General features: G+C 44.9%; 3 protein-coding genes across 6 annotated transcripts in view; all 3 read right to left on the bottom strand.

The window, feature by feature from the left end:
• Positions 1-23,787: 23,787 nt before the first annotated feature.
• Positions 23,788-118,669, bottom strand: ADD2 (adducin 2). 4 transcript variants are annotated; one of them, XM_033125462.1, is made up of 17 exons: positions 75,231-75,273; positions 71,597-71,755; positions 71,066-71,183; positions 66,182-66,398; positions 64,293-64,431; positions 56,952-57,103; positions 56,442-56,522; positions 54,825-54,974; positions 53,265-53,408; positions 51,246-51,344; positions 46,657-46,833; positions 41,680-41,937; positions 40,727-40,846; positions 39,678-39,767; positions 37,569-37,716; positions 36,204-36,329; positions 23,788-30,219 (listed from the first exon to the last, which is right to left on the bottom strand). In XM_033125462.1, exons 4-17 carry the CDS (start codon positions 66,362-66,364, stop codon positions 29,912-29,914), a joined length of 2,175 nt encoding a protein of 724 aa, XP_032981353.1. In that variant the 5' UTR covers positions 66,365-66,398; positions 71,066-71,183; positions 71,597-71,755; positions 75,231-75,273; the 3' UTR covers positions 23,788-29,911. The 4 variants fall into 4 exon arrangements, with proteins under 4 accessions (XP_032981353.1, XP_032981351.1, XP_032981352.1 ...); XM_033125460.1 differs by lacking the exons at positions 71,597-71,755; positions 75,231-75,273 and adding an exon at positions 118,353-118,669; XM_033125461.1 differs by lacking the exon at positions 71,597-71,755 and having other exon boundaries at positions 75,231-75,330.
• A 5,340-nt stretch (positions 118,670-124,009) lies between these two features.
• On the bottom strand, positions 124,010-135,814 carry FIGLA (folliculogenesis specific bHLH transcription factor). The gene is made up of 4 exons (XM_033125465.1): positions 135,611-135,814; positions 132,619-132,771; positions 130,767-130,990; positions 124,010-124,043 (listed from the first exon to the last, which is right to left on the bottom strand). The coding sequence occupies exons 1-4, from the start codon at positions 135,809-135,811 to the stop codon at positions 124,010-124,012; spliced, it is 612 nt and encodes a 203-aa protein (XP_032981356.1). The 5' UTR covers positions 135,812-135,814.
• Positions 135,815-143,822: 8,008 nt separating this feature from the next.
• CLEC4F (C-type lectin domain family 4 member F) overlaps positions 143,823-144,179 on the bottom strand; it is a 9,959-nt gene continuing 9,602 nt past the window's right edge. The window contains exon 7 of the mRNA XM_033125464.1: positions 143,823-144,179. This exon is cut by the window's right edge and continues 69 nt beyond it. Coding sequence (XP_032981355.1) covers positions 144,098-144,179 — 82 coding nt within the window. The 3' untranslated portion in view covers positions 143,823-144,097.

Here is a 144,179-nt window from a genome sequence, read left to right as displayed (position 1 = left end):
CCCTTCATTTCAGGCCATGGCTGAGCAGTGACCCTGGTGGGCACTCTGGCCACCAGTGCAGCTGTGGCAGGACACCACCCACACCTGCTGAGGTCAGCCCATCAGTGTCACTACTCAGTGCCATCCGTTTGCAGACAGTCCAAACACAGCTGACATCACTACAACCCATGCTCCTGGACTCCACCCCAACAAGCTGCTCCCAGGCTCCTAGCCTCTTCCCTTCAGATGTACTTGTGCCTGGAGCCACTCCTCCTGGGGGCCAGGCAAATAAATAGAACAGTACACACTGCTAGGGGACAGGTTTGGAACTGAGCTGAGTGAGCCAATCTTCAGTACGTCCCATGACAACCATCATATTGATGCAGAACTATTTCAGACAGAATCACCCGGAATACACCTACATTGGATCATTATGTGACTGTCCGCTGAGGCCCCCTGCACAAGATCACACCCTTTGCTATGAGATGGGGTTTTTCCCCACAGGGAGTGGGGTTCCCCGTTGTCAGCCATCTTGGGAAGGCTGTTCCTCTGGGACAGGAAATGAAGAATAGGGAGGCAGACCTCAGAGGGAAGAGATTCAGAAACCCATTCCTTTCTCTGGGTTTTGTGAATGTTGGTTTGGACTTGAAGACTCAAGAGTAGGACTATGTTAGAGAGAAGCTGCTCCTGCCACTCAGAGGCATGATTCTGGGCCTGGGCTATCGTTGGGGGGCAGGGTCCACTGCTTACTATGTTGTCTCCCCATCTGTCACCCCTTACAATCTCTGAAACTTTAGTTCCTGGCTTAGCCACTACTCCAAAGAATTAAAGGATGGCTGTGTGCTCACACTTGCAAAGAGGTGGTTCAGGCAAAAGCAGGAACAGACTTGGGGAAATTACCAGCCAGTGAGCAGCGTCCTGTTGAAGGATTGTTGCAGATCAGCTGGCCAGCGTGAGACACGAGCCTGCAGCAAGCGGCACCCAGGAAAGACCTGTGAAACGTAATCATCTCTGCTTGAACCTCAGAAGTCTTTGAGGGGAGTGGAGGGTGGGGGGAAGAGACAACTAGATCAACCCTGGACTTCCTGCAGTAAAATATCAGGGGGACAGAGGACCATTTTACCTTTGAGCATCAATAGAAATATAATCTCATAGGCTGAGAAGGTCTGGGACATACCAGTTATAATTATAAAAGGGATAATTAGTTAGAAAATGGATTTTTTAAAGTGGTATATTCAAGTAGACAAAACATATTTGCAGCCAAATCTCTGAGAAACAAAGTTCAAAACCTCAAAAATTAATTTCTGGTAAGGTGGAAAACTAGATATCTTGAAAAATCCTCATGGTTCATTTACAATAGCATTTAAAAATATTAAGTCCCTAGGAATAAATCCAACAAAAGATATGTAAGATATTTTTAAAGATGATTATTAAGCTTTAAAGAAAGACATTAAAGAAGACCTAAAGAAATGGGAACTTAAAACATTCATGGCTGAGAAAACTCAAAAGCATAAGATGGCATATGCCCACCACCTACATTCTACTATTATTTTCTTATGCACGCTTTGTGCATGTCTATGCATATATTCATCTCTATCCATCCATCAATCCATCTTATTTGGGGGATGCATGCAAAGTAAGTTGCAGGCATCAGTAAACTTCCTCCTAAATACCTCTGCATTATCATTAACTAGGGAAGCCTAAGGATCTTTGAACAACCTGACTAGTATGACTTCAGGCCCCCAAATTGTATCCAGGCCAACTTTTATTTCTAAATTCATCGGGGAGAGAGAGACCATATTTCTTCTTTTTCTTTCTCCTCACCCTAGAGCCAAGGCTGACAGCCAGGTGTTCTTGTTGCCTTCTTTTTGTGTGGGATCAAAGTTTTGTTTCTTCCTGTAACTTGTGGTGTAGCCCTTGGAAGTCACCATTTTGAGTCTCTAACATGACATTCCAGCCTGGGAACATTCTGTCCTACATGTGGCCACACAAATGAAGTTCCAGGCTATGGGGAATTGTGCTAAGTCCCTGAGGCCACCCCTGACTTTATTTCTTGCCTGTCTGGATTCCTGCTCCGTTTGGGGCCTCCAGAGGGTTTCCTGGCTTTCTTGACAGCATGCATTTGAAAATATTTTTAAATCCAGCATATCACGATGATTTGTATTGTGCACTGTGTTATACAATAGGTTTGGTTATAAATTAATACACATTATCCATACATCTGGGTATAGCCTAGGGACTGCCCCTAGATCTGCCATTACCTCCATCTGTTGCCGTAATGAGATGGGGAAGCCCAGGATTTCAACATTCTGTTTAACCAAATTCTAGGAGCCTCTTTTCCTCTCCTACTTTTTCTTTTCCCTCCTTCCTCTTTTTGGCCCAACACACACTAACAGAATGAACACATTCCCACCTTCTGTATAACACTCATAGAACCTTGACTCCAGAAGTAGTTGTGGGGGCCAATTAAGTGGCATGATGTCACCAAAACTTGCTCCTAATTTGTGTAAGAAGAAGGTATCTGACCATTGAGGTGGTATCCAATGACCTCCACAATGAATCCGCTCAGTCATTCATGCTGTCCACTTTAGCCCAACCCGTGTCCATATAGACACTCACAGAGTGTGCCAAGTACCTCACAGCTCCAGCAAGCCTCAGGCATCCAGAAGCTGGAAGGACCCCAAGCATCTCTTACCTACCTGCGCTTTCTGCTGATGACTCAGGAAATCTGAATGGGATATTGCCAAAGGCTCTGCAAACCTATACAACACATTTACACACCGGAGCTACTTCAGCTAAACACTTTAAGCCCGTATTAGCCCAAGTCTGGTGACGCAGTTTGTGAAGGGTTAATTACTTATGGGGTTCTGCTCTGCCTTAAGGAAGTAAGGAAAGCAATGAGAGCAGGTGGAAGAAGATAACAGCCGGGGTCAGGCTCTCTGTGGAGGTGAGATATCTTATCTCAGGTAGGCAGCTCTTGCTGAACATCAGGGCTGGAGATCAGAATTCCGGAGACTCTCCCTTGCTTAGTAAACTAAAGGTAGAGGGGTCCTCATGAGGCACTTTCCTGGGGGAGGAGACAGGTGTGAGCTATACCTGGCTAACCACATCCTGAGATCAAGTGATTCATTTGATGTGAAACCTCTTCTGGGAATATTCTACTAACTCAGCAGAGGGGAATGATTAATCTGCTCTCAGATGCCTGTCACAGTTGGACAGGTCAGCCTGACATCACATCTGGAAGCCAGGGCATGTTGCAGCCTCTGGGTTTGCAACTGCAGCACGTGTAGGGGTACAGAGAATGGGGGTGTTGAGCCCCATCCACTGCAGGGCTTCCTCCCAGCAGCGAGGCATAGGAGGTGGTTCCACCCCCTTCTCTACAGAACTGGCCCAGCCTGCCTGTGAGCCACTGCACCCAAGGCAGGACACAGCAAACAGTTTGCCCTGGGCACACCATCGTGGAATGCATGGGGACCTCCTTGTGCTATTAGTTCTTGGAGAATAGATGACACAGGGAAGGAGCCCTGTGCTCTTCACAGAGCTTAAACTTTTCCCATGTTAGAGCACCAAGCCCTGTGGGCCGGATCCTGGCCACCACCATGATAGAAAGCCCAAGTCTCCCTTTTCAGAGAGAACATTAGATGACTGTGAGGAATGTGCTTACAGTATAAAAGTGACTACGAAATATCCAGGCTGAGTATGTTCATCAAAAGCTGTGAACCACTCTCTTAAAGATTACAAGTGGGCAGCGCTCACCACATCAGCATCATCCTGGAAAATTCTGATGCTGTAGTTGATGACAAAAGGAAGAAGTGTCCATATCCCCTGAAATATAATGATTTCTTAGAGAGATCTGGGGAAATGGGAGCAGAGAGTCTGAGAATCATCCTCAGGATTCTAAACCCCACCCCAGCTGGGTGCTAACCTTAGGTAAGTCATACATTGGCTTAGGGCATTTGTTTTCCACATCTTGGAAAAGGGCTTGATGATACCAACTACTTGGATGTGCACTGAAGTATTTAATTAATGTTTGCAAATCACTTTGAGATGCAGTTGTAGGGCCCAAAGCCAAAAACAAAGCTAGCTTGTTTAGGTTGGCAGTAAAAAAGTTAAGCGCTCTTTACTAATTAACACCCTATTAGTATAACAGCAATATCCTTGTTGAGTTACTCAAGATCATGTTTATTTTCATCACTCTACTTAGGTTGGTTTCCAAGCTAAGAAAATCTGAACTTACCTGATGGTGTGAAGTAATGAATAACTGAAACCTCCCTTCAAGCCAAACTCAACTGACAAACAAATATGCTAAGAGAGGTGTGTGCCAGGATATGCCAGTCAAACAGGTGCCTATTGGGAAAAGATGTTAACCAGAAACCTGGGACAAATGTTTCCCAAACCAAAGTTCTCCGGGACTTCGGAATGCACTTCCGGGAAAAAGAGTGCGCCCAATGAGGGCGCCCTCTGCTGGCATCAGGGAGTTTTTTTCAGTGTTTTGCTTGCCAACTTGCAGGAGTCTACAAGAATAGAATTTGAGAGAATTAGAAAAGTTCAAAGAAAGCTCATTAGGCCCGCCTCCATTTTTACAAATGGCAATAAAGTCTAATATAACCATTATGAGAAAGTAAAATAGGCAAATATAGGCCTCTGTTATGTAGTTTAGTAAACCTAGTACGTCTAGTAAACCTAGAAAAGTTTAGAAGGGAGCAGAGGATGCTGGTTAAGCTAAAAATCTAGCAGCAGCAATGGCAGATTGGTCAATTGTACCTCAGTTGGCACTTACGTGCTCGTCTCATTCTATTTATCAGACGAATGTATCTTTTTTTAATTCTTAAAAATTTATTTTTCAATTACCATTGACATACAATATTATATTAGTTTCAGGTGTACAAAGCAACATACGTAGTGATTAGACATTTATATACCTCACAAAGTGATAACCCCAATAAGTCTAGTACACATCTGACACTGTACATACTTATTACAATATTATTACTACATTCCCTATGCTATACTTTAGGTCATCGCCACTATTTTTTTTCAATTATAGTTGACATTCAAGATTTTTTATATTAGTTTCAGGTGTACAGCATAGTGGTTAGGCATTTACATAACTTATGAAGTGATCCCCTGATAAGTCTAGCACTCATCTGACACTATACCTAGTTTTTACAATATTATTGACTATATTCCCCATACTGTACTTTACATCCCTGTGACTATTTTCTAACTACAAATCTGTACTTCTTAATCACTTCATCTTTTTCACCCAGCCTTCCAACCCCCCTCCCATCTGGTAACTGTCAGTTTGTTCTCTGTATCTATGAGTCTGTTTTGTTTGTTGGTTTATTTTTTCTTTTATATTCCACATATAAGTAAGATCATATGGTATTTGTCTTTCTCCTCCTGACTTATTTCACTTAGCATAATACCTCCTAATTCCATCCAGGTTGTCACAAATGGTAAGATTTTATTCTTTTTTTATGGCAGAGTAATATTCCATTGTATATATGTACCACTTCTTTTTTATCCAATCATATATTGATGGCCATTTTGGTTGCTTCCATACCTTGGCTATTATAAATGGCGCTGCAGTGAATATAGGGGTGCATATATCTTTTCGAATTAGTATTTTGGATTCCTTTGGATAAATACTCAGAAGGGGAATCGCTGGGTCATAAGGTAGTTCTGCTGAATGTATCTTAATTAAGGGTGTTGACCCATTGGAAACATCCATCCTGGATTTAGCAGAATAATAAATTCTGCTTGCATTAATTTTCATCCAAATCTAATTACGTGACTTAAAAACACTTTTTTGCGGGCATACTATCCATCCTAAAGAGGTTATGAAGTTGAGGGTAGGATTGTCAACTTAGGCATAATCCTATAAGCAAGTAGTTAATCATTGCTGGACAGCAAATAGATAAATAGCTAAGCATCAAGATTAGCCAATTTTTACACACACACACACACACACACACACACACACACACACACACTGAATCAATCCATCCTCACCTGAGTCAAAGAAGGAGGTTAGGAAGTGAGCCAGGCAGATACCTGAGAGAAAAATGCTCAAGTCAGAAGGCATAGAGAGGAAGCGCTCTTGACATGTGGAAGAAGAGCAGGGAGGCCAACGTGACTATAGCAGAGTGAGCGCGAAGCACCCAGAGCACACCAACCGGAAGTCGGGGGTCCAGCCTGGCCCCGCCTACCCCACAGGCCGTCTGCAGACCTGAGTGTGGAAATAGATTATAGCGGTTCTGCTTGTCAGTCACATCAGAAATGTAGCAATAGCTGACAAATAGATTAATCAAGTAATCGCACCATTAAATGTAGTAGCGGATGAGATTTGACAGGTAATGAGGGGCCAGATTGTATAAGATTTTATAGCCACCGAGGGAGGGAAAATAATAGGAGAACGGTGTCTAGAAGCCAAATAAAGAAAGTGTCATAAGAACAAGAGAGCAATCCAATGTATCAAATACTATCAATAGTAGGGTGACCTACTTCCTCATGCAGTGTGGGGTCCTTTTGAGAGCAAAATGGGGCACTATGAATAACTAGGCCGAAATAATAGGTATAAACGAGGGGATGTTCTGAGCAAACTGAGATGTATAGTCACCTTACAGAGAAATCAAGTAAAATAAGAACTGATAATTGAAACCAAATTTAACAATTCAAGGATCACTAGTGATCTCCCCAAGGGCAGTTTCTGTGAGTCAGGAGGTTGATCGAGTTTACTCCCAGTTGGATTGAATTTAAGAGAAAATGGGAGGAGTGTGAATATACACAACTTTTTTTGAGAAAATTTTCTGTAAATGGGAGAAGACAAAGAGGCAATAGCTAAAGGGAAATATGAAAACAATAGTGGGTATTTTTTTAATGAAGAATTTATAAATGTTTCTTTGCTGATGGAAAGGATCCAGCAAAGAGGGGAACATTAATGATAAGAAAGAGGAAAGAAATGTTGCAGTGATTTCCTTGAGTAGATGAGAAAAGATAGGATCTGATGGACAAATAAGGGTGGTGTTTTCTGCTAGGATCATGGGCCCTTCATCCTATAACAGGAGGGAAGGCAGATTGTACACAGAGGGATGTGAGTAGGTGTCACAGTGGGACTCGGTGGAAGGATTCTTTGGATTTTATCAGCTTAATGGGAAGCAAATCGATCAACTGAGAGTGAGTTTGAAGGCAGAGAGGGGGGAAAGTTTGAAATAGTCTTCTAGGAAAACAAGAGAATGACTACATCAGGAAGGCAGAGTAGGATTGCCCAGCAGCAGTAAAAGTTGTGAATTTAAAGTACAATCAGTGGAGATGCCACTTCTGCTTAGGATGTAGAAAGCTACAGATGTCACCTGCCCTAACCTGCTACACAATCACCACTTTTCTTGAAATCAGCAAGATCTGAGATCACAAGGAGCAAACTACTGGAATTCCAAAGAGAGATAAGGTCTTCAGAGGAGAGACAGGAATCAGCTGACTATGTCACCTGAGGAAGAGCATGGGGTAAAGGGGGCCTGCAGGTCAAGTGGGGAAGAAGAAATAAGCTTAAGTTTTAACCAACTGCCAAAGGCCAAGTGTGGGCTAGTGTGTTGGTCCAAAATAGCTGGATGCTCCAGACACAAAGGGAATCTACATTCACTCACAAGCTTTCCCCACAAGCTTCCACACTGGATGCTCCTGAGAAAGACGAAAGGCAGGCAGGAGACTGAAAAGGGCCTTCTCCATGCAGGCATGCAGAAGGTAACTAGTGGCTGTGCTTGGATAGGTCTCTAGACCCCTCTTTTGCCCAAGAGAAGAGTGAGAGAACAGGGCAGAAGAAATATTTTCAAAGATATTGGTCAAGAATTCCATAAAAATAATGAACTACATCAACCCATAGATCCCCAAGCTCAGAGAACCAAGAAGGAATAACACAAAACAAACAATAACAAAATCACCTGGACATATCATAGTCTCATTGCTGAAAACCAGTGTTAAAGAGAGAATCTTGAAGGCAGCCATAGGGAGGAAAGGAGAAAAAGGCACATTGTCTTCAAAGGAACAAAGGGAAGAATTACAGTAGAATCTCATCAGAAACTGTGCAAGCAGAACACAGAGAGCAGCTTCTTTAAAATACTGAAAAAAAGCTGTTGATCCAGAATTCTACATCCAGTGAAAATGTCTTTCAAAAACAAAGGCAAAATAAACTGTTTTTCAGAAAAACAACAGCTGAGAGACTTCATTGCCAACAGACCTGTACAAATGTTAGAAGTTTTTTAGGCAAAAGGAATATGATGGAATATGATACCAAACCGAAACTCAGATCCACAAAAGAGATAAAGAACTCCAGACATATTAAAAATGAAGCTAAAGTTATTCTTTCTAGTGCTCTAAAAGATAATTTTCTAGAGCAAGGGTCAGCCAACGTTTTGTAAAAGGGCCAGATAGTAAATATTTTAGGCTTGTGGGCTATATGGTCTCTGTTGCAACTACTCAACTCTGCCATTGTAGCATGAAAGTAGCCACCAACAATATGTAAACAAGTGGGCATGGCTGTGTTCCAATAAAACTTTGTTTACAAAAATGTGTGGCTGACCTGAGAGTCATAGTTTTCTGACCTCTGGTCTAAGGCAAATATAATTTTAAAAAATGTATTGTGGGGTTTACAAAATATGTGTGAGTAAAATGTAAGACAAAAAGTAGCACAAGAATCAGAGGAAGAAACTGGAAGTATACTGTTGGTAAGGTGTTGACACTATTGATGCAGTGCTATAATATTATTTAGAGATAGACTGCAATAAATTAAAGATATACATTATAAACTCTAGGGCAACCATTAAATATTTTTTAAAAAGAGGTATAACTAATAAGCCAATAGTGGAGATTTTTCCAGGTGTGAAGAGAGAGGGTAAAAGAGTTTTAGAGAATGGGTTATCGTATTGGATCATGGCATTTACGTAGGTGAGACACAAAATACGCACATGAGGAGCAGTGGAAAGGTAGTAGGATCAATGGACAGGAGATCTGATAAGCATTACTGGAGTTTGAGTACTAGAAGAAGTAAACTGGATATTTAGATGGTGGTCAAAGAGAGAATGCTTGAAACTGACTTTACAGGTGGTCACAAGGTCAAGTGAGTAATCGAGGTCCCTTCGAGAACCTGATCATTGAAAGAGATAAGAACAAGGAACTAAAATGTTGGCTATTGGAAATGCCGTCTGTGTGGCTATTAAAGCATCATGAATTATGAAAGGAGTAGTGTTAGCGACAGCGACAGTGATTCCAGCGCTAAAATCTTCAAGGAATCGAGGGCAATGACTAGCTGGTGGTAGATGCCTATCACAAGAAGGGAAGTAGTGAGTGATACAGTCTGATAACCTTATTAATGAAGAGGAGAGTCCGGTCTAACGCCAGCAATGAGGAGCAAGGAGGTTACCTGCTGCCCCACCAGGCTCAATGGTGCAAGGAGCTGAAAGGGAACTGCCCTCACTTGAGAAAGTGCAAGAGGACGCAGTGTCCTTAGGAGAGTGCGGGCATTCATAACGTGACTTAGGAAGCAGGCGAATTCTTTCCTTACTGTGGAACAGGCAGAGTAGCATGGAGATTTTAAAGTTCACATTGGAAAGGCTGAACACACAATTTTTTTCCTTTACCCAAGACCCCCGTGGAATAATAGCGAAGGAGTAAACTCATATTATAAAAGAAAGAGACCATTGGTAGATGAGAGATTTCACAAATTTCTTGTAGATGGAAAGAGAATGTAAGATACTTGATGAATAAACAGGGTGAAACAAAGCATCCAGAATATGCAGGAGGAAGAAACAGCAGGAAAGGAGAATGCCAATGTCCCTCAGTAGCTCCAGAGAGGCTCCAGAAACAGGCCACAGCTGGCAGGTATGATGGAGGGCAGCGGTGAGGAAGAGAGTCCCAAAATGAAAGGGTTAATTCAGAGTGGGCTCCTCTCCTTTCCCCTTTTCAGCAATATTGCCAAGAAATAAATTGTAGGAAGCCAGCATTTTCTTCAGGCCCAAACTGTAGGCCTCTTCTTTATAGATATCTAACTCACTTCCAGGGGCCAAATTGGATTCCCAGGCTGGGTCCAGCGCTGGTGAGGAAAGCCCTCCACTTACGCATGAGGAGAATCCAGCTTAAAGTCTGGCTGTCGGTGAGTACATGCTAATCCATGTGTGCCTTGCAGCTGAGCCCTGCCAACACTGCAGAGTGGGCAGTAGCATACCCATTCCTAGGAGACACCTAGGGAGAAAAATAGACACACCTCTACATAGGCAAGGAGACCCATAGCAGCTCCAGAGGAAAATCAACACCATGCCCCATTATTAAGTAGAAATTGACAATCATCAGCTAGAGACAAACACCTGAGCATGAAATGACAAAGATATACAAACAGAACAAATCCCTCCAAAAGAAACAGGTAACTCAGTGAGACAAGAAAAAATAAAAACAAACAACCTCTAAGAACAGCCTCAGAGTTTTTAAGACATTGCATAGATATGGAGATACGGATAAAAACAAGAGCTGGATGCTATTATAAGGAACAATCAGAAAATTAACTAGAAAAAAATTAATACAATAGCTGGGAGATAAAGTCAAAGAAAATTTGCCAGAACATAAGTCAAAGACATGGAAATGTGGGAGAAATGATAAAAGGCCTTAAAAAATCCAGCCAGAAAGTCAGTTATCTGATTAATAGAAGTTCCAGAGAGAAAAACAGAGAAAAGTGGATCAAACAACTAATATAACAGACTTTCCCAGGGCTTGAAGAAACGTAGTTTTCAGATTTAGGAAGTTCACATAGTGCTGACCAGCCACACACATCTTTAACAAATTTCTATATATTGAGGCTAGGGTATATCCTAAAGCAGGGGAGAAGGGAAGAGTAGAGAGGTGGAAGGGGAGAAGGGAGGGAAGGGAGAGAGAGTGACATTTTTTAAAAAATCAGTAGTCAGATTGACATCAGACTTCTCATCAATATCTGGATATTAGAAGGCAATGGATCCAATTCTCAAAGTTCTAAGGGAAAATGATTTTGAATCTAGAATTCTATATCTGTTAAACTATCAATCAAATGTCAGGCTGAAATAAAATGTTTTTATAAATGCAAAGCAAAGAAAGTGTGTCTGCCACAAGAATGCATCTTGTACAGCTCTGATTATGGGGAATAAATGATGGCCCCACTTTTGTGTCTAAAGTCCATCAACACATCTGTCAACCCAATGACAGAATGCAGCCGAAATACTAAGATAGATCTGTTTCTGGGAGAGAAAGAATCTCCAATGTCTCTGCCAAACATATACTTTGACTAAATGGCAGTCTGGAACACTTTACCCCAACCTTCTCTTCCTCTCTCCATCACTCAGGGTCCAAATTGCATCATGGTCTGAAAGCTCTCCAGACCTAACCCTTCTTCCCTATTTCTCCTCATGCAGGTGCACTGAACCCCATCTTGAAATCTAACTTCTCAGGGAACGCAGACTAATAGAAGTTACCTCTTATGCACACTTCTTCGGGGGAAAACAAGCAACGACAAAGGTAAAAAGAAAAAAAAATCAGAATGAGCAAGATGTGAGATATAAATGGCAGGCCTAACCAGAGTTCAGTAAATATGAAGTTGTGCAACAGGCCTAAAAAAAGCAACTGGAGTGGATGTCTGGTTTTGAAGATGATTGCTCAAAGTTACCTTTCCCTCTCTTTCTTCCTGGAATTTATCCAAAAACAACAAGGAGAATTTGAAACAAAAATGTAAACTCCATTTTAGGAGAAACTTAGAGACAACTAAAACACCAGTCCACGTGATAGGTAAAAGGACTGTCATAAGCAGGGAATTTGAGGCGAGTGTTTGTATAGAGAAAGGATGCCGCAGGGAGAGTGTGCCATGGCCACCGCTCTCAGAAAGAAACAGCAAAGCACCATTCTTCAAGAGGAGAGGCACCCTGGCAGTCAGTCCCAGGAAGACAGCTATGCAGCAGTCTCAAAGAGCACCATGCCAGATAAGAGAAAACAGACCTTTAGGAGGGATGGTTCCAACAGCAAAAAAAAAGTGGAGGAACAATTACATTGCTTTATGTTGTTGGCCCTGTAGAAAATGTTCTGAGGGACTTTTGGAAGTTGTGGGGTGGATGAGCAATTACATACAAAAAAAAATTAAGTAAATAAAAATGCAGCTAATTATTAACTACAGGTAAAACAAAATTAAGAAAGGAAACAATCGTAGTGCACTACAATACTCAGCTATGAATAATATTGTCTAGGTATAGTATGTAAACAGTGACTATTGATCTAAGAACTGTAATCTAACCACATGGGGAGGTGGGGGGCCATGAAACAGAGGAATGAGAGGATACTGTAAGAGAACTAGATCCTCACCTACTATAATAGGAAGCCGGCAGACAGCATCTAAAATGGATAAAGTAACAGGTAACAGCAAATACTTGTTATTTAGATACATGGTAGAAAAGTACAGACCAATATCTCTGATGAATACAGATGCAAAAATCCTAAACAAAATTCTAGCAAATCAAATACAACAGCGCATGAAAAAGATTAGACATCACAATCAAGTGGGGTTCATTCCAGGGGCACAAGGATGATTCAACATATGCAAATCGATCAATGTGATACACCACACAAACAAAATAAAGGACAAAAATCATATGATTATATTAATAGATGCAGAAAAAGCATTTGACAAGATACAACATCCATTTATGATTAAAATAATTAAATGGGTATAGAAGAAAAATACCTGAACATAATAAAGGCCGTATATGACAAACCCTCAGCTACTATCATAATTAACAGTGAAAAATTGCAGCCCTTAGCTCTACATTCAGGAACAAGAGAGGGCTGTCCCTATCAACATTGCTATTCAACATAGTGTTGGAAGTCCTCGCCAGAGCAATCAGGCAAGAGAAAGAAATAAAAGGCATCCAAATTGGGAATGAAGAAGTTAAATTGTCACTTTTTTTGCAGGTGACATGATGCTGTATATAGAAAACCCTAACGACTCCACCAAAAGTTATTAGAAATAAATGAATATAGAAACATGGCAATGAGTAAACCCAGGAAAACAGCAGCTGACAATGGTAGCCTTTGGGGAGGGGAACATGTGAAGTAGGGAGAAGTGGAACAGGGAATCATATTTTGTTATAAATATTTTAGTTCAATTTGATGTTTGAAACTATGCATACTGTTAAAACAAAAAATTAATTTAAAAAATTGATTAATTTCTCCTAGCCCCTTTGCTTACAAGTCTCATGGCTGCCTCTGTATGCTGTAGTACATTTTTCTGGCTTCCCTGTCCCAATGGTAAGTCTTAGAAAAAAGACAACAATCCCACCTCCCCCACACCCACCTTAAAAAACCACCTCTTATTTTTCTATAGGTGTATGCTTCTTAAAAGTGTGCTCTTATTTCAAAAAACTATGCCCTGTATAAAATATATGGGAGAATGAAGAAAGTGATCTCAGACAAGAAAATTGTAATTGTGTTTGCAGAAAACACTTAAAGGCAAGTTAAATACCTTCCTCAGCATCAATCTTAATTTATCATGTAGCTAATTTCCTTTTAGTGTTCCCCACTTGTTTCCTGGGCGGAAGTCGGGCTCTCAGTTCATTGACGGCCTCTCAGCTCTGATGGCTTTGGAACCTTCTCTGGGAGACAGTCAGGGGCCCAGGCTCCTCCTGGCTTTCGCCCACGGCCAGTTCTTTCTAACAGGCTCATCTTCCCTTAGAGAGACAAGGACATACCTTTCCTGAGAGCAATGTCCTGCTCAACACCCCACGCCTGGCAAAGAATACTCTGAGGTAATTAGCTGAGTGTATGAACTGCCTTTCTAACCTCAGCACAATCCGTAAACCATTGTTAGAGCTGGAAGGATCCTAGCTGAGTTCGTCCAACCACCTCATTTTGCAGAATCCCTGACAGGAGTCAACATTTGCTCAGGTCACTTGGTTAGTCAGCTACTGAAGTAGGTGTGTGTATTAGTTTCCTGGGGCTGCTGTAACAAAGTGCCACAAACTGGGTCACATCAAACTACAGAAATTCATTCTCTCATGTTTCTAGAGCTAGAAGTACAAAATCGAGGTGTGGGCATGGCCCTGCCCCCTCCACAGCTTCTAAGGGAAGATCCTTTCTTACTTCTTCCAGCTTCTGGTGGCCTCAGGAGTTCCTTGGCCTGTGACAGCTTGACTCCATCTTCCCTCTGTGTTTGGGCATCTTTGTGTCTTCACATGGCATTTTCCCCTCGTGTCTTCACATCTTCTTATAAGGACACCAGTCATATTGAATTAAAGACCCACCCTACTCCAGTTTGACTTCATTTTAACTAAATACATCTGCAGTGACCCTATTACCAAATAAGGTTATGTTTTGAGGTAGCAGGGATTAAGATTTGAACATACCTTTGGGGTGCGGGGGACACAATTCAACCCATAACAACATGGAAAAACAAACTTTCTGTCCCTGGAATAGCAGTTTTACCACTAGGTCCCATGGTTGCCCCTCTGTCCAAGCTGGATGCCCTGTTCCACCCTTTAAAGACAGCTCTTCCAGGAATACTTTAATATTACTACTTAAATGTGAGTTTGCATTTTAAAAGAGACTCTTAAAAACCAAAGTTTCCTTTGAGAGCTAAATAAGTGGAATAAGTGATAAATGAGAGGCAGAATTTACCTCAGCATCTCCCATATCTCCAGGCCCCAGCTATGGCTGGGGGATTGGAAAAAGCAGGTGGCAATATAACATTCCCATAATGCTCGCCTTTGTCCTGTCATTCGGGGCCTGTATCTCTCTTGCCTGCACTCAATGGCCTGTTCCTCTCCAGTTGCCACAATGACCCAACCAGACCCACAGTGATGCAGAAATAGAAACCCAGTGTCATGGGTCTCTCTCTTGCCATGGAAGAGCAAGAATGACGGACTCACCCGTTTTAGGGTGACACAATCTTTTGAGCTGGAACGTGCTGTCTTCTCTTTTTTTAATTGAGACCACAAGCCTGTGTGGGTAAGAACAGGCTGTCAGTTCATGCTGGTCCTTTGGTGTTTATTTTAAAAGCCACGAGAATGAATCTGATTCATGTCTTTAATGATCCAGCCTTCCCTGTAATTGTGAGGGAGAAGTTTGTCCTGAGGCCTCCACTTCCTCTTCCTCACTCCCTTTCTCCCCCTAGTGTCATAACTTGCACCAGTCCTTCTAAAAGCAATAGCCCACACCTTTGAGTTAATTGGTGTCATCCTTCCCTTTGCATTATTAAAGAGCAAAGCAGTGAGAGGGACACAGGAAGACAAAAACTTTTGTACAAAGAAAACGATTTGGGAATGAGGGAGGGCTTCCAGTTAGCCCACCACCAACCTGCTGAGCACTGATGTGGACGGTGGGCTTTCATGTCACGAGTGCCATCTGCTAGCTGGAGGAGGGTGTAGAGGGGAGGCCCAGGGGTTGGCAAGAGCTATGGCACGCCCGGGGCTCAGAGGGCTAGCCACACGGACCAGAGGAAACCACCATGTTCGTCCACCAAAACAAACTTCAAAGGCAGCGATAAGACAGAAATGCTGGGTAATGACATGTCAGAGCTTCCTTTCATCTAAGCATCTGGAATCTCTTGAAAACATTAATTACACCTTCCTCCCTTTGGATGGAGGAGGACCCATGTAGTTGTCACCATGGAAGAACATCTCAGCTCACTGGGAAAGAGCACCAGACTGACTGGAACCAGGAGATGGCCTCAGCCCTGTCAATGTAGTAGTTCTCAGGCAAATTCCTTAACCAGAGTCTTGGTTTCATTATGTTGAAAATGGGAGAAATACTAATAACAATAATAATAACAATAATAATAATAATAATAATAATAATAATAATAAATAGTAGCCTCTATAAAGCACTTGCTGGTGCCAGGTATTGAGCAAAGGCTGCCTTATGCCGGAGGCCCACAGAGGACCTCAGTAGGCTGGTACTACAATGGAGCCCATTTTGCAGATGAGAAAACCAAGGCCTGAAGAGAATGATTGACTTTACTAGGAAGTTGAGGTGCTGGTATGTGAAAGCCAGGGCTGATAGGCTGATAAGAAAATCTAATGAGACACAGTATGCGGAGGTGCTTGGAAAAATTCCACAGAAGTATAAGGGAGTCTCAGGACCAGCGTTCCCGCCGGGCTGCCATCCTGCCTCCCACCCCAGGCTGCACGCAGGCTGTTGTATCTCTGTGTCTAACTTCCCTGCTGCTGGTGCTTATGCAAGATTTATTCAGACTTCCAGTGGCTTAGAATGTACTAAAGGAACAACATAGGATGTACTAGATTAAAATGTTTTGTTTCTTTCAAAGCCCTCTCCACACAGCTTCTGAATCCTTCAGTCCAGGAAAGCCAAACCATTCTAGCCTTAATCAGTTATGGAAAAGCAATTGTCAAAATAGGATGATAATTGAAAAATATTATTCTGCTGTATATTGCTTTCTACCCCTTCTCAGGGCTTGAGAAACATTACCTGACAGTGGGGAAAAATTGGGGGTGGGGTACGAAGTGTCTTTTCTCCTTTTGTTATTGAAAAGATGGTTGATTTTGTAATTAATGACGGGGCACTTTAAATCAGTGACACCAAGATTCCACAGAACCAAGGCAGTAATTCCCAGCTGAGTGCCTGTGAATAACCAGCCAGAAGAAAGCTCTCCAGGGCCTGTCACGCCCGCTGCACTGGGAAAGGCAAGCCCTTGCGATTGCCTGTGGTTCTCAGGTTTTCCTCCCTCCACACAGGTTCGCTGGGCACCGTGCTGGGTGCTGCGTTACGGGATGGAGGATGGCAGACCCCTGCTTAAGATGGTGAGACACAGAAGTCCATACTTGCTCCGCGTATTGAAGAATAAGGTGAAGAGTAGGCAAGTTGCCCACAGGGTGGTGTCCGGAGTCCAGACGATAAGTCTGGCAGCGCCGTTTGGGCCAGATCCAAAAGGATCCTTGTAAATCGTGTGAAACGAGCGGTGTGCTCCATGGGGAATGGGCAGTCCTCCAAAAGTCTCAAGCAATGATGTGAATGAAGAGACTGGAGGCGCCCTCTGCAGGTCGCAGGGCAGTGCCGCGAACCCTGGAGGCACCGGCTGCTTGTCCAAACCTGGGTGACAGGTCGCAACCAACTCACCTGGGGCCAAGACGCACGTGCTATTTTTAACATTTGTGTCCAACTTTCTGCAAAATAAATTGTATGCCTCGTGACTATTCTATGTAGTTAGTGAGAATTTAAGACATGAAGCAAAATGTCTTTAAAAGTAAGTCGTTTGTGATTGCTGTAAGAATCACATTGCAAACTTGAATAGATGGAATGAAATACTCATCATGGGATTTTAAAATCCTTTTTTAAAAACATTGTTGATGCTGTGGTTCTTCGTTTAGGGGTTCACTTGGTGATAAAAAATGACAATAGTGAACACTTCTAGAGCACTTACTACATGTCCTGCTGTGTCCTAGGAGTTTACAACAAATCAATGCATTTAATGTTGACAACAGCTCATGAGGCGGGCTCCAGTATTATCTCTGTTTATAGGTGAGGATATTAAATAACCATGCAGCTCGTAAAGGAAAGAGCTGGGATTTGAACGCAAGCAGTCGGGCTCCAGAGCTCCCCTCTCAGCCAATTCCCTGCCAGTTCATTACTTAACATGCCCAACACAGGCCAGCATTTAGCAGCACTGCACCCTGAAATACAGGTGGGTTCTTTACCTGGGAGCATATATGCAAGGCTTTGCGTATATGTGCATTTTCTGGAGAGAGTCTTGACTCTTGGCACCTTCCGGATCCCCATCACTAAGTAGCAATGTGACCTTGGGCAAGTTGCTGCTCCTCTGTGTCTCAGTTTCCTCATCTGTAGAATGCGGGAGGGGTAGTAAACTACGTGATCTCAGGGACCTCTTCCAGCTCTGACATTCTACTGTTCTGAGTAAGTCTGATAAATATCTGAGCCCCTACATTGCATGGGCGGGCTGCCTTGGGAAGCCCTTAATCTCTGCAGGGATTTGGCCGGTGTCAGAGCACCACTGCAACCCTAGTCAAGTGTCCATCAGACTGTGTGAGATCCGTTTGCACAGCCACACTGATCCTCAGCGAAGGTCACAATGGCAGAAGAGGATTCATGTCTCTCGGGTTGTCTTACTAGTGTTTGAATTCCCAGCTTCAGATCCAGTCCTTCCCTCAGAGCTGGGATGATTCTAGAGATGGCTGGGGGATACTCTGTGATGCAGAGTCTGGGATTACAGGCCTAGACTATATACTCTGGCCCTGTACCCCCAAAGATTCAGGGCAGTTATATTGGTCAGGGGTGACCATTGTTGCATGCTGAGATTGTATAAGGCAAAGACCCACCTCTAATCTAGTGTATCTATGTTGTTCCTTTAGTACATTCTAAGCCACAGGAAGTCTGACTAAATCTAGAGATGGCATGTCTCAACAGGGGAATGCTGGCCTTTGTGCCAACATGGACATATGTAGACTAAGCAATCAATGTGAAGAAAAGAAGAGCTCTGATCAGGTCTGTATCCCAAGCTTGGGTGATATTTATCGACAGTGCTGTAAGACTACGGGCCCAGAACTAGAGGCCAGGTCAGCAAATGCCACTGCCAAAAGTGACACTAACAAGAATTGTGATGCAGAGTCTGGGATTAGGGGCCTAGACTGTTCTCCCAGGAGCAGCCTCGGTGTTTGGGAGATGGCAAAAGGATAAGATGAAGGTGCCTCCCTTCATGTCACCAGGAAGTTGCCACCTAAGAATGCGATCTGTGGAAAATAAGCTGCAATCCTGAGCTGAATCACCCCTGGGTGATCTGATAAAGTCAGTTTCCTCGCCCTGCAAAGAGGAGAGCCAGATAACCTAAGCAACAGGCCAGCGCTATTTCCTACCTATATTTATCATGCTTCTGAAGCCAAGAATGAAAGAGAGAGACTAGAAATGGCTCGCCATTAAGATTTTAACACGGCAAGTGGGTTCCATGTCTCACTGCATTCAGTATCACTGAAAGAAGCTCTTACGGAGTTTAGATCAGTGAGGGTAAAAGGAGGCTTGGTTTCATTCAGGCCTCATTAACCTGGCAAATCAACCAGCCATCTAGGACTAGATCTTGTCAAGTGTTTGTCTTCCCTTATTATAACAAAACCCCTCCCACCCAGCCCATGGTGAGCTTTTGTTTTTTAGTCAATAAGAATGAGGACATACTGCCTTCAGGAACTTCACAGAGGGGAGCCACTGCCGTCCAGCTGCTCCTTAGGACTTCCGACAGCAATCCTGCCCTTAGAGTCCAACAAGAAGGGCCCCTGCCCTGGACCCTGCACCGCAGAGGGTCCTGCTCTGACCCTTTTGCTGGCCACACCCTCCATGGGGTAAAGTCAGCAACGCCAAGGGGACATGCCCACCTGGTGCTGCTCCATGCTCTGGCTATCCAGGATTCCAGAATGCCCTGTGCAAACAGGCCCGAGCCCATTTCTAGTGTCTGCGCAGGTTCTTTGCAGAGTTCATACTCCCAAGGACTCAGAGTGGCCAAGGGCAGCTGTTTGCATGGGGACAGAGCCTGGACATGAGGTCTGGGTGTCCACAAGGCCTCTGTGTCATGGGATGGACCCAGCATTGGGAAGAGAAGGGTAACAGGCCTCAGGCTAGTGGTTAGAGACGGGATCAGCTCTTCCCACACTACCATTTCCTCTGTGGAACTCCAATGAGTCTGAGAATTCTAAATTTGAGCCTAACCTTCCACCTCATTATCATGTATTTGTAAAGACAGGAGGATAGAACATATTTAACTTAAAACGTTTAGGTTGATTTAAAACTCTTCAGTATTTAGGTATATAGTATGTGAACTTCCACGTATACTCTGTACCCCCAAAGATTCATGGCAGTTATATTCATCAGGGGTGACCATTGTTGCATACTGAGCTTGTATAAGGCAAATATCCACCTCTAGAGAGGAGGGACTCCCGCTTCTTGCTCTGAAGTCAGGAGATTTTGAACAGATAAAACAATGGAAATGGAAATAAGCAATTTGAAGTTTATTTAGAATGATGCCAGGTGTGCATCCAGGTAAGCGTGTGTGAGTGTGTGTGTGTGCATTCGCTTTAAGAATAGTAGAAGCTGACCTTCAGAAGTCTGAAGCAGTGAACATTTTTGTGGTGATCCCCATCGTATAATTCAAAATTAAAATAATCTTAAATCATCAAAAAATGAGTCCCCCCAAATTCTAATCTTTTTCCCTTATTGATTATTTTCTCATTTTACAAAGGAGGAAACGGTAGCTTAGAAATGTTAAGTGACTTACCCAAGGGCACCAGGCTCAGGACCCCAGGGCTGGGATTCAGTCCAAGCAGTGTGGCTCCAGAGCCCTGGAACCCTGCTCACGAGCATGCATGGCCTCTTGACAGGGAAAACAGAGCTCAATGAACTGGGGCCATGGATCAGTTTGCCCAAAAGATGGGGGCCCCGGAAGCCAGGCAGAGTACTGGACATTAGACAAGAGCTAAGGGCTGCTCCGAAATCAAGGCTCTTATGCCTTGGATGATTAAGGAGGCTCACTACTCATCCTTGATCCCTTTGCTGGTGACAAAAAGAGACTAAGGTCCCTGAGAGCACTAGCGAAGGCTGCCTGCCAAAACCAGAACAAGTCCTGCTTGGCACGGTTTCTGCAAAGTGGAAGCAGAGAAAGGAAATGTCGTCTCCTGGTGGAAATCTTTGGTAGTGGCAGTAGGGGGCCTGGCAGCCTGAGTCGGTATAGATACGTGGCAATACAAGTACGTTTTCTTGTCTCTTGGCGGACGATCAGTCGTTCTCAAGTGTCTTAAAAATCATTGTTTCATATATTTCATCCATTTTTTGGTCATTTTAAGCAGGATGGTAAATATGGTCTCTGTTATTCCATCTTAGCTGGATTTCTATTGATTCATTTTTTTATTGGTATTTTTCTCTTTAATGATTTGGAAGCTATGTTGCTTTTTAACGAAACTTTTCTTTAAAATTCTATAAATCATTTCTAAGTTCACAACTTTATGTGTAATTGAACCCGTATTCCTCTAACAATTTAAAAAATGAAATATTCTATTAGATCCCTCATCAATAATTATAAATTTGGCATATTTTGTCAAATTTTTATATTGCAAAAATGAAATATTCTATTAGATCTCTCATCAATAATTGAAAAAATGAAATATTCTATTAGATCCCTCATCAATAATTATAAATTTGGCATATTTTGCCTCTCTGCTGCTCCAAATGTGTGTGCAAGTGTGTGTTCCAATAACTACTTTTTAAACAATTTCTTTAAGTTGGCTAAATTCACTATAATCAACTAGACTTAGCTATAAATTTATTTGATTTAATTACTCACTACCATTGTTTTAATCCCATGTCTTGCCCAGTCTTGAAGTTATTTACTTACATCGATTTCCCATTCAACTGGATACATGACTGGATAATTTTTTTCAAGTGGTGGACTTGGGCTCCTTACATGTCTAGACATATCTTTATGTTCTCCTCATTCATCAACCTGCTGTTGACTGCCTATGCTTCATTTTAAAATATGGCATTGTTTTTCATCACCACAAAGAAAAAGTTTTCTTGATTTAAGAAAACTTTTTTTACATGTCATAGGGATAGGGCACTTGCCACATCCCTTTTCATGACTGGCTGGTCTTTAATGATAATATGTATATATATATTTTTAAATTCGTTTTTTGGGGAGACAATTGTTAGTGAAGTTACACAGATGTCAGGTGTACGATTCTGTAGTACATTATCTATATCTCACATTGTGTGTTCACCACCCAGAGTGATAAATTAACATTAATAGAGATGTTCTCAGCCTTCCTCCTGCTTTGTATGGTAACTCAGCTTCACTGGGGAGCATGTCTTCTAATTTCTTGGTCTCCTACTTTTGAACTACTAACTCATTACCACATTATTTGTTCTCCATGCTTATTCTTTAAAGTGTGAGATCTCTATCAGATTGCAGAGTTCATACTCCCAAGGACTCAGAGTGGCCAAGGGCAGCTGTTTGCATGGGGACAGAGCCTGGACATGAGGTCTGGGTGTCCACAAGGCCTCTGTGTCATGGGATGGACCCAGCATTGGGAAGACAAGGGTAACAGGCCTCAGGCTAGTGGTTAGAGACGGGATGGTTCCTGTCAGAGACGTGTGGCTCCTTGTCCAAAAAGGCCCAACAGAAGAGAAAAGGAAAGATTTCTATTTCTAACGGTTACATTTTGTCAGTTCAGGGACCTAGTTATCTGTGTGGCAGCAGTAGAATCCACAATAACGTGGCTGCAAGTTCCCTTTTTCGTATTAGGAGAGCCGGCATTAGCTGGGGTCAAGGCACCTTTTTCTTGTCAGGATCCCGGGGCTGAAGCATCCCTCCCCTTCTCATTACCTAGACCTGGCAAACAGGGTTCCTGCAGTGTGGACCCTGGCACCTTGTTCACTGCTCTTGAGGCCAAGATTGGCACCCACCACAGCTCCTGTGTCCCTGGCCCTCCCTCACTGCTGTCAGCTAGCTCCGAGTGGGAGCTGGCTTCCCTGGCGGGTCCTTTCCACTTTCTCCCCAGGCAGGATCTCCATTCACATATAGTGAATTGGGGGTTGGTTGGCCCTGGACTCCTCTCCTGCACTATATACTCTGAAGAAATTCCTCAGTATTTCTGGCAGGTAAAGGGCACTCTCTTCCTATGTTTGTATCCCTTTAGTCTCTGCAGTGGAAATTTAGGAGAATGAGGAAGAAGAATTCAACTTATGGGTTTGCATTACCACCTTTCATTGGAGGGAGCTTTATAGAGTCAGCACACTAACTAATCAGTGCACACAGCTGTGAGATTCAAGAGCTGGGAAGTCATGTTGGCTACAAGCGGTCTCCTCAGTGACGTCAGGAGAGGAGACATTGATGGCTCTGGAGCAGGGAGGGCCTGAGCTCCTTGTGGATAGGTCCATAGGAGCCCATGGGAGCTACGGCGTACTTGGATGTAGGAGGCAGACGGGGGGGGGGAGAGGTACCAGGAAGCAGTGGGCTGTGAGTGATGATCGAGACAACATTTGTGGAGATTTGTTCAGGACACTTGAGCAGTGGGAAGAAGGGGAAAGAGTAAGGCTGGGTTATCTAGAAGAACGCAGTCTGGATTTGGGCTTCACCCGTACGAACCTGTGGCTCACGAAGATCTCCTTCTGTCACAGCCTGTTACCTCATCTGCAAAGTGGGTAATGATAATAGGACCATCCCCGGGGGCTTATGGGAATTGAATGAGGTGCTACGTAAAGACATTTAAACAATGCCTGACTTAGGTGTGCGGATCTGCCTCAAGTCCTGGGCTCGTATTTGAGTAAAAAAGAGCTGGTTGGGGGCAAAATGGGGTTTTTCCTCTTCTTTCTATCCCATAGTATCTCCTCCATTCCCCTTTCACTGTTTGGGATGACAGCTTAGTTCTCCCCAGTCCTCTGATTCTGGCCTGACACCACTTTCCATTCCAGCCCCGTCCCCCCACAATCTGCCTCTGCTGGGACATCCAAATGTTTGTTTTTACAACCCCCTTTCCCAATCCCAACCCATCTAAAACGATCTTCCTCCATAGAGCTGTTTGCAAATCCACACAGCCTTGCACTTCTCACAGGACTAGAGCATTTTATTGCCTCCCTCCCCAATCAGAATCCAGTGATTCATATGTGACAACTTTGCATGTGTGAGGAATGGTTTCAAGGATAAAGATGTGGTCAGATGTTTCCATACATGGACTCCCTCTCTGGCTTCTGCTCCCCTGGGAGCTGGGAGAACTGGTGGCTGACAGACGGGTCACACACCGGGAAGCCAAGCACAGTAGATTTACTGGGGTAATATCTGCAAGTGAGATAAGAGCACATACATACAGAAATCCCTGGGCAGATATACTCAGATATATTACTACCCAGCACCACAAACACCAAAGCAGGGGGTGGGAGGTGTCAGGAAGTGGCTTTGGAACATTCTCTAGAAAAATCCAAGGGCAGCTTTGGTGCTCAGAGATTCAAACAGAAAACTATACAAAACCAACCCATAAATATATATATACAATATATGTGTGTTATATATATATAAAATTGCAAAATAAAAGCCCAAGAAACTAATCATCAATCTGCACATCAGTGGCTCAAAAAGTGTTAGCATAGAGAAAGGTAAAACCATTTGTGGGGCTGCTGCATGATCCGGGGGCTGGCATTTCAGTAGCAGGAAGAGTATTTACATGGAACCCCTATTTGAAATCTCACAATACTAGGACAAGCTAAACACAGACAAGGTATGTACAGGGAGACGATTGTCTGACATAGACATTTCACTGAAACCATCCACAGCTTTAGAGAACACCACACTATCTAGACCCCCACACCCTGGCCAGGCCAGCCCAGCTCTGCAGGAACTCCGAGTTATATCGTAGATGGCAGGAATTTAAAGGGGGAGCCGACCATGTAGACCAAACAATCTCCCACAAAGCACGCCTAAGAAGCATGAGGTGGAGTTGAAATGTGGGGGTGAAGGTCCCTAAAATAGATTCCCATTTTGTAAGGGCTTTGATGTATTTAAATGTGGCCCCTCTGTGCTTGGTTCAACTGTCATCCTCCTTCTAATTCACTTTAAAAGGAAGATCTGGCCTTTTAGCTTCTAAAAGTAATACAGGATGATTTGCTGGAGGAGAGAAGAGTTTGGGGTTCTTTTACAACTACTTCCCCACCACTCCCATAACATTTTCTTTACGTGACAGAGGGATAGGGGACTTGCCACATCACAGCTGGCCTCATCCGACTGCTTGGGAGACGGGGTGAGACGCGGAGCCCAGGAGCCAACTGCCCTGGGAAACCTGCCCACGTCCAGGCTCTGGCTCTGCCTCCACCTGAGTCCCTCCCTGTGTCAGTAAGAGTGGCCATTTCTCTTCCATCTTCAGGACCCAATTTCTGAAAGCCATAACCCAACTTTTGGGGACATCTTAAAGGCAATGGGCACCCAACATCAATTTGACAAAACCTAATACCACCTAAGTACGAATCAATGCAAACCATTACTTCTGTATTTTTAAGAACACCCCCAACTGGAGATTCTAATTGTTCCTAAAAGAGAAGCCTGTGTATATAAAAATGATGAAAGCTTTCTCCACAAAAGAAGGACTCCCCATCTGAAATCCCCATGTTGATTCCTGGGTGAGGGTGGCTCCTCACCGAGGCACAAGAGGGCTGAGTGTGCCTTCGTGACAGGTCTCTATGTGTATGCTCTTATTTTTGGCAAAAAGTATGCCCCATCCAAATGGATAAATTGGAAATAATCGCTCTATTGCATATGCATTTTTGTATTGTAGCACAAGTGGACCTACGCAGGTAAATAACCAATGAGTATATTTCCTTAGTCAGTTCAAGGTCTCTGACTTCTCGTGTTAAAGTGTCCCTTTTGGAATAGATGTGGAACACTGGCAGTCATGTGTCCCATCAGGTATTGAATTGTGAGGTGCCCTGTCCCTTCTGTGGGAGTGGAGGGCATAGATCCATCCCCTCTCTCGTTTCTTCTCAGACTCTGACCCTAGAGGAAAAAGGTCTTACATCTCTCACTATTTGAGCAGATTCTCTAGGCTCAGAGTCAACTGCAACTGTGCCAGCCAGCTCAAGGGCGCCTGCTGATCCCCATGAGAGAAATGAGTGTTGTATGCTTTGTCATTTGTTCAATAGTCAGAAACTGAAATTTGGCCTGGAATTAGAACATAAACTTCACACTTATACAAAAGATGGCATATAGGCCAAATGGTGGGCTGTGTGTCCCTGTTACCCCTGTACATGCCTGCATGGAAAAATCCAAACTCTTTCATCTTTCAGACTTTCAGAAGTGAATTGTGCTCTTAGGCAAATGGCTCTTTCAAAACCACGCACCCAGAGAAGTGGCTTTACAGCTTTCTCCCCATGCTGACAAAGGCGGTAGACCTCTGTTACGACAGTGACTGACGACATCTGAGCGATTGTCTTGCCACATTCAGGAATGAGTGACACCGTATTAGACACAGGGAGCAGGATTCAAGGCTCGGTATATATGGCAGTGGTATAAGGGCAATGCTTTTCGGGGGTTCAACCGAAACCCCCAAGTCCTTTAACTTATCATCTGCAGAGGAAGAACCCCATTTTCATTATAGGAGTGTTGAGGGAGATTATTGTTATCTGTGTATAACTTGGCCGAAGTGGGAGTTTCTTGGTCACCTACAGGCCAGGAGGCTTTTATGGAGCTCCCACCTGGGCTAGCGGTTGTCTCTTGGCAGTGCTTTTTACAAAGTTTGAGGGAAGGTCACGTGGTATAGATGGGTCTCCCACACCACTGCCGGGTGCCAACCACCAGTGCACGAAGAGTCCCTGGGACCAAGTTTGTCTCTCTGTAACCATCTCTCCCTCTGCCTCCCCACCCCCTGTCCATCTTCCTGTGGAAACAGCCTCAGAAACCTCTTTCCCAGCTCAGCCAGCCACAGCACCGCAGATTGGTTCCATTTTCTCATCCCTTTTCTGCTGCATATCCAAGCACAGTGGCTTTCTTTGAAGCGAACCTATTGCCTACCAATTCTGAGCTCTCCATATACACATTCTCTCCAGACAGATACTGGTCCAAGTTTTCAGCCAGCTTTTATCCAGAGCCAAAGACAATGGCCCCTCCTGTCGCCCTAAAAGCCTGTGACACTGTTTGAACTATACATCTACTTCAATAACATCTAGTGCACGGCCTTGAGCCTGGAATGAAGCGTGCCACACCCAACATGTACTAGGGAAGAAGAAATTAGCAGATGGACCCAACAGCCTCTCTACACAAGTCAAAATAGAACTGGAAACTCTGCTAAGTAGCAGCTCTTTGAATATTTCCCTCTCCTTGTCTAAGTTTCTTAAGATGCCTTAACCAAATAATCGGATGGAAATGAATTCTGCGCTGAAAGCTCACTATTTGCTACGAAGGACAATGTAGTGTAAGACAGGCCCCCAAACACGATTTAGTGCTGACGTTCCAGAAAGACCTCATTATAAGGAGCTCTCCCATCTTTCACTCCTTTAATGCATTCTCCACTCAGCCACCAAAGTTTTTCTAAAATCCAATCCTGATGATGACTCAGCAGCTCCAACCCCTGTACACGATAAAGTCTAGCTCCTCCATACTTTCTACAAGTTTCTTTATGATCCAGCCCTGTTCACCTGTGAAACGAACCAGCCCATCCCTGCCCCACCCCCACCTTACACTTTATGCTCCGGCAGTCCTGAATTGCTGAGTGCACACATCATGGAGTTTCATGCTTCCATGCCTCTGCACATGCTCTTCCGTCATCACGGAATGTCCCGCCAACCCTGGACAATTCCGCTGCTTTGAAAACCTAATTCAACCATCACTCCTTTCAAGATGGTTTCTCTGGCCCGGAAGACAGTAAATCACTGCTTCCTAATGCCACCTCTGCACCCCTGACCATTTTGTAGCTTGTCCACATGCTTCTTTTACTTATGAACTTCCTGCAGGCTGGGACTAAGTCCTGCCCTCAGGCCCAGCCAGTGACACAAGCTCATGCGTGTTCTTTGAATGCACGAGCACTGAACAAATGGATAAACATGAGATGGGCCCATGGCATAAATTCCAAGGACGATGCTCAAATTGCCACAAGCTCTGGCATTTTCACCGTTGTAAAGGGAATGAAGAGAATCTGTTGACTGCAAAGTCAATCAACACCATCTCTGAGCCACTCAAACACAGAAAGCTGCCTCAGTCGATGTAGTCACTCCACGCTTGCCATTGCTTGCCACTCATTATTCTAGTCACAATGATCGTTTTCTTTTAATGTCAGCATAATGCCTGACCTTTAGTGGGTGCTTAACAAATATTGTGAAGGGATGGATGAATGAATGAATGAATATGAAATCTACTTTTTTAAAGAAGGCATCAAAGCGTTGGCTTTTAAAGGCATTTCCCATATCACAGATTTTTCTGAGGCAGTGGTGCCCCTGACCGTTGGGCTGTCCATTGTAAGACCTAATCAAAAAGTAGAAGGAGAGGGGCCAGAGTGTGGGGGTACGAGGGTGTGGGGGTAGCAGTTGGGAATCTGCACTAGAGAGACACAGCATTGGGTTTTCCTTAGTCATGTGTCAGTTTCCTTCCTTCTCAAGAAATTACCCAACAATGGATGGTATATCCTACCCCAACCAGAAGGCTCTTGCCTCTCCTTTGTCAGAGGTCCACACTGGCCTCGCCACCGTCCATGTTATCCAGGAACTTAACATGCACTGATGAGAGAGAACAAGGTAGCTTCCTACCTTCATTTCAAGTGCTGACATTATGCAGTGGAGACCAGTCACAGAAATGGTCTGGACTAAAACCACCACCCTTGGGGATTAAAGTTTTCTGATCACCATGGCTATTAAGAGCAAAAGCTCTGACCCAGACTGACTTTGGTCAAATCCAGGCTCTGGCTCTTTCTAGCCAAGTCACCTGTAACAAGTGAATTATACTTTGGGAATCTCAGTTTCCTTACTCATAAAATAGGAATAATCTTACCCACATCACAGGATTATTATGAGGGTTACAGGATATAATGTGTGTAAAGCCTGCACAGTGTGTGTGTGTGTGTGTGTGTGTGTGTGTGTGTGTGTGTGTGTAGTAAGGGCTCAAACATGGAAAATTATGATTAAGAATGCTCAAAAATACTTTTGTAATAACCAGGACAAAAAGGTAAAATATCCTTTGAAGACACTGTGCTTTCAAGAGAATAGATTGTCTTTTTTTTAGGAGCCAACAATGTTCATTAATCAGTGCCCCATGGAAGAATATGAAAACATAATGTTGGCACTTAAAACAATAGCTGTGGCTATTACCAGGCCCCCGTATGAACAGACAGTGACAGAGCCGGGGACACCCAAGCATGTATCTGATTAATCCTGAAGGGGTCATCTCATTCTCTGCAGGACCCAGCATGACTGAGTTGGAACTCAGGGGCAAGATGCCAGTTCCACTCTATGAGCCAGTGCTTCTGGGTTTCAGAGAAGGTCAGGGGACACCTAACCACTGGACAGGAGTGAGACAGGTAGAGCCGCATTGCTCCGTGTGTCATGCAAAGCTAGAAAGGCATAGCATTTCCTGTGTTGTTTTGATCCTCCCATATAAGCCCACAGAAGACCTAAATTTCCCCAAATTTCTGCCCTGAGCACGAGACAACTATTTTCTAAGCTAAATTTGGTTTTACTTTTGAAGCGCCTGAGATACACTATTTGGGTCAAGTACCTGGCTTCTTATATAGATTAAATTATCTCCCATCCTATGGCTGACTTGGCTTGCCCTTACGTCTGCCAACTGTTACAAGTCTTCCATCGTCATTCAGGAGGTTCCATGAGGAAAGCTCAGGGTTAATGGTTGGGGAAGCACAAGCTAAGCCATCAGCCCTTGAGAACAAAGATAAACTTCTAGTGGAGGGGGCAGGTCAATCTGTCTGGTTACTGTGAGCAGCAAGGCAGGGACCCTATGAAAAAGAGAAGAGAGATTTCTAAACATACTGATAGCTCCATCAGCAGGAGATTGGGTTCCTGTGAGAAAAGGACCTTGTTCAGGGAAAGCCTCGATCTGATTTAGTCTGAGCCTGTGAGAGCTTGTGGCCCACTCTGGCCCTCTTGCCCGGGGCTCACAAAGGCCGCCCACACTAGGCAGTGTTGTATAGTGGAAAGAGCGCTGGACTGGGAGCCAGGAGACCTGAGTTCTAGTGCAGGCTCTGCCACTAACCTTGGGAAAGTCACCTGATTTCTCTGGGGCAATTGTAAGTGAGGGGTTGGTTGGGCAATCTCTGTGTTCCCCCTCAAGAGTGTGGTCCAGGGTCCTACTCTATCCCTCCTTGGCCCTGTGCTTCAGGGATGGAGATGGGAGAAGGGGAGAAGGGAAGAGAGGATGCAGATGGGAGCCCCAGAATGCCACGAATCAGGACTCCACTTTCTCCTTCTTTTTGCTCTTTTTCAGAAAAGATGGTGTTCGGAATTTCTTTTTCTTCTTTGAGGGAGACTTGGAAGGTGAGCCTTCTGGGGACATGGGGCCGCTGGTGACAGACTCGGTTTTGTCCTTAGAGGTGTCAACATCCGTGTCGGCATTGGTGGTCATCTGGCTCAAGCCTTTGCTGAGAATTTCTTCTGCTGTCTGCTCGTCCTCCCTCCCGTTGACTACCACCCCTTCTGGCTGCGCTGTTTCAGGCTCCGTGGTGGCTTTGCTTGTTTCTGTCTTCTTAGCACCTTCTAGAAAAAGATCAAAAGACATCACCCATAAGACATCATTCCAGTGAGAGCTTTTACGTGGGGTTACCAGAACCATCTCTAGGTAATTCCACAAAGTAAGTCTAGAGCAATGGGAGGGCAGGCTGACATGGTAGGGGTAGGGCGTAGGCAGGGCTCTCATCCAAACCTGCACCCCTTCCTCATGGCCTGCCCTGGGAGCAAGCCCTTGGCAGGTCAGTAACTCTGGGCTCTTGTCTACAAATGCAAACAGGTAAAGGCGTCCAAATATGGCAGCGGGCTCAGCCAGGGCCCAATGTGGAGCTTTTCTAGGCACAGAACGAGGGAAAAGACACAGGTGAGGACAGAGGCTGTAGGAAGGGGAAGAGCTGTGTCACGTACAACTCAGTGGATGTATCTAGGAATTGTAACTGGTTCAGTTTCACCAGTAAATGGATGGCAATTACATGTTTTCACACCCATTTCATTTCCGAAATCAGTGAGGAACTTTTGGAAGAATGGAGAGTAACTTCTCAGTAGGCGGAGAGGGGAAGGCAGACAGAGAATGGAATTCCTGAGTGACATGGACCCCCGTGTTTCTAAGCTATAAAGACTAACCGAAAGGGGAAGGTACCTGATTGTCCCTTTCTAGCAGCCACTGCCCCACTCCCCACCCCACGTCTTTCTCCTGCATGGAGGGAACCTGTTAGGATTGGCACCATCATCAAGGCCAGATCCGCTTAAACCCCAGAATCTAAACCTTCCCGCGGCCCTTTCTCCCACTTCTTACTCTCATCCCACTCTGTATCCACTTGAGCTTTGAAATCCCTGGATGGGGAGGAAGGAAGGAAAATTATACAACCACACTTTGAAAAATAGAAAGGAATATAAAGATCGTCTATCTCACCTCCCCCCCTACTTTACAGATATGAAAACTGAGTAAACAGTAAAAGAGAGAGGAGACATCCATGTACTACCATCCAGCTCAGTGTTCTTTTCACTACGGGACATGGAGGAGTGTGTGTGAGGATGAGTTGTGAGAGTGAGCATGAGAGCTATCATGAGAAGGAACCCCGCACGCTCTGCTGTACGGGAAGGTGGCCAATGGTGGCAGGTAGGGTTGGGGGTACAGAAAGAGTGGCTGAAGATGGGCTTTAGGAAAAGCCTAGGGTTCTTGACAGGGGTAAAGACTTGGGAAATGTATGGTTCCATGGAAGATGGGACAGAGGCAGATAACTCTGGGGACAGTTAGAACAGGCTGGTTTAACTATGAGGGCAAGGTCTTATAATGAGGTCTTTTATAACTCCCGAAATTGGCTGGGCAACTCAAAGTCCTCTCTCAAATGGCTTCTTTCTCTCTTTTGGTACTAGAGACGGTGGCTGTTGGCTCCCATTCCTACTGTCCAGCCCGTGTTCTGTCATCATCTAACAACCGAGTTCTCCGACACCCTTGACTCCTACAGCATCTACTCCTCTCCCCTCCCGCCATGTGTTCCCACAGCTGTCACCTGGCAGTACTCTTGAATGCAAGAAACCAGTCCAGACACAACCATCTCTGTGTCTATTCTCCTCACTTCACCTGTTAGTTGACCTCATCAACCTTCTGGTCCTTTGACCCCTCCCTGTCACCCCAGCCTGTTTCCCTCTGTCTGGAAGGCCTTTCCCTCTCATCTCTGTGTCCCCAACCTTTAGCCCACACAATGAATCAGCGTGAGTGTCACCTCTTCCTTCAAGTCTTTCCTGACCCCATCCCTGCTTCCACGTAGAATTGATCACTCCCTCCTTTCTATCCATCGTAGCAACTGTAAAATCACCACACTTCCTTGTTTATGCCTACCTCTATCTCAAAACTGAAATAACTTAGGGCAAGACTGTGTCTAAATTATCTATGTAACTAGCTCATAGAAGATACGAAGAAAAAAAATATTTGTGGAAGCCATGAATGGTCAAATGCCTTGGCAGACAAATTAATGTGTGAACAGTTTTGTTCTAACCAAGCCAACACTGTGCCTTATCTTCTTTTCTGCCTATCCCAGCCAGAGCCTTCTAAACTGAACGGGACCCAGCCACGTACACAAGTGTGTGCTGGCCTTTGTCTCCTGTACCATGTCCACTGTCCCCACTCTTGTCCTCCTGGCTTCTTGTCCTTCCCATGATTCTGAAACCTCAGTCCAGGCTGTCACTACAGGCCACTCACTTGGATGACCCATTAGGACATGTTTGCCAAACCTGACCCTCTCAGATGATTTGGTACTTGCCTTCTAGCTCCATGAATGCAACTGCTCTGTTCAAGGATGGTGACCAGTAAACAGGAGGAGGGGCAGGGGGAATTGGGAAAATGGGTGATTTGGAGCAAGACTGAACTTGGCAGCCAGGGTCCACATCCAGACCCCTGTGAATTGGGAAACAAAGGGCTGAAAGACTAGCAGAGTCTAGAGCAGAGCTTGTTTGGACATTCCACCTCTCATATTTAATTTTTTACCATCCCTCAGCCTCCAACTACTTTTTGTCCCTAGGTCCTCAATGTCCCCTTCCAGGATGCCCGCTCCTCCAGATTCCTAGCCACAACCCCTGGACAGCCCACTCTACTCCTGTCTGCCAGTCCACGTATATATCTCCCCAAGGTCTGACTCAAACCTCTCTTGACATTTGACAATGAGTTTGCCCTTCTCTAAACCTACTGCCAATATATTCATTCTGCATTTGCATGTGTCATTTACCTTTTTTTTTTAAGAGCTCACGCTTGGGTGTTGTCCCCTCCCATATTAAATTTGGGCCAACCCTGTGGCTCACAGTAACCAACAGAATTCAGGGGAAGTGCCACTGAGCCAGCCAGCCTCAGGCTGAAGACTTAAGAAGGCCTAGCAGTTTCTGCTTTTATAGTTCCAGGAGCCCTGAGCCGCCATGTGTGAAGTCCGACTACCCTGATGGAAACACATATGGAGAGGCCCTACAATCACATGGAGAGAGACAGACAGAGACAGACAGGCAGACAGACAGTCAGGTAGATAAAAGTCCCAGCCATCCCAGTGTCCTGGCTGAGCCTAGCCTTCCAGCTGCTGCTGCCAAGGCACCTGACATGTGAATGCACCATCTTTGAAGTTCCAGTCGACATCAGGAGCAAAAGAACCATCCTGCTGGGCCCAGTCAACCTACAGGAGAACTAATTTCCATCAAACCAGTTCTTACTATAGACCACAATTTAATAATTATTGCTGCATAACAAACCTCCCCAAATCTTAAACAGCAAGTGGTGTATTCTCTCTCACAATCCCGAGAACACAGTACACAATGAGAACTAATTTGCCTAAGCACGTTATGAGGTCCTCATATTCATTAGCTCATTTTATCCTGATAACAATGCTAGGAGTTCGAAAGCGCAAGGATTCGTGGTGTTCCTCCATTCTGCAGTGTTCTTAAGTGACTTTTTTGACATGGCTAAATCAGTAAGTGGCGGAGCAGGTCTTCTGATGTTCAGTGCAGGGCTATTTCTTTGCAGGCATAGCCGGTGCTCCTGAGGGGCCTGGGGATGGAGTCAGCAGGGGCAGGGACAGTCAGGAGCCAGTCCAAGAGAAGGCGATGACAAAGATGGCCAGATGTGAAGGAAGAGGACATGAAAGACTGTCCTTCAGAGAGGCTGATAGGGTAGGGGTCAGGAAGACCGATGAGGAGTGACATAGAGGTGACTCATGGTGACACATGGTAAAAAACGTCACCCCTGATCCGATGGGTGTGTTAACTGTGAAAATACAGATGCTGCTCGGAGGGGCAGCCCTGTCTGCCCTGAGGAGCTGGGCAAGGCCACCAACCCCCCTTCACCCTAAGCAGCTACAGCTTATGCCTCATCACGTGGGGTCTGCTTCAAGGAGGCCCACGCTCCCCAGCTCTGTGTGCGTTACAGGAAGAGTCTTCAGGGAACACCTTCACTTTTCTAACAACTTCGCTGTGCTCTCCACAGGGGCATAGATCTGTACAGGAGAGGAGCGGGATCCTGATGGAGGAGGGATGACGTTCGGAAGTGGGCATCCCACCCATCACCAGCCTTCCCCCTGCCCTCTGTCCTGCTGAGCCGCACAGGTTGCTTCAGGGGGCTTCCAGGAGCTACAATGGAATTGCCAGCCCCTGTCCCACTCCTGCCATGAGCCTCCTCTCCAGCCTGGATTTCCTGCATGCAGTAGGTATGCATGCCCCGAGGGGTGCGGAGGACAGCAGTCAGGTCAGGTGCTCTACGCATCCCCGTCAGGCAGCTGGTTTCTAGGTCATTCTGGTTCTGGCCCACAGCCCTGGAAGAGGTCATGGGCTCTGTAGAGGTGCCCAGGCATTCGAAACAAGGATGGAGATGTGCTTCTGACGGCCATAAGCACTTCACCACAGGGAGTGCCCAGGAGCTGGCCCCACTGCCCATTCACTGTGGGGGCTTGTTGCCCATTCATTGTGGGTGGTGGGCCAAGTGTGAATATCCGTGTGTGTGCACGACTGTGTCATATGTATGTATATACTTCAGGGAAGCCTTGGTCATGCATAGCACATGTGGACTTGGTCATAAATTTTAAAGCCAGGAAACCTCCTGAAGGCAGGGTTGTAAGTTGCAAAAAATAATAATAATTGGGGAGAAATATATTTATTTTGAAAAAGCCCTCCCTCCCCAATTGCAAGTGTTGGAGTGAGTTAGTAAACAGCCTCTCTATACTTACTACAGAGACAAGTACTCAGAATCGGAGGAAACTCCTTTGATGAAGGCACAAATGGGAAGAGAAAGGAAGACGTTGTGGAGACAGGTTGACAACACCACGATGAGACACAATGAACACAAACAGTTGGGGCACATCCACTTGGGGCTCTGACCTCAAGCAGATAGGTTTTCTCTAGCAACACTGGGCCTGCTCTCTAGGCAGCAATTCATCTGTGGAGGGTGCTCAGGGGTTGGGGGATACTAGCAGCTTCCACATATGTGGCCATTCAGCCCAGAAGGGAGAAGATTCCATCAGGCCACTACGCTGCTGCTCCCTGCATGGCGGTACACCCCTCCCTGGGCTCAGAGGGGCCAGGAGAGGATTGTTCATGGCCACAAGTGATTTGATTCCAGGAGCTCATTAAAGACCCTTTCATAATCTGGGTGGAATGGACTATAAAAGTATTATTATCCACCATAATATCATTAATCATAACCATAATTGGATCTTACATTTAAATCATGCTTTTACTCTTTCAAAGTTTGTCTTCATCTACCACTTCCCTTATACCTATAAGAATCTTAAAAAGGGAAAATGTTAGCAGCCCCATTTGACAGACAAGGAAACTAAGACCCAAAGATTATCTGATTTTCTAAAATTAGCAGTTGAGTTGGGCCTAGAACTCAATTCTCTAAATTAGTAGCTAGTAACATGGCTCTCCACCTGGCCTACACATTAGATTCCCCTGGGGGGGGGAGGATCTTAAAACTCCACGCTGCATGCCTCCCCAGCTCCACCCCCAGACAATTCAACACAGAATAGCTGGGTATGGAACCCAGGCAGGCATCGGGATTGTTAAAACTTGCCATGTGATTCCCAAGTGCAGTCAAGGTTGAAAATACCCTCATCAGCCTCACCTGGGAGCTTGTTGAAAATGCACTCTCAGGTCCCACCCTGAACTGGCTGCACCAGAATCTTCATTTTAACAAGATTCCTAGGTGATCCCGGAGCACATTAAGGTCTGAGGACTGGGCTGGTGCATCTGGAAAGGCCCATCAGCCAACCCAGTGTGCGTTAGAAGTGAGAAGGCTGTGAGTCAGTCATTCCCTTATTCATCATTGCTTAGGCCAGGCTTAAACTGTAATGTGTATGCTTACAGCTTGTGAATGGAACAAGCTTAAATTTGGTAACCCCTCTTCCTAGAAATGGCAGAGGGGGAAAACTGTTGAAAGGCAAGGTCCCTGTAGTGTGCACACCTGCCCTCCCCTCCATGCAGACCCCTTTCTCAGCCTGTGGAGGCGCCTTCTTCCCTCCCAGCTGCTCAACTCCACTCACCGTCCAAAGACTTGGAGGGAGAGACCACGGGACTCTTTGTCTCTGACTTCACTGGACTCTGTGCTGGAGAAGCAGGTGCAGACTTTACAGGTGAACCAGGCTCCTCTGCGGCAGTTTCTTTCTCTCCTGAAAAATACAGAAAACCACCTCAGAATAGAGGTCAAGCAGAGAAAAGACGGGCAGTGGAGAGAGAGAGAGAGAGAGAGAGAGAGAGAGAGAGAGAGAGAGAGAGAGAGAGAGAGAGAATTTAAAAAACCTGCTTTCTTCTACTTGGTCCTCACTTCTGCCTGCAGTTAGCTGCTCCCCTAACCTTTTGGGACTTCTGCTACCTCCTGGGGGAGGCCAATGGAAGGAGTCAGAGTCATGTTCTGTTTCCTCCATCAAAGCATATCCACTGATGAAATATGTTACCCCTGACATGGACAACAAGAGAGTATGAGACTTCCCACCCATGATTTGTTAGCATGTAGCTCCTTTATTACTTAATTTATCTAATTTACATGTTCAGTCAAACAATCCCTAGAGATAAAAAGCACCATACATTTCTACCTCCTTTTTCGATCGGCACATCAGGACTCCAAGCAAACCAGGAAGAGTTTTTCTAGGGCCTGCTTGGTGCCCAGGAAGATGGCTGCCTCTGGGTGGGGAAGACGATGGCGGAGCAAGACTCTGCCCTGAGGGAATGAAAGCCTAGCCTGGTGGACAAAACCAAGAGCTGAATTCTGAGTCTCAGACCCCAAGTGCTCCTGAAGCAAAGAGAAGGGACAGTTCGGTTTGAGAGAAGGGAGAGACACGGCAGGCTTCTTGGCTGGAGCGGGGTTTGAGATGGAGCCTGAAGTATGGATAACTTCAAGTCAGGCTCGTCCAGAAGGGAAAACATGCCAGGAAGGAACAAGGGCATGTGAACTATCAGGAGTATCTATCTGGGAGTCAACATGGAGAGATGGGCTTAACTCAAGATTCTGAAATACGGGAGGAATGAGAAAAAGACATAAAGAAGTCCGCTGGTGGAGAGTTTTGTTTGCCAGGTTTATACCAAATCTGACAGATAATTAGTAAGTATCACTACTATCATTATCTTCTTCTAGCTACCATTTATGTGGTGTCTACTGACCTACGCCATAGTTACAGGTACTATTCCAAGCACTCTACAAGGATTACCTATACTCAGATGAGAGGGTCCTGCACACACCGCGTAACTGTTAGGCACTGAGCAATGAGTGTCACTGGTGGATTAATAGTATGCTAGTAAGAATATTATTTGGTGATTGGTCAGGAAGGTCAAACTGAGGATATGACAGACAAGAGACAGACAGAAGCAAGTGAGGATTCAAGATGAAATCATGAAGCACGAGGGTTCTATACCTTCGAGTTCCAGCTTCTTCCTCTCCACCTCTTTCTTGTACTCCTCCAGCTCCTGGTCAGTGAGTTGGCTGAAGGGGTTGGGCACCGTCTCCTCTGACTCGTCTTTAGTGTCCGTGTCACCCTTGGCCATCAGCTGGCTCTCTGTAGACTGAAAGTTAACCACAGAGTGTGTGTTGCTCTCTGAACGCCGGGGTTGGGGCCCAGGCCCGAGCTTCCTTTCAGACTCATGTGGCTGCCAGTAGTCTTGCTAGGGACAGCGTGGCATGCAGCTCCTTGGAAACAGCCTAGGGCCTCAGGGTAGGGCTTGCTCTCTCCTCCCCATGGCTACCTCACCCCCCAGACCCAGATTCTTTGCAACTGCCTGCATGAATGCAGAGAGTCCACCCTCTGCCCCGGAAATAAAATCAAAGGATGCTTCCAAGCAGCAGGAAGACAGACCTTTATTGCAATCCCTCCCGTGGATGCTTGCAAGCCATCACTAGGCGCATACAGTCAGCAGCCCAAAGTCAGTCAGCCAAACTCCAGCAAGCAAAGCATTGGCTCAGTCAGCTTCATGCCCGCTGTTCCCCCATGCCCCTCCCACCTCCTAAAGCAGCACAAGCTACAGCACACAGCAGGAAAACACACAGTAGCTTCAGCATTCTCAGTCCAAACTGTTAGGCCTGGTTTGCGCATAGTCGTAAATTACAAGGGGACCAAGGTCCTGAATCTTGGATCTTCAACCCGCCTGTACTGCAGGTCCCTGCGGGGACATTGGCAAAATCACTGTTTCACCACCTCTGTGGAGCCTCTGGCTCTGGGGAGCTCCCCAGCTGGGTAAGCTTGTATAAGCTTCAGGAATCCTGTGACCTTTCTAGCTCCAGATAGGGACTAAAATTCAGACTCCATAGTCCTTTTTCCTCATCCAGCCTTCTCGCCTTGGCCTTTGAGAATGCCGAGCTTTGAAGCTGAGGAGGAGCCAAAGAAAGGGAAGCCCAGGGGAAGTGAGCCCTGAGCCGCTGGCCCGCACCACGCACTCCAGGCCATCCTTCCCTGGCCCATCAGAGCTCCTGCTGAGGGGCCCATGGGCTCCTTCCAAAAGAGGGGCAGCACTGGGCCTATCTTAAGGAATCATGGGGTTCAAAAGAGAGTCCAAGACCAGGATTCCAAGAAGGGGGACTCCAAGAAGAGCATTTGGTATAAACGGCAGACTTTTTAACAATTTTGCTCATCGTCTTGAACTCCCGCCTCCCTGCAGTATCACGGGGTATTTCTAGCCTTGACCCTGTGGCACATCTGTACTCCTCATCTGCGCTGAGTTGAGCTGGGGTGGAGGTGGGCACGACGACATAACAGTCACACTTCTCCTGCCAATGGGCACCCACACGGTGCGCTGCAGCCTGATCTGCAATCATTGCATCACCTCAACTTGCTTAGCAGAGAAGAATGGTTCCTGTATTTCCCCCCGTTGCGCAGCACGACGCCGTGCCCATTGCTGGTTTGCAATGAGCAGCAATGATTTCCAACACAAGCCAGAATTCTGATCTTTACATTTTACTAAGCACTAGACAGACACTGTTCTATCTCAAGCATGGACACGACGACTTTCTACTTTCTAACTCTATGTGGGCTTGTGTGGGCAACTAACTACCTTACTTGCTCCTTCCCATCCCGTAGGAGCACCAGTCCTCATATACATGCCTCCCCTCTAAGAGCACGTGAGCATCTTCCCAGAGCTATGGTCTCATGATGCCCTATCCGTGCAGAGGCCAGAGATGCTCAGGGCAGGCGGGCCTGGAGCATCTGGGAACTGCCAGCCACATTCCAGCAATCCCCACTTTGCAGGATAGTAAGAGAGGGCAGAGTGGAGTTCCATGGGGGAAGCATGGAAGTCAGTGTCACTCCCCAGGGCAGACTGGGCAGCTGCTGCCCCACCCAGTGCCCATAGGGGGCGATTAGACACTGTCCCTGGTCCTCACAGCGTCCATTTTTGCAGCAAGAGCATCAGCGCATGAGATCACAGGGGGAGGTAGGCATGAGGATTCAGGGGTCCTGCTGCCCAGCCCCGGGCACTGACGACCCGGAAGGCAAACACGTTTCCCCTCCAGACAGGGGCCGCCGCTGCTGTACCGGGCTTCGGCTCTTCTCAGCGATGACGCTTGCCAGGAGCTGGGACTGGGGCCCCGCTGATTTCACATCTTGTCGGTTTTGTTCTCGAATCTGTGTGGAAGGAGAGGAAAAGAGTGAGCTCACTTTCAGTGTCAGGGTGTGGAGCTTGGGAAGGGCATTTTCAGGGCGTATTGGTGTCCAGTGTGGTCCGTGACTTGGGTCTAGAAGGGTCCCCTAATGGTGCGGGAGCCTGTCTCCTCTAATTCTAACACAGTCTGTCCACTCTGAGACAGTCTCCATGTCTGTTTCTGAGTGAATGAGCAGTTCATATAAAACACCAGATTCTCATTGACTCGGAGAAGGTAACTACCTGTATGAAGGGAAGAGTGAAATGAGGCATAGTCGGTCCTTGAGGGAGAGTCTCAAATTTTAATATTCCTAAGAAGCCGTCGAGGAGTTTGTTTAAAATACAGATTGCTGGGGCAACCACACACGTATTGAATCCAAATCTCTTGGGGAGAGGGATGAGGGAGGACCCAGGAACCTGCATTTTAAATAAGCATTTCACAGGATCCTTAGACCACACATTGAAAAACTGTTTTGTGAGCGTCTCTGTCCTATTGGAGGCAGTCTGCTACAACTTAAGTTTTTAAAGTAACAGTCAAAATCTAAGTGAACCGTAGAGCAAAGGTGGAAAAATAAATATAAAGGATTTTGAAATCTTGAAAATGGGCCAAAAGGACAATAGCATAAAATTCATAAAAACTTCACCCAAATAAACTTTAATTAAAAAAAATTCATAAAAACTCAATTTGTGAGCAAGGTCTCTTCAACACATCTAATGCCTAAAGCAAGCAGCACTTCTCTATGTAAGAAGGTTCTATAGGGCTACATAAGTACGGACAGCACTTAGCACAGTATCTGCAATAATGCCAATAAGTGGTAGTTTCTTTCCCATAAAAGGCATCTGGGGTGTTAGTAAGTCAGGATCATCAACCCTGCCCCCCCCCACACACACACACTGGCCCTTGAGGGAGAAGAAATGGCAAGATAACTAGCTACCACCCTACCTTGTTCCGCATTTCCAGCACTTCTTGGGGGTCGGTATAGAGAGGCACAAATTGGTTTGGGTTTTCAATCCGTATCGGCATGCCGCTGCTGGATTTCTCCACCTCGTCAGCCTTCATCCACTGAACACACACAAGGCCAGGTGGGTAAGGCAAAGGAATAAGACCCGTGTGTCTTCCCCAGCGGTCTGCCCCATACGATCCGGGCCAACCAGCTTACATGAAAAGTCAGCAAGCCTATACACACATGTTCTTTCCCCATGGGCCTCTGTGATGTCTGTCTCTCAGAGCAGAGATGGGCAACAAATGACTCAGCTGCTCGAGAAGGCCCAGGTCCACAGCCAAACAGCACTTAAGAGTGGGGTTCAGTACCTTGGTAACCAGCATTGACAGACAGGCAGCCACTTGAGCTTCAGTATTAGATGACTCGATGATATTAATTTGCAAGGCTCCATTTTTTTTTAATGAAGGGCTATTCTATTTGGCTGCCAGCTACTTTAATGTTAATGAAAAAGACAAATTAAGAGTCAGAGTGTGGGAGGGGGCCGTGGAGAACAACGTAACAGAAATGAATATCCCACCCGCCTCCTGGGTTGCATCAGACGTGTAGCTCAAATGTTGGTAGCCATCCTTGAACTTCCCAGAATTTCCCTCTGGATGTGGGAGCAAGAAGCAAATATTAATTGCTCCGTGCTCCTGGGAGTGACCTGGCCTAGCCACCCTCTGGACCCAAAACCTCAGCATGGAGGTACAAGAAACAGGTGATCGGAGGCTCCACGGGCACGAACAGCTGCTTCCAGCCGCCCGCCAGGAAGCCTTCAGAGGAGCTTGTACGAACACAGGCCCAGGGAGACCTGTTCTGTTCCCTTATTTTAAAGCTGCTTAACCCACAAACAGCCAAGCACTCTCCCCCCACCCTGGCCTTCGCCGGCAGGAGCCCCCTCTGGCCGCCTTACTGTGGTCTTGGGCCGGGGGCTGCCCATGCTCCTCTGGACCTCGTCAGCCACGTTGACCCGCAGGTAGGTGTTGGGCGTGTTGAGCCAGCGGGTCTTCTCCTTTTGCTGCTTCTGGGCGTGATGCCGCAGGGCGGGCACCGGGACGCCGTCCTCCTCAAACACGAACGCTGTGACGGTGGCTGGAATCTCCACCTCGCTTTTGTGTTTGGTTTTCTCTTGAACAAAGGGGTAGCGGTACGTGTAGCCTGTTCTGTACCCCTATAGAGGACAGACAGAGAACCATGTATTGTGGAGGAAACGGCCTGTACCCACCTGCGTGCCCACCTCCACACCCACTCATGAACTTCACCCCCTTCTATCGAATGACTCAGCTGAAACCTAACTCTCCATAATCCAAACGAGGCCGTGCTGGCTCCTCTGGTGGATCTGAGAATTGTTCCCTGGCTTGGTCCTGCATCCCTCCCTTCCTCTACCCCAACAAGCCCTCTGACCAGGGCTGAGAAAAGCCCTAGGACTTTGTGGACCAGACAGAGCTCCTTACCCAAACAAAGCTCTCACTTTTCATGCCGTGGTCCTCAACCCTGGCTACACACTGGAACCACGTGGGAGCTTTAAAATGCTGATACCTCAGAGCTACCCATTTCATTGGATAGTGGTATGGTCTGAACGACAGGACTTTTAAAAGCTTCCCCGCTGGATTCTATCAGTCAGCCCTCCCTTCCTCAACTCTGCGGCTTCTTCACTATTTCCCTCTTCGAACCCCAAAATCTGACTCGAAAACATCCCTGTCTCCTAAGTAAGACCACATCCCACCTGGGCAAAACTTGACTGCTGCTCAGTGAGAACAAATTCTCAGGAATCCTGGCAGCTGTGGAGCCATTCTCAGCTCTGCCCGTCTTCTCTAACTGCTTTGATTTTTTTTGTTTTACTAGTAAAATTGGATGTTTTTAGTTACACTCAATGGCCACTTGAACCTCTTCCTTTGTCAATTGTTTTCAGTTTCGGTTCATTTTTCTATTGAGATGTTGTGGGGACAGAGCCAGGAGTGCAGTTTCCAGGCTCTTGGCCTCACGTGGAAAGGTGCTGGCTCAGGTAGTAAATGGCCATCAGCTGTGGCTAGTTGGCCGTCAGCTGTAACCAGTTAGCCATTGGCCACTGATATAACTGCCATGGTTGAACTAGCAAGCAGGGATTGCAGTTAGCAAGTGAGGTTGGTTGGCAGAGACGTGGACGGCAGGTTGTGGACAGTGTGGCTCCTGCTTCCTGTGTCTCCAACCCAGCCGCCAGTGAGAATATGGTGGTGTGACTCCCCTATCACGCTCCATAGGGTGTTCTTTTTTGACCTCACCGTATCCTGCGTTCTTATGTGGGGAACACGAGCTGAGACCCCACATGACACCCTGCATGATACATGGTGCAGCGAGCAGGGTACGGTGCCAGCTAAAGCTCTCCGAAGGGTAGTGGAGAAGTTTGTGTGTATAAACGAAGACCAGGAGGAGAACTGGACCCCTGTGGAGGGGTGGAAAGACGTGGACGGTTCTCCAACCAGCATAGGCAGGAGAAAGCAAAGGTCGTTAAGGCCGTGTGGGCTGGGCAGTGCTTGCTGAGGCAGCCCAGATGCGGAACTTGTGGTGCCAGGAGGAAACGCTTGCTGAGTCCTCCGTGGGAGATGAGGGTGAGGTCAAGGTCGTCCCTCACCCCCAGGTTGGGGAGGACCTGGAGCGCTCGCCCTGTGGAGAGGGCACACTTTGTGGGGCCGGCGCACAGCCCTGGCGAATGACTGTGGACTATGGGGAATTGCCTTCCATCCCTGATTTGATGGGCCGTTTGACTGTTGGCTTGGGAACGTACCACCGTGCAGTGGAACCCGTGGATGTTTGCTTCCTGTGTAAGCACCTTGGCTGTGAGCCATTATTGTTCCAGAAAGACTGGTGATGCCCTGAGAACCCTGGCTGTGCCCAGGAAGTCTGGCTGTGCCCAGAAAGACTGGCTGTACCCTGAGAAACCCTGGCTGTGCCCAGGAAGACTGGCTGTGCCCAGAAGGACTGGCGGTACCCTGAGAGTCCTGGCTGTGTCCAGGAAGTCTGGCTGTGCTCAGAAGGACTGGTGGTGCCCTGAGAAACCCTGGCTGTGCCCAGAGAGCCTGGCTGTGTCCAGGATATTGCATTCACCTCCAGGCTCCTCGCACAGGGCTCCTTGCGGAAGACACTTGTCGCGTAGATTGTGAGGCGAGATCCTGGAGGGGTGGGGACAGAGCCGGGAGTGCAATTTCCAGGCTCTCGGCCTCACATGGAAAGGTGCTGGCTCGGGAAGTAGATGGTCATCAGCTGTGACTAGTTGGCCATCAGCTGTTACCGGTTAGCCATTAGCCATATGACTCCACTATCTATGGCTCCATTGGTGTTCTTTTTTGGCCTCACCATATCCTATGTTCTTATGCGGGAAGCGGGAGCTGAGACCCTGCATGACAGATGTTTTTCTTTCTCATATTGACTTGTAATATCTTTTTACATTAAGGACGTTAATATTTTGACTGTTACAAATATTTCCCTCATAGTTTGTCTTTTACCTTTGTTTATGGTGGGGGGAGTGGTTTAGAAAAATGCAAGTTTTGAATTTTGATGTCATCTTATCTGTCAATATTTGTCATCATGATTTCAGACTTTCCTGCCATGTGTGATAAGGTCCTGCCCAGCACAAGAGCCTCAAAAAGATGAACCTATGTTTTTAATATCTGTATGAGTTTATGTTTCAATTTTTGATAAATCAGGGAATTTATCTTATTGAAAGGAATGAGGTAGCAACCCACCTTAGTTTTATTCTCCAAATGACTAGTAGTCTATCTTTTCCCCACTGCTTTATAAGATGCCCGTTTGACCTATGTTAAATTCTCATATATTTGGGATCTATTCCTGGATTCTCTAAGCTGTCACACTGATTTGCCTGTCCATCCATTTAGTTAATTAAGTTTTACCATGTGGTTGGAGCAGGTGTCTCTAAGCACTCTTCTTTTTATAGGATTTTCCTAGCCGTTCTGAATTTCAGCTGGAAGAACAATTTGCTAAATTCTTATGACTTCCCTCACTTTTAAATGAATTACATTGAGATTGATTAATTTGGAAGAGTGACCTCTTTACCCTGTGGGAGCTTTCTAACTAAAAATAAATTATAGCTCCTCACTGAGTTCAGTTCTCTGATATCTACTGCTAAAGCTTTATAGTTTTCTGTGAATGGGTTCTGCTTAAGTTTTTATGATGTTGTATTTGCAAATAGGATTTTCTTCTCCCATTATTGTATTTTTAAATATATTATTATATGTTAAGATACATTTTTATAAGTGACCACTTTAAAATGCACTCATTATTTCTAATATTTTCAGTTGACACTTTTAGACTTTACAGGCATGTAACCATACTATCTATAAAGAATAGTAATTTCATTTCCTTTGCAATGTTTATACATCTTATTTTTATGCCTCACTGCTTTGGATTGAGTTCCAATACTATTCCAGAACAATGTTAAATAATAGTGCTGAGAGCAGGAATAATTGTTTTGTTTCAAACAAAACAGATCATTTCTCACCCTTTTGGCTAAGATTGAGTGTAAAATTTAATGGAAATACTTCTAGTGTTTTAGCATGATATTGGCTCATGTTTTGAGAAAAATCACTTGAACCATGTTAAACAAGTATCCTGTCCTACATAACTGCTATTATTTTTATAAATTGATATTAAATTTGATATTAAAATGACTGAAAAGTTTTTATCTTTAGACTCATTAATACCATGAAATATATTTAAAAGAGTTATAATATTAAACCATCCTTGAATACTAGGAATGAACCTGCATTTGGCTATTGTATATTAATCTAATGTTATGCTGGATACTATTTGCTGGTTCTCATGCCGCATTTTTCATCAACTCAAAGTACAATTGGTCTGACTGTGTTATAATTGTTATGGTTTAGTGTCTTTTCCCTCTTCTGTGAAAGATTAAATAGCATGAGAATTGTCTGTTGCTTAAAGAATTGAAAGAATTCCTGTGCGAAACCATCTGCTTCTGGTGTTTTATTTCAGCATAGATTACTCAGCACACACATGCTAACGGGAGTTGTGTTTTCATGGTGGATGGTACCTTTCATCATTTTAAAGAGACCCTCGTGGTCAGCCTGGTAACAAGGTAGAAATAATTAGGAACTAGACGCAAAGAGGAAAGTATTAATTATTTCGTTGACCTGGGCACAATAAAGAGGGTTCAAGATAATAGCATGGCAGGAAAGGGGGACGAAATAAATCAGATATAAAAAGTGTTACAAGGCTAGGTCTCATCTTTCACTACTCTGAGCAATCTAAGTTAGAGTCCCTTCCTGCAATTAGCTCCTCCTGCATGGTATCAGATTTCCTCTTGTTCTTGAATTGTCTTCTGTTTACCTATCATGTCATCAACTAAACTGTTAGCCCCTAGGAGAAAGAATGTCTTAAAATTCTTTCGTATCCTTTCAATCTCACTCCTAGACGCGTCCCAGTTAACTCCTGTAATAATTGATTCAATCATTACAATAGGATATTATAATGCTGCTCACCAGGAATAAGAAATTTGTGATGTTATGTGTTTCCTGCATTAAAGACATAAGATAAGAGAGGCAGAACTAACTACAAAGGAGTGAACAAGTCGCCTTATAGGAGCAGCTCTGCGGTTCTTATTTTTATTGGATCACTACTTCGTTTACCAACCCATATCTTCTTACCCCTTCTCTCTAAGAAGCAGTCTGTAGGGATGATGACACCACAGCCCTGAGCAGCGGGTGGCAAAGGCCATCTCAACTACTATTAGAATGACCACAAATTCTAAGTCAAGTTGCCAATCAACATAACTGTGATGCTGGCAATTCTGATGCCCACCTAGTGCTTTGTACTGACTGGTTCTGGGGCTAAGCCTCAGTGGAGCGGCCTGGAAGGGAAAAGGCAGGAGACTCACCAGATTGTCCAGCATCCTCATGAGGGCCTCAAACTCGTGCTCCCCCAGCCGGCTCTTCTGCATGGGTCCGAAGGTGCTCCCCGCCCACTGCACGGAGCCCACTTCGTGGGGTCGGTGCTTCTCCTGCTCCAAGAGGATAAGGTTTTCTACTCCCCCAGCGCTGGACAGAGCAGACACCTGCAGTGAAGAGCAGAGAGACCTCAGCCCGTGTGTGTGTGTGTGTGTGTGTGTGTGTGTATGTGCACATACCTGTGCACTTACCATACTCGTATGTGTAACAGAGAGTAGGGATCAGGGAAGATTAGAAACAGAAATGGCTGGAACACCGAGCTGTATTTGACTTTTTCCTCCCAGAGGAAAAGCCACCCTAAACTTGTTGGGCATGCACCCATTTCCAGAGAAGGAGGTATTAGCAGTTTCTTTCTTAATGTCAGCCCTTAGCGGCTATAGAGAAGGAAATGGCAAGTGTTAAACCTTAAGAATAAAACAATACAGAGGACTGAAAAGGTACCTGGGATACAGACCAACTTCAAATTGTGATTATTTCTGGGAGGGTGGGAGGATGGGGTCAGAAAGGGCTCCAAAGGGGATTTCAAGTCTTGTCTATAATATTTTATTTTTTCAAGAGGGAAAGATCTGAAGCAAGAAGGCTGTGGATATTTGTTAAGTCTGAGAGGTGGGTAGCCGGTGTACGCTATTAGCCTCTGCATTTTTCTGTATGTTTGGAATATCTCTCCCCCTTTATCTTAAAGTCACTTGAAAAACATAGGCTCGCTTCTAGGCCAGTGAAACATGAGTTAGGCTCATAGACTGAGTTAATGGGTCTAAAGTAAGAAGGCATCCTCCATGATGGGGTTAGTCAAGAATCCCAGGAGACAGATGAAATGCTGATAAGGCACAGCCAGGCAGCTTTCGCCAATGGACTTAGAGTGTTTGTCCCATTGTCAAGGCTCCCAGGGGAGGGGACAATACAGGCGGTTGTAGGCAATGGACTTTGAGTATTAGGGCGAGAGGTGTGTGTATACAGCAGGCTATTTTAGAATGATCCTAAAAAGCGTTCATCAATCTAACTAACTCCCTGTTTTCTAACTCCATGCTCATCTAACACTACATTGCATTTACTCCCCTTTGTCCACTCGGATGCAATTAGTTATGATTTGGTTTCCTGGGCAAGCTCAGCTACAGAAGGGATCTGAGTGAGGAGTTTTGTTCTGCGCAGCCATACACTAGCATTCTGATTAATATTCGATGATCTCATGCAAGCCTGTTTATTATGGGGGAACTACTCTGATTATATAAATTTTTAATGTTTTAGTTTTTATGACAGTTTTTTGTTTTTGTTTCATTTTACTGAAAATGAAAGGATGCAATTTAGCTTGCTGACAAACAAGTCCTACTGTCCCATGAGGATCTGGGACACACCCTGGGGTGTGTTAAATTCACCCATGTGACAAATGACCCCTAAGAGACTTCTTGGAGGTCAGCCAGGCCACCTTCCCAAGGTGACCCCATCACCCTGTGAAAAGGAGGAAACTAGAACACTCATTTTCCACGCTTTCTTCATCCAAGACATGTCCAATGGAAGGCTCCATTTTTAACTTAAAAAATGAGTCCACACCTTGGCAAAGAGAGAGACCTTAGGGGTCATTTATTTTATCCTCCCACCAACAGTAAGAGTCCTTGTCTGAGATCCCCAGAAGGTGATTGGCCCTATGATTGGGGAGGCAGCCAACTGTAGTGTTGTCCAGATGTCAAAGGGTCACAGTGAGTTGATATAGATTACAGCGAACTGAAACCTATTGGTCCTAGTTCTGCCCTCTGCTGTCATGTTGTCTAATTCTGAAGTCCCAGCACTGAGGCTGAGCCCATAACATGGACCCTGAGTGGTAGTGAATTCCACCTGGCTGATCAATTTACCTCGTTCATCCTGGACCTCCATCTCACCAAGGCAGGGCTTTAGCCTGGGAACTAAAACCCTGACTTGATGTGCCAGCTGCCTGAAGGAGGGTCCTGGCCTGTCAGCCAACCTTTCCCACAAACTCTTGCTATCCTGATTAGCAGTACAATGCAAGGCAGTATTTAAGAACACAGACTCAGGTTCCAGGCTGCCAGGGTTGGAATCCTGGCTCTGCCACTTACTCGTTGTGTGACTTTGGGCAGTGATTTCTCAGTTATTCTGATCGGTCAAATGAAAATAGTAGTACCTACCTCATGAGGACTATTGAAGGTAATATTTGTAAAGTACTTAGAATAGCGCCTGGTGCATACAGAGTGCCATATAAATGTTTATGACACACAAATTATGAGTTTTTACCATGAAAGGATGAGAAGCAATATCCTCTGGGACTGGCCACTCATGGAGGAGGAAAGAATTGCCCACATCCTTGCAAGAGCTGCTTCCTCCCACCTCCCTCGTCCCCCATCAGTTTCCATGGTGACGGGTAGCAGATGGAGAACTGCCTGAGCTTCCTCCCATCTGCCTTTAAGCGGAGCAGGGAGCTGCCTCTCTCAGCTGGGGATGACCCAATTTCCTGGAACCCCAAACTGAAGGGAGCAAAGAGGACACTGTCCCAAGAGATGAAAATAGTCTCTTAGTCTTGAACCACAGTCACACTTGCTTGCTTGCAGGAGAAAACTAGATCCACAATTTCCGGAACGAGAACGTCAATGCGGCCATGCAACCAGAAATGAGCCCGCTGGATGCTACAATCCCTACAGTATCTGCAGACTGCGGGTACCTGGGATCTTCCATGCCTTACACCACCCACACCTCTGGTCTAATCTTGCCAGGTTTTCTCCCACACATTCCAGCTTCATTTCTCCCTCTAGAAGCCTCCCTGCTCCATCAGCTGAAAGAAGCCACTGGAGCTTTTCTGAGGATCATCTGCCTCCATTGTCTGACGCACTTTAATAAGGTCACATCAAACCAGTCCTGACTGAAAGAAAGTGACAGCGGGTATGGCCACGAGAAGTAGCTGGTGGGCTGTTGGCTCTGCCCTTCCATCTCCAGTTGGTTAAATTGCACAGTGGCCATTCCTGAAGGTCTAGAGCCCAGGAGAGACTCATTTCACCATGAGGGGGACGTGGGCATCTCTCTCCACTCATTCTTAGGGTTGTGCTGTCTTTGCAAAGAGATAAGTATTTTCTCATGGGAGCCTCTTCTTCAGAAGGAAGATGGATGACTCTTAAGAGCTCAGATGTGGGGAAGGCAAAGTGGGCATATCAGAGGCCCTGCCAGGTGTTAGCACCAGTCATGGATCAGAGCTCAAAGCCGGCGTCACTGGTTGGGGGCAGGGAGGCCACCACATCAGAAAGGTGGCACCTTGGTCCTACTATACCTTCTCCACTCTCTCCTGTTCTGACTACTGCTGTTGTTTTCTGTGGTTTTGTGGGGGTTTTTTGGGGAGGGGGAGGCAGTCTCATATCACTTCCTCTAATGCCTCTTCATCACTGTCTTAACAATATTCCCCTTAACATATTTCTTTAAAAACCATTGATAAATGTACCACTTGTAGAGGCTCCGCTAGTGATTCTTCCAGCATAATCCCCGTCTTCCTCTAACTCCCAAGAGAAAGGCAGGCCTTCCTGGGGCACTGCTATGCCAAGACCAGTCAGGAGAGGGCAGACCGGACACCAAAAGGGCCCTGCTCAGAGCTGACTCATTCTGGAGCAGGGAGACTCCGCTTCTGTCAATTGAGCCCCCAAAATACCATCAGCAATATCGGTCCTTGTCTGAAATTCCCTGTCCTCCCACGAACTCTACAGGCCCCACAGGTGCAGCTGAGAAAACAGGGGATTCGTGGAGAGCGAGTCCCCGACCCAAGGCACACAGCCCAGAGCAGGGAAGGATGGAGCCCAGTCAGCTGTGCAAGGCCCCCTACCCACCCCTGATGTCTTGCCACACTGAAAGGAGCAAGTGCTTGGCTTATCCAGCACCACCGTGTTCTCTGAGAAAGCTGCAGGATTTGTGTCTGTTTTCCTATTGCTTCTTCACCAACTCCTCTGGGGGTTACATGACCACGGACACTCCCTCCACGCCATCTCTTACTGGTTAGGAGAACTTCATGACGGGCTCCCTGCACATCACCTTGGGGGCTCCCTGGTGCTCCAGCCTTGGCCTCTACTTCTCTTTCTGGACTTGACCGTGTTCATGGTTTTTGCAAACTAGCCACACACCACGCCCCCCCAAAAAAAAGAAAACAAAGAAAACTTATCTGTGCGGTATCTATTGGGTATAGCCAGATGTAACAGGTATACCCCAGACAATAAATGAGCATGGTAAAATCTCTTCTCTGCCCCCTGATGGCTTCTCCTGCTGTATAATTGAGGAGCGTAGGCAGCTCCCCCTTCTGGGCATTGACCCCCAAGAGTTGGGTGTTGGTTGTTAGACAATGACGATACATTTTTCAAAGCTACGGAACAGATTCTAAGTATGAAACTTCACATGGATGCGACGGTGCCAAGGCAGAGAAATAGGTCAAGGCTTTTATGTGGCTACGTTCACAGGCCTCCCTAAATCAGAGCCAATGCGGCCACGGCCTTGGCCCACAGGCCTCTGTCAGAGCCACGTCCCAGGGGAACTTGCTTACCTGTATCTCACAGGCAGCCTGCAGGTGGAAGATCTTATAAAACGCCTCCTCCACGGTGTCACCTAGGGCAACAACGCCATGGTTTCTTAGCACCAGGATCTGCAGAGGAGCAAATGTCAAGTTAAAACTTTAAGCCTTCTAACCATTAGTTAACGGGGAGAGATTTTCATTTCATTCAGGTCAATTTCCGTATCTAATCCTGAGTCTTCCCCCGCCCAACTCCTTGTTCATCCTCCCTACACAAACACCCCAATGTTACCCAACATGTGATTTTAACCCTAAGTACCCACCCTAATAAACAGAAGATGCTTTTTAAAAATAAGACTACACAGCTTGGTGGATTTCTTTGGGCAATGCCTGGGTTTTTAGGCCTTGGAGAGCTTAGAAGTCTGAAACACTGGTGTTTGTGTTAAGGTAAATGAAATTATTTGCTGTCCAATAGGAGGTCCCACCTCAAAAGCAACCTCTTGCCCCTGTGAGTTAGTTGGCCTGGGAGTCAAAACCTGAGGGGTGTGTCTCTGAGGCGTGGCTCTGCAGAAACAAGTGGGAAGCCTGAGACCCTGATGGCAAGTCACATGACCTCTCTGGACCTCGGTTTTCCTCTCTATAAACTCAGTGAGGCCCTGGCAGCTCTAAGATCCTAAGGTTCTATGAAAGGGGCCGTAGTGACCTTCCAATGTAACTCACTGGTTTTACAGTAGAGGAAATAGAAGCCTAAAGAAATTGAAAGTCTCCAGCTATTTAGGGGCATAAGGGGAACTAGAACCTAGATGTTCTCGCCATTGGTGTTATGTTTCTGATTCAGCCAGGGCCAGGCAGATAAAAGGGGGGGAACCCCAAAATGAATTTATATCAAGAGCATGACTCCCCAAGGTCCAGGTACCAGAAATTTCTCTTGGTTGGTTTTATCCTCAAGAACTCTCTGCAACTAGTGGATGCCCATCTGGGAGCTGGGCCATAGATCTGTCTCTGCAGACCTGGGCTGAGGCCTAATCAGCACATCCTCTCTGGCTACAATCAGTTGGAGGTTTTTCCTCTCAAGTGCCAGAAAAATGGAAAGAGACGAGGACCCTGGCCCACAAAAGATTTTGTAGAAACAAATGTCCCATCTTTCAAATTCTTATGGAAGTTCATAGATGTGAACATCTCATCCCTCCGCGGGCCCTGCTCTGGAGGCCTTAGAGAATGTCAGGAGAGAGTGGCAGGGATTTCTCCTCTGTGTCAGAGGCAGAAAGACAGGGACTTCCAGATGGGAAATGACTCAGGCAGTGAGAGCCCGTTGAGAACAGGAGCCCAGCAACCCAGGCTCGGCTCTGAAACTTCCCATTCTAAGCTAATCACCCCTAACGATGTGCTGTTATAAGATTGTGTTCTTTAGACGTAAACCAAACAATGATGGGATTTTTGTTTTTCTCTATTGAGTTAGAAAAGAAAAGTGATAACACTGAAGTTTGGGGAGACCGCCGTCAAACGGCCTTCTCATATACTCAACATAGCAGGGAGGAGAGGGCAATTTAGCAATATGAAGTAAGAATTTTAAAATGTGCATCCTTAAGAATTGATCCTAAGGAAATTGTCTCAAGCATACACAAAGGTTTAGCTGAAAGGATTTCCATCACAGTGTTGTTGATACGAATATTAAGAGAAAATTCGAGGGACAAAATACCTTCCAATGTCCAACCATAGACTGTACAGGTAAATGGCAGCACAGCCATTCATACAATGAGATATGATTTAATAACTTAAAATAGTGGTATGGAAAATATTTAATAACACACAGGGTGTTTACTATATGTTGCTAAGGGGGAAAAGGAGAACATATTTTATAATCCTAGTTTTGTAAATATACGTGAACATATTTCGGGTGTGTACCAAAATCTCTGGATAGTGCGATCGAATTTTGTTTCACTTTTTTTGTTTATGTACAATTTCTAAACATCATCCAGTAAACGTGTCACTTGTGATGGCGGCTTTGACAGTCCCAGCCCAAAGCATCTTCCCAGAACAGGTGAGCCAAACCTTGCAGGTGGGTCCAAGGCACTTCTGCAGATTGATCCGATCCGCTTCCTGCTCCATTTCACCATTGAAGTTGTAATAGGCCATGTCCCCCACCAGGAGGGCGTTGTGAGAGACAGGCAGGAGGCCCCACTTCATGGCTGACACCTTTAGGGAGACGATGGGATGGTTAGCACCTGCACCTCCCCCCCGCCCCGCCCCTTTCCTCAGAGTGGCACAGTCCGGTTCTAGCCTGGGGATGGGTGTGGGAACCAAGCACATGAGAAATGCACTGCCCTTTGACTCTCCTCTCGGGTCTTCCTTCCTGGCTGCTGCCTCTACTGTCTTTCCGTCACAGTTTTCACAGCAGCCATATCACCTTTTAAAATTGCTGCAAAGAATGAACTTGAGAAAGCTATGGCTGCTTCCTACCCCTGGCTTTGCTTTTGTCCTAGGACTCTGGGAAGAGGCAGGGGGTGGTGGATTTGGAACCAGGCTGGGGTGAATCAGGGTCCAAGGTCCCCTAGGGTGGGTTGATGGAGACCCTCAGCCTTGAGGTCAGTGCAGAAACATCCACAACTTCTCACTAACAGGGAGGCCCATTGTGAAGCCCCATTTTATTAGTAACAGGGCAATAAGAGTGCCACAGAATGCGGTTAGAACCCTGCTGGAAACCCTACACACCATGCCCTGCCTTTTATTATAATCAAGAAGTGTGGAAAGGTTTAGGAGAGCCTTCCCTCATTTTGCCCTGTGAGTAAGTCCAGGCTCTGCACACTTGGCACAAATATATCATCCAGTCTTGGTCCAAATTCTGGAAGGTCTGAGTGTGTGCTCATAACCAGTGTGCTTCACTGAGAAAACCACAGGCCAGTGACAAGTCTGCTCTGCCCCTATAGGTGCGTGGCCTGGAGAGTCGGCAAGATGGGGTAAAGGTTGAGACAACCAGAACCGGTTGTCCACTGTCTTTCTAAGTGACATTGCACTGTCTTAGGCATACAAGGAGAAGTCACCAGAGACCCTGAGGGGACATTCTGCTCTTTGAAGAGGGGGAGGCTTCCTTCTTCTGTCTCCCAGTTTTCCTTGTTCCTGTCCCCAGCTCTCAGCCCACCCTGAGCTATGAAAAGTGGGCAAGTCCAGGTTCCCAACCTCTTCTATCAAGATCTCTCCCACCAGAGCCTGGGTTGGGGGCCGGGGGAGAAGGTACCAGCCTTCGATCCAATACAACTGACCTGACTAGAGAAACTCAAGAGGTGCTGTCGTGTGGGTCAGTGATGCCAGGTGGTGTATGTGGCAGGGTGGGGGGTGCAATTGGGTGGACACTGCACATCTTTACCTTGTCTCCCCAAACCAAGACTTCCATAGTTAGAAAAACGGAGAGGATTATGGGCCCTACTTTGGGTGTTCCTTCTCTTCACTTTGGTATGAGTTCTAGGAAATCTTTCCAGAACTGTTTAAATGATGAGATTGCCACTAGCTTGGGAGTCTTATGTCTTTCCTCAGGGAGACTCTCAGAGAAGAGGGTAGCATGGGTCTGCTGCTGGCCTCAGGGAGTCAAATGCTGGCGGAAGAGCTGACACTCACCGCTGCTGTGGCCGGGGTGTGCAGGTGGATGACACAGCGCACGTCGGGTCTGGCTGCGTAGATGGCCGAGTGCAGACAGAAGCCTGTGGTGTCCACTGGGAAGCAGCTGCTGCCCTTTTCTACCACCTCTCCTAGGATGTTCACCTTGATCTGGGTCAGGGAAGAAAACAGACTTACGACCCTCTTATCGAACATGCCCCCTGGAGCCCAGGGTGAGCTCTCCCTGCAGCTGGTCGTTAGCATAACTTATTAACAAGAAGCTAGATTTTAGTTTCTAAATATCATGATAGCTTTGGCCCTTCGAATTGTAGCACCATGATATCCTGAAAGCAGTACACAGGGCAGTTCCACACATTGCCCATCACCCTCACTCCAGAAGGCCCAGGCAGACGAGATGGTACAAAGAAAGGGAGAGACTCGTGTGGGGAAGGGATGTTATTGACGCCATTTGTTTAAGCAGAAGCATCAGTAAGATGTTCAACAAATCCCCTCTTACAAAATTATATTTTAAGTGAATTTTTACAGAATGAACATGACTTCAAAGTGGCCAACCCCTGGTTACCTCTGCCCAGTCTTTCCCTGCTGCCCTGGTCTGAGTCTGTTTATCCTGTGGGCTCCTGAGGATTCCACTCTTTCATCACCATTCCAATCTAGGAGCTCCTCCTTTGCTCCCTCCACCTCCTCCTGAGTTCCGTGCCCATGCCCTAGGCTCCCCAAGCTTCCTTCATCTCTATCAGAGCACTCTTCGGTTTGAGTTTAATCACTGATTGCCTCCCCTGCTCCCCCACCCAACATGAATGCCTTAGAGACAGATCCTGTGCAGTCCTCGTGTCTGTGGTCCCAGCCTGACTCTGCCACGATCTCCTTGGGTGGCCCTGTGCAAGTTATGTACCCTCGCTGGGCACCAGTACCTTCTCCTGCCTGTAATGTGGCCTTAACAGCCCTGCCCTGCCCTGATGTTCTGTGGCTTTGTCAGCCCGTTTTTTCTGAGCACCTGGACTCAACATATGTGTCTCAAGCCTGGCAGAGGCCCCGAGGTGGTAGCCTCCTCTCCCAGACTCATGGCACAACAGCTGCAACCCACAAATCTAAGGAACATTGGGCCTCTTCTGCTTCTAAGACAGCCCTTCCTACTGTCTTTCCTCCTCCACCTAGACATCTTCCTCGATTGCAACCAACTTCTGGAATTTTCTCCTGACCACACCTAAGAGGTGCAAGAGGACTAAAAGCAGTCCCAGAAGCTGTTTCTAATGGCACCAGCACGAGACAAGTCTTGCATTGCTTTAGGACAAAGCACTGGCTTTCATCTAATGTATTCCCCATTCAGAAAGGCCTTCCCACTCCCAGCCTTTGTGGTAAATCCCAGACTCAGAGGACCAGGCCCATCTCCTCTCCCTCCTCCCTCCTACTGCACCTCACATGGGGTTTTGTGGTCACATCATGCTCTGGGGACTCTGTGTTTTGGTGCCCACGTGTATTTTCTGCCTCACCAGATTGGGAGCTCCACAAGAGACACGACAGCAGTGGACAATCTGGAGCTGATCTATCATTGTATGAGCAGAGGGGGTGCTGTCATTTCAATAGGGAATGGGTAGTGAGATGCTGGACTGTACTCACCAGACTAGATGCAGTGACTTCGCTGCAAGAAACTCCCTTAGGGCTAATCAGGAAGTGATCCTGCTCCTTGCTGACTCTCAGCTGGAGGAAAGACACATGTTCTCAGTGGCAAGAAGGGAAGAGATCTTTCCTTGAATCTCCACTTCCCCTGAATCCATTGCGCCCAAATCTTCCTCTCAAGAATTCTTATCTCCCCGCATCCTAACCCAAGAGCAATGAAGAGGACTTGGCTTTTATTTGGAACTGGGGAAATGGAGCTACAAGAGGAATAACTCGATGGTCAAGGGTGGCCCTAGAGGTAGGATCCAGGAGTTCCCTGATCCTCATCCAGAGAAGTGTCCACTGGGCAGGTGATCACAGTAGTTATAAACCTTGGAAGGGCACAGTGCATTTTGGCCAAAGGGCACCAGCAGTCTCATGGCCATGCCAACAGTCAGGAGTTCTCCCTTTGGGTTTTGTGGGGGCCACACAGAGTGAGTGCCCCACCCTACTCCCAGACGCTCTCCTCACCGTGACATAGGTGTCGCTCAGCTGGGCCCAGCCGTAAAGGTCCAGCAGTCGGTACACACTGCTCATCTTGCACCGCATTAGCCGCTCCCCCTTGGCCAGGTTCAAGGAGTCAGCTGTGTGAAGGTCATTGATGGGCGTCATCATGGAGAAGTCTGCAAGGGGACAGGGTGGGGACAGCACAGCTCTTAGTGTCAGGGGCTCCTGCCTGCTCCCCACATCCTTGGCCTAGCATTACAACTGCATGAGAGACTTTCACAGGCAGGGAATTCAACACTCTCTGATTTTTATCCAAGGAGAGAAAATCCACAGATGGATAGTTGTGCCCAATAAAGTCCTGCTTATTTGGGTAAGAATAGCATTGCTTTTGGTTAAAAATCATGGCAAGACTCAAGGCAATGGAATGAAGGGTTCTCAAAAGGCCAGGCTTGCCATAAATCCTAAAGGTGGACATTCAATAAAAGCAAGAATAAAAATAAGTTTCTTTTCGAGTGGAAATATGGGTATAGTTCATCAGTTTTTATGAAGAAGTTACTAATCCTTAGAACTGCAATTATATTGTTTTAACTATACCATGTCATTTTTCTCAGATTTGAAAACAGGGCAAATAGAATGCCAAGTCAGCTTAGAAGTAAATTCCTCAATTTTTTTAGCAGGTTATAAACTTCCAGAAGTCACCGTGGCTGTGGTTGGCTGAAGGGCTACAGGCCGCAAGCAGACTACATTTGCTCCCTTCTGGATGTGAGTCCCTTGGCTCTTTACAGTTTCTTTCTGGGAATTTAGGGGAATGTGGAAGGGATTTCCAAATGGACGTAGAGGTTTGGTAGTCTTGTCCTCAGGGCATCCAAAGGGTCTAGGAGTTGACGTCCTGTCTGTCCCATTAACCATGATAACTGCTGCCTGCAAACCTCAGGAAGGCAGAAGAGGGCATCTGAGCCCCAGAACTCTGATTAGTCAGTGTCTAGGAACCAATAAGAGAATCAATAGGAAAGGGTTCCGGCTTAAAACGATGTCTGGCTGGGAGCCTCCTGATGCTGCGTCTCCCAGCGTCCTGTTATTAACTTTAATGGATTAAAATACTCTTGGGAAGCTTCCGCCATTTCTATAAACCTTGTTACCACACAATGTGATGTATGCCCTGGACCAGCTTTGCCATTAGTTGAAATAATAAGATGGTCTGTGAATGTGAGGGTGGGCTGGGTGCTGTTGGCCCTACACAAAGCAAGCAGATCAAGCCTCGAACACCCCATGTCAGGGAAATGCACCCAAAGGGCCTGTGCCCACCAGAATGGCACACCTCTGGGGCATGTGTCCAGTAAACATAGTTGACCCAGCTCAAGTGGCAAGAAAAGCAACAAGGAAACTCCAAAATCAACAGTTTCTAATTCAAATGGATCAGTGTGGGATCCTTCCTCCTCTCTGTGCTTCCCCCAGATGAGAAATTACCTCTTTGTTTCACCCCAGGTAGCAAGAAGGGAGTCTTATCAAAACCACAAGGCCCCAGGCAAAGCCAGGCAGGTGGGCTGTTGTTGGGTCTTCAGAACCAGAGTTCTTTGAATCCTTCTCTTACAAATAACTGTAGAGTCCCAGTGATGACCAGGAGGCCAGAATAGGTCTGAAAATGCCCCATCACATCCTCTGGGTCCTGTAGCAGAGTTCCCCTCCCTGACTCTGTGAGTATTACTCCACCCACAGGCCTGAGGGCAGGAGAAAAGAACCAAGGGTTCCATAGGAGTCTCCATCCTCTGCTCTCAAGGTCTTTTTTTTTTTTTTTTAATTTTTCAATTACAGTTGACATTCAATATTTTTTATTTTAGTTTCAGGTGTACGGCATAGTGGTTAGACATTTATATAGGTTATGAAGTGATCCCGCAATCAGTCTAGTACCCACCTGGCACTATGCAAAGTTACTACAATATTATTGACTATATTCTCTATGCTGAACTTTACATCTACTTGACTATTTTGTAACTGCCAATTTGTACTTCTTAACACCTTCAGCATTTTCACCCCAACACCTCTCCCATCTGGAAACCATCAGTTTATTCTCTTTATCCATGAGTCTAGTTCTGTTTATTTGTTCATTTATTTTGTTCTTTAGATTCCACATATAAGTGAGATCGTATGGTATTTGTCTTTCTCAGTCTAACTTAATTCACTTAGCACAATACCCTCTAGGTCCACCCATGTTGTCAAAAATGGTAAGATTTTACTCTTTCTAATGGCTGAGTAATATTCCATTGTATGTACCATATCTTTTTTATCCAATCACCTATTGATGGGCACCAGGTTGCTTCCACATCTTGGCTATCGTAAAGCTGCAGTGAACCTAAAGGTGCAGATATCTTTTTGAATTAGTGTTTTGGATTTCTTCAGATAAATACCCAAAAGTGGAATTGCTGGGTCATAAGGTAGTTCCATTTTAAATTTTTTGAGGAACCTCCATACTGTTTTCCAGAGCGATTGCACCAATTTGCAATCCTACCAACAGTGCACAAGCGTTGTTCTAAAGGTCTTAATAGAAAGAATGCTTATTTTGACCAGCCTCACAAAAGTTAGGATGGCTGAGCTAGGCTTATGACTCAGATCTAAGCCATTTCTTTACTCATATGACTTCAGAAAACAGAAAAAGATTAAAACTCACCAAGCCCCTCAAAAGCTAAGACTGAAAGACCTACTCTTGCAAACAAACGAAACAAAACAACAGATTCTAAGGCAAATGGAGCTGGACCAAGACAAACCTCTCTGGGCTTGAATGCACGACACTTTGACTTTCCCTCTCCACATTCCCTCACTCAGATACCCTGGATGTGCACTAATCAGATTTCCAGTCATCCCACTGTCTTCCAGACAATGCTGGTCGTTGAGGCAATGGGAATCCTGGTCAGACCGATTTCTCTTTCAAAAGGAAGAGTATACAGACAGAGACATGAAAACGGTGAGAGAGAATATGATAGATATGGGAGACAAAGACCAGACAACTAACATACAGATAATCAGTATTAATCTGATAGAAAGCATTTCTGGACTGGAAAACAGAACTATGTATATAAACTATAAGGATTTACGGCCTTCTGGGGTGGAGGGGGACATTCTATAAAAAGAAAAAGCCTACAATTACATGCTGCCCGGCAACATTTCTGAAATACAAGGATAAAGAGAAAAATCCACAAGTACCTAAAAAATGTCTGGTTAACGGCAATAGAACAAAAAATAGGTTTGTTTCAGATTTCTCTAATATAGGAATAGATGCCAAAAATGCTATAGGAGGTTTCCAAAAAACAAACACTACAATACAGTGCTATAAAACTGGTAAAAATAAAAGAATTATCAAAAGTATGCCAGGCAATTGTAAACAAAAATTAAACAGAGTTCATAATATTATTATCAAAGTAGAAGTCAAGGAAAACAATATTCTTTTGGATAAAGAGAGCCGTTTTGCAGGTCATTTTATATGGATTCAAGGTATAGCAAAAAAGAACACTTATGCTCTGAATGACATCTCACCAAGATATACAAAGCAAAAGCTATCGGAAATGCAAGGAGAAATGAACAGAGGTCAAATACAGTAGAAGACAACACGACTCAACTTTTGACAAAATCAGAAACAATAAGTGAAGATATAAATTAAATACTATGCCCTAGACCTAGAGTCTATACCCATATATCACTTTTAAATGACACTACGAGGCCACAAAGAAGAGGTCAATAAGTCCCGAACATAGACACTAAATAGGTCACATTTTCTAAACATATGTAATAGAATTAAACATTACCAACAAATCTTTAAAAGAAGACAAACTCAACCCTTTGAAAATGAGAAAATACACTCCCATATAGCTCTTAGAATAAAAATAAAATCAAAATAGTGACCTCCTATCTAGAAATTAGCAATAAAGGAAATACTAGGTCAAAATTCATGAGATAAGACCAAACTTAGACCAAAAAGAATTCATAGGTTTAAATGTCTTTATTATTGAATTAAATATGAAAAGACATCATCCATTTTAGTCTTCTCCAGAAAAAAATATAAACAACAGCAAAAAAGAAAAATTATGGAAAAGTATGGAAAAGAATTAATGAATATAAAAACAAAAGCAATAAGTTGGGAATAAGAAAATTAGTAGAACCAATATATAAATCCAAGAAGTGGCTTATGTGGGAAGATCTATGAATAAACCAACATCTGAATTGGCCGATAAAGAGAAAGTGGGAAAACACAGCACCAGGAATAGGAACCGGAGGTCATCTTATTCATAGCAGAAAGTTTAAATGATTAAATAATATTGTAAATCTCTTTAATAATTTTGAAAAGCTCCACAAAATGGATTGTTTTACACAAAATATATGGCCAAAATTTGCTCAGGAACAAGCTAAATATATTTTTTTTAAATCTCAGAAGAAACTGAGAAAAAAATGTTTATCAGAAATATCCCAGATCTAGATGGTTTTACAAGTGAATAATAAATCTTCAAAAAACACTTCCTATGGAGTTTAAATAATTAAACTCCATTAGGGCAAAGGAAATAAAGATTGCCAGAAAAGTTAACTAACTGCTGACCAATCTCATGTGTGAATATGGATCCAAAAATCCTTCATAAAAGTCTAGCTAATCAAATCCAGAAGCGTATTCTTAAAGGAATGTATCAAGACCAGAAATGATTTATTTCGGGAATGAAAAAAAGAATTCAATATTCAGAAATCTATTAATATAACTTATCACATCAATAGTTCAAGGGAAAAAATCAATAAATGCCCAAAATGCATTTCATAAAATTCAACATCCATTGCTGAGAAAAACCCATATCGAACTAAAATAAAAAGGTATTTCCTCAACATGATAAAGAATAACTATCTCAAACTCTTGTGGTAAAAGAATTTCCATTAAAGTCAGAAACAAGACCAGGATGATTACTCTCTAATCTATTATTAAACATTGTTCTGAGAGTTCTCACAAATGCAATGAGAAAACTGGAAAAATAAACCAAAGAGTAAATGTTGGAATGAAGGATGCAAAAACAACTATTATATGCAGATTATGTGATTTTTCTATATACAACACCAAAAGAATTAACTGAGAAGATATTAGAATTTAAGAGTTTGATAAGAGGCTAGTTTAAACATATATATCCAATGATTTTCCCAGATGACAGCAAAAACCAGAAAGAAAATTGAATACAGAAAGAATCATTTAAAATAACAAAATTACATAAAATTTCCAGGATAAACATAACAAGAAATTAGTTGGGACTATACAAAAATAACTCCTAAACTTTTCTGATGGACATTAAAGAAGAATTAAATAGAACTACATTATTTCTGAAAAGATTTAAAATTCATTCATGCAAATGAATGAACCTACTATGTGCCAGACATTTTCCTAAGTCCAGTACACTATATCCTAAGTCCAGGATGTAGCAGGGAACAAAACATACAAATACTCTTTCCCCATGTAACTTACATTCTAATATAAAATTGTAAATTTATAAATTCTCCACCAAATCAATCTATCCATTTAATGTAATCTCAATGAAAATCCAAAAAGGAATTTTTTGAGGTAGATGGGGACACTTGATAAAATACTTCTAAAGTTATTTTAAAGAATAAACTTGTTGAGAAAATTTGGCAAATGAATATTTTCAGATGATAAACCATGAGGAAAGTGCTTCTAAACATGCAATCAAAAGCAGAACACAAGAAAAATAACAATGGATTCAACTATGTGGAAAGTAAAGAGTTCTACAAGACAAAAACATAATGAATAAAATTAAAAGGCAAACAAGACACTGGGGAAAACTGCAATATATTTGACAGATAATAGGGACATAGTCTTACCTTATAAAGATTTGAAAATCAAAGGACATGATAGGCAATTTACTACAGAAATAAAATCATGTCCAACATGTATATGAAAATACATCCAACCTCATTAGTAACTGCACATTAAAACACAAAAAAAGTACTTTTTATTGCCTTTCAAATCATGAGGGTGAAACAAATGATAACACATACTGTGGATCAGGGTGGAGGAAATGGGCACTCTAGTATGTGGCTGGTGGGAATATAAGTTGGTTCCATCTTTCTCCAGGGTAATTTGACATTATGCATTAAAGTCTATAAAACATGCATTACTTCAATCTAGCAATTCTACTTCTAGTGATTTATCTTAAAATAGTCATGGACATAATCACAGATTTATGTACAAGAATGTTTATTGCATTGTTGTTCATAATAGCAAAAAGTAGAAACAACGTAAAAGTCCAAAACTAGGACATTGATGAAACTATGGCATATTCAGCTATGCCATAGAATAGCATACATCCACCCAAAATTATATTATAGAACCTATTTTCATTATGTGAAAAATTAGTCAAGACATGTTAAGGCTCTTAAATGTGTATAGATAATGTGACTTCATTTTTGTTTGCATAATCTATATAAAGAGAAAAGGGCTGGAAAGGTATCAAAATATTGATAATAGCATTTCTTGGCTGTAAGAACACACCATAATAATTTCCCTTTCCTGAATATTTTCCTGATTTCCCACCATAATCTTGTATTCATCTTGTTGAGAAATATTTTTTGATGTGTGTTTCTTAAAGGTTGTGGGCAGAGCTTCAGAGCCCAGGAAGATGGGTTCGTGCCCAGCCCTGGCTGCTCTTGGCCCTGATCTGTAGAGTCAGGTTGGCCTGTCCGGTGAGGCCTGGAGACACTGGTTTCAATAGCCTCTTCCCATCTCCCCACTCCATCTCCAAGGGAGTGGCTCCAGCGGATTGAGGGAAGAATAGCCTGAGTCAGGGGACACCACTAACATGAGGAAATTCTTTGCTTCTATACCCATAGCTAGAGTTATCAGGGAGCAGAATCCTCACTCTCCACTCTCCACACCTGGGCCTTCAAGCAGAGGCCACGTAAGGAACGTTGAGTTGCAAAGCTCTTCCCTTCCTGCTACTCCACTGATGAGGTGGGGATGGGGTGGGCGGGGGGGGGGGGGGAGCCTATATGGGCTGCCCTGCCTCTCAGAGCAGTGACATGGTGTTATCCTTTCCCCACCCCCAGCAGAACCAGAACCAAGTTCTCCCTTGAGTCACCACCACCGCCCCCTTCCTATTTCCGGGCATCAGGGATAATTCTCCTGTGGGTCTTTAAATCGCAGCCGCATCAGAAGCAGTTTTAAGCAGGTACCTCTCTGGCTGTTGCTCAGCTCCCCCAGGTCTGCTAATGCAACTGCAGCACTCATCCCGTAGCCTGGCAACCGAGCTGCTTCTTGCTGCTCCTTCCTCTCTTGCCCACCCCACTTCCCCCCACCCTCTGCTCCTGGCAGCTCCCCAGCTCCCCACGTACTCATGGAAGATGTTGGGAAGACTGCGTGGGAGGTGCTGGCCATGAAGTCCGCGATCTGCCGCAGGGCCCAGATGTTGGAGGAGTTGTTCCCCTTCTTCATCTGCTCCTGGATGAGGCCTTCCAGCTCTTCCCTAAAAGACTGAAGTCCCCAAGGTGCTGGTCCCCCCAGTGCATCTCATGCCAGAGACCGAGGCCCCTCTTCCACATGCCCACCCTGCCCGTGGGTCAGCGAGGCTGGGGCCAGACTGGGGATCCCTGGGCCCCAGCGGACATTGGGCAATTCCACTGAGATGTTGCTCCAGCAGTTTGGGGAGCACCAAGGAGACGCTGGGAATGGATGCTGTTCCCTTCGCCCTATGGGAAGCAGTCCAGATTCCAGGTCCCTACTGTGTCTAAGTGATAGGCAAGACCCCTTCCCCCATCAGACTTGGCAGGACTTCATTTTAGTAATTGAGACATTTTCAAAGGCAGAACTGAATGAAAAAAGTGCGCCATATTCCCTGTCCAGTAGCCATGCCTATGGCTCTTCTGAGCTTCAGTTTCCTCAGTTTCAGAAAGATTTGATGACCTCTGAAGTCACCTCCACTTCTCATGTCCTCTAAGCCTCTAAGCCTGGCGTTTCAGACCGTCCGGCTACAAATAAAGCATGGCTGCCCAGCATGTGGCAGTGGGGAACACTCAGGAGGAAATATGTAGAAAGCTACTCAGGTGTTATTGGTGAATCTCTAAAAATACAGACGCAGCCTGAGTTCCTCCCATTCTCATCTCCTGCCTGAGGAGAGACTCCCATCCTTTCAGGCCCAGAAACTTAGGTCAGCCAATTCTCCTACCACACCTGCCATCCCTTCTAGTCATACTCTGGGGTTTTTCTATCACCCCAATGCTCTTAGCACCTGCCATATTCCTTCAGGCTCCCCAACATTGTCTGTCACGAAGACCTCAGGCCCCTCCCTCGCTGCTCCTCTGCGAGGCCTGAGCATTCGCCGTGTGCCCTCAGCCACGGTCACACATGGCCCATGTAATGCCCTGGCTCCCCAGTGTGGGAACTGAGGCAGAGCCCATTCTGGCAAGCACCTGGAGATGCCAGCTCCATCCCGGGGCTTCCCGGCCCTTGGAATTAGGCACTGCTTCCCGAGGAGCCCGCAGCTCTACCGCCCTCAAACTCCCATTGCCTCTATCCACACTGCTCCTCCTCCCTCCCCGCCCGAGGGCCTGCCCCACACTTCTACGCCAGTGGCCCATTAGACCCACTCTGTCCTGCTAAATGCACCGCTTGCCTCAAGGCTGAGCTCTGCGTCCATGGCAGGCAGGCACCAACTAACCTCAAGGCCCGAGCCTTGGTGGGGTGATCCTGACTTGTCCTCCTTTCCCTGGCCCCTGGCCCGTAGCCCCCCGAACCCTCCTCTCCTCCTGCCTCCTGGGATTTCCAGGCCCTGCTCACCGCTGCCTCACGCATGTCAATCTTATTGCCCCAACAGTGAGCTCTGTGTGGTGTTCAGAAAGGGGAGCCCCAAAACTTCCACGTGGCGCCCCCTGCTGGCCTCTGCTTTACACGAATTTGTTCGTTGTGACAGCTTTTTGCTGAGGAGGGAAGACGGGAACTGAGGCTCAGAAGGGGCACAGGAAACTGAGGTGGGGCTCCTGTCTCTTGACCCACCTCCCCCCACCACCGAGAAAATCGCCTGCACATAAACCAGGTTTTGCCATCCACCAGTGACTAGAGACAGAAGCAAACTCCCACGTTACCCCCCTCTTGCTCCGAGGGCTTAAGATTGCGGGGACCAAGTGGAAGAGTAGTTATCTTTCCTGTTCACCCAGATGAGTCAGCGCCGCCCCCTCTTCAGCTCGTCCCCGCGCGCCCCGCCCGGTCTGGGTCAGACCCCACTCACAGGGCTCTGCAGGATCATGGTGACGCGCTTCTTCTGCTCCATCAGCTGGAAGTCCTGCCGCAGGTCCGCCGCACGGTGGCGGAGACGCAGGTACTCAGGGTCGTCCTCAGAGAAGCGGTCGAAGTACTGTTGCCTCTGCGTGGGTGGTGGGGAGGCGGCTTCGGGGACAGTCTCCTCACTCATTGTCCTGAGGGGGTTACAATCCACTCCTGGAACCCTGCAGAGAAGAGAAGTGGGGGCAGACAGCTTGGTGCTCCCAGGTGGGGTACACGTGTCCTAAGCAGAGGGACTGAATTCACAGTGGGATTGTGGCTATTCCCAGGAGGGTGTAAAAAGAAGCCGCGGATTCCAGGGCGGAGCGCTGGCAGCTGCCGGTCTACAGGGGGCGCCAATGGACCATTGTACTAAATGAAAATAGGTCCCAGGCTCAGGGGTCCACCACCCTTCCCTGACCATCCGGGCTTAAAAGGCCATCCTCTGGTTGAAGTCAACAGTTCCCCCAGTGCAAGCATGACCTGCAGACCTTTTTGAGCATTTCTGTGATGCATATCTTCGCAGTGTAAAGTATTCATGGGGAATTAGTACTTCACCTAAAATGTAAAAAGCCTCTAAGAAGCCTCTTGAAAAAATTTGGTGGGAAATTCACAAAAGAAAAGGGAAGAGAGATCGGGAAGTACTAAAACATGGGAAACGCTCTGCACAATGCTTTTCTGCACAACTTTAACTTTGCTCTGGCCTCTGGAAAAGAATTATTGGTGAATCTGTTCTATAAAACGTGTCTCCATGCAGAATCAGATTCTTATTCCAAGTTTAAAAGAGGTGTGCAGTTTTCATTAATGGAAAATTAGTTTCTCCAAAAACAAACTAAGTAAGTATTGAGAAATAGCCAAATGATAAACACTGTTTGAAGGGCACCAGCTTACCAGGCTGCCCAGAGTCCATCTAGACCTGATCCCTGGAGTGAGGACTAGGGCAGCATTTGGAAAGTTGGGTGGGGAAAAGGATATATTTTTTCTACTCAGGCATGCTTTTTTAAATGCCTGAATGATGAAGGAAGGAATGTCGTCTATGGCCGTATCGGAGCACATCTGAAGAAGCAGGCTGCAGTTCCAGCCTCTGCTCCCCAGCTATGGGGCTTTGGCCACACCAGTCTCCCTCTGTGTCAGCACTGCTAGGCCCTCAAATCTGAGTTATACCCCTTCATCACCTGGGTGGCGGGGGACCTTACAAAGCTTTAGTCTTCTCCTTGTTGGCAGATCCCCTTCTCAGGGAAGGAAGGCAAGTGTCTTGATTGAATAAAACCTAGCTTTTGAACACGAGTAGGGAGATACTAACAAAAAAGCATTCCATGAGATCAGGACACTGGCTTTCATCCTTAACCTGCCCCTGCGTCACTTTACGTCCAGGGCTCTCCTTCCACCAGGAGGCAGGGTGCTCTCTTGTTCTCTCAGAGCCTCCCTGGTCCTGATCTGCTCTGCTCCCTCGGCTGATCCTGTTAGCCCAAGCCTTCACCTTCATTCCAGCCAGCAGCTCATTATGAAAGAAGCCTTGCTGAGCTAGCAAAGCTTATTATTATTGTCGGTGAGCTGTCTGACCTCTTCTGCCATGTTCTGTCAGGACTTGACCCTCCACCTCGCAGTTCCTCTGAGTGCGGTGGGCAAGGATGATGCATTAGGTAAGAGATTTGGGAGTCCACCCCATTAGTCCAGAACCCTCAGGTGACATTTCTTTCTTTTTCTTTTTTTGCATTTTTTTCCCTTTTGGGGAAGGGCAAACAGCAAGTTCAAGGGTAGGCACATGGACAGGGTCCCTCAAGAATCAACTGCTGGCCTGAACCCTTGGCCTAAAACAGTGTTCCTCACCTTGCATGCACAATGGAATCACCAGGGGAACTTTAAAAAGTACTGATATCAGAGGTTTTAATGCTATTAGTTTGGACGTCAAGATTTTTAAAAACTCCCTGGGCAATTCTAATAGGCAGCCAGGGTTTTACCACTGGCTAGATGTTAATGGTTGTAACAAGTAAGGAAAGGTATCCATTCCAGGTATTAGCCATTTGTAGCGAGCCTGCCAAAGATGGCACAAAGCGTCATATTTCTAATGCTAGTGTCAGGTGCCACTTCCCATGGTTGTTCAGGCCCCTCCTCCGACTCCAACCACCACCTGCCACCACACCCTTGACCTGGGACAGCAGTAGTGCTCCAAATTCCACCAAAACCCCACTTTTGTAAGTTTACCAAACCATGACCTCTGATCTTAACTCTTTCACTAATTAGTCACCTCCTTGTGAAAGCCCTCACCAGATCTCCCCCTTACCAGTCCTGTCCGTGGGATGGAGTCTGGCAGTGGCAGCCCAAAACAAACATTCTTTACGGAAATATTCTGAAGCATAATTGCCACGTTGCTAGAATGGTAGAGGGTGTACTTCATAACATTTAAAGCCCTCACAGTGAGTGCACTGGATGTGAGCCTGGAGATCCACGTGTTCCTTACAACTCCAGGTCCCACCTGAACTACCTGAACCTCAGCTTCTCTAGACTAGGATTTTGACCCACACAGCCTGGTACGGATCCTGCCTGGCCTAAATCCTTTCCATCACACAAGAAAAGGCTGACCCTCTCCCCTTCCCCTTGGAGTGGCTACATTTCCCAGGAATGGATCTATGAAGGCTCTGAATCACCAGGAATGAGAAAGTTCTGGCCTGATGGACAAGTGCCCACACCACCATGCCCCCAGGCCTGCCTTCGCTTGTTGGAGCCCAGCCCCAGAGGGCTGCTCCAGGGGTTGAGGAAATGGAAGCCCTGACTCCCTCACTGTGACAGCGGGAGCCTGCTCCAACCCTTTGGCTTTGTGAACCAGAGGCATCCTTTTGTGCTCCTTCCTTCCTTCCCTTCCCAAAATATTTCATAGGCGATCAAAGTTGTGTGCAACATGGCGTAGTGGTTAAAAGCATAGACTCTGGAATAAGACAATGAGCTCAAATCTCAGCTATGCCACTTCTTAGCTGTATGATCTTGGGCAAGTTACCTACACTCTCTGTGCCTCGGTTTCCCCATATATAACATGGGGATTACATTTAACTACCTCTTCAGGTTGTTGTGAGGATTAGATGAGTTAATGTGTGTGAAATACGTACTTACAACAGTGCCTGGTGTACAGCAAGTGCTCTTAAGCATTTGCTCTTATTATGTGACATTTAGCAGCTAGAATCATCGTAGCATTAAGGACTCAAGTAATGAGAGGTGTGTGAGTCAATTGTAAACAGGTGCATACTAAATAACTGTAATTATATGTTTTAGTCCAAAAATGAATTCGATCTTGAGCTATGTGAACAAAAAGAGAAACGTCCAGAAAAATACTGATGAAAATGCCTTAGTTCTTTGACCAGATAGTGGGAACATGTCAACCTGGAGATCACAGAAAGAGGGTAAGCAGGCTCCTGAGGACCAGAGATGGCCAGCACATGATACACAGGTGTGAAATCATAAAGAGCGCATCTGGTCTTGTCCCTGATTCCTGGCACAGAGCCTCAAAAACCCTTAGGATTTCTAACATGTCCAAAAGACTTTCAGAGTGTCTTCTGTTATTCCTAATGTGCCCCTTTCACCAAACCTGAGTTTATGCGAATGAGGTGATTTCTGGTAGGCCGTTCGGTAGTTTCCAGGGAGTGACTGGCCACCAAGAAAGACCAAGCACGTGATTAGAGGGTTGCAACTTCACCCCACCCCCAGCCATGGAGGAAGGGAGGAGAAGGGACTGGAGATGGAGTTCGATCAAGTGGCAAATAATGCAGACAATTATGCCGAGTAATAAAGCCCTTCCCCCACCAACATGCCGCCCCATTAAAAATCTCTGAACACTGAGGCTTGGGGAAAGCCTCCCGATTGGTGAGCACATGGCTGTGCTGGGATGGTGACACATGTGCACTCCACAATGAGGGCACTGAAGCTCTGTGCCCCTACACCCGGCCCCCAGCCCCTGCCCTAGGTGTTGCTTCCATTTGGCTGTTCTTGAGTTGGCTCTTTTATAATAAAACTGTAATGGCAGTTACCATGTCTTCAGTGAGTTCTGTGATCATTCTAGTGAATTACAGAAACTGAAGGAGGGATGTGGAAACCCCCAAATTTATATCCTAATCAGTCAGTAGTGCAGGTGGCCTGGGGAACCCACTGTAGCTGGCCTCTAAAGTGAGGGTAGTTTTGTAGGCGACTTTTCTCTTTAACTTGTGGTGGTCAACTTGTGTGCCCTTTGACTCAGGTTAGTGTCAGAAAGAGTTGAATCGTAGGACACCCAGTTGGTGTCAGGGAATTGGTGATGAAACAGCACCAGGCAACTTCTATTCATGATTTATTTTCATTCCCAGGACCGCTCCACGAGGCAGACATTATTGTCCCAGTTTTACAGATAAAGAAACTGTATCAGAGAGGTTAACTAGCTTGCCCAATATCACACAGCTGACAGTAGAGTCAGGATTTCACCCAGGATTGTCTGTGGCTCCAGAGGCTGCACTCCCCGACTCCAGTTGTCCCCAAACATCTGTTGGGCTGCCATGAGAGAGGGTTAGGCTGCTTCCTTAGCACCTCAGGAGCCAGAACCAGGAAAGCAGGCAGACAGATTCTAGCAGAGGGTGTGAGGAAGAACTTGCTACCAGCAGTAACAGGCTGCCTCCTGGATGGCGAGCTCTCTCCTTGGCATCAGGGAGGACTACGGAAGCAGGAGAGGGGCTTCCACAGCAGCTGGAAGGAAGGATTCCATTGTAGCTCTTGAGTGAGCAGGATTGGGGGAGTTTATGTGATGAGTGTCTAGAAACTCATGCTGGTGACATGGGCCCACCCAAAAAGTGTGCCCCACCCACACGAGCACCAAAAACTACTGATGAATTACCGGGAGGCTGAACCGGCCTTGTCCCAGGCTGCCTCTTCTCAGCGTCCGGCCTGTGCACCCGGCTCCACTCTCAGGGATGCCGTCCACATCTAAAGGATTTCAGACATTTGGGTGGAAACTGGAAAACACAAACATGACAAATATCAGGGTCCTGCCTGCACTACCGGGACTCGTGCACCCTGTTTTTACAGGACCATTAGGTGCTGATTTATTTGAAGGACTCCTGGGAAATTCGTAAAAATGACCTTAAAATGAATTTTTATTTTAAAAGCAAATTCTGTCTATGAAAAAGTAAAGACAGCTTCATTATCTTTACAACTGGGATCAAAATTCCTTTCAAAGAGAGGAACTGGAAAATCCCTTTGCTGGGTGTTAGTCAGCAAGCGAGGCCCAGAGGAGGGAGGCCGCCCTGCTCGGTGGAGGAGCCGAATGTGAGCCCCTAGGGGGCACGAGCTGCTGGACCAGAAGGGGTATGACGCCTGCCTCACCCCCCCTCCCCGAAAATACTGCACTAATAGCTGCTAAACTCACAGATGTGGTATGAGTGATTTCTGGATGCAGCCCAAGAGACAGAAGAAGCCTGAAGAACATCACACCCCAGGCGTGGAAGGGTTTGGAGTTGCTCAGGCCAGGAATTGGTGGATTCAAGACATTTTCACCCAGAGTTCCAGAAAGGCCCCCAGCTAATACCTGGGTAACAGGTCAAATGTAAAGTTGTTAATATCTTACAAACAAAGCTGAGTCGCTACACCACGAAGTACTGGGGATCAAGGTCTTCAAAGAGTTAATCATGGAAATGTTTTTTTGTGGTTTTTTTTTAAAAGGTAAGTGGTAGTTGTCCATTTTCACTTGGAGCGCTATGGTTCAGACCCAGGGATGCTTGTCTCATCCAGGGCCAGCAGCAATCCCTGACCCTACCTCCACCCTCACCCCAAAACCTGCTAAGGTTTGAATTGTCGGAGTCAGACTTATTTCTTGTGTCCACCAAGAAAATCAATCCTTAGCGCCCAGAAGGGACGTGTGCCGTTCAAGTAAGAAGACAGACATCAGATAAGTATACACTGCACACAATCATTCTCTTCCCAATCGCCATCGGAGTTGAAATTCCACTATTAGAGCTCCATTCCTTGGCTTCTGGGGTTATCCCCTGATTACAATGAAAAGAGTCCTGAGAGGTATTGTCAGCAAATGCGTTATTTGTAGAACTTTCACCTGTGGTACCGAAACTATCAAATCTCTGACTGAGCAGTCAGGCTGAGTAGGCTCAGGATAGGCACGGGATCAGCAAGTCTTAATGAAGGAAAGGGAAGAGAAAGAGGACTGATGCCAGGGCCACCAAGAGGGCCCAGCACCTTGGGCAGGGTTGCCACCTGGGTGGGCCTCTGGGGACCCTGGCCTGTCACCCTGAGACTACTGCAGAATCCAGGCCAGCACCACCCCCCATTCAGCCTTCGCTTTCTCCAGCACGCACTTCAAGAGCCTAGCTTCCAGACACCCAGGCCCCTTGGGCAGAGCTAGGAAGCAGGGGTGGGTGCCCCACATAGTAAAGACGGCAGCATCAACACCCCCAGGGCGCCTGACACCTCCAGGGAGACATGGAACCTCTGGCCACGTGCTTTCTGCTCTCAGTGTGCAGTCAAGCTGACCTGGGAGGTGGAAGAGTTAGGATGTGGGATTCCAACTCTAGCAGGCCATCCGCTAGACTATGAACCTGGACAAGTCACAGCATTCGGGGCCTTTGCCTCCCGGATGTCCCATGGACACCTTGAAAGCGACCTGTCTGAACAGTCCATTACTCCAGCCAACCCTGCACCAGAGCCTCCCTTCCCCAGCCAGGCCCTCCTCCCTGCACCCCGCCCCCAGCCAGCCACCTCACCAAGGGCCCCGGAAGGCAGCCTCAAGTCCTCCCTCTGCACACACTGCACACCTACCTGCTCTGTCACCAAGTTCCCTGGTTTTATGTCTTACATATCTCCGTATCCAGAGCACCATGGTCCGAATCAAGCCCACACCTCTCCATCCCTTTCACAGTCTCTGCCCGGTCTTTCCTCTCTCATACCTGTGTCCAGTCAGTAGCCAGAGTTGCCACTCTACAAAAGCAAGTCTGGCCCACGCCTGTCACGGCCCTACTAAAAACCTATCCGTCGCTCTCCTCACCTAAGGCAGTGTTCCTTCATCGTTTTTTCTAATTCCTGCTCCTCTAGCCAAACTTCGGTCAAATTCAGATTGTATTACAAAGTGATAGGTACGACAGGCATTCTTTTTATATTTGTCAAATATAAATTTTTTTTAAAGATTTTTATTGAAAATAAGCTAACATACAATATTATATTAGTTTCAGGAGTACATCATAGTTATTTAACATTTATATACCTAAAGAAGTGATTGTCATGATAAGTCCAGCAACCATATGACACCATACCACGCTATCACAATATTATTGACCATATTCCCTATGCTGTATGTTACATCCCCATGGATTATTTGTTTTATGCCTGGAAATATCAAATATAAAATTTTAACCCTGAATTTGCTTTTCCAAACCAAACACATGTTCCATGCATGTTGGAAATTCAAACCCACGCATCCCAACCAGGGGACTAGGGAGCTGTGCCTCTCTTGCTCTGGCCACCCCTTCCTCTTGAGGATTGCCACCCTGTAGAATGAGGACCAAGCTCTCAGCTGGCACAAAATGCCCCGTAGGCCGCTCAGTGGCCACCCCCACCCTCCCTGCCTGTCACTAGTGCTCCAGAGCTACCCCTAGCACCTGGAAGGTACCAGGCTGCTTCCGCCTTGTGGAAGGTCCACACTCGTCTCCGCCTAGAGAGCTCTTTGCTGTTTGCCTTCCCCCTTCAGCTCAGGTTGTCCTGTCCTCTGGGAAGCCTTCCTCCCATACCCCTGTCCCTTAGGCTCTCACATCACCCTTACTCACCTCTGTCATTGCACTTACAGCCCAAAAGCAACAATCCATTACTATGAGCTCCTATTGGGCAGGGGCTATGTCTTCAGCATTTCTCTGTTCCCCATGTTGCCATAAGAACCGGTGCCAGGTAGGTGCGGAATAAATATAAGTTGAACTAAAACTCAACTAACACTGAATTGGGAGGAGTTAGGCGGGTTTGGCAAAGCAGCCCTGTCCCTGCCCTGGGGCCCCAGAGGTGAGTGAGCCCTGAGGGGAACTCATGGTACAGTGTGGGGAGAAATTGCAGGATAAGGAGCTGAGTGTTAATGGAGGCTGCACGACAGATGCCCCAGTGCCTAAATCACCTCCTCTAAAACAAAATGTTCTTTGGTTATATGACCCAAATGCTGGGCCCTCTCTGGCAGCCATTCATCTTGTGTTATTTTGAAGGAGAATTCCAGTAGATGATTACAAATCTCAAACTACGAAATCTAACTCCGCAATATAATATTAATTATGGCGAGAAAGGAGAAGGTAGTATTATACACCATCCGTCATGTCCTACAACCTCCTTGGCTCTCCACAGTTCAGCCCTGCCCCTCTATCCATCTCTCTCCCCTCTCGCCTCCAGCAGCCCTTCCCCTGTCGCCACCCAAGCACCCTCTGCTCTTTGCTCAGGGGAGTCCTGGAGCTCCCTTTCTGCATCTCCAGTTTGCATTCCTCACACTCTTGACCCTATTCAGCAAAGACTCTGGGATTCACCATCCTAGGAGAGCAGCTGGGATTGCAAATCATGAAAGACAATCCCTGTTACGGGTCATTTCATCCCTGTTCCCCTGAACACCAGGTATATGTAATCGCTGGAGTATGAAATTGTATTTCTATGGGTCGTTCCTTATAGCTATAAAATAAACAAAAGGTCTAACAGGGGAGTGACAGATGCCCAAGTTGTCTGACTTTTCGTTAAAATCTGTTAAGCTCCGTCGCACCGAGGAGAGGTGGGCGCCTGTCTCCTGCACTTCAGTGGGAGGTGTCCAGGCAGGAGCAGACAGTCTGTATCACCCGGCACCCTGAGTCCTAAGTGGAAAGATGCTGCAAGTTGTCATTTCCTGGATGTTCCCACCACTGCCCTGGGCACGGCTACGTCCCGTGGTGGTACCAGCCTCTGAGAGCCTCAGGCCCCAGCCCCACAGGTCAGCTCCAGAGAAGGGCAGCACAGCATTTGCTCCATGCTTTACCCTGTAAGTCAGAGCCCAAACTCACCGATCCCTGCAAGAGACTTCCAAACATGAGGAAGGAGCTGGTCACAGCCTTGCTGTTGTGACTTTGCAGAATAAATGGAGACCGTTGAATAAGGGACTGGACCACACCCTGCCTGGTCTGTTCTGATAAAGAGAAAGCTCGAGCCTCTGAGTGGTGGGATTATGGGTGAAGCTTATCATCAGCTTTTTCACACGCTTCTGTCTTTTCCAAAGTTCTACATTAGGTCTTAACTGCTGCAACCAATTAGGATGGAAATAGTTTAAAAGAAGAAAGGGAGAAGGAGGAAGGAGAGATGGTCAAGCGTCCCTCTGGAAACCCCCTTGGCTGGAAGAATCCTTTAACTCCCTGACTGCTGCAGGCCTAAGAAGAACTTGTTTCTGAGCATCCCAGATGTACACCTTCCTGGTCAAGCCCAGCGAATTCTAAAAGCCTTCTAACAAAGGGCCCCAAAACTAATGGTTAGTAGGCAATTTTTTTCCATTCTTCTGTTATCCGCAAATTGCACTGCTCTGAAACACTTGATCTCAGCATTCTTTCTCAACACTTGGAATCAGCTCCATTCCCTGTCACTGGACAAGCCCAGTTACTTGTTGAGTATCTATTGGTGCCCAGGAGTGAGCAATAACTAGAATTGGGCATGAGAGGGAAGATTCCCAAAAGACATGAGATTTGGCCCCTGCCTGCTAGAGGCCCACGGTCGTGTTAAAATGAAAAAATATATAAATACAAATAAAACTATATGTATTTCCAATGAGCATTAAACATATTCATTTCAGACCACCTCATTTTCAGTTTCACATATACATATAATCAACCGTTAAGTTCAACACAATACAGGAAACTGAAAATAAATGAATGTGTTCAATGTTTTTTTGGAACAGGAGACTGGAAACCTTGGGTCCACGATTATGAGAGCCAAGGTCCCAAGTTAGATCTTGGAGGAAGCCATTATTCAAATGGCCACAGCCCACGGCCCAGGGACCATATTCCTGGAAGAAGCCCCAAGGATTTAGCCAGCACTTTAAACAATAATTCTGGTTCCTATTTCTGGCATGAGGACACCAAAGGATATAACTCACAATCCCTGCTCTCAAAAGGCCCGTGAGTTGGGGTAAGTGGGAGCTCACAGAGAGATCATTACAGTACTGGGGGGACAGTGCTCCAATAGAGGCTCACGAATGGGGGGTTCCATGGAGATCTGAACCTTAGGCTCCAGCACTGAGCTTCTACCCACTGTCGGATACCTCTTCCACTAATCACAAAACCATATGGACTTCATGCCTTCAATAAAAAGGAAAGAAAAAGTGATTCAGGATATCCTGGTGATGCAGAGACAACGCTGAACTAGCAGGATGGCTGGGCTCAGACTTCAAATACTCAGTCCCTTCAGTGAAAAGTTCAGCCAAACCTGCATAGTATGTGGGTAAAAGCTCATCAAAAAGGCTGTCTAATTGAACAGATACATCCTCAATTCACTGTTCCGCACCTCAGGCTCTCCTAGAATCCAGTCACGGAATCTTTTAAGTGGTCATCTTGTCTACCTTTTGCCTTCAACTAAGATCGTACCTAACACCAATGGAACTGTATTTTGAAAAGTTTCACCTTGGTCAAGTTCGAACACAAAACAGTTGATTCTGCTTTTTGGCCTAATCTGAGAGCATTTGTTCTTCAATAGGAAAGTGAAGTGTAACCCACTGAATCATGTGGCAGAACTACCTTGTCCCCATTCCCACCCACAGCCAAGAAATTCAGGAAACAGCTATTGGATGACATCCTTCTATGTCTAATAGAATAAACCATATTCTAGGCCACAAACTGTGGAAATAAATGCTCTTTTAGCATATTAAGATCAAAGTGGTTTTGTTGGGTTTGGGATTTTTTTTTTAATTGGTTTTGTTGGGTTTGGGTTTGGTTTTGTTTTTTTCGTTGGTCTTTTTTTCTCACTAATTGGGCATAAGAGAAAACTGTAAGAACATCTTACAGTTGGGACTGGGGGGTGGGGGGATCTGACACCATCTCTCTCTCTCCAGACTGAGAAAGCTGTAAAAATCCACAACTCTAGTGAGACGTGAGACTTGTTGACCTTGGGGAGGGAGAGGAGGAGAGTTAGGCCCGGGAAGAGGGGATGGTGGGAACTGGAGGGAATATGTGAAAGGGCAGGAGGGTCTAAAGCCTCATGTGGGGAACTCTATGGGCCTCTGGAACATCCATGTGGAGACACCCCAAAAGCCTGAGAAGTGTGGCTCAGACTGTGACAGTGTCAGGAATGAGATGGAAAAGATAAGAGGCACGTTGTCTGACTTTCCACTTCTCTCTATGATACTCCCTATGATCCTGAATGGTTTCGGTTTTATCGTAAAGCTATTAAGGAAAAAAATTATTTCAAACTCTCTCTATGTATATCTGTATGTGTGTTTGCATATCCATGTGTCAGAGACCATGCCATGTGCTCAACAACCCACTTCCTCGTCTTCCTGGGCACTCACGTTTCCCAGATCCCCTTCCATCTCGATGGGGCCACATGGAATGGAAGCAGCCATGATGTACTTGTACATCACCTGTAGCCAAGGCAGTTAAGAGCACAGGTGCCTTCTCCACACCCTTTCTCCTTTCTTGCCTCCCTACTAGATGCAGAGGATTCCACAGAAACCCTGGGACCCTTGGAGATGATGTGGCCACCAAATGGAGGGAGCCAGGGCGTCGCTGAAGGCAGCACCCTGAGCCTCTGATTGGAGATTCTGACGTTGTCATTACAGCAGGCAGCCGGCCCTGAAAACATATTCACACCTTTTCTGTAGCTCAAGATAGTCTTCTATGAACTCTTTGGTTATTGCTTCCATTCCATGCCAGTGTCTCCTTCAGAATCACCAATTACCAATTATCCAAATGGAGAATGTCTGTTCTCCCCCCCTTTTTTTTTTTTCATTTTTCCTCTTATTAGTTTTAATATTGACATTTTTCTTGCATTCTGACAATTTGTCATTATTTCCAACTTCATTGATTTTAATTCAGAAAAATAAGTGGATTTTTAATTATAATATTGAACATGTTCTCTCTTGCATACTTTCCTTATTTTATCTCCATTTTCACCTCAGGCCTTTTCACCTTAATCCGTTCTCTCCTATGACTGCCCTCTCCTATTTCTTAGAAGCCATGTCTTTAACTATATTAAAGATACCAAATAGTTTTCTGACATGTCTGTTCTGGATCCTATGGCAGATTATTATAAGAGGTAAGTGCTTCTTTGAGTCTTTCAGATCATTCCTCTTCCCGTGAACTGTCTTTTCTCAAGACCCTTCAATTGTTTTTCTCTTCCTATATTCTCAAATAAGGTGAAATCAAGGCCCCTAAGATACAACTTACAGGGATAATAGCTTCCAGTAAAAGGTGATCAGGAAACCACATGACAGGGAAATCAAATGTGATGCACACATAATGAATGGTGACTTTTCATACCTCCAGGCAATTTCTGCACTTAAGTGGACCATAACAATTGCCTTAATAATTAGTCCACTTAAATCAGAGGTTTAAAAGGACAACTATCAAGAAACAAGCTTGATCCTATATCCAGATTATAAAAAATGGGTCCTCCTTTTACAGAAAACTTAACGAAGTTCAGTCAAACTCATTTCGAGGTGGTGCAGTGATTGGTCTATTAACATCAGACTCAAGGAAATAAATACTTAGGGGAATCCACAAATATAAAAATGTGACCCACTGCTTCATAACGTCCTGAGATTCTAAAAATCTTGATAATATTTAGCAAGGAGGGAAATGAAAGATATACATCATGATAAGTATTTGAGGGCCATCAGAGACTGGGGACTCATTTAGCCTTGCTTCCAGGACATCTCCTGCTTGGAGAAATGACATGGGAAGCTAATCCCACAGGTGAGCAAAGGAATAACTTTGATACAAGCCCCAGAAGTGAAGGTAGAGAGATGCCGGCCAGATGTTGAATAGATAGTCAGGGGTAAAAACAAAGCAAACATTGGCATCATGGTCGTTTTCCAAATCTAAAACATCACTGATTAATTGACACCCCATTATTTTAAATATTACTAAGAAAGGAAAACCACTGCCAATTTTAATCATGTCATTATTAATTGGAGGACACACCCCAATTTCAGAGATGCCGACATGTGGGAGAAAATGTGTGTCTTAGAATTAATGAAGTATGGGACCCAAACTGACAAGTTAGTGTCACCAACTTTGGGACTGCCCTTCATGGAGTAGGGAGGACAGCAGGTCATCCACTGGGTCAGGAAGCCGAGACACAGACCATGAGGGCTTCAGGAGAACCCCTCGATCCCCTGACTCAGGGTTTATCAGCAGATGAGCTTTGGTGGCTGTCAGTCCTGCTTCTGCCAGGTATAGCATCCTGAGATCTATGAAGAAAGGTAGACTGATGTACCCAGCTCCCAAACAGTTTTCACTCAGTGTATAACCATGTGCTGCTGAGGATTTGATTCCTCCTCTGTGAAACATAATGTCATAAGGCAAGAGCAGGCTAGGATGAGAGGGCCAGAACTTAAAAGATAGCAAAATGAGACAAAAATGCAGATGGATCCCCCACCTGGATTTCTGATTCGCTGAGCTGATGAAAACTACCTTGGCTAGAAATGTTTTCCAAAAAGGACTAGCACACAGTAAAAGCCCAACCAACGCTAGTTCCCATCCCCTATAGCCTCCCTCCAAGAACCCTCCCAGATATGCCACTGGGATCTGCGCTGCATTTTCCCAATGTTGGGAGTAGAGAGATTTGAGGCAAGCAAAGGGAAAATTAAGGACTATTGTGGAAGGCAGGGCTGGGGGTGGTAAATAACTCAATAGGAGCCCAAAACTATGTCATTGCATTAAGGGCCCAAGGAGGTTGGCTCTACCAAATAGCGTCATGGCTAAGAATCCAGGCTCTGGAGAACAGTAAGGGTCCACGATCAAATCCCAGCTCTGCATCTTTCTTGCTGTATGATCTTGGACAAGACCTCAGTTTCTTCACCTGTACAATGGAGAGAGGAATGGTACCTCCTCAGAGGCTTTTGAGATAATACATAAAGGCACAGACCTGACAAATAATAAGGGTTCAATTAATGTTAGGTGTTACTATTAAATCATTCTTCATGTGGTCTATTGACAGTATAACAATTGAGTTTTTAAAATCACAGTCTGGATTCCATCTTGCCAGCAAACATACATCTGGGCTGACTGCCTCATCAAAAATTCTCGAGGGAATGTCAATAATCTGTAAAACTGAGCTTAATAAAATTAGGCAGGTTATGTTTGCTGCTGAATTTCTGTACTAAAGACCCAGGTAGATTTTCAGCTGATAGGCAGTTTTAAACAGTGGGTTCCAATTTTCCATCTGGAGCTTTCAGCGCTCGTTATAAAATGCTGCTTGCATCTAGTGAAAATGCCTGGACCAGGCTGCAGGTTGTTCCAGCTAATTCCCTGACGCTTTTTAACCTGGCCACTTATTTTACAGGCACAAAAGTTTGTGCCCAGCCACGGACACGTTTGTGTCTCGGGAAGGGCTTCTGGGCCTTCTTGGCAGTCAAGCTTGTAACTCAAGGGAGAGGAGTAAGGTTTTCAGTCTGGGGAAAATGAACGGGGCCCAGGGCTGCAAACCAAAATCATGAAGGATTTAAAGAGGGTGAAGACAAGGGGAGGTCCCACTTCTCACCAATAAAACCAAGAGTAAATTAAATAAAGTTTTATATATTGGTTTACTAAAACAAATGGAATGTGTTAGCCCAAGGCATGATACAGACCGAAAGTGTATGAAGCCATACTCCACATCCAGCTAAAGACCTTCTTTGATAATGAACCCCAGAAGGCATTAGTCATAACAAGCTGTCTCATGGAAACATGTACCTATACAGTGTTAAATGCAAAAGGTTTAGGATGCAATAAATAACAGCTGGTGGTTCCTCCAACCCCACTGCACAATGGGGTGGGGGCAGGACAGCTGCCCACACTCCATCTTGGCCTTCTTTGTACCCACACTCCCTGGGATGTGGGACAAAGAACCCTGGTGCCATCTTCTCTTCCACCTTTCGAACCCTCCATAATTTCAGAAGCAGACTCTGGTGCAGACTGCCGGGTCTGTATCCCAGGTTCACCTCTACTAGCTGTGAGATTTTAGGTGAGTCACTGAACCACCCCATGCCTCAGTTTCGTCATCTGTAAAGTGGGAATAGCAACCCCAAGGGGTTGTTGCAATCAAATGGATTCCTCCACGTAAAACACACAGGACAATGTCTGTCACAGAAGAAGCATCAGTAATGTTAGTATGATTTGGCCGTTTCCAACAGTCTGGGTAAAGCAGAACATGAAGTTGGCCAGCGAGGAGAGTGCGCCCTGGCAAGTGGCTCAGAAGCATGCTGCCTGGGAAGTTTCCAGGGGTCTGCAGAGGGTTGAATGGTGTCCCCTCAAAAAATATATCCACGTCCTCGCTCCCAAAACCTGAGAATGTGAGACCTTATTTGGAAAATGGATCTCAACCAATGTAATTAAGTGAAGGATCTCATGATGAAATCGTCCTAGATTATCCAGGTGAGCCATAAATCCCATCACAAGTGTCCTTACAAGACAGACATGGAGGAGATGGCCACATGAAGACGGGTACAGAGACTCGGGGGATGTAGCCACAAGTCAAGGAACCCCAGGAGCCACCAGGAGCTGGAGGAGGCAAGGAAGGAACCTCCCCTAGGGCCTTTGGAGGGAGCATGGCCCTGCCGGCACCCTGATTTCACACTTCCAGCCTCCAGAACTGTCTCGGGCTTCTACAGCCTTAGTGTGCATAGGATCACCTGGGGATCCTGCTAACCTGCAGGTTCTGATTCCGCAGGTCTGGGGTGGGGCCTGAGAGTCGGCATTTCTCGAAAACTCCTGGGTGATGCTGATGCTGCTAGTCCATGGACCACGCTTTGAGTAGCAAGAGTTTAAGAGCATATTGTCCTCAGCAGCACACTGATGACAAAGGAGACCCCTGGACTAAAGGTTCAGAAGTTGTAACTCCAATCAGCCACCAGACTGGGCCAGTGTGACAGTGGAGAAGCCCAGCTTTCAGCCGCGAGATAAAGAGTGAATGCAAGTCATTGACCTCTGGTGGCACGTCTCCGTGGGCTCGGCCGATGCTTCTGAATTGAGCAGCAACTCACTAGGGCAATGCTAATGGCTTCTGACTGCTCCAGTTCATCGCTCTGTAACACGGTCAACCAAGAAATGTCTCATCTTTTTGGAGGAGAAAAAGAGAAAATGTCTTCATCCCTGGCTTACGGAGGGCGCAGAACAATTCCTGGGAGAATGGAAACTTGTGTGTTTCCCCGAAAATAAGACTTAGCCGGACCATCAGCTCTAATGCGTCTTTTGGAGCAAAAATTAATATAAGACCCGGTCTTATGTTATATGATATTATACCCGGTCTTATATTAAAATAAGACTGGGATATTATATTATATTATATTATATTCCTGGTCTTATATTACAGTAAAAAAGACGAGATCTTGTATTAATTTTTGCTCCAAAAGATACATTAGAGCTGATGGTCCGGTTAGGTCTTATTTTCAGGGAAACATGGTAAGTGACAGAATCCCAATTTCTTATCCCAAGGAACTTGACGGAGATTTATAAATCATTTTTGCCTCGATGTTTTTTATGAAGTGAAAAACATGGTCCAAAAAGGAGACGAGAATGTGCTTCTAACGGAAGCTGGGCTCTTATGTGACTGGGTGCTGAGAAGCTTAGTTTGGTAGGTAAGAGAGGAGAGGCCATTGGCTTATGTGCCCTAGTATGAGGGTGAGAATGGGGTAGTTTTACCCACTAAAAGAGCATAGGTTTAAAAACTAAAGGCTGGTCCACCAAGTTCGGTGTAAGAATGTGCAGAAGAAGGTACAGACGTCCCTTGGCCTGAACTCTCACTCCCTTCATTTTCCCACTGATCTCTTTTTCCAGTGTCCCTCCTCCAGTGCAATCTGCACACGTGGTTATATCTCTAAAATGCTTCACGAAAACCACCCACAACTTCTTCGTGTCTATAGCCAAGGTCACGAACAAGGCTTTATGACATGTACCAAGTCCAGTGGATGGGTGGCACTGCCTTGGTACAGCTCGAGTCCTCCTCTGCTTTCAGTCGGAAAGAACGTGGGAACTGACTTCCAGCATCTGCCATGGGCTCGGGGACAGGGAGTGGCACCGTGCCATTTCTTTCTGGACAAGATAAAATCATTTTGGTTTTCAAGCTCCTCAAGCTAGCCCGTAAGCATCACCTCCCACTCTTCCTCTCCACGAAACGCCCACCCCAGACAAACAGGGTCACCCTCTCCACCCCATGCCAGCCCCCAGCTCCACTCATGTCCCTGCTTCTGTGGCCTGACTCCGGCCAGATCTCTCCAGTTCCATGGTCAAGGTCTTTCCAATCCCCACTGTATAACTGTCCCCCTTTTCTCTGCTCCAGCACCTCTCATTTGTCATCAGACTTGCATATTTTTCTGCGATTACTCATCTCTGTAGGTGTGTCAGGACAAAAACAATTCATGCGTGAGTATTCCCAGCTTTTCCCCTCCCTGCAGGCCTCTCCCCTCCCTGAAATCCAAGAAAAGCCTGCCTCTCCACATTGGCACGTTGGGGCTTCATAATGCAGAAGTGACAGGGAAGAGAGACAGGGAAAGAGTCAGGGAAAGTGGTGGGGTTTTACGGCCTTGTGTTGAGAGAAGAGCAGTCATGTGAGGTGTGAGGGCAGCAGGTGGCAGAGAAAATGGATTTATAGGAAACGTTGCTGTGGTCTCCATTTCGCAGCCCGGAAAAGTAAGCCCTCGAGTTATTACAAAGAGCTTCTGGTTACTTAAGTCCGTACTGGAGGCCTCAGCCTTGAGCTGAGCCTGAACCTTGGCTGTGTAAGTGCCCCATCTATGCCTCACACGCTCTCTTCCGGGCATGGCTTCAAGGGCCATTTCCCGCACTGGTCTGCCAGGGTCTGGGAAAGATCCCTGTGTGGCAGAGTTGGGAGGGCCCTGAAAACACACCCATCCCCCTCACTTTACAGATACAGAGCCTGAAGCCTAGAGAAGGAGGGTCCATTAGCACCTCAAATTCCACTGCGGCTGAAATGCCTGTGTGTGAGGAATTTGTCCTGAGCTGAGGACAGTGTGTGACTGCTAATGCTTCTGCCACTCCTTCAGGAGGAGGTACCATAGGTGAGGGAATCTCAAGCCAATCCCGTTGGACAGGTATTGATTGAAGACATTCTAGGAAAGAGGAGCTTTGTGTGAAAATCCGGTAAACATTTGAGAAAAGCCTGCTATGGACACTGCCCTGTTGTGAATTATTTTATAAAGAGAAGCATCCTTTTGCACAGACAGTAACCACCCCTGGTCATGGCTGAAGCCCTCTGACCTCTTTGCCTTTGGGTTTGGCCCTCCACCACAGGTATGACCCTTCTTCTGTCTCCTCTTTCTCCTCCTCCCCTCACCCACAAACACCACTCCTGTAGGGTTGCCTGGTCTTCCCCTCACAGAGGCAAGCCCAGTGCATTCCCAGGTATGCCCTAGGAATGTTTATTTCTGATGGTGGGAGTAGGGGAGTCTCATTAAAGACTACTCTGGCTTTATTGGCCTGGTTTTCCCATTGGCAAACCCTCAAGGACACACTGAACTTCTAGCTCTCATTGCATGTCAGGATTACAGGGTACTTCAAAGGCAACATGGCCTGGCCTGCTCCCGACCCAACCATTGCTCAGCCTTCCCTGCTGACCCCAGCAGGCACCATGTCACTGGTTCCTGCTGGGTTGGAGGCAATAGGAGGCACTGACCCAAGACAGGGAGAGACACTGGGGCATCTCCTCCTTCACTCTCTGCCTCAAGCGGCATCTCCTCCATTTCGCCAGCTCCCGCCAGAGAGGCCCACCAAGTTCCATCTTTCACAGTGACCTTGGGCTGGGGTCACCGTCTCCTGCCCTTCTCCCTCCAGCCTCAAAGTGGAAGTGACGGCCCACTGGAGCTAATCTCTGGGTTGCCTCTCCATGCCCAGTCTGTTTTAGTTCCTCCATGACCTGTGCAAATGTCCTTCATTAAATGCCCTGTATTGAGATACTTGGAGAAGTTCCTATTTTCCTTGTTAGGCCCCTCCCCCTTCATTAAACCTCTGAGAAAACTGAGACCAAGAGGTTGTGATTTGTCCAAAGAAAGACATACAAATACTTAGCTGCCCATGACTGGACTGGGTTTCCTGTCTCTGTCCTCATCTCTGCAGAAAATGGCTGGAATGCATGCTTTGCACTTTTAAAAATGCAAAGAATCACAAGTCATTAGGATCAAGAAGTTTGAAATACATGACTTCTAAGGGACAACCACAGTCATAGAAACACAGTCCTTTTACGGTCTAAACACGCCCTCTGGGCATCCGGAGTGATTTAAACCTTCACTCTGGGAGATGGTGGTACATCAATGACAGTAGCCCAGGCTGTGACCATAGCCAGGACACCATCTGCTTCCATGCCTCAGTTTCCACAGCTAAGGGAATAAAAGTGACACAATATTACCATTTCTAGAATCATTTAAACATTTCTCTTAATGTATACAGCAAAATTCAACTCCTCAGATCTTTGGACCAGATGGTTTCTCAACTCTGCAAAGTAGGCTTAATTTAATGGTTATTTAAATATGCCATATATTTTAAATACACAGTGCTTCTGCTAATTAACACTTCATAATTTCTCAAGAGTCCCACAGGCAATTGTCACCATTTGTAAGTGGTGAAAGATAGTGTCAAGAAAATGAATCCTATTTCTTTCCCAAATCACAGCCCTGGGATAATGTATGTGAAGTATCTCATCTCTTCCACCCTGTGTGAATGGAGTGGTGGGAGAAGACAAGCTGACTCCCCCGGAATTGGGTGATGGCGACATGGGAGCACAGCACCACCTGTGAGAAAGGCAGGCACTTCAAAGACTGCTGTTCTTCAAAAGGGCCGATGGACCAAGACGAGTTACACAGATGCACGTACGTTAAACAGTGACCTAACAAGAAGCCATGGACATACTTGCACACAGATATGCACACAGCACTTGTCAGAAAAAAACAGGCAATAGGGCAAAATGACCCCCGTCTGTGTGAGCCTGAGAAGCGAAGGCAACTAAGCCACAGGTGCAGAGTGGGAGCTGAGGCTCTTCTGCCCCCATATCTCTCCAGGCTGCCTGAACATCATCACCCCACTCCTTTGTGCCTGAAGTTTGATCATTTAGAGGTTCATACGGCTAATATGTCTCCTCTTTTGAAAGGCCAGCACTCCTGGGACAGTTGATGAGATATTTGTCAATTCTGCTTACATCCGTGTGACCTAATGAGGCAGCATTCTTCCTGGAGATGTGCAGGCATCAGGGGCTGATAGAGCGGGGAACAGAAGAGAACATGGAGGACTTAGGGAGACGCATGCAAGGATGCCAGGCCAGGGGCCCCGCTTTATTATAACAGGAGATCCTGGACACCTGGGGAGTTGAGGACAGGGGTATTTAGAAGTGATAGAGCGCCAAAGAGGGAGGGAGAAGGAAACATCTGCTTACACAGGGTTCTGCCTGGGACAACCAGAGATGGACAGGCTCCTACCATGCACACCCCTCCAGGCACAGCCTCAGGATGCTGCTTCTTTGAAGAGAAAGGAGGAGACATGAGCAAAAGCCTGACAGTGAGGCAGGGGACAGAAATAATAGGAAAGACTGAGTGTGATTGGGGGAAAAGCTTATTGTTTAGAAACTTCTTTCTCAAAATTGTAAAAATAACGAAAAACTAGACTGAAGGTTCTAAGAGGGAAGTGTGTTGTCTGATTTTCCCCATTTCTGTATCCCCAGCACCTAGACTAGCCCCTGAAAAATAGGCAGTAATCAATAAGATGTGAAGAGGGTACAGACCAAAGTGCAATGAGATGACCCCTCAAGGCCCTCTGAGCGTGTCATTTCTGAAGGCCCATGACATTCGTGGTTGCACAATCTCCTGTTGGAGTTATGGGTGGGCCTCTGGGGAAAAGGAAAACCCCTCTGCAGACCCATCGAGAGATGTACGCTGAGCTCTGCTGGCTTTCTACTGTTCCCCTGGGTCACTAGCTTCATGAGGCAGCATCTGCTAAAAGGCCAGTCCACATGTCACATCAGGCGTCCTAGACATATTCCCTGCTGACACCCAGGACAGGAAGTAGATGCTGTACCAACCAATCTTAAGTCTCCCTTAACCAAACCTCTTGTTCAGCAGGCAGCAGGCCCTCCCCCAGAGGACACTGAAGGGGAATTCTCCGGAGGTCTTTCCACCTCTCATTTTTGAAGCACCACAGGCAAAAGGAAACTGCTGATATTGTGTTGGACCCAAGGCCCCAAGGTGATGTTTATGGTCATATTTTCCATCTTCCCTTCTCCTCTCATTGGGTTCAGAGGATTAAGTGGCATAGGCAGCAAGGGAGAACCTAGCTATGACTCTCTGGAAAGTAGAACAAAGTTAGTTTTTGTAACCAAACCAAGAAAAGTACACAAATACGTAGCATGAGGTCTGTGGATCTTTACAGTTTGCAAAACCATTTTGTCAACCAATCAAAAACAGCACAGAATTTATCCAGTGACACTCCTACCTAAAGCCCATCTACAAAAATCCAGGTCCACACAGAAGCACCTTATTCAATGCTAGGCTCACAGTAAGTCCTTAATTAATCTGTTCAATTGAGAAACATTCAAATGCCATGTATATCTGGTCCAATCGAGATCCTATGTGTATGCTTTCCCAATCCCTGGATATACACTTGAACCACACACCATACTGAGAAATTAGGGCCCTAAGGGGACATTCCAGGGGTGTGTTGTGGGGAAAGAACTCTGGACAGACTCCAGAGGCCAGAGGTCTGGTTCTGGGTCTTCAACTAACTAGTTCTATGATGTACAGCAAGCCATGTAACCTGTCTGAGCTTCTGTTTCCCCATCTGTAACAGAAAGGGCAAGACAAGGCAGGCTCTGAAGTTCCTTCCAGTTCAGAGGTGCTCTTTGACTGTGAGTGTGTGATTTGAACAGCTCCAGTGGTGCCCCTGCTTGGCCCACGTGGGGAAAGCGGTGAGGTGGGAAGCAGCCCGAGGAATCACCCTCCTCCCAGCCAACCTCAGTTGGCCCTAGGATGTGGGAGGTGGGGATGGAATGCAGAATCCTGTGCCACCCAAAATCGGAGTGGCAAAGTCCTGGGGCAGGGAGGGCGCCTCGAAACAAAGAATTCAGCCTACGAAGCCTCCTCTAAGGGAGCCCACTGTCTGCCTAGGGGAGTCAATATCTTTATTTTAGGGAGAAAAAGAAACAAAAGAACCTTTGGAGGACTTCAGAAGGCCGCAGCTCATCCCTTGCTTACTGGGGAAGGGAGTCATGCAGGAGCTCAATTTGAGCCACAAGGCCACTATCTTCACAAGAGGAAAGTCACTGAAATGTCTCATGAAAGGGTACCAGGCTCTGGTTTCCATCTGTCTGTTCATACATCTGTCTGAATCTGCCTTCCCCTGTTAATTAATTCCCATCTCATCACAATCACTCTTGGCACATAAGTCCTGCTGACAATTTTCCATCTGTATTACCTAGCATTCAAGAATTCCGTGCAATGACATAGACACACATAAAATAAGACACATTTGAACAAATTAGCCGCTTTTATAAGTTCAGGGTCCAAGGGCCATCATTTTCAGATCTGCTAAAATTGTCGATAGGCTACAATTTTGCAGACTCTTTTCCCTGAGTGTTCCCTGCAGCAGATGTTGCTTCTTGCAAGAGACGTGAAATCACTGCTGGCACGTCCCCTCCCCTGTGATCCGATCTGATCCGTAGGCTGCTTTTTAAGGAGCCTTTAATAATACATAAGAAGGAAAGGGTGGTGCGTGAATTAAACACCAAGCCACTACCAACACACGCCACCTTGATATCAGGCCTGGTGGGCAAAGCGAAAGGACCGGCTTTTTAGCCTTGAGTCTTCTGGTTCGCATCAAGAATGAAGGTTTGGATCGCAAAGCCTTTTCTGAGGACGCCATCTGACAAGTGCAGGTTTGAGCCAACAGCAGCTTTTCAAGTGCCGGTTTTCATTTCCTCCCAGCAGCCTGGCCCCACAAATCACTGCTAGCTGAAGAAGAAATGCTTTTCATTTAGGCTTTAAGATTGCTAGGGGTGAGTACGTATTCGACTGACATCTTAAAGCATGTTATCAAAAAGGTGTTGTAGGTCTGGTAAAATACATCACGGATCAGAGGCAATGCTAGTAGAAAGGCAAAGAAGATGTTATATCTGGGTCCCCAATGTGCAGATTATATAACTGATATCATTGTGCCACCTGGGACATTCTCAATATTGTTAATCATACAGTAAGAGTTGGCGACTTTTCGGAGTCGGGTTGCTGCGCTGATAACGAATGGATTGCCTTTCTTGTCCCCAAGTCCCAGTGCTTTCTGCAGACACACAAAGCCCACCCCCAGGAGCAGATGAGCAGACTTCATCTCTGTTGTCAAGGAAACCAGTCTGTTCCTAGCTCTAGAATTAGAAAGCCTGGGCCTGGCCTCAGCAGTGCCTTCTGCCCACTTCTGCCATCTCTGCCCCACCAGGAACACTGAAGACCCTTTCACAAAATTACGAGCATTGGCTGGTGGAGTGGGGGCTCTGTCGACAGCCCAAACCAACCAACCGTGGGCAGGTGCACAGGCCACATGAACAAATCCATGTTAAAAATTAGTTTATCCACATGGAAAGGGAGAGGACAATTGGTGAGGGCCTGGGACAAATTCCAAGTCATTGACCCACGATACCGGGAATGGCTTAGGGAAGTGGGATTGACACCCAAAGCCAGCCCAGCACTTTCCCCTCCAAAATGCCCACCCCATGTCTCTCCAAACAGGAGAGTCGGCCCACTGGCATCCACCCATGGTTCAAACCTGGTGCTCTACCTGAAGCGGAAAGTGGGGCCCAGGAGAACCTTTCGGGGTAAAGGGCCTAAGGATTAATAAAATGCTCCCAGGTGGGTGGGGGCATTTGGAGAGTCACGGGTAAGACGAGGTCTGGGAGGAAGGGAAAGGAGAACCTCAACATTGTCACCACCAAGGAGGGGGAGTCTGAGGTGGAAAGGAGACAGAGAAAGACAGAGGCATGAACTGGCTGCGAGCAGGAGCCCACCAGCATCTTCAGGAACATGCTCTGTGAAAACCAAGCGTGGGGAACAAATTAAAGGGGCCCTAGTGACGCCTGTTAAGAACCGTCTTGCCCAAAAAACAATCTATATGCTTGATCCGACACACTCCCAGCCTACGCTGTGTCAGTACCCCTTTCAGAGCTTAGCATTCTCAACCTCGCATTATACCTGTTTGGGTATATGTTTCCTCTGTCCTTATAAACCAAGAGCCCTGGGGGCTCCACTTCGGACTCATGTCTCTATCATCCACAGCCCTGGGGGGCAGAATAGCATGCACATACCAGGACGGAGAGGGTGTGCCAAGTTTTCATGAACAAATGAATTCTTTTCTAGACACTGTGAAATCACCTACAAAAAGTACTCACAATTTTGACGTTATTACAAGAAAGAATTTTTAAATTTCTTTTTCGAGAGTTCAGAGAGTATTAATTGGGTTTTCACTTTCAGCAGTGCTTTACCCAACTGTCCCAATTATTGCCATGGCCATATTATTTTAATAATAATGCTGATAGTATTGCTTCTTGTCAGCACAGGGAAGCTAGAGTGAGACACCTGAACAGGGAAATGGGGGCATTTAGAGTGCCCTCTGAATTGAACCCTAAGAGATTTATGTAATGATTAACTGGAAGAGAAGATGATCCCTTGGTCAGTAGGACTAGACTTTAACCTGACAAGGTAATAGCACAACAAAACTTCATCGCACACCTGGAGCAGTCCTCGAGGGATGTCACAGTTACGTGGACACGATTCATGCAACACAAAGTTTAAAATATCTCCAGTCCTTCACTTGAACTTCTCAGACACCACGAAACATAGTCTCCAGAAGTGCTTTATCAAATCCTTTTACCTTTCTGATCCAATACACTCACACACAGCTACTACATGCCTTTATCCTCAAGCCTCAACCTCCCCACCCCAAAACCTCCTCCTCAGCCCCAGCCAGCTCTGCCTTACTCCCACTACCCTCTTCCCTCCCTTCTCTCAACTTTCCCTGACAGCCTCAACTTTATTATGCAAATTTAGAAGTTCATGTAATTTGTCCTTCCTTTACCCCAGCCTGCCCCCATCTCCACCCAAGCCCTGTCTCTATGCCCATCCCCGCCACTATTCATCCAGGAAGCCAGAAGAACAAGCCTGACTAGGCAGTAACATCTTAGTCCTTCCCCCGTCAGGAGGGTACAACGTGGCAAGGGAAGAAACTGTACACAAAACCAGTCTTCTTCAACTTCCGGGGGAGCACAAAGGCTGAGAACAGTCAGGCAGACGGTAATGACTTTTGTCCCATCACCCAAAGAAAGACTGTTTTAGGAGGAAGGAGAACTGGAAAGTATTATGGCACAAAGGAGAGTGTCACAGGGGCAGTAGTTGGATTAGAGCTGGATTGAAGGGTGGGCCACCTGGGCAGATGTCTGGGGCACTCGTCACCAAGCAGCATGAAAATATCATTGGCCCAGTTAACTCAAGTTTATGTAGAAATACAGTATCAGTTAACCAGGTTTTCATAGAAACAGCACACGTTAACTCAGGCTTCCGTACACGACTCCTGACGTGATGAAATTTAAACTAGTTCTGCTCCCATTGAGTAGACAGAAAACGTAAGGCAGCTCCTTGACTATGCTGACCTACCATTTTAAGTACTTAAAGTATTTTTAAGTACTTTATGTTTTTAAACGTTATGTTTCACGTTTTCAGTTTCCCTGAAGTCTGCCATTACATTCAGTTGAAATTTCTAAACCAAGTAAGACATGCTATAGTGCCATGTACTGAGATCAGTTATTTAGCTCATTATATAACTTCTAGAACTTTTCATATGCCTTTCAAGAAGCTGCCTAGTTTAGAAAATCTTATTAATGTTTCCCTTATTTTGGACATGAAGAGAATCTATTTCTCGCCACCCATGCTTAAAAAAAAAAACAAAACACAGAAAAGTTGAATGGATACTTAAGTAATATCAGCTTGGAGAGAGGCAGAATCATTAATCCACTCAGGATGCTCATGAAAGCACAATTCAGAAGAGAGGGAGACCATAGTTATTATCAAAAGGATACTTCAGGCTTGATACTGTTTTGAAACATTTAATTCATCCAAGTTCCCCCGTTCTGATTCCATCTCCCTAAGAATTCTTCAGATTGTGATTCTGCTTCTCACATCCATGTGAAGCCAAAAGGGTGCAAGTCTGGCAAACACAACACAGATCGCTTCTGATCTTCACTACTACTCTTTAGCGTGGACATCATTAACCCTATTTTACCGAAAAGGAAACAGGCCCAGAGAGTTTAAGTAACTTGCTCAGGAACACACAGCTAACAAATAGCAGAGCTGAACACTGGACCTGGTTCATCTGATTCCAAAGTCCAGTGTACTGTGAGGCCTCCAGTTGTTTCTAAAGCTTGTTTATTTTTTTTAAAAAAATTTAAACACTACTTGGGAGACTTATTTATAAATGAAAACAAAAATCCAGTAAGGGACAACCAGAATTTTTTTTAAATGATTACAAATATTATAAGAAATTCCAGTTTAGGATAGAGTCTGACCAGCAATTTATAACTCATCGTCCCCAAACTTTTCACTAAAAACCAATGTCAATTCACACGCAATATCAGATCATAACTCATAAGAGTTCCAGAAATGAAGACTGACAATTAGACTAGGGCCAGAATGATGGATACACGTTTACTTGTTACAAGACCCGTGAGACTGAAAGAAGAGGCACCAATAGTGACTAATACAGTCACTTGCAGGAGAGAAAGCTCATCAGCAGGAAGGTGAGGTCTTATTCCTCCCCCGCTGCCTGTCTCCTGGCTCAAGCTGTACCCTCCAGAAAATTTAGCAACCTTCCCACTATGATGTGGAAGCTGCTCCTTGAGTGGCCAGAGCCATTTCACACACATACACATATGACCCCTGTGAGCATCTTTCATGCTACATCTGTACCAGGATTGCAGTGTCAGTCATGCAACATGGCCAGATACAGACATGGATTCCAATGCTATGCTGCAGCCATAGAGTTGAAGACACAAATAAAAAGTGGCTATAACAGGATAGGTGTGGGTGTCAGACAAAATCCACCTCTAGGCTACACATAAAAAGATATATATATCTACGATGAAGTCCTACAATATCATTAAAAATAATTAGCTGGATCAATATGTACCCGGAAAAAATAAATGTAAACAAACTATGGGTGGCAATATTTATATCAAAGACAATAAAATTCAAGATAAAAAAAATCACTAGATGATGCAAAGTTTTTTTATGTTTGAAAAGAGTAATTCCCACAATAAAAATATCACATTGAACTATATTATGCATCAAATAACATAATATTGGAATATATATATGGAGAGGGAGAGAGAGAAATGTATACACATTTTAAGAAAGAAAAAATCTATTAAAATTTTAATATTCAATATATACCAATGACAAAAGATGAATACAAGTCACGTTTAACTTCTGCAATTACAAGAGGTGCTCAGAGTGGTTACCATCAGTGCAATTTTAATAGTTCTTTCCTTTCTTAAAATGTGTATACATTTTTTGGCAATATATATAGATATAGAAGATATAGATATAAATATAGGTATATTGAGAGAGAGAGAGAGAGAAAAAATTGGTGAGAAAATAACAAGATACCAATAATAATGAAGGACATTAATATGCTTCTCAGTCCATACAAATTAAAGAGTTAAAAAAGTGGAGAGGGGGAGGAAGATACAGAGAACCTGAACAGGTTGATTGATTAGACTTTAAGGTATTCCTTGATACCCACATTCTCACAATACAAACTCAGGAACCTAACAGATATGGTTGGCAAGATATATATTGAACATTTACATTATACAAAGCAATTTCACTACAAGCATCAAGAACAGGATAAAATGCCAGTTGAAACAAACACTTCAGCAAAACATTTTTTCATTCTAGGAGAAGCAACATTTATCCTTCAGACTTCAGATGGTTCTCCAGGTTGATTGTTCTATACTTTAGTTGTAATTTTAATGTGTTCATGGAAGGAAGCAGGCATAGTGTTCATCTTCTCTGCCATCTTGGATCTGCTTGCTATGTCTAAGAAATATTTTGATGGGCCCCTTAAAATATGAAAAGTGAGTTCCTTTGCTGTAAATAAAAAGTACATATACTGGTCTCTGCCCCCAGTTCCTGACACAGAGCTCCTAATACCCTAGTAATTTCCTGAGTGATGGAGGTGATAAGAGCATCTTACACAGAGCTCCTAAATCCCTTGGAGTTTCCTGGGTTATAGGAGCACCTTTTGTTCTAATGAGGTAATTCTTGGGATCCTGGATGGGGGCTAGTCCCCAAAAAGCCCCAGCTATAATTAGAGGCTTAGGATCTTCTTCCCCACTCCCCATCTTCTAGAGAGGAGAGAGGAGCTAGAGATTGAATTAATAATCGATCATGCCTATATGATGAAGCCTCTGTAAAAATTTCTAAAGTACTGGGTTTGGAGAATTTCCAGGTTGGTGCCAGGAGTGTGGCACATCCAAACTCCTCGGGAACAGAAGTTCCTGTGCTTGAGACTCTTTCAAACCTCACTCTATGTACTTTCTTTTTTTTTTTCACAGTGTAAAATGTTTATATTTAGAATTAGCCAGCTGGACTCAGTTTAGATGATCCCAGTTTTGTTGGCAACACCCAAAGCATCGTAGTCAGGAGCCAGTCAAACATATGCCTTCTCTCCATCAGGTCTGATCAGGGTGCTGACCTTGGCCACGTCAATGTCATAGAGCTCCTATTTGATCTGGTGCCTGCTGGCCTTGACGTCCACAATAAACACAAGTGTGTTGTTGTCTTCTATCTTCTTCATGGCTGACTGGGTAGTTAGGGGGAACTTGATGATGGCACAGTGGCCAAGCTTCTTTCTTCTGGGGGCCACTCTTCCAAGGATGTTTGGACTGCCTTCGGAGCCACAGTGTCTTGGGCCTTAGGAAGGTGACATGTGGATCTCTTGTGTGTGTGTGTGGCTGTGGAAAGCTTTCAGCTCTGCTTTCTTTGCCTTCAAAGCTTTTGCTTTGATTTCGGCTTTGGGAGGAGCAGGGGCTTTCTTCTTCGATTTTGGTGGCATCTTTGTGAAGAGCTATGTACTTCTCATCTGGCTGTTCATCTGTATTTTTTATATCATTTGTTACATAATAAGTCAGTGGACATTAGTGATTCCCTGAGTTCTGTGAGTTATTCTAGAAAATTATTGAACCCAAGGAGGGGATTGTGGAAACCCCTGATTTATAGCCAGTCAGAAGTATGGGAAGCCCAGACGTGTAATTCATATCTGAGGTAGGAGCAGTTTTGTGGGACTGAGCCCTTAACTTGTAGGATCTGACACTAACTCCAGAATTGAATAGTGTCAGAATTAAATTGAAATATACGATGCCAGGCTGGTGTTAGAGAATTGGTGAGTGTGGGAAATCACCCACACATTTTTGTGTCAGAAGTGTTGTGAGTAGAATAAATGAAACAAGTGTTTTCCTTTTACTTGCCAACCTTCATCAGCCTTGAAATGGAAGATGGTGAAACAAAGAGATAAATAGCCCTGTAGAGGAAGTAACAAAAAAAGTCCGAAGTGGTGTACCAATAGCAAATAGGGAAAGACAGGATATACAAGAGAGGCAAGACAGCAAAGAACAGAGGTCAAAGAGACAGCCAATGAGAAATTCCCTGTAATGGAGAATGGCCAATACATTTTGAGAATCATTGATGTCTGACATTGAATTTAAAAGTTGTTTCCAGCCCTAGCTATAAATACCTTCTGTATGCCTAATACTTTGATTAAAAGTCTGACATGCAGCAGAGCCGTGTGTTAGTGGTGCTTTGGGAGAATAAAGGAGACAGGACAGTGGTTAGTGGGGGCAAATGTATTAACAAAGAGGGCAGCTCCTCTGGGAGGCAAGCTCTCAAATATGATGGACGCCATTGTTCACCAGTATCTGTTTCCTCTCTACTTTGGGGAAGAGAAGAGGATGATAATTTCCCACCCACTTCCAGTTCAGCATTGCCATGTGTCTTTTTGTGATCAATAAAATATGAACAGAAGTTCATCTGGGAAAAAGCATTTTAGCACCCATCCTCCGGCTGCTGTCACCAGCAATTTCAGGTTGTGGCAACTGCATCAGCCTGCCTCTGAGTAAGAAGACATAGGACAGGTCCTCCCCAAAACTGAATGGACACATAGCAGAAGCAAGAGACGAATCACCGTTGTGTCTTTTTCTTACCAATAAGTGTGTTAAATCTCAAATTTTGATCTACAAATAAGCTTCTGAAATTCTGAAAGATTGTCAGTCTTATATTTAGATTAACCTGGTTTTTTAAAGACCCAAGAGTAGACAGAGGCCCCCCTTAAGCCATTGGCTGTAGCTTATTTAAAGGCCTCCCTGTGCACGGCAAAGATAAGCACGAGCTATTAGGAAGGGAGCAGTGCCTTTCAAGCCAAGGTTTTAATTTGCCAAGTAAATTAAGGCACTGTCTTTTTTTCTTTTTTTTAATTAAATTTATTGGGGTGGCATTGGTTAATAAAATTATATAGGTTTCAAGTGTACAATTCTGTAATACATTATCTGTATATTGCTTTATGTGTTCACAACCCAGAGTGAAATCTCCTTCCATCACCATATATTTGATCCCTTTCACCCTCTTCTACCACCCCCTCCCCGCTTACCCTCTGGTAACCACTAAACTGTTGTCTGTGTCTATGAGTTTTTCTTTGTTTTGTTTATTGTTGCTTTCAGTTTTATACCTCACATATGAGAGAAATCATATGGTTCTCAACTGTTCCTGTCTGACTTATTTCGCTTAGCATGATAATCTCAAGATCCATCGTGTTGTCGTAAATGGCAGTATTTCATCTTTTCTAATGGTTGAGTAATATTCCATTGTGGATGTATATAGGTATATATATGTATTGAAGGACACTTTGGTTGTTTCCATGTCTTGGCCACTGTGAATAAGGCTGCAATGAACATAGGGGTACATATATCTTTATGGATAAATATTTTCAAATTTGGGGGGTAGATATCCAGAAGAGGGGTTGCTGGGTCATATGGTAATTCTATTCTTAATTTTTTGAGGAACCTCCATGTTTTCCATAGTGTCTGCACCAATTTCCATTCCCACCAGCAGTGTATGAGGGTTCCTTTATCCCCATAATCTCTCCAACACTTGTTATTACTTGTCTTGTTGATAATAGCCATTCTAACAGGTGTGAGGTGGTATCTCTCTGTGGTTTTGATTTGCATTTCCCTAATAGCTAGTGGAGTTGAGCATCTTTTCATATTATCTGTTGGCCGTTTGTATGTCTTCTTGGGAGAAGTGTCTGTTCAGGTTCTCTGCCCATTTTTTTAATTGGATTGTTTGGTCTTCTGTTGTTGAGTTGTATGCATTCTTTATATATTTTATATATGAGCCCCTTAGCAGAGGTGTTGTTTATAAATATCTTCTCCCATTTGGTTGGTTACCTCTTTGATTTATTGATGGTTTCTTTTCCTGTGCAGAAGTTTTTTTGTTTGATATAGTCCCATTCATTTATTTTTGCTTTTACTTCCCTTGGCTTTAAAGTCAAATTCATAAAATCCTCTCTAAGACCAAAGTCCATTAGTTTAGTATCTATGCTTTCTTCTGTGTATTTTATTGTTTCAGGTCTTATATTTAGGTTTTGGGCTCATTTTGAGTTAATTTTTGTATACGGTGACAAATAGGAGTCTAGTTTCATTCTTTTACATGTGGCTTTCCAATTTTTAAGACATTTTCTTTAAATACTCCCTATTCAGAATTACTTATAATGCTTTGAGGAGTGAATTCCATAATATTTGTTTTTCATTATAAGTTTTATTGGCTGTTCCAAGGCAAGGTACTGGTATAAATATCTCAAATGAAGCAGGAAATTATTCTGAGTTCATTTTTGTGAAAAGAAATTTAGCTAAATACCTCTGAAATATAAGAGGACTTAGCTTATATATCGTTTTGATCTTTTTAGTAAATCAAAATGAACTTAATTTGGCAAGTTAGGGTCACAATATTACCTGCTTATAAATCATTCAACATTGAAAATGAAAGCATTTGGATTTCACATTCCAAACAAAATGCATTTGACTATTTAGACTGAGTAACTATCTGACAGAAGTAAAGTCTGAAGAAAATTTTAATAGCATTGTTGAACATTTTGTAGTATTAAAAGCACACCAAGAAGAATTTTCTACTAAATACTGGAGATTTAAATTCCTGCATGGCTCATTCAATCGACTCCATCCAAATAGAACACTTGGAGAAAAAAAATGAATGCTGTTGTTAGATGTTGCCAGTGGTTCAACTGAGGAAAAAAGCTTTCAGCAAATGCTGTGTAGAAGGTAGAATGGTGAACAAAACCAAGCCACCTCCCAGCAAGCATGAAGCATGGTACAGGAAACAGGCACTGACCAGTAATCACAGAAATTATGGCACCTGCACCTGTGAGAGCAGCCATGAAGGAGAGACAAAGCTCTGCCAGGAATACTATATAGGCATACCTCAGAGATAGTGCAGGTTCGGCCTCAGACCACCACAATAAAGCAAGTATTGCAATAAAGTGAGTCGTAATGTTTTTGTTGATGGAAAGTCACATATTCAATTTGTAAAAAGTGCAACATTTGTCAAGTACAATAAAAGCGAAACACAATAAAACAAGGTATGCCTGTCGTTGGAGACTTTGGCCTCCTAGTAAAGCAAGTCAGAGACAGCTTCCCTGAGGAAGTGACATTTGAGCTGATATTGTAGAGAAGAATAAGAGTCAACAATGAAGCAGGAAGGAGAAAGTATTCCAGGCCGGGGCATGTGCAAAGGCCCAGTGGTGCACCAGAGCGAGGCAAGACAAGGAATCAGAGAAAGGCTAGTGTGGCCAGAGCAGAGCCAAAGAACCTAGAGAGGCCAGTGGGGAGTTACGAAAGATAAAGGAAGACTAAGGAACATTTGTTCTAGACTGAAGAAATCCAAAGAGATGTGATCCTGGGTGGAACATCGGACCATCCTCTAAAAATTGTTTTATTTTGTTATAGAGAATATTAGTGGAATAACTGGGAAAATTTGAATAAAGTAAATTAGATAATAGGGTTGTATCAATGTTAACTGCCTGGTTTTAACCAATGTATTTGGTTATGTAAGAGAATGTCTTTGTTTTGAGGAAACACACACTGAAATATTTAGGGCTAAATGGACAGCATTTTACAGTAAAATGCCGGCATTTTACTCTCAAACAGTTCATATAAAATTATATATGTGTGTATAGATGTATATGTATGTATATTATGTATGCAAATGCACATATATATGTAGAGAGAGAGAGAGAGAGCTCTGAAGAGGTGATACTTAGGTTGAGTTATAAATGATAATAAAGGGCAGTTCAGGCAGAGGAACAGCTGGTGCAAAGGACCTGAGGCTGAAAAGCACTTGTGAGTGTAAGGAGCAGAAAGAAGTCCAGGGTGGCTGAAGCTGAGGGAACAATGGGGCAAGTGCTGTGAGACACGAGCAGAGAGGAGTTTTGCCTTTTTTCTAAGTATAACTGGAAGCATAATCTGTTTCAAACATGAGAATAACGAGGTCCAATCTGCACATTGAAAGCCCACATTGGCTGTAGAGTGAACAACAGAGCAGGGATGGGGCACAAGCGGGCGTGGGGAGAACAGTTAGAGGCCACTGCAGACGTCCAGTTGGGGATGATGGGGCTTGGACTCAGGGCACAAGGGAGACAGAGAAGAGTCCAAGGGTTTGGGGATGTTCAGGAGACAAAAAATGAAACAGAACTTGGTGGTGCCTTGAACGAGCCCTCTGGTTCTCTTCTTTCAAGATTCGGATCGGTTAATGGAACTGAACCTAAAAGTTTAAGGTGAATTATTCAAGTGAGCCTACTCCATCCTTGCTATAGGGCTAGGGTTTGGTTTTGTTTCTTATGCCCACACCCCTTTTCCAGACAACGCCATAAAATACGGAACCAGAGATGGAACAAGTTTACATTGCGGGGAAGCCTTAGATGTGTGGAAATGGTACTTAGACATAAAGGGGGCTGGTCTCCTCGCGGGGCACAGCCCATGTCTCTGAGGTTAACGTGGGTTTCTAACTTCCCACAGCACAAAGCAGGGAAAATGCCATGTGTTGGGGGCCAGATCCTCCTCCACAGCCAGACTACAGCCTCAGAACATGTTCCCCCAGGGAGGGCGGCTGTCTGTGCTGAGTGGAAGATTGCCTGCCCCTCCCTCTTGACAAAGCACAGCAGATGCTCTTCTATAATGTCCAATTACTCCAAGGAATGTCATTATTTTTATGATTAATCACTTCCATATTCTCAAGGACATATATAAGGTGGGTATCCAAGGACAACAAAAGACCCTGCAGAAAAGAGATAAATTGTAGTTGATAGAGAAACCCATCAACTGTATTTATTATATAAATATTTCTCCTTGTAAATTATTGCCAAAACAAGGAATATTTTAATCTAAGTTCACCATGAAACAGATCTATTTTTAAAACCTGCAGGTTATGTAAATGGTGGGGGAAAGTTATAAATAATAAATATCCCCTGACAGAACTCAAATAATAACAAGCTAGTGAGCCTGCAATTGTGATTATCACAGGTGAAATAGCACCCAATAACTTTTTAAAAAAAGATTTTGCGCGTAAAAGGATTCTTCCAAGAAGGAATCAAATCAAGCAGGAGTGTTCCAAGTGGCTTTGTAAGGCCCGGCTCGAATGTCAACCCCTTTGTGACGTTTTCTCTGATCTTTCAAGCTGAATTAACAGGCCCGGCCTCTGAGCCCTCACTGCGCTCATCAGTGGGTAGTGGAATTATTTGTCCTCGTAAGTCTTTCTGATGATTCTCCTCAATTTCAGTGTCTAGCATACTACTCAGCTTCCTTCGCAATCTGGGGCCTTCAGAAGATACAAACATGAAAAGCATCAGTAGTAATAGAGCTGGCAGCTGCTAACACTTACGGAAGAATTCATGGGGCCAGGCACTAACCCCACGATAACCTTAATGAGGTAGGTACCCCCAAGATGAGGAAACAGATCAAGAGAAACAAAGAGTGTGTCCACGGTCACATTACTAGTCAGTGGGGACAATCAGGATTCTAATTCAGACAGTCTGACTCTGCCGCCTCCCAGACTGGGGTGAGAAGGGAAATCACTGGCTTGGGATTCAAAATACCTGGGGTCAAGTGTTCATTTGATAGTTTATTAGCTGTGAAGCCCTCAGATATTCACTGAGCCTCCCCAGCCTCTGGGATTTCCCTGTAATTCCGGAGTTCCAGGTCTCATTCATACTCACCTGCAAGACAGCAACTGTCCCCAGGCTGGGCTTCCTACCACTGAACGCAGCCCGGGGCTCTCAGATGAGCATTTGAGCCAAATGGTTTTGATGAGATAAATGTTTTGGGGATGTGTTTACTTGGACCTCATAGCTTTCCTGATGTCTTTACTCATCTCACAGCATCTGAAGACTGAATGAGGCAGAGCACAAAGTGCTTAGAGATAGCAAAGATGTAGCAAATGGTCCCTGCTCTCCAAGAACTAAGGGTCCAACAATGGATTCAAACAAAGAGCTTCTTTGCTGCACGTGCCATAGCTCTACGGCACATGCTCCCCAATCATGCCACGTGCTCTCCACCATGCCACATGTTTTCCCATCATGCCACATGTTCTCCCATCATGCCACATATTCTCCCATCATGCCACATGTTCTCCCATCATGCCACATGTTCTCCCATCATGCCACATGTTCTCCCATCATGCCACATGTTCTCTCATCATGCCACATGTTCTCCCATCATGCCACATGTTTTCCCATCATGCCACATGTTCTCCCATCATGCCACATGTTCTCCCATCATGCCACATATTCTCCCATCATGCCACATGTTCTCCCATCATGCCACATGTTCTCCCATCATGCCACATGTTTTCCCATCATGCCACATGTTCTCCCATCATGCCACATGTTCTCCCATCATGCCACATGTTCTCTCATCATGCCACATATTCTCCCATCATGCCACATGTTCTCCCATCATGCCACATGTTCTCCCATCATGCCACATGTTCTCATCATGCCACAGCACAGTCACTCAGGCAAGAGAAACTCATCCTGTCTTCTGCTATATTACCCTTTACTTTATACTTTCTACACCCATTTTCCAGGGATGGTATCTCTTTGTGGGACAGTGGCTTAGGAATCACTTACAATTTCAGACTTACCTTTCTGAAACATTATTCAGTGATAAATAGATCACTTCCTTTGCACTCAGAGGGATTACAATTTGAAATTTTTTTTTTTTTTTGTACAGTAGGTCAACTACCAAAACAGTACAAGGACATTTGCGCCTTTCAGCTGCTGCCTTTGGACACGAGGCCCGTGTGACCTGTGCTTCCTTAGAAATTTATAATGGCATAAAATTTTAATGGTTTTTAAATTTTTTCTGACATGTTCTTGCTGATAGGAAAAACAGGTGTTTTGGCATCCCAGATTTGTTACTACCACACAGAACAGAAGGAAAGAGCTTGTATTCATAGTAGAAAATGGAGAATGTGAAAATCTCCATGATTGTTTTTCAGCCAGGCCACTAGGCCCCCACTTGTGAAGAACATTCCTGTTCTCAGGTTTGATGACCTGATTGCCTTATCATGTGGGTCCTTTTCTCCTGCTCACCTGTCTCCAGAGATAGGATTAGAAATCTCATATGTTCAAGCAGAGATAAAAGGAAACCGGTTTTGGAATCTGTTGCAGAGCTCTGTATTTTTATCTTTGATATTATTGTCTGCTGTAATCATCAAGATAAACCACATTATGCTGCACTAACTAGACTCCTTTCCCCAGCCTGTGTGCTCTGCCTGACCACACACAGTAAAAGAGGGAAAACCAAGTGGAGAAGGAGACCTTTTGGGCTCCTTCTCTTACAATAGGTTCCTCGCTGCAGGTCCTGCCTGGGAATGGAGGTATGTGCTTTGGCTCCCCTGATGATTAGAATGTAACCACAGCAGGGATCGTTAAAGGTCCCCCGAACCACAAGGCAATATCCATTGTCTCTGAGAAGGTGGGAGCTTCTGCCTTTCTATTGCTTTAAATGTCGATGAAATGGCGATGCTTCTACATCGCATTCCGAGTGTATTACTTTAAACATAGCAGCTACATAGTTAAGGAATTGGGGTTGTAGAGAAGGAAGCTCCAATTCCATTAGAGCACATTAAAGAAAATGAAATTAGCTTAGGAGTGCAAACACACATCAAGCCTCTAAATAATGTAAAAGGCACGTAGTGTAGCATGGTGCCATACAAGAATGGGCACTCAAACTGGTTGAGCGGTACTTGGAGGCTGATGCTAAAATCCTGGAATTCTATAAGAAGCACTCTCTTCTGAAGGACAATGGTGACAAATGTTTAACCAGGCTGATCTGGTCACTGATGCCACGGGAAATTATGTGTATGGCAGTCACCACCAGCTGCCTAGGCAACAGTCACCTTCCCTTCTTCCTTCCCAACAGAACTTCAATTTTGTCCAAAGTACAATGTGCCAAACAACAGCAACCAAACAAAAACAAAAACACTGTATTTCTCAGCCTTCCCTGAAGCTAGAAGCAACCATCTGATACAGTCCTCGTTAATAATATGTAAGTAGAAATCTGCTGGGAATTTCTGGGAAAGTCGAATTTCCTGATAGAAATTCTAGCCTTCCTCCCTCACCACATCCTCCTCCTTCTCTTTGTCTAGAAGGTAGTTGGGAGGTTGGAAATGGAGTCGCTGGATTACAAACTTACAAGAGAAAGAATACTACCTGCTAAGCATGGCAGAGCAGAGAGACAGCAGAGAAGGAGCCTGGCATGTTGGCGTCATCATACACCACTGTGCCAACCCTGGACTGCCAACCTCTGAGCTTGCTAAGTGAGGGGAAGAAACCCCTATTGGACAAAGCTACTGTGGTTGAGATCCTCTTTCATGAAGTTTGAGGCAATCCTTAATCAATATAGAGTGTTAAGACAGACAAAAGAGTTCCTTGTCCAACAACCTTTGGAATTGGTAGGTAAACACGGATCCTTGTTACAGGACCTTTCTTAACCTTCTATATCCTAGACGCCTGAGGATGCTTTGAGAGGAAGATAGAATACTGTGTCTCCCAAATTCTCTTGACCATGGAAACTTTTCACGTTACGTTTCTTGAGAACAGTGTTTTACTGGATTTATTTTGGGAAGCAGTCTCTGTCTCTCTGTCTCTCTGTCTCTCTCTCTGTCTCTCTGTCTCTCTCTCTCTCTCTCTCTCTCTCTCTCTCTCTCTCTCTCTCTCTCCTGGTCCCAGGAAACAACATGCCTTTCTAGGATGTATAAGTATAAATTATTAGCAAAAGTTAAAACATAAAATCATTGTAACTTTGCACATTGGGCTGAATAATATCTCCCAAAAAGTCATGTTCAACTAGAACCTGTGAATGGTAACTTCTTTAGAAATAGGGTCTTTGCAGAAAGTTAAGATAGAGTTATAGTGGATTAGGATGGGCCCTACATCTGATGGTGGCAGTCCTTAAAAGGAGAGGGAGATGTGGACATATAGAGGCATAGAGGAAAGACAAACGCAGAGAAGGCCATGTAACAGCGGAGGAAGGGATTGGAGTGATGCAGCTGCAAGGCAAGGAACACGAAGAATGGCTGGCCACCACCAGAAGGCAGGAAGAGGCAAGGAACGATTCTTCCCTAGAGCCGCCAGAGGGATCATGCCCTTGCTGACACCTTGATTTCAGACGTCTAGCCTCCAGAACTGTGAGAGAATACATTTCTGTTGATTTAAGCCACTCAGGAACCTAATCAACTTTGCAACATGTACCAAAGTTCAAACTGGAATTTTTCCCTCTGTCCAGAGATGAAAATTAAGGATCAACATGGAGGCTTGGTTATCTGGAGAGCCTGCCTCAGCCCCACCCATCTTCTCCACCATATTTTAGATTCTTGTAAGGAACTTACATTCCTCCTGTTTCTTTTCCTTGAAATCAAATGGCATCTTGAAAACTCTGAGATTAAAAAATGAAAAAGTTGACATTTAGAAAGAAATGCCCTGAAGAGCAGCTTTTCAGGAACCCCAGATTTGCCTGTAATTATGCACCACACCTCTGTGCTTTGTCTTCTCTCAGCTTCATTTGTCTGATCTCTGTAACCCAGGGGCTGAATGGGAAGATCTCTATGGTCCCTTCTGCTTTGACATCCAGTAGGAATATTTCATTGATGTGACATCTGATGCATGTTACTCAGAAACATGGAGACAGAAAGGCCCTTGCTAATGCTTACGGCTCCTTTTGAGCTTTTCCGAGTTCATTTATATATAAGAATTGTACTCGCTAGGATATTTCTTTGCACTGAACCAGAGAAAGGAACACAGTGTTGTTTGGTGTAGTGTTTGCCTTGGCATATTGAAAGTTCTAGAAGAGACAACCAATTCTTAAGAGAAGGCTGTAATGGGAATCACGAGGACAATAATGAATGTATGTGTCCCTTTCCCACCCTTAAAAGAAGCTGGTGAATTAGTTATTTTGGAGAGGTGGAAAAGCAAATGCCTGCGGATTGCCACGTAGTACTGGGCATTTTGAGATTTTTGGCCATGAATTTGAATTTGAGAAACCCCATGCTTTCCCATCACAATCTTCATTCCTCCAAAACCATCCTGTTATAATGCATGCGCCATCGGTTATGAGAAGCTGCCTCTTCTCCATCAATGCTCATTATTCCCATAAGCAGTTTATTATGTTAAAGGTCATCATCAGCAAAGCAAGGCTAGACGAAGGCGTCATCACACAGCCAAAGCAAGATTCTGATACCAAAGGACAGACACCTTCTCTGCCCTCCATGAGATTAATGGCTGGGGTGAGGCAGGAATTAACGACATGAAAACACAAGAAGCCTCGAGAGAGGAAGTTTTCCCTTCTCACAATTCACAAGAGCTGCTAGGAGGTCTCTCATGAGACTAGTACTTTGGTAAACAACACCAGATATTGTTAATTGCCATTAAGTGAGTTTTGAACAAGCTCAAAGTCAATAACGCCTCCTTGGTTACCTTCCTTCCTGCTTGGAAACCAATGTCACTGAATAATCACATAATTCTTTGCAGCACTCCCTAATGTCTAATGTGTCTTTTGGAGCAAAAATTAATATAAGACCCGGTCTTATTTTACTATAAGACCAGATTTTATATAATATAATACAATGTAATATAATACCAGGTCTTATATTAATTTTTGCTCCAAAAGACACATTAGAGCTGATTGTCCCGCTAGGTCTTATTTTCGGGGAAACATGGTATCTGTTGTGAATAAGGCTACTGTTAACATGGCTGTACAAATATCTCTTCTAGTCCCTACATCAATCAAATCTAAATATATATTTTTTTAAATTTTATTGGGGAATATTGGGGAACCTGTGTGTTTCTCCAGGGCCCATCAGCTCCAAGTCGTTGTCCTTCAATCTAGTTGTGGAGGGCGCAGCTCACTCACCCATGTGGGAATCGAACCGGGAACCCTGTTGTTCAGAGGTCGCGCTCTAACAAACTGAGCCATCCGGCTGCCCAATATACATTTTCTTGAATATCTTTTATGTAACTGCCCTTCGCCTCTCCCCCCAAAAGTCAACAATAGGGCTACTATCTGGACCAAATTTATCTATTTTAAAGAGTTATTACTGAACTAGAGGTATAAAGACCAGAACTTGAAATATGCACATAAAAAATAATGGAATCAATGTTATGGCTGTCTTCCTTTCTTCCTTCCTGCCTTCCTCCCTTCCTCCCTAAGGAGCAGCCTCCCATAATACAAACCACAAAACCCTCTGGAGAAGAACTCCAGAAGCAGCCTTTTCATGGGTGACTTTGCCCCCCTGATTTTGCCTTCCTCTTAGCTCTCCCCACCTCCCCTCATCCCGCCCCCCATTATGCTTTTGCTCCCCCTTTGAGACTAAGGAAACATGCTTCCCCTATTTGCTTTTGAATGGCAGAGCCTTATTGACATTTGAAAAATAAGAAACAACCAAAGAAGAGATACTGTGACATTCAAACTCATGAAAAAATGCTCACTGTCATTGATCATTGGGGAAATACAAATTGAAACCACAATGAGATACTACCCCACACCTCATACATGGCTGGTGGGAACGCAAAATGGTTTGTACAGTCTTTCTAGAAACCATATTGCAGTTTCTTGTAAAGTTAAGCATACATTTACTATACCACATGGCAGAGAATTGTAATCGTGTTTACACAAAAACCTGCATGCCAACATATACAGTCCTTTAATGAGTGAATGGCTAAACAAATTGTGGTAGTTACAGCCATCCAAAGGAATATTACTCAGCAATCAAAAGAAATGAACTATTAGTATTGTAATAACATGGATGAATCTCAAAAATATTATGAAAAGTGAAAGAAGTCAGGCACAAAGGCTACACTGTGTGATCCCTTTTATATGACATTCTGGAAAAAGCAAAACCTAAAACAGATGTGTGGTTGCCAGGAGCTGCGGGTGAATAAGGGAGAGTCACCATGAAGGGGCATGAAGGAACTTTTTTATCTTGATTGTGGTGGAGGTTGCATGACTATATATTTGTCAAAATTCATAGAACTATACATCTAAGAAAGGTGAATTTTAAAAAATGTATATTATATATCAATAGGTTTGATTTAAAAAATAATAATAAATTTAAAAGTGACCTTCTAGACCCACACCAGAGTATCTGTGCAGAGGACCCAAGCTCCAGCTGTGCTTACTTCATAGTTTTTATACATGACTGTTAAAAAAAAATGACCTTCGGTATAATACTGGGGCCGCACAATAGTAAATATACCAGCAATACAAACAACATAAGAATAAATCATTTTTTTTAAACCTCGTTTCTGATCCTATAGTAGCAGCATTCTAGGCTTGAAAGCACCCAGCTATAGCGCACTACCTTGCCTGATAATCCCAGGATCCTTTCTAGGTGCCACCTGGAAGCTGGGCAAGCATCTATCTCGGCCCCTCCTTGAATAGGGCATAAAGGACCTTATTCCAAACCCACGGCCACCTAGGCCCTCTGATTGGCTGAATCAAAATGATTGACATCCTGAAAGGCAGAGCCCACCGGTGCTGCCTTTCCCGAGAGCCTCGCCCACACCACCTCAGCAGCAAACCATTAGTAAATCATGTGATGATGGAGACCTTCTCAAAACCTTACTAACCGAAAGAACATTTTAACAGGTAAAAGGTAATGGAGAACCTCAAATAGGAGACACACCGAGGTAGTTACCGGGCAGCATGGGGACTGGCTCTGCAAACCGAAGCCCGCTTTCTTGGCCTGCTCCTCATTTCCCAGCGGACTTGATCTTTCTGGGCCTGCATCCACAATGAAATCCTGATGATCCCAATTCACAATGAAAACAAGGTTTCTTTGCATAACTAAAGCTATGAATCTGCTTTATAACATTGTCAACTAATTAAGTATTGCTTCCTGGGTGTCCCAGGGCAGAATCTTTGCATTTTTGTCCCATTATTAAAAATCAGCTTAATAGATGTATCCTTTAACAATATTCTCTAGCTATTTTCGTTTTGGGTTTGAAGTTGACTAATGTTTAACATCATAGTTAAGATGAAAAACTCCAATTTTAATAAGATAGCAAACAGGACAAAGCAGTGCACATTTTTTAATTATGGAGATATTTGAAAGTGTACAAAATTAGACAGCACACTATAATGAGCCCCAAGGACACACCACCTATCTTCTGAGTAGACTGCAGTTTGCCGTAGAGAGTCCAGGTTATGCCTCTTGCTCCAGTGTAATTGTTAATTGCACCTCCTTTTACTCTGAAAAGTGCCAGTTTAGATAATAGATAAGATAATACCCAACCTCAAGAATTATCAGTTTACAGTTTATCTTGATTCACCTCTAATCCCCCTTATCCCCCCATAAAAATATGATGTTGAGATAAATCCTAGCTATTGTATCATTTGATCCATAAGTATAATAGACTTTTAAAAGGAGATTTTAAAAAAATTCTCTGACATACTTAATCTTGATAGGTCTTCAGTTCAGAACTAAATATAACAAGTACAGGCTTCAAAGCCAACAACAGTTTTACAGACTGTGACTTTAACAGTTAAGATATATATAGCAGGATCCTAAAATGCTTTTCAGTCTTAATGATGATTGCTACGGCTGAAAAATGAAGCAATAATCTCCAAATTAGATGGAAACATGGGGCAACTGAATTTTCTTGTGCAGATTTACTTTCTGAACAAAGAGCCTCTGGCATCCTCAGACTCTTCCTTCTCATCCAGGTAAAGAAGACCAGCAGCCCCGCCCTCTGTGAGGACAATCAGTTCACTTACTTTCTCTGTTAGGTTCTTCCTTTCTGGGTCTAAATGAACTATTGGCAACTCGGACAAATCATCTTCTGTAGCACTAAGCCAGTAACTACCACCCAGGTCCCTAGGAGAAATTTTCATCTTCTTTTAATCCTCATTTTCATCCCAATCTCTTTTAGACTATTAGCCAAACTCTTCTTTCTAACTTGCCCCTTCCACTTTTCTGGAATCTGAAGAGAAGCAACTGAGCTTGGCAGAATTGTGTGTAAAGTGAAAGCCCATCATCTTTGAGTAGGGTAGAAGAATGTTTCGATGTTTCTAGACTTCTCTAGATGACAGAAGGTATTAGTTGAAAGATACAGCAGCTATTTGAAGGCATTTTAATAACAAAGAAAAAGCAAACTTCACAAGGGTTTGAATTTAAATCATGGCCATGCCAGTAGTTTGTTTTCTCACTATTGTACAGGGCTTGGTTGGAAATTTATGTCCTTGGCTTCTAATTCAAGATAGCAGGCCTAATCCACCTGTCCCTGAATTTCTCTCTCTCCTTGGTCCTCATTAAATTGATCATAAGGGAATACAAATATATAATCCCACACTAACAATGTAAAAGCAGGTCATTAGCAGAAAAGAGATTTCAAAAGTTTCGGCAGGACAAAAAGAAGACAGAGAACTGGTGACTAATGTTTGAAAGCAAACAAGCCTCAGCCTCGATTTCAAGCAGAGGACGCTGGAGCCAAGGAGGCAGATGATCTGTCTAGTAGAGCCCTGCACATGTCCCCGACTCTGAGATGGCAGGTATTACGGAGGGCAGGGGGAAAAGACACTAAACACGGGGCACAAATTGCAGGTCTCTAAACGGTGCAGCGGACCCTGCCCACTCCAGCTCCACGACACGTACAGTGCTCCACAGCCAGACACAGCTGTCATTACCTCTGTATCTATATCTCAAACTAGTGTGCACATATTGCTGGTTCTGAATGTATCCATTTGATCACTAGATGGATCTTCTTAGAGAAATTGCACATACCGTGGGGCCGTAAACTAGCGCAGCTATGATGGTGCTGGTGCCCCCAATGGAACAGAATCCATTTGAAATTCACCCTGGAAGCATTTTTTAGTTAGTGGCCCAAGACATGAGATAGTGGAGCCCCTGAGAAGGATAGGAAATACTAGCATGTTCATTATTGTGCGGTGAACAATATCAACCCCATTAGATAATGAACACTTTAAGAGTTTTCAGCATTTAGAATTACCTTATAGACAAATCATGGAAACCAACTATGGCTATGGAACACAATGAATATTTTATCCATTTTAATAATGCAGAAGTAAATGTTCAGCGAGAGGGAAGGAGGAAGCAGGCAAGGAGAGGTGGTGGTAATGCCCTTATCTTACAGAGTAGAGATCAAATGACCCAATTAACAGTCCATGCAATGCGAAATCTGGTTTTAATATAATAAATGCATTGTCTGGAATGGCAGTGATGAAAGGAGGTGAGGTGATGTAAGCTGCTGTAAATAAGTTACATCCTTGACTTTCACGGCAGAAAGTCACTAGACAATGATTGAAATTCAGAAACAGCAGTACCTGCATAGTATTTTGAGATACAGAGGAAACTATAGCAGAATGGAAAACACAGCTAAAAGTTTGCCTGTGGATAAAGGATTGGGGTGGGGCCGGAATTGTTGCTTTCTGTTAGAAGCCCTTCAGTGCTGTGGGATTTATTAATTATGCACACGTATTGCCTTAAAAACAATAAAGATTGAGGACAGGAGAAGAAGAAAGAAAAAAATGGTATGTGTTATAAAATACAAGAAAGGCAGTTTCACGCATGGTACTGTTGGAACAAGCATGGAATGGGTTAAGCTGGATACTGCATAACTATGGTAACAGATGTAGCTAATTTAGGACACAAATGAGGGTGTTGGAAGGATCTAAGAGAAATGCGGTGCTAAGAGGGAAGGAGAATATATTCTAAATAAAGGCATGTTGCGATTATCAGTGTGGATGCTCTGCCATCTGACACAAGGAAAGGAGGAAAGAAATGAATACGCCCTCACTTTCCTGGCGTCTTTTCACCATAGTTTTCTAAAAGCAAAAATCAAGAGATTCTTATATACACTCCATGCTGAGTAAAGAAAGCAAACATGATGAAATTCAAACTCAATAAAATAATACAGGCGGAAAATCATGTCCATTGTTAAATGAAATTCTGTCTTCATAAAGTTCCCATGCATTCAAAGTTTAATAACTTCATTTGTTCTTCGAGAAAAACAATTCACAAGTGACATTCAAAGGCACATGTATTGACTTTCCCTTCAATAAAATGATTCACAATTCAGCACAAGCATTTAACTACCCCTTTCAAAGATCCACAGAAAATTACCAAAGGAATGTAAAAATAGGAACAAATCTGCATCACTTCTGGTTACCAGGAAGGCTGCCCCTCCACATGGCAGAATCTGAGGACTCGACATCTTTGCAACGTTGACTCTTCCCATCCAGGAACGTGACATTCGATTTCTGGAGTAAATTCTGGTAGTTCATATTTTCTGGGAAAATTGTCCACTTGGTCAAGATTTTCACCTACGTTAACATTGAATAATGCATAGTGTTCTTATGATTTCAAATCTCTTTTTCTCCCCTTTATTCCACATATCATTTCTACTTGCTAATATTTTTCTTTTTTATCTTAATTAAGTTTGCCAGAAGTTTGTCTATTGGTCAGCTTGCTCAAAGAACCAATTTGCCAGACAGAAAGTGGGGGGAGGCTGTAGGAGGTGGAGGAAAGAGCCTGTGAAAGACGTGGAAGCTGCCAGGGGGTGGGGTTGTGGGGGAGATAATGTCCAGAAAGATGGTGCTTCATCCTACCTAGGGGGTAGAACGCGAAGGAAGAAGATGTAAGCAGGAAAGGTAGGTATGGAGTTTAGGCTGTATCCTGAGGATAGAGGAATGATGAGGTTCGATTTTTGTTTAGGAAGAATCACTATGGAGGGAGGGAGGGAGGGGGGTTGGGCTCAATGTCTGAAAGAAAAGAGGAGGCTCTGGAGGAATCCAGAGTTCCAACCAGGAGCAGTACGACTGTGTGAAACAGAAACCCAAGCAAACTAGCCCAGGTAGGATGGAGAGCAACCTCATCAGCATAGGACCAAAGTCTAGCTGGACCTCACAGAAGCGACTAGAACTGGAGTCACTGTGGCCACCTTAAGGGAGCCAGTGGCTTCTTCTCCAAGTTGGCAAAGGAAGTAGGGGATGAGCCATGCTTTCCCTCATGTCTGTTTTTGGGTTTTGGAGGATTTTGTCCACTTGGTTGATTGGTTGGTTGGTTGGTTGGTTTCATTTAGTTTGGTTCTCTCACCCTGTTCCCCTCCCCTGTTTGACCCAATATGGCCGCCAGTCCTGAGATTCCAAGTCTTCACAGGGCTGTGGCTGGTCCAGTCAGTTGTCTGTATGTGTGTGTGTGAGGACGTGATAGAGGGTGTCAAATGACCTTAGAGCTGTCACTCATAGAAGTCAAAGGGATTTGCTACCTGTCTTGTAAGTTTTTTTTGGCCACTTCAAGACTGGACTTAGGGAAGACCATTTCAGGTATCACATGGAGCACTGACATTTGTTTTCTGGCAACTATCAACTCCCTGGCCTCCCGATCTTGTCTGGTTTGCTTGTAGGTGAGGTCTCGTGTCAAATCAAAATATGTTAGGAATATTTACTGCTGTGCCAAGTGGCAGTTTTATATGTACTTACGATCTTTAGTTTTAGCTGCAACTGTTGGGGTGATCAGAACTGACCTGGTTTGAAGCTGGCTATGTTAAAGCCCCACTTTATTGGGGATTCCCCCAGCACATGTCAAGATTGGGGGTCCAGACACTCAAAGTGGAAGGTGCTGAGAGAGTTCCTAGAGCCCTTTGATTTACAACCCCACCCTCTCCGACCATGCCACAACCCATCCAGGTGCAGTGAGCCTGAGGAATATTCTAGGACTCATCTGGGAGAACATCCCTGCTTCTTCCCAGGAGGGACCCTTGTTGAATCATGGGCTGGCTAAGTTTTGTAGCCATCCTCTGTACCATATTTCTAGAAAGTCCTTAAAGAATCTGGGCCCATTGTTCGCTCCTTGTTCTTTAAAACTAAAATGGATCTGTCTCTGTCTTCCTTTGCCTGGCACTGTCTCGGTTTTAGCACTGCAAGTCCCTTATCCCAAGAAACCCATCAGTCCTGGGCAATCCGGGCCCTATCGACAGAGCATCAAATGTAACTCGTGTGTGTGTGTGTGTGTGTGACATATTTACGTATATATCTATGATATGTATGTATCATACATAGATATCAAAAAAAAAACTGTCAAAAAAACCCAATAATAATAGGAGACTAATGTATTTCTTGCAATCTTTGAAAGATCACTGAGGTACAAAGAAAATTTAAAAATAGATTTGAACAATATAACCAATGAACTTGTTTTAATCCATACAATCGAATACTGTACTCCATGGAGAATAGACTTTTCTTTTACCTCATTCCATTATCACTGGCAAACCTTCCGTGTGTAGTTTATCTTGAAGGATAGGTCACGATGAGTATTTGCAGGCAGCTTGCCATTCCATAGGTGTTCTTTGTGTCTGTGGGATTTTGCTATCGTTGAAGACAGAAACAGTTTTTGGTATTACCACCTTAAAATTCTTTCAGGCTAAAACTATGGCAGTCAAGGTAGATAGAGTCAAATATCAGGGCTCCACTTTCTCTTCTAGAGATTCAAATTCTATTCCAAGAATCTTGGGTGTGTCCTTGTAAACAGTTCAAAATGCATAAACTACATAGAAGTCCTTTTTGAAGAAAAAATTTCTCAAGGACCCAGAGCTGACCTAAATCACTTTTATTAAGATATAACTTAAATATGTACCTTCATAAAGACCAATTCTAAACACTTATACTTTTTAGCTTTTACATAATTAAAATGCTGAAATAAATTGTGCAAATAAATACAACTATCAAACTTTAAAATATCAAATTAATTCCCTGCAACAAATAGTATTGTTTTGCTGAAACTACACCATTTTGGGTTTAATGATAGAAAGATGTAGCCTCTGGTGTAGTTACCACATGTTATTTTCTGAATTTTGACTTCAAAAATATGAACGCAGACAATGCACAAAGCATGCTGGCAAAACATTAGTAACCTCAAAAATGTGTTTGCTACATGAAGATAATCAGATATCAGAATGAAAAATTCTATCAAACCATCCTGGAGTACCAACATAAATGAGGTCCCATTTCATACTAATAAAAATAGTAATAATCGCTAACATTTACTGAACCTGACTGTATACTCCAAGCGTTTCACATGTCATACCTCTAACCCTCACAATATCGCTATGAAATCAATACCACAAATTTATCAACATATTATCATAAAAGGAAACTGAAAAACAGAGAGGTTGACTAACTTGCCCAAAGTCTCACAGCTAGTTAGTAGAAAAATGGATTTGAAGTCAGGCAGTCTGACTCCACTTAACAATGACACCAAATCACCTGTGTCATTGCTTTGGACATAAGGGAGTTATTGGAGGCTTATGGAGATCTAATCCAATTATTGCTGAAACCAGCAAAGGCAACTTTTTCATTGTGTTTTTACTATACCACCTGCTGCTAATAAATTGCTGAGACTTGGTCCCTATGCAGGTAGAATTGGCATGAGAGCTGCATTCCTTGCCAATACAGCAGTGGTTACCAGGATCTGTTCTCTTGAGTTTGGCAAGCCTGTGCCCTGTGCAGGCTCGCCTCTCTTTCCACATGCCTCTGTTTCAATTCCCTTCCCTTCATCCGTGCTGTAACCTGAGCCACCAGGCCTGCCCCTGGCTCACATAGGAAGATAGAAAGGCAAACACAGTCCCCAGCATTGGTTTTGGGGTGGCCGTCAAGATGATCCACAACACATTTTTATTATTCATTATTTAAGATTATCATTGAAATGAAACCACTAATTTTAGAGAAGAAACAGATCCCTCAAAATACATATGTCGCCAGAACCGCAAGGCTCTGAAAGACCTGTAGTGTGACATGAGCTCACACGGAGGGACACTAGAAGAAAACAGCCGAAGGCCACTCACCCTTGTGTCTGACAAAAACATAATTGAAGACATCATTCCAAACACTGTAACATATTTGAAAAAAGTTCCTTTCTGTTCTTAGAATCAAGAATTGTTGTGCTTCTCTTAAGAAGTTTTTATTTTGTATCTGTATATTCTAGCCATGTGATGTTTTGTGTTTCATGCTTTTCCTGCACAGCTCTCATCACAATTTGTAATTAGGAGTATATATTCACTGGAGAGATTACTTCATGAATGTCTGTTTCTTGCATTCGTCTGTAAGTGCTGTCAGGGCAGAGACCATGTCTGTGCCTCACAGAACATGGCATATAGTAGGTCCTCACTGAATGCTTGTTGAGTGAACGAACGAAGGAATGAGTCAACAAATAAAACATATGAGCCGTGGGCTGGTCGATTTCCCTTTTTGCTATGAACTATGAGAAAGTTGAGAGCTGGAATTGTTTCCCTCTCATGAAAGGTATAGAGGGTCTTATGCTTATATTTTTGTATTTGTCTCATTCTTAATACCATTTTATGTCTCTACCCTTAGTTTCCTTTTTTCTTTCCCATCTACTACTTGGTTAGTCTGCTTTTCTATATTTTATGAATTCCTTAAATCCCCTGTGGAACAAATTAGGTAATAAATATATTTATGAAAGCCTTTTTTACATTTATTTAAAATCTTAACATTAAACTCTCTGCCAACAAACATAGTTGATCACCTATATACTCTTAAGAATAACTGAGATTTACTAATTCCAGCATGATACTACTATTTAAAGCAAATTCAGCCCAAGCCTAGAAACTACGTGTGGTGTGTCATTTCAGGCCGTGTTGTGTATTGTGTATGTGACAAGCACATTTCTAACAGGGATAAGCAATTTGATGGACAAGAAAGAACGTAGGGCTTGCTACAAAAATGTTATGAATTTTAGATCAAAGAATGATTTATCATTAGTGGTTCTCCAAAATGTATTGACATCATGCTAGTACTGAAAAGTATGCTTTTACTGTGCCCATTGTGGGTGGGGGTTTGGGCAAGATCCTGGTCCACAGGCATTGAGAACGTCCGGTCATGTTGCAGAATGAAGGTACAACATTATAAAGTGAAAATATTAAATGGCCTAAAAATCTCTAACGTCTACTATTCATATGCCAGTGGGCAGCGTGACTTGTAAGTCTGAAACTTCAGTTGCCTCTCAGGTTTTATTCATTTAAAGCACTTTCACTTCAAATGTTGACCAATTATTTTTCCCTTAAAATGAAACATTATTTTCACATCTCATTCATGAGGACACACCTCACTGCCCAAGTTAAAAACCTCCTGTATCCCAGCGGGACCCACACCCTACAAGTGAAAGGACTGAAGTCCACCGTCTTCAATCACTTGCTCCCCTCCTTTGGGGTTACTCATAAAATACTCATCAGTGTCCATTTAGGAAAGTGAGATTTGATTTCTGTTATTTATAAGGCTCATTTGAGTCAGTTGAACCTTAAACGACAAACTGCAAGAGGAGGGAAGAGTGGGCGTAAAGAAACAGATGGGTAATAATCATGTGTCACAGATAAATGACAATTTTTAAAAGAATCTGATAGGGTGTGGGTTGGGACTTTTTTCTTTCTCTCCCCCCTCCTTTTATTGGAGGGGGGTGGGGTGGGGGCAGGGGTGGAGATTAGAGAAGAAAAGGAAGGGGGAGAAAAGGCAAGACAATAGGCTAGACCCTAGCGCCTGATCTGCATCCGAAAGCAGTCTGCCCCTCCCACCCTTCCCCCAACACCAGGTAGGCTGTGGTCGTGATTTCAAAACAAGCAGACGCTGGCCCCTGCCTCCCGGACCGAGGGTGTCCTCCTCTCGTAGTGCAGGAGGGAGGGGAGGCTGGGGACGGGGTGGGAAGGGAGGGAAGCGGGAAGATGGAAGCTGAGAGATGAACAACCAGCAAGACCTCCTCGGGGACAGTGGCCTTTTTTCCCCTCCAAAGTGGTGGAGTTCCATAAAAATCCAAATCCACCGGGACCCGCACATTTGCCAGCTCCAAAGGCAGGCGGCTGGCGACGCCGCACCTGCTCACCCGGCAGCTGCGGCGGAGCTCGTCGCCGGGGCGATGGCGAGGCTCGAAGAGCTCGCCCCGCCACGCGGAGCGCGCCTCGCACGACACCCCGGGAGGGCGGCGGCTCCGAAAGGCGCCGCTGGCCACCCTTCCGCCGGGCGGAGAAGAAAGCCCCACCTGTCAGATGTTGCGCTTAGAGCTAGCGGGTCCGACCGTCCCCAAGCAGAGTCCAGCGCTCTGCATGTAGCCCGGCTTTCCAAAGAACCTCCAATGTTACATCATCAACAGAAACCTTTAGGCAAAAACACCGCCGCGGGGAAGGGCTGCATCGCAGACGCACTCACTACCAGACGCTCACCGATCTGGACCAGCCAGCTCCCGCACGGTGGAAGGATGCTGTAGGCTCTCAAATTCCATTAAAATAAACAAAACCAAGGCAAGCCTACGGTGCCCCTTCCGGAGACGGGCTTACCTTCTGCACGGCTTCTTATCCATCGCTGATCTTCCACTGTGAGCTGTTGTTTTCTTTTGTCTCGTCTTTTCCTTCTTCTTCTTTTTTGGATCTGATCAACAAATGCACCCAGCTAATCTGCAGAGCAATGTTTTCTCCCCATCCTGCAGCCCCGCACTTGTCAGAGCTGCCTGGAATTCCACCAGCAATGCAGTTTCTCCGCGTCACTGGTGATTACAGACAACAGAGACTGTCAGTCCTTGACAAAAGGCGTTCGTTCCCGCTCGTCCCTTACAGCCCTGCAGTCAGAATTAAATCCAGTTCCCGCATGAGGCTGGGAGGAAATGAGAGTTCTCCTGGCGGTGCGCGCTGACAAAAGGACGTTTGGTGGTGCCCACAGCGCCCCCTCCAGCGGGCCGCTGCCCGTCCGCCCAGGCCGCTGTGCTGCAGTGCCCCCGCCCGCAGTGCCTGCTGCCCGGCGCTGCCGCAGTCCCGCCGCCGCTGGCCTCTGCCCACGTCCACACCAGCACTACGAACTGCCAAGAACAGCCAAGAGCAATATGAGGATTTTGTTACTAGGAAGAAAGTCTGAAAGGTGAGCTCCCTTGGAGGATATATCCTCCCTGGGGTTTAAAATTTTTAAAAAAGAAAGAAAGACAGAAGTCTTACACTTGAAATATTTTTTGTGTATGAGGGACATCTTGCCTTTAGAAGGTAACACTATTAATGATTTTAATAGCAATTGTAAGACCATTTGCAACCCAAGCCAAGATTATCTGTATCCTAATTCTGACTCCATTTTCAAAGGGGACAAAATTTTTATTGTTGCCCTACCCTTGGGGACTATAGGCCCAGCTCCCTCCAATTCTCACTACTTCCTCCTCTCACCCTTTTCCCCTCCTTAATCAGTCACCCACAGGAACAGGTAGGTGTTTAGTGAATGGAGAACCAGATGGAGAACCAGAGTCCTTGGTCACAGTCTCAGATTTGCCATTAACTAGCTGTGTGACCTTGATGAAGTCACTTAACCTCTCTGGGCTTTTTTTGTCTTCCTATGTAAAATGACGTCCTAAGTGTTTCTCAGGGAGTAGGGCCATCAAAGTGGCAGAATGGACGTTAGACCCCTATAAACTATACCAGCTCCCCTAAATCAACATTCACTCTAAGTGTTTCTAAAAATGTGAGTGAAGAGCAAGTACAGCATCCAGGAAAGCTCCCAGTCAGATCATGGCCCCTCTGCTCCTTCTAGGTTCTGAGGCATCACGGCTTTTAGACACCCTCATAGAAATCACCAGACCCCACCACACTGCTGCTGCAGAATCAGTCTCTGGAGGGCCCAGGAATCCGTATTATTAACAAGCATCCCTAGGGACTCCTTCGCCCACTAACATTTAAGAAATGCCACTCTATGTGAGCTACTACTGATGTAGGAAAAGAGAAAACGTCCAGCACAACAACCCTAGAACAACTAGCAGCCTTTCCATTTCAGATGCCAGAGTAAATTTTGTCTTTTTGCTCCAGTCCCTCCAGCCCCTCCCGCCCCCAGTCTTTACACCCTCCTTCCCCACTCACAGCTTCTCATTCATTCACATTTCATCTTCAGGATCGCTGAGTTCACAAGCCCTCTCCCCACTGTCCTGTCAAAACCTACTAGAATTACAAGCAACTCAGCCACGGGGACCGAGGTCTGTTTGGCCTGAACCAGGAAGTGATGTGTTTATTGACACTTCAGGCAGCTGTGCGCTATCGGTATGAACTGATAATATCTCGGAAGTCAGGAACACCTTCTCCAGAGCCCTGAAATCACAGCGATGGTGGGAACTTCTCTGAAATAGAACCCAAAAAGGGAATAGAGAATTTCTGTTTAGTCCAGAAATTGCAGGTTTCATAAATCCCCTTGGTCATCTCTATCACTCAGAAATTTTTCTTCCTAGTGTATTATTTAACTTTCTCAAGAGCCAGCAGTCTCTTGTTGGCTCCCGACACTGTCCTGAGGGCTTTGCATGCATTTTTATTTATTTAATCCTCACAAGAACTCTATGAGGGTGGTACTATTATTACCCCATTTTATAGATGAAGAGACTGGTGCACAGAGGGTTTAAGTAACTTACCCAAACTTGCACAGTTAGTGAGTGGCTGAGTCAGGACTCAAACTCAAGCACTGTGGCTCCAGAGCTTGTGAGCCCTAACCACTGCCCTGCGCATGGCCTTCAGAGAAGACAAAAAAAAAAAAAATTGATTTTAAAAAACAGAACTAGTACAAGACACTGATAAAGTTGATAAGGCTGATATGACATACTCTCCTTTTCCCAAAAAAAGTGATTCTGCTCTGCTCTCCTAGCCCTCAGAGTAAAAAGAAAAAAGTAAATCCCTCCAGTTTCTCCCAGGTGGCAACTGAATATGATACCTGAATATGACAAGTGCTGGGAAGAGTAGCACCATCCTATGGCTGTAGGAATTGTTCAAATGCCAGACAGGAAACAAGATTTCATGATATAAATTTCTATATTAACAGCCTCGATGGAATTTTAGTTGAAGATCCTGAGGTTCTCGCTCAATTCTAAATTCACTTTGGAATCCAATTAAAGGAACCACCGCTGTAGGTGGCTCCACAGCCTGTCCCAGGAAGCTCATTAGGATTTAGAGTCCACACGGCAGAAAGATGCCTGGCCCTTAACTAGGGAAAAGAAGCATAGGAGACTCCATGTCAGACCCCAAAATTCACATTTGGCTAGCCCCCAGTGGTCAGATAGTTTAAAATTAGATTTTCTGACTGATTTGCAGTAAAATTATTTCTAATCTCCAAGTCTCTTGACAAAAATGTTTTTGGCCAACAATAACTTGTAAAGAGAGCAAAACGGCAGTTTTGTAACAGACACCTGCAGTGCCGCCCCCTCAGTGTCCATGCCCTTGTGTAATCCCGTCCCTTAGGTGCTGGCAGGACCTGTGATTTGTTCCCAACCAACAGAATAGAGCAAAAGGGATGGGAGGTCACTTCTGTGATTGCGTTACGTAAGATTCTTCATCTTGCTAGCTGACTCTCTCAATTGTCCTGTTGGCTTTAATTAAGCAAATAGCCATATTAGAAAGAAGAACATGGTAAGGAACTGAGGGCAACATCTATCCAACGGCCAGCCAGAAACTGAGGTCCTTAGTCCAAAAGTCCTAGAAGAAATGAATTCTGCCAACAACCACATAAGACTAGAAGTAGATCCTTCCCCAGCCAAGCTTTTAGCTGAGACCCCAGTCCGGACCACCACCTTGATTTCTGCCTTGAAAGAGATCTTGAAGCAGAGGACCCAGCTAAGCCATGCCCAGGTTTGACGCCTGACCCACAGAAGCTGTGAGATAATGTGTTAAGTTGCTAAGTTTGTGGTTGTTTGTTACACAGCAGTACATAACTAATGCAGTGCCTTAGCACTCTCCAGGCTCAGGCATGCTCACCAAGGGCCTTCCATGGGCAAGTTGGAGGTGCTGGAAGAATTGACACTCCAGCAGAGCAGCTCTCAACCAATGACCACCAGGATTTAGTGGATCAACAGCCGGGGTCCCTCATCTCTGGGTGTTGGGAGGACACCTCTGTGGCATGTTGTACACAGTCTCCCTGAGTGCCTCTGCTGAGCTGCTCCCCAGCTGCCCACATGCATCTTTCATAGGCTGCTTTTCTTCCCCATATCACCTTTCCATCCCCCTGTTGGTGCTTCCTGGGCTTGCCTCCCAAATAAACTACAAATCATGGCCTACTTTTAAGGGAACCCAATTTAAGACAGTCGGTGAGGGGAAAGACAATGCTTCCAAAGCAAAATAAAGTCTAGATCTCTTGAAGACGCCACTCTCCCAACAAGTGGAAGTTCAGCCAGCTCTGTAGCCGAGGCCTGCTGTGGAAAGAGAACTGGGAGTCCAGGACCTAGGGCTGCAGTCTCGGTCCCCATGACTGTGTGGCCTCAGGAAAGACTCTGACCCCGGGGTCTCGCTTCCCAGCTGTAAAGTGAGGGTAACAGTGCTCACCTTCTGTTATGGGCTACACTGTGTCCCCCGCCAATCCATATATATTGAAGTCCTAACCCCCAGTACTTTAGAATGGCTTTATTTGGAGATGAGGTCTTCAAAAAAATTATTAATAAATGAAATAATTAAAATATAAAAAATGAGGTCTTATGGGCGGGTCCTAATCCAATAGGATGGGAATCTTTATAAGAAGAGAAATGTGGACATAGATTGACACAGAGGGAAGACCATGTGAAGACACAGGGAGACGACAGCCAAGTACAGCCAAGGAGACAGGCGTCAGAAGAAATCGACCCTGCTGACACCTTGATCTCTTGAGCTCAGGTACTTTTCTGTTGTCCAAGCCACCCCGTCTGCGGTACTTTGTTATGGCAGCCCTAGAAAACGCATAGTCTCCTCCCATCCAGGGTAAGGACATGAATTTGGGGAAGTCAGGGACAGAATGCTATAGACTGAACTATGTCCACCCCTACTTCATATGTTGAAGCCCTAATCCCCAACATGACTATTTGGAGACAGGGCTTTTAGGTCATTCTGGTTAGATGAGGTCATGAGGGTGGGACCTTAATCCAACAGGACCGGTGTCCTTATAAGGAGAGAGAGACCACCATCTGTTCACTTGCACTCTCTCTCCCCTTGTGAAGCCGGAGAGGAGGCAGCTGTCTGCAATCCAGGAAAAGCGTCCTCACCAGAAGCCAAACCTTTCAGTCCTTGATCTTATATTTTCTAGTCTCCAGAACTTCAAGTATAAATTTGTTGTTTAAGCCACCCAATTGGTTGTTTAACTATCTGTTATGGGGGCCCAAGCTAATATATGTTCTGGGCCTTGGTTTGCCATCTGTAAAACAGGGATAACGGTGGCTATCTAGCAAGAGTGTTGTGAAAAACATTAACATGTGTGAGGTAGGTGAACAGAACCCAGCATACAGTAAGTGCTCTGTCTTTGTGGGCAACTAGTATAAAGATGGAGACAGTCTCTATGCTCAAGGGGCTTCGGGGTCTAAATTGCACAAAAGTGCCACGCGGCCTAAGCTGGATACTGAGATAATCTTGAAAATTCTCACTCCCATTGGCCAAAACTTATAACACCACATTCTTCTAGCTTTAATTTGTATTCCTCTTAAAGGTTAATTTCCCCAGGAAGGGTAACACTGATGAAAACAAATGGAATGCAAGATATTAGGTGTAGGACCTGAGAAGAGGAGGATAGAAACCTCTGGAGGATTTGAAGAACGAAGCGTTAATTAAGGAGAAAGGAGAGTTGAGTAGATTTGTGACAGGCAAGGCCATTTAAAGGGTAATTATAAACTTTGAATTATCACAAAATGTTTTTTTAAAAAATACTCCAAAACTTTCAAAACTGTTTTATTTGTCTCTGAAAAGTAGGCCTGGACCGGCTTGTTCACTTTTCACACTTGGGGAAGCCTGAAACATAGAAGAGAATTTATTGTAAATAGTTAAAGGATAAAGACAGACAGCTCACACAAGAAATATCTCAAAAAAAAATTAATTTCATTAGTAATTAAAGATACTTAAATTTAAAGATACCAATTTTTACCCATTAAATCCTATCATTTTTAATAGATCCCAATGTTGGCAAGAATCTGATGAAAGTGGCACTCTTACACAACTGGTGGTACTAGCTCCAGACATCAAGTCATAGATTGGACCTATCTGTGACTCAGAAGTTCTACTTCTGGGAATCTATCCTAAAATTTTTTTTAAATTTAAAAACACAGAAAGAGCAAAACACAACAGGTTATTTGCCATGTTTATGAGAACAAAATCCTGAAAACCACTTAAATGTCCAACAATTAGAAAACTGTTCCATTTCATGGGCCATTAAAAGTTGTTATAAAGTTGACTATATAGTAACCTCTAAACATGCCAATGACAGAATAAAACAGAACACAACACTGTGTACCATATGATAATTTCTTAATTTGGTTGTATAGGAAAAATACTTGGAAGCATTTTAGTATATTTCCATTAGTGGTTTTACTAAGATCATTTTGTATCATCTCAATTTTCTGATATCTCAATTTGAAGAAGAGACAAATGCATGACTAAAAAATAAAATCAGTCAAATCATGGTCAGGCAGTTCAGATACTGGAACCCAGATGTATATCACTGTGAATAATAAAATATTGCAACCAAATATTTTAAGTTAAAAAATTTATCTATTTCCTAGTTTGCTCTCATTTACATTTCAAGGGTGAGTTCCGAAAGGCAGTTAGAGTTTAACACAACCCCCAACTTCAATCCTTCATTGACTCACTGGATATTGGGCAAGTGACTTAACTTTTGTTCCTTAGTTTCCTGACACAGAAAATGGATATAATTATTTGTGCATCACAGGGTGGTTATGAAAACTAAATAGGTTGATAGGTATAAACTGCCAGCAACAGTGCCTGGTACAACATAATAGTATGGATGCTGGTCATCCTTTTTCTGGTCTAGATCAAGCTTTTCACTATGTATGTGATCAAGCTTTCTTTTCTTGAGTTCACATTTAGCTTTAGACATTTTATTTAAAAATTTTTTTAAGTTTTCACATATCTGTAATGTTTTAAACCTAAGAGATAAACTCATATATTGTTGTGTTTACCTAAAGAGTCTATATCAGCCTATAGTCTATTATAGTTCGTTGTCTTAGTTTATTTTTGTCTTAAGAGTTATCTGGAAAATTCCAGGAAGGTAATATTTAAGTATCAGATTATGAAAACTTGAAGTTTGTTGGTGTTGTCTTACTCTCACAGTTCATTTTTAAAATACCTGTTGACCTCATCTAGGTCAAGCAGTTAAAGATCCAAGAAGAGTCTGGTCTGAGGACTAGAAACCCAGCTTCCTGCTCAACTCCTTTAATGAAGCAGGTGTGCTCCTGTAGTTTGTATAGCTGGATAATCTGACACATTATCCAATGGACTTTTCCCTCCATCTACTGAGTCAAGGCTTGGGGATTGGGATAGGGGGCCAGCAGACAGACAACGAACAGAAGTCCTCACTCACTCAGCTTTAGAATTCCGTGCCCAGCTTAACAAGAGTCTGAAAAGCAAGACTCTCATTTGAAACAAAGCTGACTTTACTGAATGTGTGGGTTCTGGTGGGCAGAGCTCACCAGGTAGGCACAGAACAGGAAGGAGACAAGATACGATGAGAGGAAGACTTCCTACAACCAGGAACTGAGATGCAGGTTGAACCAGCAGGATGTAGTTATTCAGAGGGGATAGAACTCCTGTGCAGAAGCTGCCTGATCCCTAGGAACGGCCCCTGTACTGTGCCATCCTGGGCCTTGACCAGGGGTGGGGGAGAGTTACGTAAGGCAATAGAACCCAAGACACTTAAAGTAGAATCTGAGGGAAGCGAGGATTTGCACCAACTGTTTGGGACGTTGCCTCTCAGAGGAGTTTAGTGGCCACATGGCTGAGGGACATCACCAGGTACATGGGGCTGAGGGCAGCCTCCTAGCCCGTTTGGAAGTAGCAAAGACAGAGAGACCAGAAGAGGCCTGGGTTCTGAGTGCAGAAGGCCCAGCAAGTCTGGCCTAGAGAAGAGAGCCACAGTGGGGCCACGGACATACACAGTGGATGTCAGTTCAGCAATACCCAAGAGCAGGGGCCAGAGGACCAGCTGGGGTCAGAGGAGGGGAAATACATATGAGTGCTTCCATTCCAGCCGCTGCAGTGCACACATACATATAGTCCCCACGGTAGCTAGAGGAGGAGGAGAAGTGGGGAGATCACTTAAGGGGCAAAGAGCTCCCATCGGGATTCTGAACGTTGAAATGATTCAGTACTTATTTACTCAAGGAAGATAGACTTTAATGGGGCAAGATAAAGAGTTTTCCTACCATCTGAGTCCTAAGAGTCTTACTGGGTTCTCAAGACTAAGTGGAATACAGTGTAGAAAGTTACATTTCTTTCCATGTAAATTGTGCTCAAAATCATCCATGCTGCTTCCATATGTGCAAGTCCGGACGGACCCGGCATCAGAACCCAGCACTGTGACCACAGCCTTGCCGTCTCAGGTCTGGGGGGCGAGCCATACAGATGACCCTCCAGCAAATGAAGAGCCTTTATACTGAGCAAGGCTTTGTCCACCACACCCCACGTGGCCTGTCTCTCCCCTTGGAGACCCGGCCTAAACTGCATGATGCAGGGGAACTTGGTTCCTCTAATCTCAGCGCACCCCAATGGGGCAGGTGCCCAGGCCTGTATTCCACACCCAAGTTGTTGGAAGGACACATTCCTGGAAGGAAATGTCCTCCAAAAAGGAAGAGAGGGATCAGAGGACCAGAAGAGTTCCTGAAAATAATCGAGTTGCATTTAAATCCCTCTACCCTTCCACTAGCAGATTTATGTTTAACACTGTTTCTGGAGCCCATTTGATCCCCGATCTGTTCTGGATAACCCAGGGGTTAGAATAAGGGGAGAAGGTGGAGGATGGAAGGTGGAAGGACACACTGACCTCCCTCGGGGGTAGCTTATGTGGTCCTTGCAGTTGGTTTTCTGCTAACCCAAAGAGCCATCTGTCCAAGGGAGGTCAGCCGCACGTCAGAGAAGCCCTGCCTCTACCTTTGAGGCGGTCTTCCATCCAATTCTTGCCATTCTCCTCTGTGTACATATCGGACCTTTTATAAAATACATAAATATCCCTTCAAGAAGTCCACTAGAATTGATGAGAATTTCCTTCAATTAATTTAACGACGAAGCTCATTCTACTGGTATGTCAGAGAAATAGAAATACTTGGCTTTCTTAAATTAAGCTCAGCTCACAGATAGGGTTAGGAGCACAAACCAGGCAGAGATCTTGCCAAACATACCAAACTTCACACATACACATATGCCTGCACACACAACATACCAAAACCTACTTCCGTGACTGATTCAACCTTTTGTCTCCATAGAAAAATTAGATTTCCAACAAAAGAACTCTCCCTCACTTATTTTCACAAAGAAATAGGAATCTGTCTTCCCTCTAACATTTTTTTTATCTTGATCAGATTGGGCCTTAAGAGTCTTCCTTGGGTGCTGGTTGGACCTCTTCCTAAACAGCTGCAGCCCAGGGGGTGCCATTGGAGGTGGCATCACTCCCGATTTCCATGCATCCTGTCCTGTATGCCCCAGATCGTATCTTTCCAGAGTTCCAGAGAGAACAACCAGCATCCATATCATCACAGGACCAACCCCGAAACCCCCCAAGTTTAGAAGACACAATAACATCCCCGAGCCAAAGGCAACCACTGGAACAGCCTTCCCTCTGAGCTTCCATGCCCTTGGCCCAGGGCTGCCAAGTTAAATGCCTAAACCAGTGAGGTAATAAGGATGGAAAGGACTGACAAACCAGAGGACACCCAGCCCGTCAAAAGGGAAGTGCAATTTTTGAAAATACTCTGCTGCCTAAACTCATTAGAATACGCCCCCTAAGACGACCAGTGAACACCGGGGCAGGCGAAAGTACTTCTGAAGGAAATGACTAGACCCACCCCACCACGGTGGTAGGAGTTTTGCTAAAACACATAACCACTACCTAGGGCAAATGCAAGATGAGAGACAGAAGATAGATGCTTCTGGGCTTACCCAGGGTGCTAATAAATTCATCACAACTAGCCAGACTATCTCATTTCGGATCTTAAAATGCCATTAGAAGAAATGTCCCCAGTAATTAATTTCACATACACACATTACCGCAACCTGAAGAGGTGGCAGTGGAAATCTACCACCCACGCAAGTTTCCTTCTCTTAGAAATCCTTTCCAAAGAACACTCCCATGACAGGCCAAAGTTTAGAAGTGTGTGATGGCGGCATATCCAGGCCTCCTGCCAGACACTTATGTTCATCCACACAGCTCTTTCTGGAGCCCTTCTGAGCCCAGCACAATTGGCATCTCACTCCAACACTGAGGGTGGTCTTTGTCCAGGGACACAGCTTCCACAGGATCACAGGCAACTCGGAACAAAACTCAGAGCCTTGTATGATGTGAAATGCCCGCGTCGTAGCCACAGGGGACAAATAGAATAAACAACGGTGGGTTAGTGAACATCTTGCCACCCAGCAATACCCACAAACAGCAAAATCCTACACCTCGAAGTCCAGTTCTGTCAGCCTTGCCTGGACCTTGACATCAGTCCCTCTCCCCACCAGGCCAGATGCTGTGGCTGCACATGGCTCACGGCCCTTTCCATCTACACACATACTTGCTGATTCAGTCCCCACGGAAACCTGCTCTGGCCCGAGAAGTTAATCTCCATCTCTTCCATCAGCATATTCTTATGTACTTTGTTTGGGACTTTGCCTCTCAGGAATGTTGCTGATCTTGTATAGCCTGTTCTGACCCCATCCCCAAATCCCCAAACGTGTCCATCTCTGCCAGCACCAGGACTGCACTCCTCAGATCCTCTCAAGGGCAGAAGGAAAGGGTGATGGGGCATCCGGTGGTCAACTTACCCTCAAAAGGGTCAGGAAAAAAGTTCTCTGTACTGTACTTGCAACTTTTCTATGAGTGGATCATTGTTTCAACATCAGCGTTTTTATTTCAAAAATGATGATTTGAATCTCAAAGAGTGAGAAACCCTTGACAAAACATGAGATCCAGGAACAGTCCCGTGGCACGCCTTACGTTAGGGCACACTTGACAGAAGTTACACACATCTATAAAGATCTCAAACAGATGATTAATTCTTTATTCATTCTAAGAATTCGCACACTCTTCCCATTAACAACTTTAACTTGGTTAGCTAAAAGACTAAAAATTAAGTGTTTTGTTCGCTTTCTAAAAGGAATTTCCAGTCAGAACTTTTGTTTCCTACTAGAAAATGTTAATCGCCTCTTTAAATCAATTTACTATAATTGGCTTATTTCCAGGATCAATTATCCTTGGACAACAGGGATTTCCCATACAGCCTTGCGGCTGGTGTTGCCAACATAGGTCTGCTCGGCGACCAGGCTCGCCAGGCAGAAAGGAAGTGCCAGGTAGCTTACCGTGAGGATGCATGATGCTGCCTATCTGATAAGGATCGGTGGGGATTAAATGCAAGTAAGATTCTTGCCTTAATAGCTAGTACATATTAAAACTTACGTTTGTGAAAACGTTACTATTATTAACTTAGATAGCCAGGTTCAAGTTTCCATTCAGGACATAGCTTCAATCTTTTCTTTTGTCCTCAGTCATTCCCTATCAGCTCATGTAGTAGCAAGAGAAATTTTGTCTCCGAAAGGTGGACTGGCAAGGGAAGGTTTATATCACAAGTGGCCAGAATTTGAAAATCTAGATGGAGCATGTGCACAAATGGAATCCTTAGAAAAACAGTAACCAAATCAGAAATGGGAACCAAGGCCCGCCAGTTAGCAGGCAGCCTGTAAGACTTCAAACCAGAGTGGAGCATTGGTGAGAACCAAGTGAGAAAACCCAGAACACTTGGTACGAACAGAGCTGCAAACAGTGGCTCATTTTCAATTGCTCACCAATCAATACTGATTGCTCATGGTGATCAAGCAGACTTAATGCCCAAGTGAACATTGACGGTGCTAGATGCTTCACTGACACGATGCCATTTGAACCTCACAGTTATCTTATGTACAAAGTAGGTACAATTATCATTCCCATTCTACAGATGAGGACACTGAGAACTGGAAAGATTCAGTAGCTTACCCACGACCACACAGCTAGCAAGTGGTAGAACCAGGGTTTGAACCTCAGCATTCTATCTCCAGAGCCTGCACTCAACTGCTGTTTGAAACTGCCTCTCACCACCAACCATCATTTATGACGCCACAGCCTCCACTGTCCCTTACCTCACACTAAGCTACTTGCTTGTGACAGCATATTTGGTTCCAGATCCTGACAAGCCTTTCTTATTTCAATAGCAATCGTGTTGTACGATGGAGCAAGGGGTCTCATTTGTGTAACAGTGAGATATAGCAAGAGCCAAAAGTCTACTTTTTAGATCTGGAGAAGCAAGCTGCTACTTCCAGGGGCTTTGTTTAGCTTGGCAATTAGTAAGAGCTGTTACAATAAACTCCTTTGTTATTACTTAGAAAATGCTGCCTTCTAACAAGGCCAATTAAAAAAAATGTGTGTGTGTGTGTGTGTTAGCACCATGCACCTTTATGTATAGCAATAGGTACTTATTTCTTTTTCTAGAAACCACAGAATCCAGAAAACCTTTGATGTATTAATTAGGGTCATAAAAATGAGCTTAGGTCTGTGTTGAGTGATTGGGAGGAGTGGCCTTCCCCTTGAGCTGCTGACCAATTAATTTGGGGACATAATAATACATCTTTCAAACTAGCAAACTCCACCTCCCACCGAGATACTTGCACAAAATGATCTTGTTCCACTCATGGTTTAGCGTGGAAAATATCACATACTTCAAGGGATGTGTTTTGAGTTTTTTGACATCTATATTGCAATTTAAGAAGGAACACTTTATCAGACTTCTGGTTGGGGAGATAACTCCAGTCATAGACATCACACTCTGGCGACAAGTGTACGCCAACTCACCACTGCCACCATCTGCCCAGGGCACTTCCTCCTCGTTCTTGAAGCTGATAGCACAGCTGGCATGTTGGGTGTTGTTTCTCAGTAGCTCTCCAGCCAAGGATATATGTGCTTCAGAAGTACTGTTGCTATAGTTCTGATGATCTTGTTTCTAGAAACCGGATTTAGTTGTCAAATAGTATGACAGTTAGAGTTTGAAGATCCGAATCAATATGTTTCAAAATTTTAATGGATAAAGTTGCATTTAAGTGATAAGAGGGCAATGCTTAAGTTATTATGGGGAGAAAAATCATTGTTCAATAAGTTGCATTTTGTTCTTCTGTAACCATAAAATGTTGTACAACGGGCAACTTCATTAAAAACATTTTAGCATGGAACAGATCCTATATTTTAATGAATGCAGCATACAACAAATTCTGTTACACAATAAACATACAAGAAAAAACTAAGGCAGCCACCTGCACATTTGCAAACACTATGACCATACCACAACCCAACCATCAGATTTGGACAATAGGACAATCCATTCCCATTATTGCATAATTTGTCCGACCAGTAGTAAGACGAGTAAACAAGAGAAAAAGAAATCCAAAAAGTAGCATTATACACCTGCCTGTGTCTGCCCTAAGTTTATAGATCGATTGTTTCTCTTCTTTCTACTATCTGTCCTTCTCTTCTGTCCCTAAACACAATCACATTGCTATTTAGAAAAGACCTTTACTGGCTCTTCTTTACAGCTTTTCTTCTTCCTTTTTTTGGGGGGGTTGGGAAAAAGGCATATCTTTCTTTTAGTCTCAGACTTCCAGGTTGAACAGACTTGAAGTTTGGCACCTCCCTCTGCTTGGACTCCAGATCTACACCTATAAAACATCCTCAGCCCTCTACGAGCTGGCTTCCAACCAAATCCTGTTACACATCTCAAATACTGGGCCTGGTTGCCTTTCCTTGCCTCTCTCTAGCTTCTCCCACTACTTCCCACCCTGACATTCCCAGGAGTCCCCCCTCTCTGACTTCAGGACCTATCTTGCTTTTGTTCTACCTTCCTGCCACTTTCCCTCTGATGGTCCCTCTTTCCTTCTGCCAGTGATGTCACTTAGGGCTCATGTCTAAGGCCTTTTCTCTCTTCATATCTTACCTCCTCCAATGACTAGTCCATTTTCAGGCCTTCAAGCTTTGCCTCTCCAAGGAACGAGCCCATAAAACCAACCCACACTTCTGAGCTGTGCGACCTGATAACAGTGGTGACACTGATGCTTCCCAGTTTGTAAAGCAGGTTCATTTATGTCATCCCACGGAATGGTAGGAAAACCCCATGAGATTGCTGAGCTCTCCAGCAGGGCTGTCTCTCGGGGAGGGCCTCTCCCAAGGAAGGCCCCTTAGGGACAGAAATGCCTCTTCTTTCTGTCTGATGTTTTTCCAGCTGAAGAGAAGCCACCACTACAGAGTGGGTTTACAGAGGTCTTCTCTCAGCTGCCAAGGTCCTATTAAAGATTCAGCATTTAGGAGCTCCGTGCCCTGGACAGTGACAGGAGGTAACTATATAGATGGCCAGGAACTTGGCTCCAAAGCTCTCACAGACCTGGACTCAATCCCCAGTCCTGACATTTCTTAATTGTGTGGTCTTTACCTGTGTTTTCTTTTCTTCCTCCATAAAATGAGGACAACAAATAGATCAGAGGATTGTTATAAACTAACTGGAATGTATACATAAATTGTCAGGCACGTAGAAAGGGCTCAATAAACGATGGGTATCATTGTTCTAACTTCTTAAACCTTTACCTCAGAGTCTTTGGCTGCTTCCAAAACACCGTTGAGAACGTGTATGTATTCAGTTGCGCCTTTAAGGATATCAACTTTGCTGGGCTTCCTGCTTTGAGGAAGAAATGGCACCAATGCCTTCAGTTTGGCAAAACCACGGTTGAGATTTTTTATCTGGACAACAAAAAGACACAGTGACACACAGAGCAGCTAATTTGTACAGACATCCCCCCAAAACCACACAAGGGGGGTTTGAAGGCTCATTTCCACTGCTCTCTTATCTGGGTGGGGAATCTCAGCAGGCACATGCCAAAGAGTTGCCACTCCACCAACAATAGTTCTGGGCAAGGGGAGCGGGAGCGACATACACTCCGCACTGGAGGTGGACAGGCTGGAGGGGTGTCCATGTTCACTTGACCTCCTCTTCCTCTGAGAGCACACCCACTGCAATGTAATGCGGAGGCAGTAGGGAGAGTGGCTAAAAGCTCTGAGTCAATACAGCAGGATTTAAAACCCAGTGCTACCGTTAAGCTTTACAAGAGTGTATAGATACTGCATATCACCAAGCCTTGGTTTATCTGCAAAGTGGAAAATACCACCTTGTAGTTCTATTGTTATAACTCTTCAACTTCTTTCCCAGCAGAGTTGATGATTGAGAGTCAAATGTTAGAGTCCAGACAGACTGCATGTCGCCAGACATGAAAGGTAGAATAAAGTACCTCTTTTTCTTTTTTTTCTTTTTTTTATCTCCAGGGCTAATTCCTTAGCTCCAAAACACTGAAACTCTGATGATCACCCCCTGGGGGACACAGGCCCTGGAAAAACTCAGCTCCCACTATACCATAAAACCAGTGTATGTACTCACTTATATAGAGTCATTTCCTACCCCTCATCTAAGTGGACAATGGACATAGCCCATTCACAGCAGAATATAGTGACAAATAAACATGAAAATATTGAACTTTAATAATCAAAGAACTATAAATTAAAACAGAAATTAGATACTATTTTTCATGTACAAAGCTGGTAACCCTTTTCTTTTGTTTTGTTAATTATACCCAGCATTGAGAGTGGGAACAGTCCTATATCTTGTAAAAGGGGATAAAAATTAATAAACTTTTCTAAGAAAGCAATTTGGCAACTCATATCAAAAATCATGAGATCATATACATCCCATTGATTCTAGCATTTGATTCCAAAGCAGGACTCTATTCTGGTAAAACATGCACATAGATTTATGTAGCAGTAAAAAGCTGCAAAAAGTATACATGCCCCACAATGGGAGACTGGGTAAGTTATGGTCCATTTCTATGTTAGACTATACAGTCAAAAGCTACTCTTGGAAAGAATGCTTAGGAATATGAGGGAACGCTTTTGATACTGTTAAGTGCAAAAAAGTATAAATATGTGTACTAGATGGCCAAAATTTTGTAAAATTATATATATGCACACACATAACTAGAAAAAAAAGACTGGGAGAATATAGAAAAATGATAGTTCCTGGTTGTTATATTTGTGTAATGGGTGTTTCTGTTCCCTATGTAGTCATCTCTATATTTTCCAGGTGTATTTTTTCCCCTAAGTTTCTTATTTTTTTAAGATTTGTATTAAAATATAGCTAACATACAATATTATATTAGTCCCAGTTATTCGACATTTATATACCTAAAGAAGTGATCACCGTAAGTCCAGCAACCATCTGACACCATACTATGCAATCACAATATTACTGATTATGTTCCCCATGCTGTACATCACATCCCCATGACTTATTTGTTTTATATCCAGGAGTATTACTTGTATCACTATATAAAATAAAGGTCATTAGCTTTAAAACAGTGGATGACATCAGGACCAATTCTCCACAGAAAGCAATTCCTTCCTGGTGGAAAGGCCCACTTAAAATGCAAAATATTGCATCAGAACCTTTTTTGAGGGCCGCATCATCACTTCAGATCACAGAGTTATTTTCATAAAGGGTCTAATGCCTGGTCAAACCATGGAGACTCTAGCAATTTTCCCAACTTTCCATGAAGTCTTCTACTCTTCCTTGGTCCTTTCTCCCCACACCTTTCCCCAGACCAAACTTAGTTGATTCACTGGGTCTACATTTCTAAGGGACCAGGGTGTGTAGGAACAGCCCCCACACACCTTCCTTCTCGAGTCCCAGCCTAACCGCGCACCCCTGCCTTTTCCACCATTCACCCTTCCCTCTCCGGGATCCGTCTCTAGGGCAACGCAAGCCAAAGATTGCAAAGGGACCAAAGGAGACCAGATCTGCCAAGTTTGGGGCCCTAGTTAAGTTAGAAATACTAAGAGCTACCGATAGATGCCGCTCCGACTCCGGCCCACAGGACCTTTCGGGTTGGTGATTTAACGCGAAACCGGCGGGATTGGGAAACAGACACTTTCTCTTGACAGGGGGTCGAGAGGGAGTCTGGGTGCACACTGAGGGGTCGTGGTTTTTTTATTTAAAGAGTAACTTCCATTAGGTCCGCCCCTTACCCCATTTGTGCTTCGAGGCAGAGATGCAGAGCGCAGGGCAAATGGGTGGTGGGAGTCCTGTGCGCCCCAAGCACCCACTCGGTTGTGAAATTTAAGCGCAACTCTCGTGCTCTAAGCTTTCCAAAAGCACTTGCTAAGGGGAGACATTTTGGAAGTTGTCACGGGCCTCCTCGGGCTCACCCAAACCCGGTTTCTGCACAAGTACAGGTGGGTTGCCAGGTGAGGCGGCCATCCCAGCGACCGCGAACCAGCTGCTGGACCAGAGTGGAGGGTAACAAGGCCACTGTCATTCTCCCAGGCTAGGCCACGAGCAGGCCCTCGGGAGGCCAAAGTCGCCTCTGGGCCCCGCAGGTGGGCAGCCAGTGGGTGCAGCGGGTCTTGACCAGGTGTTCAGAGGTGGGTAGCAGCTATACGAGGAGAGGGAGAAATTCATTCCCGTCCAGGCGCGGGGGTCGTGGTACTGCCGGACAGGGTGGCCTTGGGGACCCACGCGCGGCAAGGCGCTCACCCGCTCGCGCTCCTTGGCATTGGCCACGCGCCGCCGCTCCAGGACCAACTGGAGGTCGTCGGTGGATGAGTAGGCGCCAGAGGGCAGCCGCTTGAGCCGGCAGATGGCGGCCAGCTGCGGCAGCGGCCCAAACTGCTCGCGCAGCACTTCTTCTAGCACCTCGGCTGGCGAGGTGCCCAGGAGGCCGGGCGTGGCGTCCATGGCGGCGCCCCGGGTCGACGGGCTGCCCGGGCTTTTCATCCAGGGCACCTGGGGCCCGCACGAGGCCCGCGAGGCCGGGGGCGGGGCCTGGACCACCTGCACCCATTCGCCTGCTCGCTCACTACAGCTCCGGCCCGCTTTCTGGAAGCAGGTCAAGGAATTGTTTTTAACGAACTGCACTGGTGATTATGGTGAACTTTGAATTACAGACAACACTGGTTCTCAAATTTAACTGCACCCTGGAATCACCTGAGGAGTTTTTTTGGTTTTTCTTTGATCCACATGCTTGGGTACCAAACCCCCAAATTGAGATTTAACCAATCTGGGCTAGGACCTGAGCTTCTGGATATGCGTATGTGCATGTATGCAAATACACGCATGTACATGTATACATTTAGCAGAAAAAAATTTTGATGGATACACACAAAACTTTTTAAAAATTCATTTTGAAATCAAAGTTGCAAGAGCAGTAAGAAAGAGGTCTCATAGCCTCTTCACCTAGATTCTCTACTTGTTAACTTTTTTCACATTTGCTCCATCACCCTCTTTCTCTCTATGAATGTTCTCACTTTGGTGGTTCGTTTTCCAAAGCATTTCCTCAGTCTTGCCCTATCTTCATAGCCTTGATAGTTTCAAAGAGGAGAAGTCTTTCATTCTGTAGGATGTCCCTCAACTTTGGTTTGTCCTGCATTCCCTCAATTCCAGACCCAGGTGGTGCCCTCTTGGCAGGGACTCCATAGAAAAGATGCCTGGCTTTTCTGAGTGCATCAAGTCGGAGGATACATAATGTTAACCTTGGTCACCTGATCAAGGTGATTTCTGCCAGGTTCCTTTACCATACATAAATTGACTAATTTTTCCTTTTAATTGATCAATATTTAATGAGGCGATATCTTAGCATACATTGCTGACTCTTGCCTGAATTCACCACCACTCTGATAATGGCCAAATGGTTAGCATCGTACTGTGGGGAAGAGCTTTCCTTTCTCCCTATTTATTTATTCATTTTGTATTCATCAGCATGGGCTCATGAATTTCTAATTTATTCAATAAGATGTAATTTATTCTTGTCATTACCACATTTCCCCAAAAATGAGACCCAGCCAGACCATCAGCTCTAATGCATCCTTTGGAGCAAAACTTAATATAAGACCCAGTATTTATATTACATTATATTATATTATATTATATTATATTATATTATATTATATTATATTATATTATATGACCTGATCTTATATAACACCTGGTCTTATATTATATGACACCCAGTCTTATATTAAAATAAGACTGGGTCTTATATTAATTTTTGCTTCAAAAGACGCATTAGAGCTGATGGTCCGGCTGGGTCTTATTTTTGGGGAAATGGCATTTTAATGCTCAAATTGTCCCAGATTTGGCCAGTGCGAAGCCCTCCAGGCTGTCCCCTTTCAACATAATCCCATCTTTCTTTGAGCACTTTCTTGTGCCAAAAAAGACACATTTCAGGCTCGTCTTGCAGCCCTAGAATCAGTCAATTCTCTCTTTAGTGGAAGATGGGATTTACAGACCAAAATTGAATGCTTGATTTTTTTCATTCCTTTTGGGATGTCATTGCTTCTAAGCACTTTTTGCAGACAAAAAAATAAAATGTACATATATACACACACATAAGCATACACACACATACAGCTATACGTGTATATAGATGGATAGGTAGATTTAAAAAGCACGAGTTCACACTAATACTTCCAATTCTAATTCAGCACCTCAGCTTTCTCTCTAGTCTCCCCCTGTTCCTTATTTATAACTCCCTTCTCCCACAGTGAGAAGCCTGGCTCCCGTCATCCTCCGTATATTTACTTATTTGCTCAGTTCTCATGTATGACCTCCTTCTTAGCCACGTCAGCTACGGTACCTCCTCAGCCCCAGCTCCTCCTCAGCTCCCACCATGGCACTGCCTCCGAGAGAAGGGCAAGGGGAAGAGAAGAGGACACACCAATGCTCAACTGGGGTTCCCCTGAGCAGGGGACCTGAGAATGGGGAGGTGTAATCTGTCATCCCATCTTCTATATGGCTTGTATTTTTTATAGTAAGCATGGGTCACTACTATAATTTTTAAAATACATATATTTTTAAGGAGGAAAATAATTTTCTTTGCTCTAAGTTCGTTTGGTGGTGTTTGCTGGGAGGCAGATGGAAGGCAACAGGAGCCAAATGTGTGGGAATGACGCTGAAAATGGAGATACAGTAGTACCTCGGTTTTCAAACATCTCCATTGACGAACATTTCGGTTTACGAACGCCGTAAACCCGGAAGTAAATGCTCCAGTTTTCGAACATGACTCAGAAGTCAAATGTGTCACGCGGCTTCTACTGAGTGCAAGATCCTGAGGCCTAACTGTCAGCTGTTTTCGAACATGTCAGAACTCATGGATTACGTTCGAAAATGGAGGTACCACTGTAGTTTACCACTTACTTAACTGTCCTTGCATCAAAAAGGACATTATTGACATTGTTCTATTTTATTGCCAAACCTTTGAGCAGACCAGCTGCCGTACATCAGGAACCCAGTGTGAGAACCCCAGACTTTGTTCCTTCATACTTTCTCCCCTCGATCAACTCCAATTATAACTTTCTAAACTGTTGGCTGTTAGATTCTTCCACTGAGCCATCTGTCCTGAGGGAGAGCCGTTTGAGCTAAGGCGTTACACCTGATGGTGACTTAGTGCCGGTACCTTGCCATCATCCAATAATGCAATGACCTAATGAACAAAAAAGATTATTTCTCTCTCCTTTAACAGTGCAAAAGGCATAGATCAGCAGTGCATTTCTGCCCTCATGGTCACTCAGGGACTTAGATTCCTTCCAAATCATGCTCCTCCATCATTGTTCCTAGGTGTCATTTTGAAAAGTGGAGTTGCCCCGTAGAGGCTTCTGCCATCACTAGTGCCTGGCAGGGATTGAGCCTCACAGCACATAAGTCCCAGGCTATTCACCCCAGGCAGGGCTCAGAGCAGGACCAGAAGCTCTTCTAGGTATTCCAAGCAGATGCCAAGGGATTTCGTTTAGGGATTTAGGTCCTTACACAAGCAAGCATTGGGAGGACTGGAGAAGCAGGGCGGGGCTCTGAATTCAAGAACACACCACCAAAGCTGCAGACCATGGAGCAGGAAGCTCCTGCACTTGCTACTCAACGCCCTAAAGCTGGGGAAGGAGCCCTGGAACACTGCTGCAGAGAAAGTTCCAACCCCCTGTCCTGTCCACAGGAAATAGACAAAAGGACAGGAGGTGCTCTGCCTCACATCTACACTTGCACCTCACACAACTGCTTCTAATTAAATCACCTTAATTGGCATACACAACCTTCAGTACAAGGGGTTCTGGAAAATGGAGCTTCGGCCTCCCTGCCTCTGCAATGCAGAAAGGCACCTTGGAGGAAGGGAGAGAGGTTGGAGGGTTGACAGAGCCAATCCACATTATCTTCCACCCGAAACATGAAGAAATTTCCCCTTGCTCCATCTCATGGAGGTTCACCTCATCAATCTTTGCCTGATCGTTACCCTGAGGCCCGCTGAGAGAAGCACCCCCTCTTACACCTGTCAGCCTGGGTGCTCAGCGGCCCCCCCCCGATCACACCACTCGATCACGACTCAAACACAGTTCCCTTCATCTCCTTAGCTTAGTCAAGACACAAAAGAGCTGCAAAAAGAACAAACAGCTTTAGTAAAACAAACAAACAAAAACATATTTAGTAAAAGAAGGCAAAGCATGACATTTTTAAAAGGGACCACAAATTATACAGATGTGTTTGCATTGCCCAGAATTCCTATCCAAATTAATTTGGCAATTGTATATTATTATTCATATTCACATTCATTTGTGTTGTTATTATGACATTTATTACATGGTATATATTATTTTATCTCACCACATTCCTAGGAGTTAGACTTTACTCCGATTGTGTAGATGAGAAAATCAATGTGAGAATTTGAGTGACAACCCAAGGTCGTGCTGCTTGCTGGTCAGTGGCAGAGCCGAGCCTCAAACGCAGGTTTGCTGCATCCCCTGCAGTTCTTTTTCCTGGACGTCTGAGTGGCCTCCTTCCCAAAGTTACTGAGCCCAGCCCCGTGCCTGGGGTGGGCCTGGCCCCCTGGTACACAGACCCTGATCCTCTCTCCGAGGCCCTGCTTGCCGTGCCCATACTTTATTTCCCTTGAGGCTCCTCCTCCACTCTCACTGGCCGTGAACTGAGGTTAACATCTTGACCACATCACCAGCAGGGTTAACAGTGAGTCAGAAGTGCTTCTCCCCCAAGAGCAGAAAAGAGGAACCAGCCCACAGGCTTTGTCCCCAGAAAGCCAGTGAAAGGTTATTTCCTCAACAGGGACCCTCAGCTCAAGTCCTTCTACTTCGTGCTCCAGCAGCTGGTAGCCTTGAGCTCTGACAAGATGCACAAGGATGTCCGGCAGCTTCGAGAAGGGGTAGATGGAAGCTGAGAACCCTGTGGGCTGTGGGGCCTCTAGAGAGAAGATGAGACATAAGCAGGGCCCCAGGGTTACTAGTGGGTCAGAGGGAAGAGCTTCTGCAGCTCGGTGGTTCATAGAACCTTTGGGCAAGTCATTCAAACTCCAGGCTTCTTCTTGCCATCTGTAAAGTGGCAATTATAACAGAAATCCCTCAGAGGTGTGCTGAGGAGTCCATTAGACCATGGGCATAACCATAACAGCAAACACTTTTATAGAGGTCCACACTCCATGAAGAACCAACGCTTTTACAGGGATCCGCATACCACACACCCTTCTAAACTCATTATAGACAATAACTTTCTTAAACCACACAACAGCCTCAAGAGGGAGATACTGTAATTTTTTCACAGAAGAAATTGAGACACAAACTTCAAGTAACCAACTTTCCCAGCTAGAAAGGGGCAAAGCTGGGACTGTCCCCAGACAGTCTGGTCACAGAGCCTGGGTCTGTAACCACCAATCTCCTGCCTCATCTAATTCCCACCACATTGGAAGTAAAGGCTACAGTAGCAATGATGGTTTATGAACCAAACAGAACATCCAGAAACTCAGCTATTGTACAGACAAATCCAAAGTCACCCAGGAAGAGGGATGGACTGAGCAAGAGTGCAAAAGCTGAAATAAGAGCTGGTTGAGGGGACACGTAGGCAGGGCTTGGTTCCCAGGACCTGGTAGTGGAGATGTCAAGAAAGGCTCCTTGGGGCTGCCTGGAAGAGGGCCTGGGATTCCAGTCCTGGGACTGGTATAGCTGGGAGGGGGAAATGCTTGTCATATCTAAGGAAGGTAAGATTGCAACAAAAGCAGGGCTTTGGGGAGATTCAAGAAGAAGTGGGGTGCAGCCTGCTTTGGGGAGAGTACTTGAAACTAAGAGGCACAGCTGTGCTGTGCATACCCTGCTGCGTGGGCCCTTATCCTGCAGGAGGAAGCCTTCTGGAGGCCCAGCTGGCAGGCCCTGTTCTAACTCTCCCCTCCCAAGAGCAGCCCAGGCCTCCTCACTCGTCTGTGATTCTCCCTGGGGCCTGGGGCTTTCACTGGCAGGGAGGGTCCCTGGCATTGGTTGGCTTTGAGCTGCAGGGATTGATAACAGCAGATAGAAGTAGAGCCAGTTATAACTGGCCCTTCTAAGTGAGAGCAATACAAAAGGAGATGGTCTTTCCTGCAGACATGGTGTAGGCATTGTAGGGGAGATTGGGCTAAGGCACAGGCCCAAATGTAGGTGCAGTACATGGGAGCGAGTTGTTATAAGAATTCAGGAGGATGGAGGCCTGAGGCATTAGTTGGTATGGGACACTCAGTTTCTGACTATAGGCACGGGTACATTTTCCTCTAAACTAGTGACTTCTGTCGTCCTTAAAGTGCTATGACATCTTCCTCCAGAATATGTGCACTCTCTTGACTGAGAAATTGTTCCCCACCCCTAGAAAACCAGGCCTGGGAGACCATGGCAAAAAGAAATCTATGCCTTCTTCTCCCTGTGCTGGAGTCAGGCCTTCCCCTAAACATGAGTAGAACCCAGCCTCTGTCGGGTTGGGTCCCCATACCCGTGGCTCTGGAAGAAAAGGCTGTGGGCACAACGTGCCAACAGCACACACTGTGTGGTGGCAATTGTCTGTCACAGCCTCCTGTTGCCACCAACACAATCCATGGTCACCGAGAGTGGCAGCTGTACAGGGTCCCCACAGCAGTGGCAGGGTAGGACAGGCTGTCCAGAGTGACAAACTGACCACTTCCCCCAGGACAACTGAGGACTTTACTGTCTCCCCAGATGGTTCCATTCAGTCTGTAAACTACTTAATTCCTCTGCCTTTCTGACTCTCTCTTAGGGAATTGCAGCTTTCGGAACCTCCCATGGAGGAGAAAAACTACCTCCTATAACCAGGCAACACCCTGTAGCTGCCTAGACTGCAAAAGGGCGGTTTATATCCAGAGAGGCCTGCACAGCCAGACTGAAAGCAGGGGGCTGTCTCTCTCCCAGTGGCCTTCTCCCCTCTGGGGCCTGTACACGGCTGGCAGCTGAGCTTCTATTTCCCAGGCAAAATATTGGAGAATTCCTTGCTGAGGAGCCTCCCACAGCCCTTAGATTAACTAAAATTAGAAATGCAGATGCTCCAGTGCAAAATCCAACTAGCCCATCATGCCCTAAAGTAGAACCGACCAATTACCAAGCCTGTCCCACAAAGATCTAAAATTTTTTGAAAACGTTAAAGGGGCCCTTGCCCTACTGGATAACCAAACATAGAAAACTACAATAATTAAAACAATGTGGTTCCAGTAAAAGACAAGGGAGCTTATTAGAATGTAATCAAAAGCCCAGAAACAAGCTCATGAATTTAGTATTTGAAAAAGTTGACTTTTCAAGTGAGGGAAAATAGTATGTTATGAATTAATGGTAGTTGAGAGAAAGTAGATGCCTACCTCATGATATTCCAGAAATAAATTCCCGATGGCTTAGTAACATAAATGTAAAAAGTAAAACTGTGTAAAAATACTAGAAGAAATATAGTCAAATGTTATTTCAATCCTGGGATACAGGAGGAATTTCTAAAAGTGATAAAAAGCTAAGAAGCCATACAAGAAAAAGTCAAAGGAAAATATGAATACAAACAGAATTAAAGTCTTGTTCAGCCAAAGATATCATAAAAGATAGAACAGATTTCCATTTCTGATCATCATGGGGTAACTGGACTGGCCTTTTTGCTGTAAGCCACTAGAAAATTGGACAAAATACATGAAATGAGTGTTTTCAGACATTGGACAACAGGCAGAGCAAAACTGTGATCTGAGTTCCTGGATAAGGACGCACACCGAGCCCATGTCCCCCTTGGGTTTCCTCCTGGAGTCTCTTTCCAGACCGCAGCACAGGGAGCAGGGTCCCATACAGGGAACGATACTCACACTAAGCTGGAGAGACAAAGATGGGCGTTTGGGGAGACAGCGTGTGCTAGAATTTAGTGAAGAGTATGATGGGGAGGGAGCTATGCAGAGAAAGAGTTCCAGAAATCTCCTCAGGGTTCCCTGTGTGTACATAGGAGGGGACTCCACGGGCAGGGCAAAGCACTGCTGTAGAAATTCTCATTCTAAATTGAGCTGGCAGAAACCTGAGTCCCTGGAAGGATGAATGGGGGCACGAGACAAGGCCAAAGTCAGAGATACGCCTCTGAGAGTTAACAGTCTGAAAATGAGATGCAGCCAACCACAGGAGAGAAATCCGATTTTGGAGTGGTTTAAAGACCTGGAATCTAGCTCCAGCCCCATCTGCAAAAAAGGAAATTCAGAGAACAGCCAGGATGGCTACGACGTCCTGAGAACTTGGACCATCTATGGTTTCCCTGTCATTGGTGTTAAACCTCTGCTGTTCTTCAACAAACTAATTACGTGTTCCTAGCTACAAAGCCCTTAACCAAAGATGTGCTTCTTTCAGGACAGGAGGGACATTGAGGAAGGAGAGCCAATCCAAGGAGAAGAGAGTATGGCAGCTGTCGCAGAGATAAATACAAAGCTTTTGTTCATCCAATGAGTATTTATTGAGACCCTTGGGACCCACTGTCTGACAGGCCTGTGCTGATTGCTGAGGGGGATACAGAGGCACAGCAAGGCTCTTGCCTTGAGGAGCCATTGGTGCCACTGGGTCACTTGAGGTAAGCATGTTTGAAGGGTAAAATAAAAGTACAGAGCAGGAAACACAAATGGAAGGCCCCAGAGAACAGGCTGGCTTCAGAGGCTTGAGTGGAAAGGGTCCAGAGCTAGCAGTGGCAGTGACCTCTCATTTCTGGCCTGCCTCAGGCCACATCCTTGCTAAAGGGCTTCTTGCAGACCCAGTGATAGAGGGAGTTACAGTTCATGTCATTCCACTTCTGCTGA

The sequence above is a fragment of the Rhinolophus ferrumequinum genome, chromosome 13 (assembly GCF_004115265.2).
Source record: "Rhinolophus ferrumequinum isolate MPI-CBG mRhiFer1 chromosome 13, mRhiFer1_v1.p, whole genome shotgun sequence".
NCBI lineage: Eukaryota > Metazoa > Chordata > Mammalia > Chiroptera > Rhinolophidae > Rhinolophus > Rhinolophus ferrumequinum.
Note: the sequence above shows the minus strand (reverse complement) of the source record. Positions and strands in the feature narration are given on the sequence as shown.

Bases quoted from the DNA above. Each gene is read 5' to 3' on its own strand.
- ADD2 (XM_033125460.1), bottom strand. From the start codon at position 66,364: ATGAGTGAGGAGACTGTCCCCGAAGCCGCCTCCCCACCACCCACGCAG. The intron at 56,523-56,951 runs GTGAGGAGAGCG...TCTTTCCTCCAG, and splicing joins TGAGCGACACCTATGTCACG to CTGAGAGTCAGCAAGGAGCA. The intron at 54,975-56,441 runs GTGAGTACAGTC...TCCCTGACCCAG, and splicing joins AAGTCACTGCATCTAGTCTG to ATCAAGGTGAACATCCTAGG.
- FIGLA (XM_033125465.1), bottom strand. From the start codon at position 135,811: ATGGACGCCACGCCCGGCCTCCTGGGCACCTCGCCAGCCGAGGTGCTA. The intron at 132,772-135,610 runs GTGAGCGCCTTG...TTTGTTGTCCAG, and splicing joins ATGCCAAGGAGCGCGAGCGG to ATAAAAAATCTCAACCGTGG. The intron at 130,991-132,618 runs GTAAAGGTTTAA...TCCGGTTTCTAG, and splicing joins AAGCAGCCAAAGACTCTGAG to AAACAAGATCATCAGAACTA.